Genomic DNA, 135,729 nt, shown 5'->3' with positions numbered 1-135,729 from the left:
GACATCTACTCATCTTCAAATGTGACCAAGTGTAGACCACCTCCTGGGGAGACCCTTTAGCTGCTTCGTTCTGTTGAAGCTCCGTATCCAAACTTTTTGTAATGACCAAAGGGTTAATTGTTTCTTTTTGTGAGTGTTATCAACCAAACAATCGGCACCAATAATGCAATTTTTAACCTATTGACCAACAAGATGGACATCCAAAGTAATGTGACCACTAACTACTTGAGTCATACAATAAAAAGCACTTTAATACAAGATACTGTGTCATTTTTGTGGGTGGTCCAGTGGCGAGAATTTGGGAATGATCATGTCAGTTGTGGGATAGTGCAAGGAAGTCCTACTGCTGGGACACTCAGCAATATACTTTTATTCATGTAGAAACCCTGCAGCGTGTGTTCAATTTCTTTATAGCACACCCAGAGGTGAAATGAGGTATTGCACAGTTCACATTAAAATCAATGGGCTGTTCATGTACATGTCCTCCAAACAGAAACTCTTTGTAGCCGCTCTCTACTCTGGCTACTACATGATAACAGAAGAGTCCTGAATGGGGTCACCCTCTATACTACCTGGTGGCGGGCATTCTAAATTTTGGTGGAGAGTTTTACATTGGGTATATCGAAAGAGATTGTAAGAGATGGTATGTGTATTTGACAATTTTGAGTTGAGGTATGAATTGGCAGGGTCATGGTAGTTTAGGGGTTGTGGGGTCAATTTAGAGGGTCGCTGTACTGTATGAGGTCAGTTTAGAGCGTCGCTGTACTGTATGGGGTCAGTTTAGAGCGTCGCTGTACTGTATGGGGTCAGTTTAGAGGGTCGCTGTACTGTATGGGATCAGTTTAGAGGGTCGCTGTACTGTATGGGATCAGTTTAGAGGGTCGCTGTACTGTATGGGATCAGTTTAGAGGGTCGCTGTACTGTATGGGGTCAGTTTAGAGGGTCGCTGTACTGTATGGGGTCAATTTAGAGGGTCGCTGTACTTTATGGGATCAGTTTAGAGGGTCGCTGTACTGTATGGGATCAGTTTAGAGGGTCGCTGTACTGTATGGGGTCAGTTTAGAGCGTCGCTGTACTGTATGGGGTCAGTTTAGAGGGTCGCTGTACTGTATGGGATCAGTTTAGAGGGTCGCTGTACTGTATGGGGTCAGTTTAGAGCGTCGCTGTACTGTATGGGGTCAGTTTAGAGGGTCGCTGTACTGTATGGGGTCAGTTTAGAGGGTCGCTGTACTGTATGGGATCAGTTTAGAGGGTCGCTGTACTGTATGGGGTCAGTTTAGAGGGTCGCTGTACTGTATGGGGTCAGTTTAGAGGGTCGCTGTACTGTATGGGGTCAGCTTAGAGGGTCGCTGTACTGTATGGGATCAGTTTAGAGGGTCGCTGTACTGTATGGGGTCAGTTTAGAGGGTCGCTGTACTGTATGGGGTCAGTTTAGAGGGTCGCTGTACTGTATGGGGTCAGTTTAGAGGGTCGCTGTACCGATGGGTGATGATTATGTTTCTGAAGTGTCTTTAGGCTAGGACTGACCTAGTGGATTGGATTTCTTACCATGGTCACCTATACCGATCCTTCCACTAAGGTTACATTGGGGTCATGATGACGCTACATATTTACCACGACTCCCAGGTGACCCTATTTTGGTTCCTCTATAATTACATGTATACGGAATAGCTCAGACAACAATCATTATAGCGGCGAGGCAGTAGGTGATATAGCGAGGTTCCGCATGCTACTCCTATAGTTTATATCATTGACCCAGATGAGACTTCCCCTCGGCAGACGCCATAAACTCCCATATTGTGGTGTAATTGTAGAGCCATGAATCACCCGAATATCTAGGTCACACACCTCACATTGTTACTGGTTAGACTGGTTTAGGTGCAATAAATCTAGGAGGATAATACTAGTATGTGAAGCGTGTAGTGCAATAGTACTAAAGTATAGGGTATATGGGTAACACAACAGGGGGCTGAGGGAGGGACCCTCGTCTATTAGACAACATGGAGAAAGGTGTTTGTTCGGGAGGACTAAACCCTACACCCTACATGGACTGCTTCCCCATCCCTTATCTAGAGATGAACAGTTACCACTAGAGGCACTAACTCCATATGCATTGAACCCAATAATAACACCTTATACGGTGAGCTCCCTCTAGTGGTGACATCCAGGTGCCAGAATGTATTTTCAACAGTTTTTCAGGAACAGATTAACCCCTCATATGTATGCCCTGGGTCCCATAGGGATGTGTGGAACCCAGCTCTAATCACGGACCATTAACCCCCCAGGTATGGTGTTCGCCAACTGAATTCACTTTAGATTGCAATGTGATGTAACGACTGCAGGTCCAACCAGGGGTGAACCTAGCCTTTTTGCCGCCTGAGGCGGATGACAGAAAGCTGCCCCCCACCAATCCCAACACCCCCACACACACACACATACACACACACAGCAAAAAGGCTAGGTTCACCCCTGACTACACAGCATGTAGTCCAAAAAAATTTCAATTTTTGGACCCCATGCTGTGTAGTGATTAACCCCCTCCCCCCCACCGGTGTCCGCTTACCTGCAGCTCCCTGTTCTTGGTCCGGTCCTCTGTCTGGTCTTCAGAGCACCCCCCTTCCCCAAGCATAGGACGCAGGCACACGTTGGGTGCGGGCCTGATTATGTGGCCACGTCACCCAGCGTGTGGGGAGGAGGGGGCGGAGCGGAGGGGGCGGCGTTAGCAGGCAGGGAGAGGACCTGCTCTCTGCTAAGCGTGAGGGGCGGCCGCTGGAGCAGCACTGCTAATAGGTAAGTTAAAGCAGCACTGCGTCCACAGGGCCTCCCCAATCCACCACTCGCTTCCCGTGCCGGGCTGCCGAGACAGTGACGCTAAGCCAGTCCAGGACAGCTTGTCCTGGACTAGCTTAGGTCAGTAAAAATGCCAACACCCCCACCCCCACCCCTGGGGCCCCGGCATAGCGCTGCCTGAAGCAGTTGCTTCAGGTTGCCTCATGAGAGGTGCGGCGCTGTGTCCAACCCCCCCCACAAACCCCCCCACAAACTACAACTTGCCCCACAAAAAAAAGCCCATTACTTGGTTCTGTACACGGAAATATAAAAAAGTTTCAGGTGTCAGAAGATGGCGATGGATTGAAATTTTTTATACGTGTTGCTTAAAAGCGATGACACAAAACACAGGACGCTCGAAGAAATTTGGCGTATACGGTATATTTAACCTGCAATGAGAGTAAGAAGGAATTATTTATGTTATCAATTGAAAACTAAGGCCCCGTTCCAACGATGTAACGCGGCGCTCATTCTGACATGTAAACACGTGTCAGAGTTAGCGCTGCAAAACAGAATCCCTAAAATCGTTTGTGTCTCCTGCACACACCCTAATGACTTCTATTGGAGAGTTTTCTAGGCATGCTCTGTGACCGGTGCAGAGGACTCTGGTATCACCTCTTGTGATTGGTGGATTCTATATCTTATCTACCTGCACATGACCGCTGTGGCCATCAGGGTGCTGGAAAGTGAGGGGATGCTGCAAAGAATTCTCCAACAGAAAACAGGAAATATTAGCATAGTATACGGCTTAGTGGTCAAAGTCAGAACTGCAGGATTTTTAGGACTGTCTCGAGACAGATATAGCAGAAACTTCAGAGTGAAAGTCAGTATAGCAATTGCAGGGAAACAGGCTGATGAGAGGAGAAGGAAACATTTTTCCCAAAACCTGCTGCTGCGGTGCTGACACTTGCTGGGTCCCTGCTGCTCTCCACCTCCTCTACACACATAGGAATGGCCGACTGATGCCCGGCCTGTTATACTGATCACCATAAGCCAATGACTGGCAGAAGTAGAAGCTGAAAGTGTCTTGTGTCTGTCTCATACAGAAGGAAGTGGGAAGAAGAAGGAACCAAGACATGGCCAGAGCTGTCCCTGGAAAACCCCTCATTGGCATTGGATGAGCGGAGACGTTGTGCGCCACCTTGAGTCTGACATTAGTATAGCGCCAAGTACCTTGTCCCTATTAGACTATGATCTGTGTCTGTAATAATGTAATGGTGGTGTACCAGTTGTATATACTATATACCATCACACCCAGTCCTGCCACATAATGTGTATACCCTGTACTCAGCGCTCACCATTAAACTCCAGGCCTTGAGACTTCCTGTAAAAGAAATGACAAAGTGTCACCTACAGTATTGTATACATAGACAGCCGTCACTCACAGTCCTGTATACATAGACAGCCGTCACTCACAGTCCTGTATACATAGACAGCCGTCACTCACAGTCCTGTATACATAGACAGCCATCACTCACAGTCCTGTATACATAGACAGCCGTCACTCACAGTCCTGTATACATAGACAGCCGTCACTCACAGTCCTGTATACATAGACAGCCGTCACTCACAGTCCTGTTTACATAGACAGCCGTCACTCACAGTCCTGTATACATAGACAGCCGTCACTCACAGTCCTGTATACATAGACAGCCGTCACTCACAGTCCTGTATACATAGACAGCCGTCACTCACAGTCCTGTATACATAGACAGCCGTCACTCACAGTCCTGTATATACTTACAAATACTGGTTCAGTAATACGCGGGGGTGGAAGCACTTGTATATCAGGTATATGATGATGGGCAGGAGCAGCAGCGCCAGAACTGTCAGGACAAGACACAAGAATTAGCTGGTATCCAGTATGTTCCTTCTTGTCGTGATAGAAGACGCAGAGCTCATGTACCTAATAGGATCCCCCATAGAAGGGAGAATCCCCCGCCAGAATTACGGAACTCGATGGCGTCATCTGATGAATTCATTGCGGCACCTGCAGAAAGCATACACGACATATAATATTGTATAATAACCTGCATTGTATAATATAATGTATAATAACCTTCCGGCCTCATTGCCCTATATCCTACGTGGCACCATTTAGGGAGAACATATATACTGGACCGCACTATACTCTTCATGTTTAATAATCAATCCCATATATATTCAGAACTACAACCCCCACTGTACACTAATAATACAATGTATACCCCGGACTACAACCCCAACACTAATCTAAGGCTTATACACTGGCACATGTACCTAGGACGGTGCACAGGTGAAAAACCTGCAGGGCAACGATTTCTAGGAGTCGCTGCATTGCTGCTAGGGGGCGCTATATTCTTATGAAGAGTATGTGTGATAATGTCATGGGTAATAACATTGTGATGTCAGCATTCTAACAATGGAGTCATGGATACAAGCGAGTTATCATGGCAACCAGTAACTCAAACATATAACCAAGGCCTGTTCAGATCTCGCAGATCAATATGGCTGCTGCTATGACAATGGCCAAGGACGAAATCACTAATAATCAGACCGAAACGTAAGCATAGCTATGTCTCAGGCTGATATGTACTCGAATACAGGTGTAGTCTGATTAGATGAAGGAGCTTGCCACAAGAGGGCGCCAAAGTGATTCCCCCACTGCAGGATAAAAAGGCTTTCAGAGGCTACTTTTGGGTAGTGTACCTCTTGGTGAGAGTTCATTGACTATTAGACATGCCTCTATGACGTACGCAAAGACATATTGCCCAGTTGAAAGACTTTTGAGAGGCTTTGGATGGAGAGTCAATATGGTCACTTTGACAAACTGCAGCCACATGTGTGGCCTCTCATGAGAGCTGGCGTTTTTCAGAATAATGCTCACCCACACACAGTTAGGGGGTATTCACACGGAGTAAAGTGGCGCTGATTCTGGCACGATAACTTGCGTAAGAATCAGCACTGATTAAAATACTCCCATTGACTTCAATGGGTTCCGCGCAGATAATGGAACGCATTGAAGTCAATGGGTGTCTTTTAATCAGTGCTATTAAAAAATATATATAAATATCACAAAATAAAAATTCGATGAAAACAAAATGGTGTCATGGCTCGTCTTAGTCCTGTTTATCGGGACACTGGTCCCCTTTGGTAATACAAGGACTGATCCTTACGCTCCCATCTTCCTCGATGTGCAGGTTCCACTGTGGTCTTGGAGACTTGAAGCTCATCTTAAACACTTTCATCTTCCCCTCAGGTGACAGTTCGCGATACACCAAGAACTGGTTTGGAAAATACCTTTCGACAGCCGGAAACAACCCATCAGCCCCCTCAGAGTTTGGTGTTGCAGACACTAAGGATAAGTTCACACGGAGCAAAGTGCAGCGCAATCTGTCACGTATACACGTGCCGGCAGATGACGCGCTCAAAATGCTCCCATTCATTTCAATGGGAGTTAGGAGCGTATACACTGCGTTATTTTGCACCCGTGATTTTGCAGCCGTATACACTCCTAACTCCCATTGAAATGAATGGGAGCATTTTGAGCTTATATTCGGGTCGGCTTATACTCGAGTATATATGGTACTTCAAATCCCCCCCATTCTGAATTTTTTTCCAGCTTCCCAGTACATTGTACAGAATAATTAATGGCGGCATTATGAAGAAAAATTTGTCCCGGAAACATTAAGACCTCATATGGCTCTGAGAGCGGAGAAATAAAGAAGTTATGGAGTTTGGAGGGAGGGGAGTCCAAAATCCAAAAATACCGTCGGCAGGAAGGGGTTTAAAGCATACAAATCACCTTACACATTAGTATATACTATATACAGTCATCCACATCACAGGCAGGACACGTCTGAGAACACCTTGTTGTGTAAGCCGTGATTCTGGTGTATTATGCAATTTCCTTCTGTAACGTGTTGTGTCCCAGAGTATTACATGGGATGAGTGCGACTTATCTGCCGCCATGTCTAGTGAGGGGCTTAATAACAAGTGACCTGTGACCGACAGATAAGAGCCCTGACGGCGGGAAGGAGAGTAATACAAGGATGTTTTTGTTTACAAACCTGCCGTCACATATTTGGCACCGGCCTATCAGCCATCACCAGATAATACTTCACTTTCACTGATACGGGCGTTTATTGCTATTCAGCTTCTCCATGAATATAATATATGAAAGGGATTCTATCATTTACTAAAGTGATTTTGAGGTAAGCATATGCCTGAATAGTCTTTAAATGGTTATTCAGGTGCTGCCTCCAGTTTTTAGTAGAAGCGGGTAACTAATATGATGCCCACAGAGCACCCTGGACGTTCCCCCGGGCCAGCGAGCACCCACCATGTCATACCTCCGAACTGCCCCTCCGTTGCTTGTAATCCAAAAGACCCCCTCCTCCACACGTCCAGTGCCGCCTATATCGTCTGTAGTCCCTACATTCTGAAATCCCATGCCTGCGCAGTAACGCTCCGTTCTGAGCGGCACTGCCCATGCCCAAGCACTAGAGATGAGCGAGTAGTATTCGATCAAATACCTCGCCGCCATAGGAATGTGTGTAAGCAGCCGAACACCAAGGGGTTAAATACATTGAATATTCGATGCGCTTCACCCCATGGTGTTCGGCCGCTTACACGCATTCCTATGGCGGCGAGGTGTTCGATCGAATACTACTTGCTCATCTCTACCGAGCGCCATTTTGTTGTAGACCGTGCAGTTCTCTACAGCGTAGCAGGAAAAAAGCAATATGGCCAATTGACTATATACTTTCAACTTTGTGCCTCCTATAAAAAAACGGAATAAAAAATGATCAAACCATCAAACCTTCCCCAAAAAACGCCATCTTGCCCCCATTAAACGATGCCTTGCTCAGCTCCATATATGTAAATATAAAAAAGTTACAGGTGTCCAATTCCACAGTCCTCTGTGGACTTTCTGCTTCAATTATACCTATAGAAAAACCGCTGGCATTTCTGTAGGTATAATTAACATCTGCAATGGTCTGCACGTGTATTGCCTCATTGTGTGGATGAGATTAGCTAGAATCCCTCACACTTTTCAGAAACTGTAAAAAAAAACCTGCGATTCGGCCTGAAGACATTCCCTCCTCCGGACTAGGCCAATCATTGGGCCAAATTCGGAGCAGAGTGAGCGGCTGGATGTTGGTGCCGTGCACCGGCTTTCAGTCGCGGCGACCCGGCTTTTGGATCGGAACCTGAGGCGGCCTCCGATCCAAAAAACTTCACGTAAACTTACCCTTACATGGTGTTGTAGTCAACGCCTGTTTTCATATCACCTGCAGCGGCGGGAGGTGCACCGCATTTATGAAGAGGCGCTTACTTTTTCCGAACTTGGATGCTCCCTTTGTCTAGCATAAATGATAATAGATCTAGTGCCGAGGCCAGGCCCCCATACATCAAAGGGGCACGGTGAAGGAAAACAAAAAGACTGAGTTTAGCCTGGGAACTCTGTTGTGGATTGTTCCATGTGCACAAGACCATATAGTGAGGATCCTCTGCAGCAGGTAACAGTGATGTGAATCCCTCAGAGGATCAGTCTGGGGTCTGTTTACCTTCTAGTAATAAGTTGAGCAGTATCGCACCTCATGGACCTCGTTCCATATTGGCCTAGTAGTGTGTGGTTCATCGTACTCCTGTAGAGAAATTATGGGGAAATCTCCTGACTCAGAGAAGCCAGTCTTGTCATCCCGCTTTGCGTGACCCACCTGCAGCGCGGGCTGGGCCCCCCATTCCGTCCCCTTTCCAACCCCCCCCCGACCCCCTTTCCACCACCCCCCGCAATCCCAGCCCCCTTTCCACCACCACCCTGACCCCGGCCACCTTTCTACCCCCGCGACTCCGGCCCCCTTTCCACCCCCCCCATACCCTGGCTCACTTTACCCCCCAACCCCCGCGACCAAGGACCCCCCAGTGTCCCAGTCACTCCTTCCTTTTCCCACCCTCGGGGCCCTGGCGGACTTATCTCTCCATGCCGGGCAGCGGGCTCAACCAATGGCTGCCTGCTGTGTACTCCGCATATGCGACGCCATGTTCTTCCTGTCGCTCGGCGGCCGGCTTGAGCCTCTATAGCTCCGCCCCCTCTCTAGCGCACATTGTCCATCGCCCCGCTCTGCACGTGATGCAAACCTATCGGAGGCCAGCCGAAAGAGTCGGGCTGACGTCATCTCAGGTCCTGCAGAGGAGCCGGAGCAGACTTTCGCCGGTAACGTTCGGGATTTTGGAGGCAGGAGCGGTATACGAAGTAGCCTATCTTTCCTTCCCAGTGGCCATCTAGGTATGTGTGAAACCTCACGCCAATCTGTTCAGCCATTTGGGCGTCATTGAGGAATAAACATCCAAACAAACAAACCCACAAACATCCAAACAAACGTTCACATTTATAATATTAGTAGGATGTGAAAGTTTGGATGTTTGTTCCTCAATCACACAAAAACGGCTGAACAGATTTGAATGAAATTTGGCACATATATAGATTGTAACCTCGATTAAAACTTAGGCTACTTTTTATCCCGGTAAATAACACGGCTTCATGACTGTTATGAATTTATGTTCACATACTATATTACACTGCTCCTGCAGCAGCTTATCTCAGGTCCCAGGGCTGTTATCTCTCTGTGTAAACACACACTAACCCTAAGTGGATTGTCTACAGACATTTGCATATTATCTGATCTGCTCAAGGCAGTGCAGACAAACTGACATCAAGGGAAAACACCTTTAATCCAAATTGGCAGTTTGTCAATTTTAAACATGTCTGGAAAAAGAAAATCTAATTTGGCGTGAACAACGAGAGCTATGAAGGAAGACAGAAGTCACAGACTTCTCAAGTGGAGCTGAGGGGGATCATCGACTCCAACAACACTCTCATTATGTGACGTCCAAGCGAGCTGCTGAGATACCGGAACAATTACAGGCACAGTGCGAAGAACAATTTCAATGCCAGGCCAACTTGAGAGCTGCCGAAACGCCGTAACAAGCGGATCATTAACGCCAACAACACGCTCATTATATGGCTTCCCAGCGAGCTGCTGAGATGCCGGAACAATCCCAGGCACAGCGCGAGGACCGTGTTCAGAGACCGGCCAGCTTGACAGCTGTCAAAACACCGGAGCAGCTGGATCATCAACGCCAACAATGCGCTCATTATATGGTGTCCCAGAGAGCTGCTGAGTTGCTGGAAAAATCACAGGCACAAAGGGGCAACACGGCTCAGTGGTTAGCACTGCAGCCTTGCATCGCTGGGTCCTGGTGTTCAAATCCTGCCAAGGGCAAAAAAAACATCTGCAAGGAGTTTGTATGCTCTCCCCATGTTTGCTTGGATTTCCATCCCATATTCCAAAAAGACATACTGATAGGGGGAAAAAAAAAAAAAAAAATCATAGTCATGGGCTGAGGAACAAGGTCAGCAGCAAAAATGCCAGAGCCGGCAAACCATCGACGGCAGCAATTTGCTGAATATAGGCGGATCATCCAATCCAACAACCTGCAGATGAAGGCGCGGGCAGAGACTAGTATATATATGTGTATATATATATATGTATATATATAAAGCTTCGCACATGAATGCACTGAACACAGTGACACAATATGTAGCAGTGATTTTATACCGTCACGTGTATCTCGCCACGTAGCTCGTGCTTTGCGCAGACAGACTGTTTCAGCCCCTCGGTTTATCTTCTTATAAGTCGTTCTGGTTAGTGGACGAGCTGTGAAGCTGTAATAAAAATAGAAGTTATCTGCCTGACGTAAAAAAATTCTCATTTGTACAATTGTTCTGTTATGTTTGGCGAGATAGAGCCGGGCCTGGTCTTCTGTCTTCCATTACACAAAGTTTCTCTAGAATTGTATCAGCTTTCCCTGGATAGGACAGGCTTCCTGCGAAAGGTGGTGCAGGCCGCAGTGAAGGGGTTAAAAGCAGACGTAGTGGCGGGAGAATTGTATCGGAGACGTAGGAGGAACTGTGTCTGTTGTGCCAGATAAGGGGACAGCGGGCACCAGTTTGGCCGTTCTCTCTCCACCCTGTCTTGTGGTCTCATTCACATTATGTAACGTTCCCCTGTACAGACCGCCATAAAGAGCAACACTGTTGTCCATGGCAACCAGTCAGATCATGGCAGAAACAATGGCATTTTGGGGTCTTCCGCTGCATATGGATCTTGTGACAGCACTGGAGAGATGTTTTGTACAGCGCTCCAAATTACTGCATGGTCATGAAAGACTTGATTCAAGTCAATTCTAAAAATTTGTTCATTCCAATGATAATGCACAATGTCTGCCCCAAAATGACCCAGACTTTTACCACTTTGCAGTTTGCCAAGGCAAACACCCAGTGAACCTAGCCTCTCTGCTGCCTGAGGCGGAAGATGAAAAGACACGGACCATACAGGCCCAAAGCCTATGCTAGCAGTAACAGGCTATTACTACTAGCACAGGCTTTGGGCCTGTATGGTACTGCTAGTGCAGGCTTTGGGCCTATATGGTAATATCCCAGACTACGTGACGTCTGGGACATTACCATACAGGCCCGAAGCCTGCTAGGATTAACATCGGATCCCGGAGAGGTGAGTAACACTGTTTATTATGTTCCCTCACCTCCCCTGGGGCTCCGATTATTATACTTGGGGTCTGAAAAGACCCCCAAGTATAATAACAGCGGTAGTGGGATCGCGGCCTGAGCCTTCCGCAGCCTATAGTAGAAGGGGAAGCGGGAGCGGCAGTGAGCAGGCCCGGGGAGGTAGGTGAATGGGCCACTACCTGTTGGGGATACTCCATCAGGTAGCGACCTATTATAAAAAAAAACAAAAAAAGATCTGTAACTTACCGACCTCGCCGCTGCTCCCACCGCCGCCGCTTCCTCTTCACCTGGCGATAAGATATCTGCGACACCGAGGTCTAAACCAGCGCAGGAGAGGCCACTCGGGTTGAAACTCATCCTAGACTTAATTTTAGCCAACAGTACGTACATGGGGGGGGGGGGGGGGGGTTAATCTTTCAGAACAGGTGCCAAGCAGAAAAGGGAGGTATGGTACAAAGAGCGAGCTGTATCCATTGCACCAATGGCACTGTGTAACTCTTCTGTGCTATTCCAATGTGCAGGTAGGACAGGAACGTTCATTTTCAAGAAGTGGTCATCAAGTCATTCAGGTTTCTTAATATTTGTTCTCTTAGGGCTCGTTGACACGGGCACAGAGGGGATTCCGCGCCATAATCCGCACCCTCACAATGACGGTCTATGGAGACCGCCAGGCTACTTTTTTCTGTGTGTGCCCTGTTGCCGCTCACGGAAAAAAAGAAGCGAGCTGCCCTTTCTTCAGGCGGATTCCGTGGCTCGCTGAGCCACGGCGTCCGCCTCACGGTAGCAACCTCCGGAATCGGCCCATTCATTTGAGCCAACTCCGGAGGGAGAAGCCGCAACTGTCGGAAGCCGTGACAGTCATGGCAGACGGATTTTGGCCCTAGAGTGACGCAGCTCCCCGTGTCACTCTCGGTGCCAAAATCCACCATTATGCTCCCCTGTGTGAACTTAGCCTTAAGGTCACACCACAGTATTTCATTTGGGCCGAGGCCTGGACTGTGACTAGGACGTTACAACACCGCAATTCTCTTTCCGCCATTCTGATTTGATGGTGTGCTTGGGATCACTGACCTGTTGCAGGACTCCAGGCTTTCGTTGTTGGACTTCACATTTGAGTTCAATTGATCTCAATAACTGCAAGGTGTCAAGGTCCTATGGCTGCAAACCAAGTCCTATTCATAGCCCCTCCACCACCGTGCTTGATATTGATAGTTGGAGTGAGGGGTTGGTGCTGATAAGCTGGCTTTGGTTTTCACCAAACATGGCCAAACATCTCAAATTGGGTCTCGTCTGTCCAAAGGACATTGTTCCAGAAGTCTTTTTGGTTTGTTTAGATGAAACCTTGCAAACATAAAGGGGTTGTCTGCCCGCAAATTGAATATTCCTACTGATGAACTATCCACAGGGCACCCACACAGATCATCTTGTACTTACTTGCCTGGGGGCCAGTAGGGAGCATTATTAGTTGTCTGGGATCACTGGGGAGCATTGGATGTCTGAAGACCCCTTGGGAGTATATACTGTGTGTTGGGTTACTGGAGGGCATGATACTGTGCGGAGCCACTAAGAGAGCTTGGGGATGGTAAATGGTGGATTTTTGCATGTGCCGGGTGGAAGGATGGTGTAGCTTTCAGGGCGCATTCACATGGTTCAGTTGCAATGCAATTACAATGGCATCAAAACTGCAACGTACAAAAGCCTGAAGTTTTGATGTGTTTTTTGGTGAGGTTTTCTAAATTTTCAAGTGAAACAAGTTTACTGTATATCCCAGCTGTAATTTCAGAAATTGTGCTAAAAACACATCAATGCTGTATTTTTTTTTTGTCTGTTGGTAAAATTACTTGGTCGTGGTGTCCCGACAAAATTTTTTTCCAGGGGTGCCCCAAGTCTGAAAAGGTTGTGAATCACTGGAGTACACCGTGAGGAGAAGGGACAGTTCTCTATAGAGAAGCAAGGGAAAATAATGAAATCCAAGATTTCACAGAAAGGAGACACAAAGTGTTAACAAAGGATATTACAAAATATCTCGTCCCAATATGAGGAGAGTGCTATAAACAATACATTATAGTCTGGGGGGGCCTGGCATCAGGCCGAAGGACTTTCATGGTGAGCCTCCCTTCCCTAACTGTATACTGTACTTATCCTTACTAATGAAAGTTTGTGTGTTTGGATGTTTGTTCCACAATCACACCGAAACGGCAAAACGGATTACACTCAAATTTGACACATACCTAAAATGGCACCAGGAATGGAACATAGGCACCATAGACTGCGGGGTTTGCCGACCGCGAGCCCCAAATTCCCAGTCAGTGAAGGCTGAAGGACCTGAGATGACGTCATCTCATGCCTTTGTGCTGTTCTCCGATTGGATCAAGCAATAGAGGGGGTGGAGCTATAGAGGCTCGAGCCGGCCGCAGAGCGAGAGGAAGAAAATGGCGAGTGCCGAACATGCCGCCATCGGTGGAGCCCAGTGCGCATCGTCGATCGGTGAGTCCGCCGGCCCTCGGGGGTGGGAAGCGGTAGAGGGAACTGGGACAAAGTTCCAGAAATCACTGTCTACCCGTGGCGCACCATGCATGGCCACAGCTGATGTGCAGCACAGTCACCCGACCATGTGCACACCTGTACACTAGGCGCACAGGGGGCCTGGGGTGGGGAGAGGAGGCTGAGGTTGGGGGGGAGGGGGCCCACGGTCACGGGTTGGTGGGGGGAGGGGAAACGGGGTTGCAGGTTGGGGGGGAGGAGAAACGAGGTCAGGGGGGAGGGGGGCCCAGAGGGGAGAGGAGGGGGAAAGGGGACAGGGGTACGGGGGGGGGGGGGGGGGCTGGGGTTCTGTGGGTGCAATGGTGTGGGAGGGGTCCGCTGCGGCCGCAAGGTAAGGGGGGGCCGTGTCCGCACTGCAGGCGGGTCGTGCAGGGGGTGAGGGGGCAGCAGATGAAATTAAGGGTAATGCTATTAGTCTATAAGGTTATTTAGGGAAATAGAGAGAAGGACCATTGCACTGCTCCACAGAAAGAAGGTCTAACACCGTCTTCAGCCACTCACACACTATGTCACACACACCGGGAAGACACAGAGAATAGGGGTAGAATTGGCACAGGGTGGGAAGCTGTACCCTGCCCAGATTGATGCCTCTTTAAGCAATCTCCAATTGGAAACCACAAACATACAGTCTGTCATTGGACTGCAGTGTGTTCCCATATTATTGCCTTGCACACAGTACACATTCAGCCTTATCTCAGGCTGCAGAGAGGCCACTGGAACATCACGCCTTCAGAATAGGTGTCAGATACAGCACAAGAAACACAGAAGACACACGTATACTGAGGACTAGGACCAGCAGCAGATACTTCATATAGACATGCGTCTAGGAGCTAGAGGGAAAATACATGTGCACTGAAGGAGCAAATGCCCAGCTGGATGGGACCGTCCTACACCATGAACATGTCCAGGAAGCCCCGGGCCCTGCACTGCCCCTGCCTGCTACTGGTAATGTGCATAGCCCTGTGCAGGGGGACGGAGACCCAGACTGACCTGACCTCTCTCCTCAACAATGGTAAGTACTTGGGAGCTTCGGCTTCAGTCTCACCACCATCGATCCCATATTGTATATCTTTATTATTATTTGCCATAGTGACCCATCTTATGGTCCGCTTCCACTATCAGACATGTTCTATGTGGCAGTCAATGACCGTAGCTGTGTGTTACAACTCTCCCTCCCAATCTCATACATTGGGCGCCCATTAGACCCCTGTGGTGGATAAATCCAACCTTAGGCACCTAATAAGGACTGATGTGTTCTTACAGGTCACCCAGGCTCTATAATAGTACCTATGTGTAAGTGACACACTATGACCGCTATAGTGGAAGCAGCGCTCAGGGGGCCAATCCGCAGGGGTCCTTGGGACTCTTGGGTGTCGGACCCCACTGATATTTAATTTGTGACTTATCCAAAGGATTTGTCATCAAGTTCAAAGTCCTGGAAACCCCTTTAAGGGCTGAGTGTATTCCAATAAGTATCTATACGCGACATCCACTGCAAAATAGCACTGCGGGAAAAACGCGGCGGTAACGTAATGTAACGTAATGTAGTTCTTCCCACAGCGCAGCGTTCACATGGGGCATGGGATGGCGTATTTTGGTCCTGATTTTGACGCGGGAAGCCACATCAGAATAGGACCAAAATGCGCCTGCCGCGACTGTTACGGCTTCCGACAGTCGCGGCTTCCCGCTCCGGAGTAGGCCCAAATGAATGAGCCTAGTGCGGAGGGTGCTGGCGCGAGGCAGACGCCGGGGCTGAATCAGTTGCGAAATCAGCCTGAAGAAAGGGCAGCTCGCTTCTTTTTATGGGAACAAACTGCTGCGGAAACAAAAGATCGCTAGGGGTCTACATAGACCTCTATTGTGAGGGGGCGGATTTTGAGGAGGATTCAGCGCCAAAATCCGCCCCCTCTTTCCCCGTGTGAACGAGCCCTTAGACAGAAAGTTCATGGAGTTTTCCTCCACGGACTTTGTGTTACAATTATACATATGGGGAAACTGCGCCAGTTTTGGAAATCACGGAGTGTCTGCACCGCGGTTTTTACCGTAATGTGGGCATGGGATTCGCTAGCACTTTGAACTTACTGTGTTTCCGCCATGGGCAAATTGCGGTGTTTCTATCCAGCCTAGAGGAAGCAAAATCCTAATCCCAACAACCTGCACCCGCAGGGGTCAAATTGTTTGCCAATCTACAATTTATAGAAAGCCGTCAGGAATAAGCAATGGGTATATAAAATCCATACAATATGTACGTATATCCTGTGTAGGAACACGGTCCATGGTTCAAATATGAATATTAGTAATGGTGAGCAGGGATAGGGAACCTCCGGCTCTCCAGCTGCTGTGAAACTACAACTCCCAGCATGCTCCATTCACTTCCATGGGAGTTCCAAGAACAGCAGAGCAAGTATGCATGCTGGGAGTTGTAGTTTTGCAAAAGCTGGAGAGATGTACAGTCCCTAGCCCTGGTTTAATGGGTCTGTTCTGTCATATTTACAGGGCGCAAAGAATTGGAAAAAACATTTCCCTGCAAAGTTAACAAAAAGTTTTTTCTTCCGGGTTAAGTAGTAATTGACGTGACTCTCCTGTATCACCGCGTAATTGTCCAGAATGGGTCTATAATGTAACGTAATAATGTATAGCAAGCCATACGGGACCTGTTACTTATTGGTTGTCACCCATGAGACCCAGGAATGAAGAATGGGGAATGGCAATGGATGGGCATTACATGAAGAGAATATGCGGGATGGGAAACATGTTACAAGTATTGTCTGGGATGAGGCAGATCTAGAGATGGAAGTCAGGGCATGGTAAACTATTACGTTTTGGGAATAGCGCCAAGTGTGGGACGGGACATGAACAGAATTGTGAGGGACCTATAACGAAAACCAGTTTAGAAAAACATGTTTAGAAGAAGTTCTGAGATAAACCATCAAAACATAAACCATTCAATAAGAAGAAAACATATTTATTGAGTCCAGGCCGGAGTAGGACGGTGCAAGCATGTCCCGGGGAGACTCTCGTCATAGTCCTGTAGTAAGTTATCACAGAACGTCTTATCTGTCCCAGCAGATGTGCAGTAATAGGAGGGGCGCCGGGACATGTGCGGTGTTTATGTGCTGTGTGCACCCACGAGAACATAATACAAAATAAGACTGTCCTTCAGTATTGTAGCCTATATATACAACCCTGTGTATACAACCCTGTGTATACAACCCTATGTATACAACCCTATAGATACAACCCTATAGATACAACCCTATGTATACAACCCTATGTATTATAGCCTATATATACAAGCCTATATATACAACCCTGTGTATACAACCCGATGTATACAACCCTATATATACAAACCTATATATACAAACCTATATATACAACCCGATGTATACAACCCTATATATACAACCCTATATATACAAGCCTATATATACAAGCCTATATATACAACCCTATATATACAACCCTATATATACAAGCCTATATATACAACCCTATATATACAACCCTATATATACAAACCTATATATACAACCCTATGTATACAGCCCTATGTATACAACCCTATATATACAAACCTATATATACAACCCTATGTATACAGCCCTATGTATACAACCCTATATATACGAACCTATATATACAACCCTATATATACAACCCTATATATACACATTCCGCCATCCTTGCTGCCTCTCTAATACGACTTTCTATGATTGCTATGGCGGTGTTATTTGTTAGATGTATATGCAGGGCGGTATGACACTGTTATGTGTAAGGCAAGATTATTTGGAGATTGTTTGTAGGTCAGTATTATTTATATGGAGATTAACTCTTGCACTGCAGTATTATATGGGGATGGGCAGAAAAAAGGACCCTGGAAAAAATGTAACAGTGGCCCCATTTCATAGGCGGGCCCGTTGCAAGTAGGTGTAGTCAATACAAGTAGGCAGGGGCAGCACAAGTAGCCCCTCCATATAAAGCAGTCCTGTGTAAAGTAATTTTGCACAGGACTGCTTTACATGGAGACAGAGGAAGCAGTTCTATGTAAGTTACTATGTCAGCCTGAAACTGTATCTTACATAGGACTGCTGCCTCTGACTCCATGTAAAGCAGCTATTTCTGTTACACAGGGCTGCCTGCTTTATATTGTAAAGGTAGCAGTCTTATGTAAGTTATAGGTGTGGGGTCAGGGTGACCTTTAAACTGTAGTTGCAGCAGCAGTCCTATGTAAGTTACCATGTCAGACTGAAAGTGTATCTTACACAGGACTGCTGTACAGGACCATAGACTGTAGGTGCAGCAGCCACTATCACACTCATAGTCCACTGATTTAGACCAACTCCGGAGGGGCCCGGGGCCGGGTGTAACATATTCCCTGGTGCTCTGGTGTCCACTGCTGTAGCCTGTTCGGTCACACACCATTCTTTGGTCCAAGCACCCGTCGTGACCGCTGAGGCCAATCAGCAGCCTCAACAATCGCTGGAGAGAGACTGATGTCATATGTGAGTGACATCACCAATCCCTCTCCAGCCACTGCCTAATTGACCTCAGCACTCACGTGGAGGTTCGCCTCCCATGAACCATTCTGGGGTCTCTTTAGACTCCAGAGTACAATGATCAGAGGCCCCGGGGAGGTGACTACACATAATAAACAGTATTACTCACCTCTCCTGGTTCTGGTGCTCGTCTTCCGTTATGTCTTTGAGATGTCATAAAAGACACCACGACCCACATGATGTTCCACCGGCGTCATTTTGCGTCAATCACAGGCCTCAGTGGTCTCTGACGTCAATCATGACGCCTCAAAGGCCATAAGACCTGCACTGGAGCCCAGGAGAGGTGAGTAACACTGTTTATTATGTTTCTCACCTCCCCTGGGCCTCAGCATATTATACTTTGGGGTATGAAGAGATCCCAGAGTATAACGGCAGTTTTGAATAGGACCTGTGTGGTCTGAATGAAACCGATGGGCGAATCTCGTGCAATGGATCTCGCAAGATTTGTCCAACACATACTCCAAGTGCCAGCATACCCAACAACTGTAACAATTGGAAGATGCCAGTGGGCAGTTGCTTGCCGTTGGGCCCCTTTGCATCCTTGGGCCCTGGGAAACCACATATTTTGCCCTTATTATAACCCGCCCTGCCTGTCTGTCTTTTACTAGTCCACAGTCTGCCTGCAGGTCAAACACGACGCACAGTAGCCCAACATGGAGCATTCATTGGAATAAAAGACACGGTCGTGTGCACGGAGCCTCACACAGGACATACTTAGCAGAATTTGTACAACCCCCTCCCTGTTTTTGCAGAATTCTGCGTGCTGTATTTTACTCTTTAAAGGTCTTATCTTATATTATCACCCAAACCTTTCTGTACAATGTGTCTTAACAAAAGCTGATTAGACAAAAAGCACTCTACAGAAGCCTGGGAGGGACATTAGACTTATCTGCCTGTATTTAAAGGCTAACGTTGGACTTGCTATATACAGTTATTGCCAAATTTTTTAAGACTGACTTAAATTTTTTCATATTTTTCAGTGTTTGCTGCTTCACTTTTTGCAGAAACGCCAATGTTTTCCATATAGGAAAATATCTAAGCCTGACAACAGGCAGGGTGGTGGGGTAGGCTTACTTCTGTCACCACAGTGCATTTTTCAAGCCATTCCACCGGTACCCTCTCTCACATTCCCCTCATTTGAAGTCCATGCTATCTACCGTCCACCTGGCTCACCCTACCAATTTCTGGAGCACTTCGCTTCTTGGACTCCCCTCTTTTTATCCAGAAAAATTCCTACCCTGATCATGGGTGACTTTAACATCCCTACTGACACCCCTGTCTCCCCAGCTGCCTCGGTTTCTCTCAATCACTTCTCTTGGTCTTTCACAATGTTCTTCTTTCGCCACACATGTAGATGGCAACACGATTGATCTTGTCTTCCATCGACTCCTCACAGTTTCTAAATTTACTAACTCTTCTCTGCCGCTCTCTGATCATAACCCTCTATCTCTCACCATCAGTGCTCTCTCTTCTTCACAGGATACACCTACCCATCACACATATAGGAATTTGCGTGCTATCGACACCCAGCACCTCTCAGATACTCTACAGTCCTCTCCGTCCACAGTCAATATAATGGATCCCTTAAAAATGCATTGGATGAGGTGGCTCCCCCCTCCACTCATAAAATCCCACATAGGAGGCAGCAGCCCTGGCACACGCCACAGACACGATTTCTTCAGCGCTGCTCTAGGTGTGCCGAACGTCTCTGGAGAAAATTACGTTCACCTGCAGATTTCCTCCACTTCAAATTTATGCTTAAAACATATAGCTCTGTCCTTCACCTTGCCAAACAAGACTATTTCACCACCCTCATCTCTGCTCTCTCCAGCAACCCTAAAAGGCTTTTTGAAACTTTTCACTCCTTACTCACACCCAAGGTGCAGACGCCATTCACAGACCTTAGTGCTGATGACCTTGCCACTTATTTCCATGATAAAATTTATAAGATCCGTCAGGAAATAACTGCCCAAGCCCCAGGTGGCATTGATCCCATCACTTACCATAGTAATGATCCCCTCACCAGCCGCACTTCAGACTGTCCATTCTCATCTTTTGAACCTGTTACAAACGAGGAAGTCTCTCAGCTACTTTCTTCATCTCGCCCTACAACCTGCAGTAGTGACCCCTTCCCCTCACACCTTCTCCAATCTCTGTCACCTGTCTCTAATATCATGTCCTCGCTCTATCTGAAACTAAATCTCTCTACTGAACTTCTGCTGTTTCCACCATCTAATAGATCTGTCCCTGATATATCCGTTGCAGTCTCAGGCCTTACTATAACTCCTAGGCAGCATGCCCGCTGCCTCGGGGTCATGTCTGACACAGACCTTTCCTTCACCCCTCATATTCAATCACTCACACGCTCATGTCTCCTCCACCTCAAAAACATTTCCAGAATACTCCCTCTACAATCTATTCTGAATGCAGCGGCCAGGCTCATCTATCAGGCTAGACGCTACAGCGATGCCTCGGGTCTGTGCCGGTCACTTACATTGGCTGCCTATTCATTATAGAATAAAATATAAAGTTATCCCCCCATCCACAAGGCTCTCCATAATGCCGCACCTCCCTACATTTCCTCCCTCATCTCTGTCTACCGCCCAACCTGTGCTCTCCGCTCACTCAATGACCTAACACTTACATCCTCTATTGTCAGAACCTCCCACGCTCGTCTACAAGACTTCTCCTGAGCTGCACCACTTCTCTGGAATGCTCTACCCCGGACAATCAGATTAACTCCCAATTTCTACAGTTTCAAGCGCAAATTAAAGACACATCTTATCAGACAGGCCTATCACAATTCCTATTGTAAACCCTTCCGTACCGTAATTAGAATCCCTAAAATGTAACCCTCCTCTGTCCCCGCTCCCACATTACCCCACATGATATGTCATCTAATGCTAACTTTATAGGTCCAAGCTCCATCCACATGTTACAGGACACGACTGGTGACGGCTCATAAAGTCTTATGTTTATGTAATGACAGTCACCTCTATTACAAAAGTGTCTGACCTCTGCATAAGCAATGCCGCCCCTGCTACCTCTGGTGTCACCCCCTCTACCTCATAGATTGTAAGCTCTTGCGAGCAGGGCCCTCAGTCCCATTGTGTGAAATGACTTTCTTTGTAATGTATCTTTCTGTCTGTATTTGAACCCTACAAATTGTACAGCGCTGCGGAATATGTTGGCGCTATATAAATAAAATGCATTATTATTTATATATTATATAGGTATAATAGGGACAGAAAAACGCTGCGGAAAAAAAACTCTGTTTCCGCCTCAGTCTTTTCCACAATGTTTTCTTGCTGTGGCCCGCTACATGGGACCTTAGCCTCAAGAGCTCCTGAATTTAAAGGGATCCTATCATTCACACACTATTTTTTCTAGGTACCACTTCGGAATAGCCTTAAGAAAACCTATTTGTCTCCTACCTTTCGTCGTCTTCTCTGCGCCGCCATTTGCCTACAATACTGGTTGTTGTCGGTATGCAAATTAGCTCTTTCACAGCACTGGGAGCGTCTCCAATGCTGCAAGAGAACTCTCTCCAGCGCCGCCTCCATCTTCATCAGGAGCGTCCTCTTCAGCCTCTTCTTCCGGCAGTGGCTTGTAACTTCTAGGTCTTGGGCCTTGGGAAGAGCAGACTGCGCATGCACACAGGCCACGAGAAAATAGCCGCTTACAATACTGTGCAAGTGGCCATTTTCTCATGGCCTGTGGGCATGCGCAATCTGCTCTGCCCAAGGCCCAAGACCTAGAAGTTACAAACCACCGCCTGAAGAAGAAGAGGAAGAGGACGCTCCTGATGAAGATGGAGGCGGCGCTGGAGAGAGTTCTCTTGCAGCATTGGAGACGCCCCCAGTGCTGTGAGAGACCTAATTTGCATACCGACAAGAACCAAGATTGTAGGCGAACGGCGGCGCGGAGAAGATGACAAAAGGTAGGAGACGAATAGCCTTTCTTAAGGTTATTCCGACGTGGTACCTAGAAATAATAGTGTGTGAATGATAGGATCCCTTTAACACTTTTATTGACAAACTCATCAAGTTTATGTAAAGACTCAATATTTTCAAGGGTGACCCTTAGGGCTCGTTCACATGGGGCAAGAGGGGGCAGATTCTGATGCCGAATCCACCTCAGAATCCGCCCCCTCACAATGGAGGTCTATGTAGACCGCTAGCTTACTTTTTACCATGAGTGGTATGTTCTGGCTCACGGTAAAAAGAAGCGAGCTGCCCTTTCTTCAGGCAGATTCCGCCGCTGAGTCAGCACCGGCGTCCACCTCATGACCGCGCCCTCCGGACTAGGCCCATTCATTTGGGCCTACTCCGGAGCGGGAAGCCATGACTGTCGGAAGCCACAACAGTTTTGGCAGGTGCATTTTGGTCTAATTCTTATGCGGCTTCCCACATCAGAATCAGGACCAAAATATGCGGTCCTGTGCCTGTGTGAACGAGACCTTATATTTAAGCCTTCTGCGCGTCACCCCGGTATACTGGATATCAGCTTCTGGGCCAAATCCTGACGGGTGACAACACATTCTTACCTTATCAGTACTTGGAATTTATCATAATATTCTGTGTTTTTGTGTGTCCAGCTGGGGACTGACAACAGATACTCAATGGGTTGAGATCTGGGAACTTTCCTGGCCATGAACCCAAAATTTCAGTGCTTTGTTCACCAAGCTATGTAGTGGTGACTTTTGCCTTGTGACGTGCTGGAAAAAGTATTGTCCATCACCAAATGTCTCCTGGATGGTTGGGAGAAGTTGTTCTTGGAGGATGTTTAGATCCCATTCTTTATCCATAATTCTGAGTGCTCCCTGGATGTAAAGACGACCCTTCCCCACACATGAGTGGTCTCAGGAGGCCTTAGTATTGGGAGGACATAGGAGTCATGGTAGTATTCTCCGGACATTCATTCTTCCAGAAGCCGCTTCTGTTCAAGAGAAATATGAAGGACAGACTGACATTGTGCAAGAAGTAAAGGGATTGGACTGTGGAGGACTGGGGGGGAATTATTATCTCTGATGAAGCCTACTTCATACTGTTTGAGACATCAGGAAGAATTATCGGGAAGAAAACGTGAGCTCTACCATAAGTCCTAAGTCATGCCAACAGTAAAGCCCCCTGAGATTTTGGGCCCATGGTCAGGAAACTCCATAGACTCAATCCCGAATCTTTGGTCAATCCTCAAAAAGTGAGTGGACGCACAAATACACAGAAATTGTGATAAACTCCAAACACTGGTTAGATAAGAATGTGTTGTCACCAGTCAGGATTTGGCCCAGACACCTATCTAGTGCTCAAGTCTTGAAAATAAGGGTTAATCCTGAAAAAAGTGAGTCTTCCCATAAATTTCTACTGTAGTGTACCATAGAAACATTGGACTAAAAGATCTAAAACCACCGAAGCAGCAAATTGTGGAAACCAAAATTTGGGTCGATCTCAAAACATTTGTCTACAAGTGTAGCATACAATTGTGCATCTCAGTGCAGGTCTTTGTGCCGTCATGTTGTCCCACAGGACTCACCGTCTACAACTCATAGGAAGCGTCTGTAGTATTTACAACTAGGGTTGAGCCGATCTTGAGTTTTCAGCATCAATTTTAAAATCCGATTTCCGATCATTTTCCAGACGATCCCGATCGTAAAATTTGCTCGATCGCCAATCAGGATCCGATCTTTCCCAATCCCGATCACTCAACCCTAGTCAATGCTTCTCTATGGGAAAAGTCACTTTTAGGGTTGAGCCGATCTTGAGATTTCAAAATCCGATTTCCGATCATTTTCCAGCCGATCGTGATCATGAAATTTACTTGATCGCCGATCAGGATCCGATCTTTTCCGATCCCGATTACTCAACCCTATTTACAACCTATAGACTTCATCAATATTACTGAATCCATGCCCTATATGACCGACTTATACTCTCTTATGTTCACAGTGTACAGCGTCATTGAAAACAAGCTTGTAACTCCTTATTGCTTCACCACCACGTTGTATGATCTTACGTGTTTCTGGGAAAGCAACAGATCAGACGCCACCAGCTATAGGTTCTACTATAAACCGTGAGTATTTCCAGGGGTGTGTGTCTTACTGTTGCCATTGATAATGTTATACAGTATATGTTTTATTACTTTTAGTACTATGACTGCGTTTCATGTTCAGAACGTAGCGTACGTAGACTGACCAACCTGTCCACACCTATGTGGAGATGCACAAGTATTTGGGGTTGTCCACCCTTACCTTACTTGTGACTTTCCAGCAGCTGCACAACTCCAACCCCAATCGTGCCCTCACCAGACATGCTGGGAATTGTAGTAATAGGACATTTAATGCTACGCTCATCCTTGTTCGTGAAAAGTGAAAGCCAACATGGAATATCAGTCCATGGCCATGACCCCACTCCCCCTACTCCAAAGGTCTCTACTAGAGATGAGCGAACACTGTTCGGATCAGCCGTTCCGAACAGCACGCTCCCATAGAAATAAATGGAAGCACCTGGCACACCGGCCGGCCGCCGGCAAAGTATACGTGCCAGGTGCTTCCATTCATTTCTATGGGAGCGTGCTGTTCGGAACGGCTGATCCGAACAGTGTTCACTCATCTCTAGTCTCTACACCAGTGACCACCAGTTTGGGAACCAGTGACCCAGAGGACAACTCTATGATATCTTATCTGTCTCTTTTTTTTCCAGTGGGGTGGAATATTGCCGCTTAAAGACGGTGGCCACTTCCAATGGCACTTGGTGGCACGTGTGTCAGTTTCCAGAAGAATACATTGATTTATTTGCTCTGGATCCGTATCACATCTCAGTAAAAGATACCTCAGAACCCAACAGCTTTGGCCGAAACTGCTCAACAGAAGAAATTGGTAAGAAACCTATAGCCAGTTCCATCATCTCCTCTGTATATAGTGTGGTGATACAGGTATATACAGAAGTCTCATAGTTATACATTTCTATCCAGCCAACTGCAAGTATCATATTATGGGGAAACTGAAATGGTGCCCATGGGATAAACACACTGGGGCAGATTTATCAATAATGTTGAACGTTGCAACTACAAATTTTGGGGCAAATTCATCATACCCTCTATGCCAGAAAACTGGGGTGTAGTGATGATATTGAGGCCCTTTGTTGGATCACACGTGCACCCCAAGCCCTGATCCATGCATAGATCTCCATCATGGTGCAGCCAAACTATGAAGACTACCGTATGATATGCCAGTCTTGCCCCAGTTTGTTATTGATGGTGTAACTCTAGACGCATTTCACTTAATAAATCTCCCTCTCTGACTGGTACTTCATGGGGGGCGATCGGGGTCTGATAATGGTGGTATTCCCGGTCTCTGCGCTCGGCCCAGTGTGCGTGAAATCCTAACCAAACCATTTCTTCTCATCTTCCTTCTCTTTGAAGTTTACATGGAGCCCATTGAAAATATCACAGTAAAGAAGCAGCTGAGGCCGCTGGGACTCTTCATCATCATCAATGACTCTTTTGGCAATAACCTGTTAGATTACCTGACGTTCCAAGTAAGATATATCAGTAAAGAAGGCGGCATTCAGAGAATCAAGACGTTTGAGCAGGTAAGTACAGGACCGTGACCGGTGACATCATCGGTGTGTAATGTAGATGTAAGGTGACATCAGTGTATACTGTAGAGAGGACAGTATAGATATATATATATATATGAGAGTCACTTTATAAGGGTAAGTTCACACGTAGTCTTTTGGTCAGGGTTTTGAGCCTGTATCCGCCTCAAAATCCTGACCAAAAAGACGGCTCCCATTGAAATCAATGGGAGACGCTCAGGTCTTGTTTCCGGGAGCCGAGATGCTCATTCTTCAGGCCGAGTCGCCTCGCGATTTGGCCTGAAGACACTCCCTCCTCCAGACTAGGTCCTTTCATTGGGCCTAATCCGGAACGGAGAGCGCGAGTGGATGCTGGTGCAGTGACTTCCAGTCACAGCTACCCGGTTTTTGGATCGGAACCTGAGGCGGTCTCCAATCCAAAAAACCCCATGTGAACTTACCGTAATTGTCTTCCTGCTTGTACCATCAGGTTCCAGCACAGCAGAGCCAGAAGATGCTTTTCCTCCATGAAATTGTTAGAGGGGCCGAGTACTCGCTCAGCGTGAGAGTCAAACCGGATGGCTCCTATGATGGCTATTGGAGTCAGTGGTCGGAGGACGTGCATGTGCAGATATCAGAGGGTAAGGACACAGGGCGACCTATACAAATCACAGAGGTAGCCCTTGAAGACAGTCAGTAGGGAAATCCAAACTGACCATCAATGTCTCATTTCCATACCCAGTTGTGGATGTTCTTCAAGTGACGCTGTATGTGATTGCCGGCCTGGTCCCTGTTATTGCCCTCATCCTCATAACCACATGTAAGAGAAGGTAAGTGATATTACCAAAGAATATTCGGCTAGATTCACACCCCCACACCTTTATTTCACAGACCCATTGGGGCAGATTTATGAAGATCGGTATTACTAATATTGCTGGCGCCTCATATGACGAGACGCGCCTTCTCATAAATGTGCCGCACCCTCCACTATCTTCAGTTCTTCTATGGGTGCTCCTGTGGAGTCATAGCGGCCGCAGGTTTCCAGCAGATTTCTGGTGTGAATGATAATAAAGCTCAACCCTCGCTACACACGGTTTGTTTTTTTCTGTGGAAAGTGGAGAGGACGGCACCGCAAAGAAAAAAAACTGATTTGTGCAATTTGCAATTTTTGTATATCTTGTATAAATAATAATGCATCTGCCCCTGTGAAAATGTATAATGCTCTGTAGTAGTGTGAATACAGCCTTATTCATAGTGTGACACAACAGTGACAATGACTAAGCCATATCTATTGTACCATGGCAGGTTTCTCAAGAAGGTCTGGCCAAAAATTCCAAGTCCAGAACATCACTTTAAGGAGCTGTACACAACTCATAAAGGAAACTTTAAGGTACTGTCAAAACCTTCTTGTAAAGTGTGATGGATACTGAGAGATAGATAGATAGATAGATAGATAGATAGATAGATAGATAGATAGATGATAGATAGATAGATAGATAGATAGATAGATAGATAGATGATAGATAGATAGATAGATAGATAGATAGATAGATAGATAGATAGGAGATAGATAGATAGATAGATAGATAGATAGGAGATAGATAGATAGATAGATAGATAGATAGATAGATAGATAGATACTGGACTATAGCACTGGACTATAAGACGCACCTAGGTTTTAGAGGAGGAAAATAGGGAAAAAAAAATTTGAAGCAAAAACTGGTAAAATATTTAATATATGGGAGTTGTAGTTTTGCAACAGCTGCAAGGCCACATTGACAGGTGACCCTGCAGCTGTACGGGGATGCATAGAGTGTTTTTTTTTTGCGGGGCCAGATGTACTTTTTAGTTATACCATTTTGGGGGATATCTATTGCTTAGATCACCTTGTATTGAAAAAAAAACAGGAGGTGATTTAGAACTTTTATTTATTTCATATTTTTATTATATATTTTTAAAGCTTTTTTTTTTTTTTTTTTTACTATTTTATTCCCCCCCGGGGGCTTGAACCTGCGGTCACTTGATTGCAAGTCCCATAGACGGCAATACAAGTGTATTGCCGTCTATGGGACATTCTGTATATTAGTATTATGGCGGCTGGTCATAGACCCAGCCGCAATACTAATATAGCAGTGACAGGCCTGGGAGCCTCATTAGGCTCCCGACTGTCACCCGAACAGGTCGGCTCCTGCGATATCGCCGTGCAGGAGCCGGCCTGCAACTTTACAGGTACGGGGCCGGTGGGGACCGGCCCCGGGGGAGAAGGGGCCACCGATACTGACCCGGCATCCGCTGTACTAGAGAGGCGGATGCCGGGGAGGGATAGACGCCGAGGCCTGAGACATCGCTCCTCTGCCCTGCCTGAAGCCAGCGGCGGGGGGACGGAGGAGCGGAATAGCAGCATCACTCCTCCCGCTGCTGGCTTCATGCAGGGCAGAGGAGCGCAGCGATGTCTCAGGCCCCGGCACCTGCATCTATCCCCTGCCGGCTTCCGCCTCTCTATTACAGCGGGTGCCAGGCGCCACATTCAGACTATAAGACGCACCCTTCTTTTCCCCCCAAATTTTTGGGGAAAAAAGTGCGTCTTATAGTCTGAAAAATACGGTAGATAGGAGATAGATAGATAGATAAATAGAGAGATAGATATGAGATAGATAGATAGATAGATAGATAGAAGATAGATAGATAGATAGATAGATAGATAGATAGATGATAGATAGATAGATAGATAGATAGATAGATAGATAGATAGATAGGAGATAGATAGATAGATAGATAGATAGATAGATAGGAGATAGATAGATAGATAGATAGATAGATAGATAGATAGATAGGAGATAGATAGATAGATAGATAGATAGATAGATAGATAGATAGGAGATAGATAGATAGATAGATAGATAGGAGATAGATAGATAGATAGATAGATAGATAGATAGGAGATAGATAGATAGGAGATAGATAGATAGATAGATAGATAGATAGATAGATAGATAGGAGATAGATAGATAGATAGGAGATAGATAGATAGATAGATAGATAGATAGATATGAGATAGATAGATAGATAGATAGATAGATAGATAGATAGGAGATAGATAGACAGATAGATAGATAGGAGATAGATAGATAGATAGATAGGAGATAGATAGATAGATAGATAGATAGGAGATAGATAGATAGATAGATAGATAGATAGATAGATAGATATGAGATAGATAGATAGATAGATAGATAGATAGATATGAGATAGATAGATAGATAGATAGATAGATAGATAGATAGATAGGAGATAGATAGATAGATAGATAGATAGATAGATAGATAGGAGATAGATAGGAGATAGGAGATAGATAGATAGATAGATAGATAGATAGATAGATAGATAGATAGATAGGAGATAGATAGATAGATAGATAGATAGGAGATAGATAGATAGATAGATAGATAGGAGATAGATAGATAGGAGATAGATAGATAGATAGATAGATAGATAGATAGGAGATAGATAGATAGATAGGAGATAGATAGATAGATAGATAGATAGATAGATATGAGATAGATAGATAGATAGATAGATAGATAGATAGATAGGAGATAGATAGACAGATAGATAGATAGGAGATAGATAGATAGATAGATAGGAGATAGATAGATAGATAGATAGATAGGAGATAGATAGATAGATAGATAGATAGATAGATAGATATGAGATAGATAGATAGATAGATAGATAGATAGATAGATAGATATGAGATAGATAGATAGATAGATAGATAGATAGATAGGAGATAGATAGATAGATAGATAGATAGATAGATAGATAGGAGATAGATAGGAGATAGATAGATAGATAGATAGATAGATAGATAGATAGATAGGAGATAGATAGATAGATAGATAGATAGATAGATAGATAGAAATGCTAAGAAGGAATTTTGGACCCTTCTTCCCTGAGTCTGGTCATTATGTCTGGGATTCCTTGTGTGCGCTCTCTTCAGGACATCTTTCAGCATCTCGATAGAGTTGAGGTCAGGACTTGGCCTTTCCAGATAACAAATCATCTTCTTGTATTCCCATTCTTCTGTTTGCGTACCTGTATGCTTCTTATGTTATCTGTCTTGTCTCTTTAGCTTGAGGTCATGGCCGCCCTTCCATTCTCACACCTTAGAATTCATTCCGTCAATGATCATAAACCATCTAAGTGGTGAGGTAGCAATGGCGCTCCTTTCACCACGATTCACAGTCGGGATGAGGTTATTTGTGACTTTATTTCATAGGCAAAGCCCCTCTAACGCATCAGGAACCTCAGTATCTGTGACATTAGCTTTCTTACTTGCATCCATTGTTTCCTTCAATGCAGCACTAAGTTTGCTATCCCTAACAGTCAAACTCTGGCTAGGTCATGAAGGCCCCATCTTTGTGGCACAGAACCAATCAGAACACTGCCTCCTTGTCCAGTCCTGAGCTGAGGACCTCGCATTGAGAATTATCCCTTGCCTGTGATTACATTAGTATTCTGGGCTCTGAGCTTAGTCTCAGCACCTTGCCCTGTTTTCTGACTTTGGCTTGCTCTCCTTGATTATCCTTCTTTGCTGTATCTGTGACCTCTTGGATTTGAGAGTGGACTCTGACGTGCCTCTGTTTTCATTTTGGCAATTCCCATACGTTCCTAGTTTTGGCCTAGTCTAGTCTTTTGCTCATTCTGCTTGCTATAGGGTTTCTGGTTTGGTTACTAGTCTGCAAGTGCGTCTGTTTTCTGACACCTTATTCTTATTACCCTATTCAGGTAATTTCAAGGGGTTCACTTACTTTTTCTTGCAATAAAATTCTCATTTTCAATTTTGCTTTACATTGTCTTTACAGCTCTGGTTAGATCAGACAGACTCTTACCTGATGTGGATCTCTAGAAATATCTTTCATGAAGGCCCCATCTCTACACTGGAAGTCCTATCAGAACTTCCAAATGCGATGCCCCCACCTCCACCTCCACCGTCAGCACAACTTCCACCCAAGGACAGTTACGTAACACTAGATGAGAACTTTTTGCCCCACTTCCCATCATGGATGGTATCTCAGAGACAAATAGATGCCCAGATGGAGCTACTGAGTCCAACAGAAGCTCCTAGTCAGGAGAAGACCTCCAGGAGTGAGGCAAGACCAGAGGAACGTGAGAGGGAGATGACAACTGTGGCGGTCCCACTGGTGGAGGACACAAAGGCAAAGCCTGGCTATCTAACCATCCAGAGAGAGGACTCGCTCAACTCGGAGGAAGAGAAGCCGAGTCCAGGATCCAGCTTTGAGTACACAGTGTTAGATACTTGTGATGGACTCTTATTCCCAAGGACTCGTTCCATTCCTCCACGTGAACCTCTAAAGTATGCTTACCTTCTCATGTCCGAATTGGGGGAGGAAAGTCCTCCACCATCTCCGAACATTTACCAGAACAGTATCTGTCCCCAGTTACCTGCCCACATCTACTCTCAGTGCTGACGGATGTTCTACTAGGACAAGGTGGGAAGATTGTATAGCGGACATGGTCTGTGGAGCTACTATCTACATTGTACATACCATTGCACTGTTCTGTAAAATGGAGCAACGGACAGGAGTGTCAGGAATCATCACGCCGTGTTTGTACATCTTCGCCATCCTTCACAGATTGTGCGCCCTTCACTGTTACAGTCTCATGTCAGGATTTCGGCCGCCATCTTACTTCATGGTACTAGTTGTCAGACGCACAGTCTTGTCGACAACTAAGCTCCACCTATGAGGGGTAAGATTCAGAGAAGTATGCATTATGGGAGATACCAAAAGGTGTATGTGGGGGTCCATATTTGTTTGCAGTGCCTCTACCATTACATTTTTGCAAATGTTAATAGGACTAACATTGGGGTCATGTTTCCTCACCGTGCAGGTGCCTTCTCACAGCCGTCTCTTTATTTGTTTCCAAATTTTGGAGAAGATCCCCTCACATGAAGGGTACACTGGGTACTCGATCTGACCAAAAACCATTGATTCTGACGGGTGACGATAGCCTGTTTGACCCATCACTGCTGATATTGTGTGGAGCGAGTTCACATCTGCACCATTCTGTCCATTAGGATTAGGATTTTACTCTGAATATATATTTCTATTACCCGCCATTATCTGTAGTACATAAAATACCGTATTACCACTGCCAATATATACATCGACACACACAGAGTATATATATATATATATATATATATATATATATATATATATTCTAGTGTGTGTAGGTCGTGAGGTGATCCTATACTGTTGTGTTGTTGCCCGCACCTCTGTATATAGCGCCATCCAGTGTGCATCCCCTTGTACAGCCATGTTTATACCGCCCCACACTGGATGCAGCCTTTGTATTTTTATAAATCGCTGTGATTACCTTTTTGTATTTTTTACAACTTTTTGTAATAAATTTCTATATTTTTTTTTTACCATGTAGAAGTCAGTTGTGTCATTGTACTACATACATGATAACGTCACATCATTCGGGTAGCCTGTATGTTAGTTCCTCCCAGGAACCTATCTATAAAACATAGTGTAGAACACTGTCAGGGCTCCTAGGAACCTATCTATAAAACATAGTGTATGGCACTGTCAGGGCTCCTAGGAACCTATCTATAATACATAGTGTATGGCACTGTCAGGGCTCCTAGGAACCTATCTATAAAACATAGTGTAGAACACTGTCAGGGCTCCTAGGAAGCCATCTATACAATTTCTAAGTCTCTACGGCAAACACAGCCAAGGTTATGTCAAAGTGAAAAGTGACATTATTATATATTTTATATATACATATATACATGTTCCTCTAATATTATATCTAACATCATACATGATCTTTTCTACAAGTCTCATCGGTAGTCTATGCACTTATCTCCTTATTAGCGTCTGTGGGATGTCTCCAGCTCCCTGTATGGATTCCTAGTGAGGCCTGGTGTTTGGTTCTATTATATGGGCACTGTACTTGGGTCTATTATATGGGCACTGTATTTGGGTCTATTATCTGGGCACTGTATTTGGGTCTATTATATGGGCACTGTATTTGGGTCTATTATCTGGGCACTGTATTTGGGTCTATTATATGGGCACTGTGTTTGGGTCTATTATATGGGAACTGTACTTGGGTCTATTTTATGGGCACTGTATTTGGGTCTATTATATGGGCGCTGAGTTTGGTTCTATTATATGGGCACTGTGTTTGGTTCTATTATATGGGCACTGTGTTTGGTTCTATTATAGGGGTGAACATGGTCCGCAAGGATAGATGCATACTTGTGTTGATCCATCGTGCCTTCCACAATGATGAGTGCACCCAGATGGCTGATGACACGTGCCTTCTGCCATTGGTTATTTAACGTTGACGTCAAAAGTAGGCGGTGGTCACATTAATATGACTGGACTGTGTATATAAGAGCTATAATAAATGTGACCACACAACAGACCAGCAGAGCGGCGCTACAAGACACAATACATTTTATTAGAACCGATTTTGTGCAACATTTACAAAAATGTAAAACAATACAAAGCACGTGAATACAAAAGTCAACACAACCTCAGCAGCCGTGTTCAAGGGCATGTGTCATACTGCTACACCTGTCACAGAATGGCGCAGGATACACCGTATACCATCATATACAGTGCGGCCTCAAAGGTTAATTCTGTGCCCAGTGAAGGAAGATGAAGCACATATATCCAGGTATATACAGCACAGCGGGCCCTCAGTGTGACCGATCAGTATAAAGTATTTCATGCTTCAAAAAGACAACACTCCTGGGAAATACAAGGAACATGGCTGACACCTGACAACCATATTCACACACTCTCGCAATAGGCACAGTGAGGGAGCTGGAGAGAGCTGGAGGGAGCACCAGTAGTCAGAAGGTGGGGAGGGGGCTACCCAGAAACCATAACAAGACCCAGAATGGGCCCCGCACACAACCAGAGCTCCACGAATAATACCGCATCTTTATTAAAGTCCATAATCCACTTCATCCCTTCACACAGCCATAGAGGTGAATGAAAAAAATCTTCACCACTTGGTGGGGGGGGGGGGGGTGAGTTATACAGATAGTGCTGAACTTAATGGGAACTGTAAATGTTTATAAGCAGAGAGCGCTCCCTAGTGGCAGGCAAACACATTACCTGGTCACGGAAACCATATTCAGCTTCTGATTCTCTTCAAAAGGCTCCAGGATATAAAATCTGACTGCTGCAACCGCATGCAAAGGCCTATGTACATAGAAATAAGAGGAACCTGCACGAGCAACATATGTTGTAAACTGCAGGGTGTGCTACATTATTTTTTTATTATTATAAATATTTTCCCTGCCCCCAACCTTCCTGGATGACGTGTGTATTGTATATTCTATATACACTGCAAGATGCCTTCTACTGTACTGACAGTCATCCAGGCTGAGAACATGCAGTATGAGCTGCCCAGGGAAAGGTAAGTGAGAACACGTGTCTACCATTAAGTGATATAATACTGCCCTGTATGTACAAGAAGATAGCTATTACTACTGCCCCCTATATACACAAACATAATAACTATAATACTGCCCCTATGTACAAGAATATAACTACTATAATACTACCTCCTATGTACAAGAATATAACTACTATAATACTACTCCTATGTACAAGAATATAACTACTATAATACTGCTCCTATGTACAAGAATATAACTACTATAATACTGCCCCTATGTACAAAAATATAACTACTATAATACTACCTCCTAGGTACAAGAATATAACTACTATAATACTACTCTTATGTACAAGAATATAACTACTATAATACTACCTCCTATGTACAAGAATATCACTACTATAATACTACTCCTATGTACAAGAATATAACTATTATAATACTACTCCTATGTACAAGAATATAACTACTATAATACTACCTCCTATGTACAAGAATATAACTACTATAATACTACCTCCTATGTACAAGAATATCACTACTATAATACTACCTCCTATGTACAAGAACAGTAGTTATATTCTTGTACATAGGGGCCAGTATTATAGTAGTTATATTATTGTGCATTGGAGCAGTATTATAGTAGTTATATTCTTGTACATAGGAGTAGTATTATAGTAGTTATATTCTTGTACATAGGAGCAGTATTATAGTAGTTATATTCTTGTACATAGGAGTAGTATTATAGTAGTTATATTCTTGTACATAGGAGCAGTATTATAGTAGTTATATTCTTGTACATAGTAGTAGTATTATAGTAGTTATATTCTTGTACATAGGAGCAGTATTATAGTAGTTATATTCTTGAACATAGGAGCAGTATTATAGTAGTTATATTCTTGTACATAGGAGGTAGTATTATAGCACTTATATTTTTGTTCATAAGGTACAGTATTACAGTTTATTAGTTTGATTTATTTGCCATAGTACATATTATTATACTAGCTATACTATTGTATATAAGATGCAGTATTGTAGCAGTTATAATACTGCCTCCTATGTACAAGACTATAATTACTATAATACTGCCTCCTCTGTGTGAGTATATAGCTATTATAATACTGCTCCTATGTATAAAAATATAACTATTATAATACTAGCTCCTATGTACAAGAATATAACTAGTATAATACTGCTCCCATGTACAAGACTATAACTACTATAATACTGCTCCTATGTACAAGAATATAGCTACTATAATACTATTCCTATGTACAAGAATATAACTTCTATAATACTGCCCCCTATGTGCAAGAATATAACAACTATAATACTACTCTTATGTGTAAGAATATAACTATTATAATACTACTCCTATGTACAAGAATATAACTACTATAATACTACTCCTATGTACAAGAATATAACTAATATAATACTGCCCCCTATGTGCAAGAATATAACAACTATAATACTACTGTTATGTGTAAAAATATAACTATTATAATACTGCTCGTATGTACAAGAATATCACTACTATAATACTACCTCCTATGTACAAGAATTTAACTACTATAATACTGCCCCCTATGTACAAGAATATAACTACTATAATACTACTCCTATGTACAAGAATATAACTACTATAATACTGCCCTCTATGTACAAGAATATAACTACTATAATACTACCTCCTATGTACAAGAATTTAACTACTATAATACTACCTCCTATGTACAAGAATTTAACTACTATAATACTGCTCCTATGTACAAGAATATAACTACTATAATACTACTCCTATGTACAAGAATATAACTACTATAATACTGCTCCTATGTACAAGAATATAACTACTATAATACTGCTCCTATGTACATGAATATAACTACTATAATACTACTCCTATGTACAGAAATATAACTACTATAATACTGCTCCTATGTACAAGAATATAACTACTATAATACTACCTCCTATGTACAGAAATATAACTACTATAATACTGCTCCTATGTACAAGAATATAACTACTATAATACTGCTCCTATGTACATGAATATAACTACTATAATACTACTCCTATGTACAGAAATATAACTACTATAATACTACTCCTATGTACAGGAATATAACTACTATAATACTACCTGCTATGTATAGGAATATAGTTGATATAATATCGCCCCTTATATATATGAATATAATAACTATAATACTGCCCCCTATGGCAAATGAATAAAAGTATAATAATACTGCTCCTGTGTACAAGAACATCTGCTACGCTTATAGAAAAGTATAGAACTACTACAGTGCTACCCCTGGAGTTGACCATTATTTCATCATATGTGCTTTTGCTGATATAGAAGTATTACTTGGTGTATAGATGCGGTATATACTGTATATACATAGGTGCTAATTCCTGTGGCACTGGATTTAGAGAACTACAAAGCATTGGCTGTAATATATTACCGGATAGAGGTGAGCGGACGTGGGCCATGTGGAGAGGGGCGCTCGGTGCTCAGACTATGGCTCACCCTTCAGCTTCCTCCAGCTCTTGATAACAGTGGTGTTGCGGGGGGGTTGTCTCCAGGTCTACTCTTTGTAGGCTGGGGACTCATACTTGGCTGGAGATACAGTTTGAGGGGATCAAAACATCAGGGGTTACAGGAACAAGACACGGAGGAGGGTCAGGCGACATCGGTGGATGAACTTCCAAGATCCTATTAGGATGAGACTGAGGGATGATGTCACAGTCACTTGTACTCTAGAAAGATATGAAAGGAATCTCGCTGTCATGGCGGATTTTACCATTTAGTAGCATTAGCTGACAGACCACTCAGAAGCACACAATAAGGGCAGCCATTTTGTTGGTTAGCGTGAAAGGGGACACTATGTGTGATATCACAGAGGTATCTATTATGTGTCTGGGCCATTGTACGTAAGTGTTAAAAGGGTTCTTCACTTCCTAATATTGGATATATATGTGGGGTCTGACACCACCTCTGGAGATCAGCTGCTCTGGGACGAATTTTGGTAATGTTTGCTTGTGAGATAACCCAGCATCAGTATTAGAAAATGGACAATCCCTTTAAAGGGATTCTACCATTAAAATCGATTTTTTTTTGACAGTCACACGTAGGAATAGCCTTAAGAAAGAATATTCTTCTCCTACCTTTAGATGTCTTCTCTGCGCCCGCGTTCCATAGAAATCCCGGTTTTCCTCGGTGAGCAAATGAGTTCTCTCGCAGCACTGGGGGCGGGCCACAGTGCTCAAACAGCATGGGGGCGTCCCCAATGCTGCCAGAGAATTCTCCAGCTCTGCCTCCATCTTCTTCAGGATTGGCCATGTCACGCGTCTTCTTCCGTGTAAGCGGCCATTTTTCTTGTGGCCGCGGGCATGCGCAGTCGGCTCTGCCCGAAGTCTAGCAGTTTGACCCCCAGCGCCGGAAGAAGATGCATGAACAGGCCAATCCTGAAGAAGATGGAGGCAGCGCAGGAGAGTTCTCTCGCAGCTTTGGGAACACCCCCAGTGCTGCGAGAGAACGCATTTGCATACCGTCAAAAACTGAGATTTCTACGGAACAGTGGCGCGAAGAAGTCATCTAAAGGTAGGAGAAGAATAGCCTTTCTTAAGGCTATTCCTATGTATGACCAACAAAAAATTTAATTTTAATAGTAGAATCCCTTTAAGCCCTGTGTATTTTGTTGATGTCACTGTATCTCCTCTAGGATGCTTCCTGTAGATGATGTCATCACTAACCAATCACTTCTGCCCCTTCCCGCAGTGTGACATGTTGTGTACGGGGCATTACCATATGGTGAGCACCAGGTGGCGCTTGTTATCTAAATGGGTAAATGTCATTTCAGGTCACAAAATGGCTTCCTTCACAGCAAGCAGCCCCCTCCTCAGTGTCCTGTGTTATCAATAGACAGGCGCCCTCCTTACCTTCACCACACCTAACTTTTCACATGCCACAGGTAGAGGGTTTTCGGCCTCAAAGACGCCCTCCTGGTCCTTCTGTATCATGTCGCCCTCTTCTGGTGAGGAGCTCCCAAAGTTATTCAGTACACAGGTTACCTGAGATGAGAAGAGCAGGGAGAGGTTAGAACATGGACATCTCTCTCTACTTTACACTTGTCATCTTTTACAATGTGTCCCAAAAATGTTCCTAAACATGACACTAATCTTGGGGATTCGCCCCTTTAGTCCTCGTGTCCTAGACACCACACTATTGTCTTTTCAGGTTAAAATTCTTTCTGCCACCACTAGGGGGATATTCATTACACATAGACTTATTATCAAGGCCAATGCATGCTGTATGCAGCCAGCTCCCCCTAGTGGCAGGTGTAGACAACTAGAATCTTGTCATTTAACTTCACACTTGTGTTAAGGGAGACAAGAAAGAACCGTGGACCTATTTAGGTGAAATACAATTACTTTGTGTACTCTTCATGACAGGCTAGATTATTTGTGGCAGCTGAGTAGATGTAATTCTATATTAATGCCCCAGACATCAGATATCACATAATCCCCAGATGGATTAGAGCTAGACGTAACTATTCACAGTCAGTCCACATTCTGGAAGGGAACGGTGTTATACGTGACCCTTTATGAACCAGAGGAAATATTAACCGGGACTATCTGAGGTCAGGAATATATAAGACTAGACCTAGATGTCTACCTGTGCCGCACCATGGCACATGGCTTATACTATCATATTACACAGGAATGCTATACATGAAGGTGCTCATTGTAGTGGTAAGATTCACACCAATAAGAAAGGTGCAGAACATGAAATCTAAGGTGTGTTGTGCAATTAGTAGTTGTACAAGTAGTCAAACAAACAACTCATAGACTTCTATGGGAGAGTGTTCAGAGCATGCTCTATGACTTCTAGGGAAAGTAACTGGAGCATGCTGTCTGACTTCTAGGGGAAAGTGTTATGAGCATTCTCTATGACTTCTAGGGGACAGTAGTAGGAGCATGCTCTCTGCCTTCTAAAGGAGAGTGTTGTGAGAATGCTCTCTGACTTCTATGGGAGAGTGTTATGAGCATGCTCTCTGACTTCTGTGGGAGAGTGCTAGTAGCATGCTCTCTGACGTCTATGGGAAAGTGTTGTGAGCATGCTCTCTGACTTGTATGGGAAAGGGTTATGAGCGTGCTCTCTGACTTCTACGGGAGAGTAATAGGAGCATGCTCTTACCTCTACGGCAGAGTGTTATGAGCATGCTCTGACTTCCATAGCAGAATATTGTGAGCATGCTCTGTAACCTGTGTAGAGATCACTGTACAAGGAGCGATAGGAGGAGCTGGATTGTGTCTATCACCTAATGTTACCAGTGTTATCCTATGTTATCTACCCACAGCTGTGTAATAGTGGTATTACCTTCTGTTATAACTCCACCCCTTTATGATAATAAGGTGACAGCTGCCCCTGCCCCCATTGTACACAGCACATGCTGAAAAGTGACAAGATCTCTCTTCCCGGGCATTACTAGCCAATCCCAGATTCTTACCAGGAAAACAGCGATGGCTGCTCCGGTTATGGTGCCGGCAAGAACGTCCCTCCAGTGGTTACGATATTCAGCCACACGCAGCAAACACAGGAGCCATGAAGGGGACAGCATGGCCAGGCACAGGGACGGCTTCACCAGTCTGGAACCCTTCACTTTCAGTACAAGGGTGACGTACATCTGTGGGCATCAAAAAGTGATCAATAAGTGTCCTGGTTACCAGTCTGCCCTGTATATCCTACTTAGGCAGCACTGTGCAAAAGTTTTAGACCAGCGTGAAAAAAGTGCCATAGAAGGATTAATAGTTTATTTTTGTCCATTATGAAGAAAAGAGAAATCAAATCCCATCAATATTTGGTGTCACCTTTACCCTTTGGAGGAGGAGTCTCGGCCCCCGCAGAGTCCTGAACTCAACATCCTTCAGTCTGTCTGGGATTACGTGAAAAGACAGATGGATTGGAGCAAACCTACAGCTACAGAAGATCTGTGCTTAGTTCTCCAAGATGGTGGGAACAAACTCCCTGCCGAGCTCTACCAAACACCGTCTCCTAATTCACACCTGCCTAAAACTTTTGAACCTTACTGTATATGGGAGGTTAATCGCCATTATCCTGATCACTTCTTCCACTTGTCTTGTGCTGCAGACTTATCAGTGCCGGGTTCATCATATTCATGCCCTAATACATTTCCACTTGGTACTGTGATGAGCAAGGACTCGCTGGTATACCTGGTTATATCTCTGGATCCGGGCACTGTATACCACTATTGGCGGTCACCACCACGTAAAGGCGGTATTACATGGCTAAGGGATAAGTCTTGTAGAATTAATATAACCGGATCTGTTGACCCTACATCTGCCCTGACATACCAAAAGTGTTGAGCGATCGGGAAAGATCGGATCCCGATCGGTGATCGATCGTGATCGGCTGGAAAATGATCGGAAATCGGATTTTGAAATCTCAAGATTGGCTCAACCCCACTGTATATATAATATACAATTAGGGTTGAGCGATCGGGATCGGGAAAGATGGGATTCCGAATGGGCGGTCGAGCAAATTTCACGATCGTGATTGGCTGGAAAATGATCGTAAATCGGATTTTAAATTCGATCCTGAAATCGCAAGATTGGCTCAACCCTACTTACCAACCATCTGCCTTCTTTTTCCTTAATGGGAGATGTTAAGAGATTAGTGTAAGGGAAAACACTGAGCAAAAATTTTAATTTTGTAAGAATAAAATTGAAAAAATTACATGAAAGTGACTACAAACAAGACATGATGAAATAAGCGCGATGACCGGGACTGACCGTAGTGTAGACTGCAGCATACGCCCCGAGAGCTGCTGGTTTGGAGGGAAAAGCTTTACGAGCCTCGTTGATGAGATCGGGGTCTCCATTGCAGGCATAGGGTGAAGATATATACTGCATGTGAGACTTACATCCGAGGGCGGTGTAATTGGGCCGACAGACAGACAGGAAGTGAGGGGCCTGGTTACCGGTGACTGTCTGGACAGCGCCAGCAAAGATCACGGTGCAGAACAGACCAAATGAGAAAAGTCCTAAGACGAAAACAAAGAAGACGATCAGTCTTGTATCGTATGGAAGCGCCCCCATGGTGACCTCAGGACACAGTGACCCCACAGCAATGGTGTTTCCATAGGAGATTCTGCTATTACAACAGTGAAGGAGTCTACTTTCGAAGACATTACTTGTCCGAGAAGATCACGCTATATGGAAGCAGTTGTCGAGAAAGTCTCACCTTATTTCAGGAGACCCTTATCCAGAAGAGTAGGCCCATATGTACCTTCAGCCCCCTACATAAAATGATTTAGTGACCCAGCCTCCAACAATCCCTAAAAATATACCATATAAATGTGGGTGTCTTCTACTGGACCATTATTGTGTCAGAACTTGGGCCCACCTGAGGATCTTCTGGTTCTCTGGTGGGCCAGTCCAACACCGCTAGCCATCGGAGCTTGGAGTTACAATTCTCTGACAGGTCATTGAACTGGAAATCTTACCTAAGATCCTGACAATACGTCGCAGAAGAGGATTGAAGAAGCAACAATCTCCGCAAGAGATGATCTTCTCCCTACTACTCCAGCGTGGATTGATCAGGACCGTGGACACTTCTCCCAAAAGGATCTGTAATCGGAAAACACCTCTTAAGACTGAGTCAAAATGGCCGTCTTTGTGTCTGAGTACACATGTATGGGCTTGTTGGACATCACATAGTTCAGTATTTTCCAGATTGACTTCAGATTTACTTCTCAGGAGCTTTGGAAACCAATGGAGCAGAGTTCTGAAGACCAAACTGGGTATGTAGTACCTTCACCATTGCCCTGATATGTATGTCTATGTACTGTGTCTCCAACTCTCATATTGTATAATAAGAAGCATGATTTTCTATTCAGGACCGCTGGGTAAGAATCTCATCCGTCCATAGGACATTCTCCCAGAAGCTTTGTGGCTTGTCATCATGTAGTTTGGTTCTTATTACTTTGGTCAGATTCCAGTTATTTCTGTGACCATTGTGGGGTTTTTCTTTCATTAAACGAGGGCGACCAACAATTTTGTCCACGTGTGTATGTACAGATAGAATATAAACATCTATGGAGGTTTCGGCTAAATTGTTTTTAAATTATCACAATGACCCAACATAGTAACGATAGAAGAACAATATCTTACACAATGGAAAATTCTAATCCTTTGATGTTGAGGAGGAAAGTGCAAGAAAGTATGAAATGATCTTTTGGCTGCCTGGGGCATCCGAGCGCAGACACAATAACCGTGTCCGTGCGCAGCCATTCTGAGCCCCTGCTGTCACCCTGTCTTACACTGTCATGTTAGATTACCATTATGTGACAGATTATCTGCTGGAGTAGAAGGTCTACAATCTACAGAGTCAATGTATGCACCAAAAGAAGATCTACCTACCGTGAGGACTGGCAGCACGGTGATCAGCGGGTACAGGAGACGTGGAGGGGCTCGGCTGGCACTTTCAGGACCCGGATAAGGTTTGGACAATGTACTGTCATAGCAGAAGAATCCCTGAGAGTGGACAGGGAAGGTGTCCGTGTACTCAAAGTGGTAGGACAGGATGACTGTGCCGGCCATAAGGACAAGCTGGAAATAGAACATCTTGTCAGACAAGAAGGGAACAAGGGCAAAAGACAAGGAGGGAGTCAAAGGAAGAAGGATGGATGTGAGGGTAATGCTAAAGTGCAAGAAAGACTGAAGAAGACAATGAAGAAAGACAAGCGAGAACAATGAAGAGAAGAAGCAATATATGGAAGACAGAAAGAGAAGGGACGGTAGGAAAGAGGAAATGTGTCTACTGGTGGTGGTGGGGCGACGAAGACAATGGATGGAGTTATGAATTAAAGGGTTACAACCAAATACAAATGAAATAAGGTAGATGACCGATCTAAAAAGGATAACTTTATAGGGAAATCTGAAGTCAGACCAGAGGTAAAGAGCTGTAGGAGGGAGCACAAGGAGAAAGACCAAGTGGTAAGAAGGGTTAGAGAGAGATATAGAAGAAAGAGAAGTGAGGAGGACAGAGAAAGCAAGAGACGTAAGGGAACTGCAAGAGGAGATCGAAGAGCTACTGAAGGACCCTGAAGCGCTCAACACTCCCGTCACATAATTTTATGTCTACCACTCCCATCATCATGTCACATCCCGCAAAGGCTCCACCAGCCCATCGCATCATATCACGGATGCTTCACTTTCAGTACATCATGTCTCACCATCTACAATTACATGCTATCTTGTTATATAGCCTCCACCATATCTGATCACACATCTCCACCATATCTGATCACACGTATTCACCATGTCTGGTCAGACATCTTCATCACATCTGATCACACATCTCCATCATATCTGGTCAGACATCTTAATTTCATTTGGTCACACATCTCCACCATATCTGGTCAGACATCTTCCTCTCATTTGGTCACACATCTCCACCATATCTGGTCAGACATCTTCCTCTCATTTGGTCACACATCTCCACCATATCTGGTCAGACATCTTCCTCTCATTTGGTCACACATCTCCACCATATCTGGTCAGACATCTTCCTCTCATTTGGTCACACATCTCCACCATATCTGGTCAGACATCTTCATCTCATCTGATCTCACATCTCCACCATATCTGATCACACATCTCCACCATATCTGATCACACATCTCCACCATATCTGGTCAGACATCTTCATCACATCTGATCACACATCTCCACCATATCTGATCACACATCTCCACCATATCTGGTCAGACATCTTCATCTCATTTGGTCACACATTTCCACCATATCCGGTCACCCATCTCCATCTTATCTGGTCACACATATCATGTAAGTTCTTAAGGGTTTCCCAAGCGGGAATTGTTTAAGAGACATGTTTACGGCAGCATCTATATGGGGCATATGGCTAGCACCATATAGAGTGGCATATAAATCGCACTATATATGGGAGGTCATGAGGTTTGCAGGGGGACATAGATACAGCCATGAGTCTTTGTGGATGAATAGCTATTTTGTCTTCATGTTGACAAGAATAGAACATGTTTTAACTTTGGGCCCCGCCATCCCAGTACACCATGACATCTGAACAGGTTTGACTGGTGTTCATATTGGCAACGTATGTGTTATGTACTCTCATTATATTATGAACCATAATTTCTAGTATAACCAAATCATATCACAGGTTCCCCACTACAACTATATTATATGGGTCTAACTTCAGATGCATCGTGTCACAATTCCTCCACCGCAAACACACACACATATATATATATATATATATATATATATATATATATATATATATGCACTGGCAATACAGTACCCAGCATATTACCTCTACAAATAAGAAGCATGGTATGAAGGAGACACTGCTCTTAATCTCAGGCTCATGTGCCACCATGTGTGGAGCTCCAGAACAACCTGCAGAAAAATAGAAGTAATAAGATGTGAAAGATCCAGGTCACTGTAATATGAAGTCACATGGTAATGATTGGCCCAGGAGCCGGGTTACTGTAATAAGATGTTACAGGGTAATAAGAGGATCAGGAGCCGGGTTACTGTAATAAGATGTTACAGGGTAATAAGAGGATCAGGAGCCGGGTTACTGTAATAAGATGTTACAGGGTGATAAGAGGATCAGGAGCCGGGTTACTGTAATAAGATGTTACAGGGTAATAAGAGGATCAGGAGCCGGGATACTGTAATAAGATGTTACACTGGGGTAATAAGAGGATCAGGAGCCGGGTTACTGTAATAAGATGTTATAGGAGTAATAAGAGGATCAGGAGCCGGGTTACTGTAATAAGATGTTACAGGGTAATAAGAGGATCAGGAGCTGGGTTACTGTAATAAGATGTTACAGGGGTAATAAGAGGATCAGGAGCCGGGTTACTGTAATAAGATGTTACAGGGGTAATAAGAGGATCAGGAGCCGGGTTACTGTAATAAGATGTTACAGGGTAATAAGAGGATCAGGAGCCGGGTTACTGTAATAAGATGTTACAGGGTAATAAGAGGATCAGGAGCCGGGTTACTGTAATAAGATGTTACTGGGTAATAAGTGGATCAGGAGCCAGGTTACTGTAATAACATGTTACAGGGTAATAAGAGGATCAGGAGCGGGGTTACTGTAATAAGATGTTACAGGGTAATAAGAGGATCAGGAGCTGGGTTACTGTAATAAGATGTTACAGGGGTAATAAGAGGATCAGGAGCTGGGTTACTGTAATAAGATGTTACAGGGGTAATAAGAGGATCAGGAGCTGGGTTACTGTAATAAGATGTTACAGGGTAATAAGAGGATCAGGAGCCGGGTTACTGTAATAAGATGTTACTGGGGTAATAAGAGGATCAGGAGCCGGGTTACTGTAATAAGATGTTACTGGGGTAATAAGAGGATCAGGAGCCGGTTACTGTAATAAGATGTTACAGGGTAATAAGAGGATCAGGAGCCGGGTTACTGTAATAAGATGTTACAGGGTAATAAGAGGATCAGGAGCCGGGTTACTGTAATAAGATGTTACAGGGTAATAAGAGTTTCAGGAGTCGGTTACTGAAATAAGATGTTACAGGGGTAATAAGAGGATCAGGAGCTGGGTTACGGTAACAAGACATTACAGGAGCCGGGTTATTGTGGGAAGATGTAGTACCCTGTAGATCAGGGCAGTAAGAGGCCCAGGCAGCATGAACCATTTTGGGGAAATAATATGGGAACTGAGATATGATGGGTAATGATATGATGTGAATTGGTTTGGAATTTATGAGATGTTCTGACATTATATGATGACAATCCCTGGTAATATATGTACCCCCTCCAGTCCCCGTCTTTGCACAGACCTGCTGGCATCGTGCAGATATTCCCCCTCCCTATCACGCTCCGGGATATCAGCTCAGAGGGAGGAGAGACAGCTGGCTCCCTTATCACAGTCTTCAAGAAGAAGGGTTCGGAGACAGCGGTGGAAAACACAAGGAGAGAAATGACGATATTGGGAAGAATAATAGGGCAGCAGAACGTAATAGATGAATAGGGGAAGAAAACAATATGGAAATGGAAAAAACATCAAAAATACAAAAAAAAACACTAGAGGCAAAAATACCCAGAAATAAGGAAAAAAGGGGGGGATAATGATCTAAGACAGAAGATCGGGGGAAAGAAGGGAGAGTAGGATTAGGACGGACAATGAAGGGATGAGGAAAAGAATAGTGTGATGGAGGGAAGAGGAGGAGAGTAACAGCTGCTGGGGGCTTATTAGTAGGCTGACGGCATATGCTGTGTGATCATAACACCCACCTCTCCATACCTGAGCCCTAACACAGCAGTATCACCCCCTACTGGATGTCTCAGGAAATGCATGTTTGATAGTGGAATCATCAGAACACGTCATAGTGTACACTGTTTGGTTATATACAACAGCTTTAGATTGTAGGATGCTATTATAGATGGTAAGGCTCCCCCCACCCCAAACACACATACACACAGGGATATCATCACATAGAGTATCTTTATTCTTAGTAAAACATACAGACATATGGCATGCTACCAATATCTGATGGCTGGGGGTCCCACATCTGCAACATTCCCCACTCAGGAAAGTGAAGGTTGTAGAGTTAACATCCTGGAGGTCCCCAGTTTTGTCTTACTTACTTCAGTTACTTATATAGCACCAACATATTCTGCAGCGCTTTACAGACATTGCTAATCTACATTCCCTATCAGTGCGCCTTTGAAGTGCGGGAGGAAATTGGAGTACCCAGAGGAAACCCGCGCAAACACGGGGAGAACCTACAAACTCCTTGCAGATGTTGTCCTTGGTGGGATATGAACCCAGGACTCCAGTGCTACAAGGCTGCAGTGCTAACCACTGAGCCACCAAATTGCCCCTCACCATTTTAATCCATAATTCTCAATTGTCCCTGAGCTACGTCTCCATTTCATTCACTAAGAAGCAGGACCATGAAGGACCATAAACAACCCCTGAACAGTACTAATGTGAAGACATTTGGGTGAGATAGAAAACTTACTTTTAGCTGCAGGGTGCCAGTGTCTATGTCTCTGCTTCCTTCCCATTCACCTGCTCCTTCTTCCCCACTCTATAAAGTTGTACGGGCAGCTGTAATCTGGTCTACTTGTGAGCTGACAGTCCATCTACTTAAACCCTCTTCCTCCTCAGCCAGGTGCCTGTTATTTGGTTGTACATAGTGAGGCTTCTTTATCCTGCTTGCCTTCTGATTTTGGCTTTGATGTTACATCTCAGAACTTTTACTGGAGATCCACTGGTCTCCTGATTTTAGCTCTTACGTTACCTCCCAGATCTTGGTTTGGACGTTCACTCTCCTGATTTATCCTCCTGGTTCTGTTCTGCCTTGTTAGGTATCATGGGTAAAGGTTTGACTTCAGTGGAGCGTTTATTTCTTGTTCCAGTTTCTATGGTGATAATTTGGACCCCAAATTCCAGACAAATCCATCTGGCGCTGGTGAAGGCATTTGGCTGTCTGGGATCTATCTATTATCGCTAGTTCTACTGCTCACTGTTTTCAGCCAGTTCCTGTAACTTCTGATATTTGCGCCATAGACTCTATTATAACTCCAAATATGTATTTTAATATTTTTTTCCGATTTTTGCTTCATAATAAATGTTTATTTCAAAATTAAGATTTTTTAACTTTTGATATTTTATTTTTTACTTGAACATATTGGAATATCTGAGGTGCGTCGTAACCCTCTTACAGCAACATACCCGCTATTACTGGACAGCCCCTTACTTAAGTCCCTCCACTGGGGTTCTGTCACTTTTTGCAGGTACTGGGCTGCAGTGTGCAGCCCAGTTTTTGGGATCTGTCGGGCATGATGTTTGAATGGATCTTTACCACGGTGTTTTTGTCTCCAGCAGGGTGGTCCACGGTTATCTGGTAATCCCCTGTATTGTGGTTTATGCCAAGTATTAAGATACTGGAGAATGCAGAGTCAATGTTCTTCCTCTTTGCAGCAAAGCGCTTGTAAAAACTGTAATACAAACTTACAACGTGGAAAATGGCTGTCACTCCAATTATCCAACCTGCTGAAGAGGCCGGAATATCCTGTCAGGGTTTATCATTTGTGAGAAGGTGACAGGCACAGTGCCGGAGTCCCGCTATATCAGCCCTAGATTTCTGACTGATGTGTGGTCCCGTGCGGGTCTTGAATAGGCTTCAGCCAGATGTGAGTCCTTGGGCCAGTATAGGCTGCAGAGCCTGCACTTCAGGGCAGATCCTGGGAGCGAGAGGAAGCGGCTGGGTCTGTCCTGACACTGTGAGTCTGGTGAGACTGTATTGCGCTATCGTTTACTCGTGTGGTTATTAGTAAGCAACACGTACACTTAGTATTTTATTGTTTAGTTAGTGTCCACCACTACCTTCCCCACATATGGTACTTTGGATGCAGGTAACCCAATTTAAACAGTCTTAAAGAAACATACACCCATTTTTTTTCCCCTTGCCTTTGTCCTGAGTGAAGGCTGCAGGAGAGATTAAAAAGGAGACTGCCAACATGGAGGACTTCGTGAAACAGTTTGGACAGGTCATCTTGCAGCAGCAGCAAATGTCACAGCAGGAACAATCCCAGATGGAAGCTGAGAGGTGTCAGCACTAAGCGCAGGCACACCAGTATTAGGTGAACTTGCTGCTTATGCAGAAGCTGATGCTGCTCCTGACAGTACTTGCCATAGACGAATACGGAGGGGGGGGGTGGACTGTTCCTCACCTCTCAGCGTCATGGCTGGGCGGTAAGGAACACCGCTCTCACAGTACAGGCAATAGACGCTACTATGAGGAGGAGATTCCTGACAGACTGTGAGAAACGCCCTTCTGACACTGAAGAGCTACAGTACCGGAGCCGATAGCTCTTCACCGGGGACACAGAACGGGAAAGCGGATAGTGAACTGAATTCAGCGCACTGTCTGCTTTCTAGCAGTGTATTACACCGCATTTGCCCCAGGACGTGAAAGGTCCTCTTTAAGGGGTCCTTTGGCTAACACTTTTAGAGCTAGTTCACACGGGGGCAAGGAGGCGGATTTTGACAGCAGATTTCGCCTCAAAATCCGCCTCCATACAATGGTGGTCTATGGAGACCACTAGCGGCTGCCCTTTCTTCAGGCGGATTCCGCGGCTCAGCAACCTCCGGAGTCCGACCATTCATTAGAGCCCACTCTGGAGGGGGAAGTCGCGACAGTCATGGCAGGCGGCTCCCCGCGTCACTCTCGATGCCAAAATCCGCCCCCCCCCCCCGTGTGAACGAGCCCTTAGGGTGCCCCTAGCACCCTTACAAGGCCGTTTTCTGCAGTACTTTGGGAAGGGGGGGGTACTCTAGCTAGTAATCTAATGGGGGGCTGTGACTAACCATCTTTGGGGGCACTTAGACTTGTGTTCTGGGGGTTACTGTTATTGACCCTCATTTATAGCACTTTAGGTTGGCACTCTTACAGGGTCACTATGGCTAGCACTTTGTCTATACAACTATATAAAGCCATGACCATTGGCGGCCTCTCAGATGGCGGACATTACACTGACACATTAGATTAGAAGCCGTTGCTCCTAGCCAGACTATTTTGCCTTAGCCGGGCTTCCGTAGTCCATAGGTCATGCAGACACCCTAGTAACAGTTACTATGCGAGCCGTGAGCACGTCATTGGCCCAGCTTAGCGCTCCGAGACCAATCACTGAGAACTACCTGGCGGTGACGTCACTGACGAGGAGCGATCACATCGCAGGGAACCCGGAAGTAGCTGTCAGTCGCTCTGCTGCTCTTAGACCGTGAAGTAGAGGAGTGACAGGTACAAGGGGGCGGGGGCTGACGTTATGACGTCACTTATTTACACTCATGACGTTATTTTCTGGGTGTTTCTTTCCTATTCTGGAAGCTTTTCCAGGCTGGCTGGGATTTGTAGTCCTTCTTTTCTGTCCCTGTTGCTGGGGCTGCTCTGTAGATGGAGCTGACATGTACAAGGTGCCACCATTACTCTGTATATACCTTCTATGTGTCAGTCCAGTCTACTTCAAGGGGGGCTCCATCTCTGTGATTGCCACAGAGATTGGGGGGGAGTGACAACTGCCATAGTGTCCCGGTGATGTCCCATACACCGCCATTGTATCACAAAATGAACTGCTTGTCCCAGCCCTCTGCTTGCTGTCAGTGAGTATGGACATTGTATGTGATGGTGTGCAGCAGACACAGCTGCAGGGCTTGTTACACGGGCATACACCGACACATTGTAACGGTCCATCAGCAGTGGTATCATGTCTCTATCCAGTATTGGACATGGCGGGGTGTATATAATTAGTACATCCAGGCAGTGTTGTGGCCATGGGCCTGGTATACGGTATATAGCGCTGCTCCCTCCTTATCTGTTGGCTGATATTCATGAGCTCAGATGACTCAGCATGGACAGGCTGCTCTCCAGATAGGAGGGTGTAGGGCGATATATACTACTACTACTACTACTACTCCCATCATGTCACAGTGATAACGCTTTGTACTGTCTTTTACTGCAGGATGTCGGTGGAAGGGGACCCCGGGAGCCTGGTGAAGGTGGTCTACCTGCTGGTGCTGTCGGCATCGTGGGGCATGCAGTGCTGGGTGACGTTTGTAGCAGGTGACGGCGTATACCATGTATCTCCAGATAGCCAAAGGAATAATTGTTATAGCCACCAATCCCAAAGTGGATAAGGATGAGCCATCAGTATTTAATCTGTGGGTCCAACAGTTAGACCCTGCACAGATCAGCTGTTCTAGCAGCCGAAAGCTGTTGCAGAGGATGGGGAGAGCGGAAGCAAAGCAGTCTGCTCCTATGTAGGCAGCGCCATCCACCACATAGTGGCGGCTCCATGGAACTCCAGCTCTGCTCCTAGTAAATAAAGAGCTGATCTGTGTGGGGTCTGGGTGTCTCCACATATCATATACTGATTGCTTGTCCTGTAGATAGATCATCAGTATGACACATTCATTAGGGGCCTTAACACCCCTTTAATAAGGAGTGAGCTTTGTGTGATATGGTGGCGGTGTCATACCCGTCTGCTCTCTCTGTAGGCTTCGTGATGATCAGGGGGGTCTCCCGGCATACATTCGGATTGGTGCAGAGTAAACTGTTCCCCTTCTATGGCCATATTGTCTTGTGCTCCTCCTTCCTGAACCTGGCCATATACGCAGCGTACCATCCTCGGGAGCTGCTCTCCCCCTCGGAGAGTGTGCAGGTGAGTGCTGTGTATATATGGAGACCTAGGAGTGTGCTCACAGCCATCTCTTCTGTTCTGCCATATATGTTATGAGGTGATATAACGTAACTCACATAAGTTGTCTCATCTAGACAGATCCAGTCCATGTGCCCCAATAAGGTCTAAGCACGTTATACAGAGTGGTGTTTTGTTTTTGTTTTCTTCTCTCTAATAGGCAGAGGAAGCAAACATCAGTAAGTTGTGCACTAGTGAATAGAAATGTGTGGGCACCAACAGGTCCACCCCAGTATCCACCAATCATGGGGTTTCAGGAGCCAATCCTCTTCTCTGATCATTAGGGGTTAAAGATAAAGCACACCCAGAGTAAGCTGTTAAAGAGGATCTGTCATGTCCTGGGGCACAAGCGGTTTTATATACTGATAGAAAGCCGACAGTGTGCGGAATTCAGGGCACTGTTGGCTTTCCCATTATGTACCCCGGGCTGGAGATATCGGTGCCGTTATCGATGTCCGCCCACTGACCAGCTGTTTGCAGTTGAGAGCAGCAGCTTTATCATTAATAGGGTTGTGTAGGACTTCGAAAACATGAACATTGATGTCACTTCTTGAGAAGAAAGCAGCCCCGTTCTTCAAGTCCTGTGCACCCCTTTAACAAGCATTGTCAATCAGAACTGTAGTACCGGGCACGACCACTACAAAATGTATAGCACTGTGCCTGGTAAACAAATAAGATGTCCCAGCACCTGATTGTGGTGAGGCAGACATCAGACCTCCACCGGTTTTTATATTGATGTCCATCAGTATTAACCCCTTAAAGCTCTGCGCTGTCCTATTACATCGCGCTGAGTGTATAGATAATGCTCAGTACTGTAATAGTACAACACTGGCATGCTGTGGGCACAGGATCTGCAGCATTACTTCCGCTTCTCGGTTGCGCTACATAGCTGAGGGCTGGGACCTGCCGCCAGAGTTGAAAGTTGCTCCAATCAATGCAGAGAAACAAAATGCAAAAAATTATCATAGAATGGTGTGTTATTTCACACGGATCCCCAAAACACATAATGAAAAGCTAATAAAAACATCATATATACCCCAAAATGATTAAAATTGCCCCCTAGTGAAAACCCCTTCATCCATCGTGTTCTCTTTCTATCTATCTTGCAGATTGGTCTCTTCTTCATCTCGCTTATTCTGTCTGCCCTCAACGCTCGCTGGTTCTCTCCAGCCACGACCAAAGCCATGTTTAAGATGCAGGACATAGAGCGTGAGCATGGCCTGGGGGGAGAGATTGGGATGAGCTCCAACTTTGAGGGGTATAAGTGGCTGCGGGAGAAGGACCCCAAATACCAGGCCCTGAGGAAAACCTTCATGCGTTATCATGGCATCTCTTCTCTCTGCAACTTGGTGTCATTGCTGTGTAATGGCGCTAACCTTGTATTTACCGCCCTGCTGCTGCAGTCAATATAAGATGTCTGCAGGACGTACCCCGGACCCATGGGACCAGCAAGAAAGCCAAGCAACGTGGCGGATTTTCCACTTTTATATTTCCAAATCAATTGTTGTTAATTGATGTGAATCCTCTGCTTCTCTGTAAATTTGTAATGAATAAAATGTGATATTTTTATGAAACACTGTCATGATGTGTCCCTTAATAATAGTTACTACCCCTTTATTCTCATACTCTACATATCCTATCCTACTAATATTATAAAATTTGTGTGAAAGTTTGTGTGTTTGGATGTTTGTTCCTCAATCACGCAAAAACGGCTGAACAGATTTGCATGAAATTTGCCACATATATAGATAGGAACCCAGATTAAAACATAGGCTACTTTTTATCCTGGTAAAAGACGTCATTACACGACCGCAGTGAAGGAATTTAGGTTCACAAAACACTAAAGGACCTGTGATGACATCATCACAGGTCCTTGAGCCCATTCTAGGATAGGATCATGCTAGGCAGTGGGGGTAGCTACATGCTATTTTGTGGGCGGAGCTATATAGGATGAAGCTGGACAGTGTGAAAGCTGAAGAAAATGGAGTCTCATAGAAGATCAGGAGACTACAGAACATGCAGTCTGTATGTGGGCAAGAGGAGTATCTATTTGGACTCCTCAGACCAAAACACAGATTTCCACTGGTCTAATGTCCTGTCCTTAGCAGTGGTTTTCTAGCAGTTATTTTACCATGAAGGCCGGCTGCTGCACAAACTCACCTCTTAACAGTTGTTGTAGAGATGTGTCTTCTGCTAGAACTCTGTGTGGCATTGACCTGCTCTCTAATCTGAGCTGCTGTTAACCTGCGATTTCTGAGGCTGGTGACTGTGGAGCTGTGTATCCACCTGACTTCTGCACAACACAACTGATGGTCCCAACCCCATTTATAAGGCAAGAAATCCCACTGATTAAACCTGACAGGACACACCTGTGAAGTGAAAACCATTTCCGGTGACTACCTCTAGAAGCTCATCAAGAGAATGCCAAGAGTGTGCAAAGCAGGAATCAAAGCAAAAGGTGGCTACTTTGAAGAACCGAGAATATAAGACAGATTTTCAGTTGTTTCACACTTTTTTGTTAAGTATATAATTCCACATGTGATAATTCATAGTTTTAATACCCAGTGTGAATCTACAATTGTCATAGTCATGAAAATACACAAAACTGTTTGAATGAGAAGGTGTGTCCAAACTTTTCGCCTGTACTGTACATCCATATATTCTGTATAAGACTATAACTACTATACTACACCCCCTAAGTACAAGAATATAACTACTATAATACTGACCCCTATGTACAAGAATATAACTACTATAATACTGCTCCTATGTACAAGAATATAACTACTATAATACTACCTCCTATGTACAAGAATATAACTACTATAATACTTCTCCTATGTACAAGTATATAACTACTATAATACTGCCCCTATGTACAAGAATATAAATACTATAATACTACCTCCTATGTACAAGAATATAACTACTATAATACTACATCCTATGTACAAGAATATAACTACTATAATACTACATCCTATGTACAAGAATATAACTACTATAATACTGCTCCTATGTACAAGAATATAACTACTATAATACTGCTCCTATGTACAAGAATATAACTACTATAATACTGCTCCTATGTACAAGAATATAACTACTATAATACTGCTCCTATGTACAAGAATATAACTACTATAATACTGCTCCTATGTACAAGAATATAACTACTATAATACTGCTCCTATGTACAAGAATATAACTACTATAATACTACCTCCTATGTACAAGAATATAACTACTATAATACTACCTCCTATGTACAAGAATATAACTACTATAATACTGCTCCTATGTACAAGAATATAACTACTATAATACTACCTCCTATGTACAAGAATATAACTACTATAATACTGCTCCTATGTACAAGAATATAACTACTATAATACTGCCTCCTATGTACAAGAATATAACTACTATAATACTGCTCCTATGTACAAGAATATAACTACTATAATACTACTCCTATGTACAAGAATATTACTACTATAATACTGCTCCTATGTACAAGAATATAACTACTATAATACTGCTCCTATGTACAAGAATATAACTACTATAATACTGCTCCTATATACAAGAATATAACAACTATAATACTAGTCCTATGTACAAGAATATATCTACTATAATACTGCTCCTATGTACAAGAATATAACTACTATAATACTACTCCAATGTACAAGAATATAACTACTATAATACTGCTCCTATGTACAAGAATATAACTACTATAATACTGCTCCTATGTACAAGAATATACCTACTATAATACTGCTCCTATGTACAAGAATATACCTACTATAATACTACTCCTATGTACAAGAATATAACTACTATAATACTGCTCCTATGTACAGTACAAGAATATAACTACTATAATACTGCTCCTATGTACAGTACAAGAATATAACTACTATAATACTGCTCCTATGTACAGTACAAGAATATAACTACTATAATACTGCTCCTATGTACAACAATAGATTAGTATTAACTTTGACAAAGCCACTAGGTGGCACCACTATGTTAGTTTTATTGGATATACTGTGTGTCTGCAAGGTTATTGTAAGAAGGACTTTTCCTCCATAGTGTCATGAGGCATGCTGCCATACTGTTGGTGGAGGGTCCACACTTATCTTTAGAATTGTCTCATGGGTGCGAACTGAAAGTGTCTTATAAGAATAGAATATAGAGGCACATGTGGTGGATTTCTTGCGTACGGGACCCCTGTAATTCTTGCATAGGCTGTACATATGTTACAGGACACATAACGCCAGGTCTCCAGTGCTGTGGAGCACTGTTCCCAATAGCGTGCGCGCGTGGCCAGAATTAATGCCCAGAATTAATGCCCGTGCACTCAACTCAGATCTGCGTCCGCTCCTTGCTTTGCCGCTGCATTCTGGCTAGTCGCTGTGTAGACGCAATGTGATGACGTCACATCGCGTCTACAACTGTGTGCGACAGAGAGAGGCGCGGAGAGAGCGGCGGGGGAGTGAGGAGAAGTTAAGTTTAATGTGTACACTGAGGTGGAACGTGAAACTGGGGGCAGATGAAGGAGGGGACGGCATGACACTGGGGCAGAGATGGGGAGACATGAATCTGGGGGCAGAGATGGAGGGACATCAATCTGGGGGCAGAGATGGAGGGACATGAATCTGGGGGCAGAGATGGGGGACATGAATCTGGGTGCAGAGATGGGGGACATGAATCTGGGGGCAGAGATGAGGGGACATGAATCTGGGGGCAGAGATGGAGGGACATGAATCTGGGTGCAGAGATGGGGAACATGAATCTGGGGGCAGAGATGGGGGACATGAATCTGGGTGCAGAGATGGGGGACATGAATCTGGGGGCAGAGATGGAGGGACATGAAACTGGGGGCAGAGATGAGGGGACATGAATCTGGGGGCAGAGATGGAGGGACATGAATCTGGGGGCAGAGATGAGGGGACATGAATCTGGGGGCAGAGATGGAGGGACATGAATCTGGGGGCAGAGATGGAGGCACATGAATCTGGGGGCAGAGATGGAGGGACATGAATCTGGGGACAGAGATGGAGGGGACATGAATCTGGGGACAGAGATGGAGGGGACATGAATCTGGGGACAGAGATGGAGGGGACATGAATCTGGGGCAGAGATGGAGAGGACATGAATCTGGGGGCAGAGATGTGGAGACATGAATCTGGGGGCAGAGATGGGGGACATGAATCTGGAGGCAGAGATGGAGAGGACATGAATCTGGGGGGCAGAGATGGGGGGACATGAATCGGGGGCAGAGATGGGGGACATGAATCTGGGGGCAGAGATGGAGGGGACAGAAAACTGGGGGCAGAGATAGAGGGGGGACCTGAAACTGGGGGCAGATTAAGGGTATATATGAAACTGGGGAGAGATAGAGGGGGGACATATAATTTACGGGTGACTGTAGGAGGATTATACTGTGTGGGAGCACGTGAAAAATGAATGCAAATGGGCGGAGTCAACATAAAAGTAGGCGGAGCTAAATTTGCCACGGCACACGCAGCGCACCGCAAATTTTGACCCTCTTTCGACTTTTCAAAAGTTGGGAGGTATGCACTCAGGAGGACAAGCAGCAACCAACGCAGTGGCGTAACTAGGAATGGCAGGGCCCCGTGGCGAACTTTTGACACGGGGCCCCCCCTGACACCGAAGATCTCGACCGAGTTCCTCCTACGCATTCCTGCGTGCTCTATTATGACCAATAGTGGCCCCTGCACACAGTATTATGTCCCATAGTGGCCCCTGCACACAGTATTATGTCCCTTAGAGGCCCCTTCACACAGTATTATGCCCAATAGTGGCCCCTGCACACAGTATTATACCCCATAGTGGCCCCTGCGCACAGTATTATGCCCCATAGTGGCCCCTGCACACAGTATTATGCCCCATAGTGGCCCCTGCACACAGTATTATGCCCCATAGTGGCCCCTGCACACAGTATTATGTCCCTTAGAGGCCCCTGCACACAGTATTATGTCCCATAGTGGCCCCTGCACACAGTATTATGTCCCATAGTGGCCCTTGCACACAGTATTATGTCCATTAGTGGCCACTGCACACAGTATTATGTCCCATAGTGACCCCTGCACACAGTATTATGTCCCATAGTGGTCCCTGCACACAGTATTATGTCCATTAGTTGCCACTGCACACAGTATTATGTTCCATAGTGACCCCTGCACACAGTATTATGTCCCATAGTGTCCCCTGCACACAGTATTATGTCCATTAGTGGCCACTGCACACAGTATTATGTCCCATAGTGATACCTGAACACAGTATTATGCCCCATAGTGACACCTACACACAGTATTATGTCCCATAGTGACCCCTGCACACAGTATTATGTCCCATAGTGACCCCTGCACACAGTATTATGTCCCATAGTGACACCTACACACAGTATGATGTCCCTTAGTGACACCTGCACACAGTATTATGTCCCTTAGAGGCCCCTGCACACAGTATTATACCCAATAGTGGCCACTGCACACAGTATTATGTCCCTTAGTGGCCCCTACAGGACTAAATACTGTCACGTCACCGCTATACCAGGACAATTGTGGATAAAAAAAAATCTGGTCATGTGCATTACAATTTAGTAACTCCATGTGCCTCATATTAATAGCAGTTAACCCCATCATGTCCCTCATATTAACCCCTGTGTGCCTCACCATAAGATTACTGATATGTGAGAGACATGGAGGTAATAATAAAGTATCTTCATTACTATTACCCCCATATGTCTCACATATCAGTAACTCTTATGGTGAGGCACACAGGGGTTAATGTGAGGGACATGATAGGGTTAACTGCTATTAATATGAGTCACATGGAGTTACTAAAACAAAAGTAATCACCCCAAATGCCTGATATTAATAAGTAACCCCAGTATGTACCTGTTACCTGTGTATCTTTGGTTTCATTTTCCTGGAGCAGCTTCTTCCTCTTCTTCTTATCAGCTTTGTCCTCCCCATCTCAAGACCACTCGACCCAAAAATACTTGTACAGATAGATTGCTGAAACCCCCTCTGTGGCCTCCTGCGCTCTTCAGGCCTTCCAATTGTGCTGCTAAATTATTCCCTTGTCCTCCTCTAACCATTACTGACAGACACTACAAGGCTATGTAATCTCCAGATACTTCCCCAAACATAATCTCAATCCCACTACCAGTATTGTCCATACATCTGCCGTAGTCTATCCTAATCTCATGATATCTAATCTACAACATGTTCCCTCCATATATCTCTATCCTAATCTCTGATACCTCCCCACATGTAATCTCTACTCCACAACCCCAATCTCTGATACCTCCCCACACATAATCTCTAATCTAGTCCCATTTGAGGCATTTTCACATGAAAGCTATAAATGCCTGATAGATAAATCTCACCATAGTTGCCAATACTCCCGGGAAATGGGTGTGAATAGGAATGGTCAATCATGGACATGGTTTGGGTAAAATAACCCCCAAAGTGATCAGTTTGTGCGTCTTCCTGGATATACAAGAGGCGTTACCAGTTGGCTTGTAGGTGGAGCACTGGAGGGGAGGGGCTAAAGTTTCCTGAAATTCCAGAAGTGGCCGAGAATGCCTACAATTCTATTCATTTCCATGTTAGTTCCGCATATAGATGTGAGGTCCATACATACATGAGGTCCATACATATAGATGTGAGGTCCATACGTACTTGAGGTCCATACATATAGATGTGAGGTCCGGACATACGTGAGGTCCATACATATAGAAGTGAGGTCCATGCATACGTGAGGTCCATACATATAGATGTGAGGTCCATACGTACTTGAGGTCCATACATATAGATGTGAGGTCCGTACATACGTGAGGTCCATACATACAGATGTGAGGTCCATACATATAGATGTGAGGTCCATACATACATGAGGTCCATACATACGTGAGGTCCATACATACGTGAGGTCCATACATATAGATGTGAGGTCCATGCATACGTGAGGTCCATACATATAGATGTGAGGTCCGTACATACGTGAGGTCCATACATATAGATGTGTGGTCCATGCATACGTGAGGTCCATACAATATAGATGTGAGATCCATGCATACGTGAGGTCCATACATATAGATATGAGGTCCATGCATACGTGAGGTCCATACATATAGATGTGAGGTCCATGCATACGTGAGGTCCATACATATAGATGTGAGGTCCGTACATACGTGAGGTCCATACATATAGATGTGAGGTCCATGCATACGTGAGGTCCATACAATATAGATGTGAGATCCATGCATACGTGAGGTCCATACATATAGATATGAGGTCCATACATACGTGAGGTCCATACATATAGATGTGAGGTCCATACGTACTTGAGGTCCATACATATAGATGTGAGGTCCGGACATACGTGAGGTCCATACATATAGAAGTGAGGTCCATGCATACGTGAGGTCCATACATATAGATGTGAGGTCCATACGTACTTGAGGTCCATACATATAGATGTGAGGTCCGTACATACGTGAGGTCCATACATACAGATGTGAGGTCCATACATATAGATGTGAGGTCCATACATACATGAGGTCCATACATACGTGAGGTCCATACATACGTGAGGTCCATACATATAGATGTGAGGTCCATGCATACGTGAGGTCCATACATATAGATGTGAGGTCCGTACATACGTGAGGTCCATACATATAGATGTGTGGTCCATGCATACGTGAGGTCCATACAATATAGATGTGAGATCCATGCATACGTGAGGTCCATACATATAGATGTGAGGTCCGTACATACGTGAGGTCCATACATATAGATGTGAGGTCCGTACATACGTGAGGTCCATACATATAGATGTGTGGTCCATGCATACGTGAGGTCCATACATATAGATATGAGGTCCATACATATGTGAGGTCCATACATATAGATGTGAGGTCCATACATATGTGACGTCCATACATACATGAGGTCCATACATACGTGAGGTCCATACAATATAGATGTGAGGTCCATGCATACGTGAGGTCCATACATATAGATGTGAGGTCCATACATATGTGAGGTCCATACATATAGATGTGAGGTCCATACATATGTGAGGTCCATACATACGTGAGGTCCATACATACGTGAGGTTAATACATACGTGAGGTCCATACATACGTGAGGTCCATACATATAGATGTGAGGTCCGTACATATGTGAGGTCCATGTAAAGTACTCTCTTACCTACATAAAACATGTTGTGATATTTATGCATCTACATTGCTCAAAAACTAAGGGACCCCTCCAATAACATCTCCTAGATCTGAATGAATGACATCTTCTCATTGAATACTTTGTTCTTTACAAAGTTGAATGTGATGACAACAAAATTCATCAATGGAAATCACATTTATTAACCAATGGAGGCCTGGATTTGGAGTCCTTCCCCCCCAAATTAAAGGGGTATTCCCATCTACATAATTATTTTTTAAGAGGACCTTTCACCATATCTGGGCACATGCAGTGTTATATACTGCCAGAAAGCTGACAGTGCGCTGAATTCAGCGCACTGTCGGCTTTCCCGATCCGTGCCCGGTGTAAAGCGCTATCGGTCCCGGTACCGTAGCACTTTACAGTCAGAAGGGCGTTTCTGACCATTAGCCAGAGACGCCCTTCTGCCTCGTGGCGCCAATCGCGCTGTGCTCTAAGACTGGGGAGGAACGCCCCCTCCCGCTCCTGATAATGCTCGTCTACGGACAAGCTGTGTGAGCAGAGGGAGGGGGCGTTCCTCCCCGCTCCACAGCACAGCGCGATTGGCGCCGCGAGACAGAAGGACGTCTCTGGCTAATGGTCAGAAACGCCCTTCTGACCATAGAAGAGCTACGGTACCGGGCCGTAAGATCTTCACACCGGGCACAGATCGGGAAAGCCGACAGTGTGCTGAACTCAGTGGTGAAAGGTCCTCTTTAAATTTGTAGATAATTAAAAGTTAAACATTTTTGTAAATATAAGTAATTAAATATTTTGCAGAGTTTTAAAGATTTTCTCTAAATATCTTGTGGTGACAGTCTGTTGTCTTGATGGGTTGCCAGTGGATATGACCATGAATACAGGAACTTTCCAAGGTTAGAAAATCAGCCATGGTTTCCTCATTGTGGCCGGGATATCTTCTGATACACGTAGTGTCCCTGCCTGATAACACAGCTACAATAAGGATGTCATAGCTGGCTCCTGACAAGTCCCAGATCATAGAAAGTTTCTGCATTGGTGGTCATATCCATTGGCTACCGATCAAGACAACAGACTGTCACTACTAAGAAAGTTAGAGGAAATCTTTAAAACTTTGCAGAATTTTTAATAACTTTTATTTGCAAAAACGTTTAACTTTTAATTATCTACAAATATAGATCTGATTATGTACATGGGAATACCCCTTTAAAGTGGAAAACCCCACTACAGGCTGATCCAACTTTGATGTAATGTCGGTAAAACCTGTCAGTATGAGGCTGAGTAGTGTGTGTGGCCTCCACGTGCCTGTATGACCTCCCTACAACACCCGGGCATGCTCCTGATGAGGTCGCGGATCGTCTCCTGAGGGATCTCCTCCCAGACCTGGACTAAAGCATCTGCCAACTCCTGGACAGTCTGTGGTGCAATGTGACGTTGGTGGATGGAGCAAGACATGATGTCCCAGATGTGCTCAATCGTATTCAGGTCTGGGGAACGGCCGGGCCAGTCCATAGCTTCAATGCCTTCATCTTGCAGGAACTGCTGACACACTCCAGCCACATGAGGTCCGGCATTGTCCTGCATTAGGAGGTACCCAGGGCCACCACACCAGCATATGGTCTCACAAGGGATCTGAGGATCTCATCTCGGTACCTAATGGCAGTCAGGATACCTCTGGCGAGCACATGGAGGGCTGTGTGGCCACCCCACACCTTACTGACCCACTGCCAAACCGGTCATGCTGAAGGATGTTGCAGACAGCAGATCGCTCTCCACGGCATCTCCAGACTCTGTCACATGTGCTCAGTGTGAACCTGCTTTCATCTGTGAAGAGCACAGGGCCCCAGTGGTGAAGTTGTCAATCCTGGTGTTCTGTGGCAGATGCCAAGCATCCTGCATGGGGTTGGGCTGTGAGCACAACCCCCATCTGTGGACATTGGGCCCTCATACCATCCTCATGGAGTCAATTTCTAACCATTTGTGCAGACACATGGACATTTGTGGCCTGCTGGAGGTCATTTTGCAGGGCTCTGGCAGTGCTCCTCCTGTTCCTCTTTGCACAAAGGCGGAGGTAGCGGTCCTGGGTTGTTGCCCTCCTACGGCCCCCTCCACATCTTCTGGTGTACTGGCCTGTCTCCTGGTAGCACCTCCAGCCTCTGGACACTACCCTGACAGACACAGCAAACCTTCTTGCCACAGCTCGCATTGATGTGCCATCCTGGATGAGCTGCACTACCTGAGCCACTTGTGTGGGTTGTAGAGTCCGTCTCATGCTACCACGAGTGTGAAAGCACAACCAACATTCAAAGGTGACCAAAACATCAGCCAGAAAGCATTGGTACTGAGATGTGGTCTGTGGTCCCATCTGCAGAACCCTCCTTTATTGAGTGTGTCTCCATAATTGCCAATAATTTCCATCTGTTGTCTATTCCATTTGCACAACAGCAGGTGAAAGTGATGGTCAGTCAGCGTTGCTTGGAGTTACATTGTGTTCCCTTTATCTTTTTGAGCAGTGTACCGTATATACACTCATTGACAAAAAACCTCCCGCACCAAGAAGGAGTTGTTGACCTGAAGCTTTCTCAGTGTGATGTAATGATAATCTAAGGAAGTGATGACCATATTACAGCCAAAGGAGAAGGTTTTTGGAGAAACTCTACAATTGGACGGAGGTTCTAGGACCCTTTTGAGCAACGAGATGAGATACAGATGGACATGGAGGTATACAAGTTCTTATTGGTATCCTGTGGCACATTTACCCACATAAGAGCTGAGCCTGTAGATCCTGCCTACTTGTAAGTTCCCAAAACTTACATCCTAGCTGGTGCCATGAATGCACGATTAGCGTTATATATGGTGAGGGGGCAGGCCAAGTGTTGTAATCTGGTGGAGACATTCCTGGGAAACGCGTCTGTGTGGGGGCGAGCATTATCCTGCTGAATAATACCAGTTGTCCGCCCTGCCATGAGAGACAACACATGAGGCCGCAGGATGTCCTGTATAGATCACTGAGCTGTCAGTGTCCTCGTATCACTACTAGGGGTGACTGACTGTCCTATGTGATGGCTCCTCAGATTATCATATCAGCAGGGGGCTGTGTATTGAGATTTGAAGGTCCAAAAAGCGCTGCGGAAAATACTGCAGCGGAAACGTCATAGAAGGTCAGCAGAGGACTTTCTGGCCCTATTATACCCATACAGGAAATCCTGGAGTTTCCGTAGGTATTATTGACATGCTGCAGTTTACAGAAATGCGTGGGTTTTTGAAATTTCTGAATTTTCTATGCAGATATTTTTCTGCAATGTGTAGATGGAAATTGCGTTTTTGCCACGTCAAAATCAGGGTGTTTTCGTAATCCCAGACCTAAAGGGGTTGTCCAAGATAAAATTTATTTTTTTATTTTAGGATCAGGAAAGGGAAGAAAAAAAAAACTATACTCGCCTTACCCCGATGCTCCGGTGTCTCACAGCGTGGTTCTATCCTGCAGCTCCTGTATTTTCTTCTGGCAGATGTCCCCGCCGCAGTGGCCTAAGAAGAGGGACACAGGACGTCACAGCCAGTGAGGACTTCTAGCTAAAGAAGACACCGGAGCAGTAGGCCCGGACCGTGCTGGGGGGACACTGGAGCAAAGGGAACAGGTAAGTATGGGTTTGTTTGTTTTTTACCTGCCTTGACCTAATATAATAGTATTTTCTTTTCAAATCCTTGACAACCTCTTTAACCCCTTCCCAACATCCGCCATACTAGTCAGGCAGATGCCGGGTGTTTAAAGATGGCGGCCACCAAAGCTGCCGGGTGTCTGCTATTTTATACAGCAGACACCCAGTGCTAATACCTATGTTCAGTGCTCACACCAATCGCGTGCATTAAACCCCCGACGCCTCGGTCAAAGCTGACTGAGGCACCATTTTACCAATTGTGCATGGGTGCAGCCATTTTTCCGTGGTTCACCGGGACCTGGAGGTAGCTCCGGGGGCCGACATCCAGTTGTCATGACAGCCAGGACCCTTGTGAAGGCTCCCAGGCTTGTCATGCAATGGGCTACTCTATGTAACCTACAATACAACAGTTCTATGCAATGCCTTGCAATGCAATAGCATTATAATGCATTGCATTAGTGATCATCCCCTGGGGTAATAAAAAAAACCCCAAAACTATAGAAAAGAATAAAAAATAATAAAAGTTCAAATTGCCCCCTTTTCCTAGAACACATATGAAAGTACTTAACCCCTTCTCCACATCTGCCATACTAGTACGGCGGATGCGGGGTGTTTAACTATGGCGACCGCCAGGGTGCTGCCATAGCTGCCTGTTGTTTCACCATGCGCTAATGCCCAGGGTCAGTTCCCGCACCCATCATGGGGATTAACCCTTCTGGTGCCTCAATCAAAGCTGACCGAGATACCATTTTCCCAGCGGCGTGTGGGCATCACCAGTTTGCCGGTGATTCCTGGCCCCTGGAACATTGTCACATTGGTCAAATTGCCATGACAGCCTTGTAAAGGCTTCCCAGCCTGTCCGCAGTGATTTTCTTTTGCAAGCTACTCTAGGTAGTCTGAAAAAGAATTGACGATTTTTTGCAATGCATTAGCATAGTAATACATTGCATTAGTGATCAGACCCCCTGGGGTTCAAGATCCCTATTGGGTCTAATAAATGCAAAAAAAATTTAAAAAGTAAAAAAAAAAAATTAAAAAGTATTAAAAATTAAAATCACCCCCCTTTCCCTAGGACACATAAAAAGTACTTAAATACTGTGAAACACATACATGTTAGGTGTCCCTGTATCCGAAAAGGCCTTCACTACAAATGTATACAAATATTTTTCCCGTACAATAAACGCCATAGTAGAAAAAACAAAACAAAAGTGTCATTGACTTCAATGGGTGCCGGCATACGCGCGTATCACATTGAAAGCAATAGGTAAAACAGCCTCCCATTGATTTCAATGGGTAGCGCGCGTAAGCCGGCACCCATTGAAGTCAATGGGATCTGTTTTACGCCGCTCACTCTGAACGAGTTTACGTGTCAGAATGAGCGGAGCGTAAACTCCGTGTGAAAGCTGCCAAAAACGAAAATAAAAAAATGCCTGCAGCGGGAAGGGGTTAAATCCCTACTACTACACCATGTACAGATCTGGGATACCAGAGGTGTCATTGGAGTAACATAATTGCCATAGTGTTATTGGATGGACATGGTGGCGATACAGAATTAGGAGGATTGTAGGATATTGAGGACAGAGGACTCCGGAGCAGTAGGAGGCTGGTCAGGGACAGGAAGGACCAGCCCTGCAGGGAAAGTGAGGGCTGGGGGAGGAGGTGAGAGCCTGGGCTGGCGGAGAAGGAGGGAGACTGCAGGGGAAGGAGACACACCTCAGTTTGGAGAGATAGAGCTACCTGCAAACAGACAGATCCGGGAGGGAGGGAAGCAGACAGGAGACAGCAGGAGTCAACTCAGGGGAGAAAGAGACAGTGGAAGACAGACAGAAGCAAAAGAGACAGTGCAAAAGGCAGAGCCCATAGAGCTGGACAGTGACAGGGACCCACTGCAAGTGCAGGGAAAGTGTGACTAGATAAGAAGCTGTGCCTGTGCCTGCAGGACCCTGCCAGATACGGTAAGTACACTGAGCATATTGTATAGTTTGGGGCATGTCGCACACATTGTCAGCAGCAGCTGCTGTGACACCGTCCTGGGACACGTCTCCTTACATGTGGGTGTGTATGTGCTTAGTAGCCTGCAACAACCATGTGTCCGTCTACTCCATATATCTGATATATTGTTGCATTTCATACTATATCATGTCATACATATATCATTATTACATATACAATGTATACGTCCCTTGGGATTGTGCGGACGGTGATGCAGATGCATTAGGAGCATCCCTGAGATTGCTCTCCATATTACATGGGGGGCAGGGAAGGCCCATGGCGAACTGACAGATGGGACGGGGTGTTGTCAGCCAGCAGTATATAGGATATACCTGCCAGCTTGTGACACATGCTACGCCTTCCACAATATATAATAATAGAGATTTTATATTAGATTTGGGTTGGGCATATTTAATTGGGACATTGCTCATATATATATATCGGGCACTTGTCACAATAGGGAGTGTCGATAAAATGGAGGGACACCCTGAAATTGCTTAGGGTGGGGGGTATCTGCTTGGCCTCCCCCATCGCTGCACCAGTCTCTCCTATATAAGACAGTTGTTAGGGTGAGGGGTGCAGATACCATAGAAGACTCTGGAGAATTGGTGGCCCAGTTCTGGTTACTGCACCAGTCTCTCCTATACTAGACGGGGGTGGTTAGGAGAGGCCTGCACTTCATATATGGACACACCGACGGCCCATACATTTCTGACAGATGGAGGAGATTTATTGCAGTGGTTTCTATTCACCCAGATGCGTGCATTACAAGTAAAGCAGAGTTCCCAGCACCTGTTTTATTTGCTTGGGGTGTGGGCAGTGTAACACCCAGGTCGGTGCTCAGCTCTGGCTGCTCAGACTGATTTTCTATCTCACTTACTCAGGAGGAGAAATCCCAATAGGTCATTCATTACCTAGAGATTAATGGCCCCAATGCATTGGAGAACAAAAGCAGCTTGGATATGGATGTCCTCTCCTGTCTTTAGACAATCCCGTTATCAAGTCTGGTTCCTCTGGGATCGTGTTCATTAATATCGACCAGATGTCCCATCCTCCTTCTTGCTGGGGTCCGGTCTTGGTTGGTTCCTTGCCCTTTGGTGCAGGATTCCCCTCTCCATAGACTCAGCAAAGAGTATCAGGCATTGGGTAGAAACTGGAAGACAAACAAGCCCAAGGTTCTCCAGTCCTTGGTAGACCTGACCCAGATGAGGGCCAGGACTGGAGAACCTGTTGCTTGGCTGTCTCACATCCTCTGCTCAATGTATAGACTTGTCCATATGGTCTATATCACATGTGTAGGGTAGAATCCAAGAGGTGTTATGTTCAATCCAAGGGTCAACATAATATATCAAGATATATGGAGAGGTTTTCACTGAGAACAAGGCTGACTTGGTTCTCTTGGGATGGTCTTATGTTTGGAAAACTTGTCCCGAAGAGTCTACCTCCCATTACTTCAGGGGTGCTATGACCTTGTGGCCATACACGTTAGACCACCATATAGCGGCACGTTGAGCATGCTTGTGCTCTTGATACGATAGTGACACCACCGATATCAGAATAAAGTGGTATCTAACACTCCTATTGAGAACACGTGCTTGCAGAGCCGAGTGTGCACGTGTAGGCAGTGACGAGGAATAGCTGTCTGCCAAACGAGCTGTCCAAAGTGGATTGCTAGCTTACACTGGATGAGATTCAAGGATCACATGTGGAAATATAAGAAAAAAGACCTTCAGATGGAATATCTTGACCATCAGTGTCTGACCTTGTTCTATTACACACAGTCCTCGATAAAGATCAGACCGTCGTACTCTTGGGAATGGTTACCACGTAAGAGTTGTAGACCACACAGTGATTTCAGGGGAACGATCTCCTGGTTTGGAGTGTTCCAGATATTTGCCACATTTGACGTAAGACATATGTGACTCTTGCATAAGCGTGAAATGTTCCTGTGTTCCCCGGGGTATGGCGGTATAAGCAGTGACTTATTGCCTGTGATTTTGGCATGTTCTACATTACTGATCCTTCTTTCCCTCATACATCTTCCATTACGGGAGAGTTGGGACACTCTATAAACCGTTTCCATCCACCATGTATTCAGGTTGTGCTATGAACCCACCTGTATTTACCACAATCTCCTCCATCTTCCCCTTATAACCTTCTGTAGCACATAGTGGTTTCCCCCTTTCCTTATCTAAATCTAGCCGGAGATCCCTACCCCTGTTGTTGTTACCGGTCAGCCATATTGATAACCCTATCATTTCTGGTAGTTTTCCTTCACGGCCCAGGACCCTCGCTGGATTATATGATGGACCATACCAATTGACATGATGTGTTATAATTCCGTCATTGGCTCCGGATTATGGGATTTGCTATGGCTGGTATATTACCGTATGTCCAGTCGTGTAGCAGATTACGGTAATGAGGATGATTCAGGCTGATTCATTGACTATCTTAGAGACTGATGTCTTTCTTCTATCCTCTGCTGAACCCTCAGACATAGACCGGACTCGCTGTTCCTTGGAGGGTTTTATTACCTTTCACTTGATTTAATGTGATGGACAGAGAATCGATGCTGTGGGTACAGGACCGAGCGTAGACCTCATAGTCCGGACTGTGAAAACCTTGCAGTGATATCTGTCACAGACACGTATTTAAAGCCCTCAGTCTGCAATTGTGTCTGTAGTGTAGCTGTATAGATTGCTAAGGAGAGCGCCCCCCAGTGGTGCACACTGTCGTCATTTTATCATTGGGAACACATATCTGGTGAAGGACTGTGGGTACCTCCTAATGCTCTAGGCCCATGGACAATTGCCAGGACATAGACACTTACTATCTTCTGCCCTGTATTAGTATTGGTATGGTCTGTATATGGGTATACAGGTATATACACATTCCTCAGACGCTCCATTTACTGTGAAAATTACTTTATCCATTCATTATTTGTGTTAGACTATAACTGCTTTATATAATGCTCTGAGGGCCACAGTTATAGGGATCACTACTACAGGGGTCTTGTATTTGTACCCCCCCCATACTGCACCCTCTAATCCTGCAACTGATGTGGAGCCTGTTACCCCTTCAAGGAGAAGAATATGATGGGGAGTGAAGCTGAGCTCTGTGATATATAGGGGTATATGATAGAGGAGAGAAGCTGCGCTGTGTGATATATAGGGTATATGATAGAAGGAGAGAAGCTGAGCTCTGTGATATATAGGGGTATATGATAGAGGAGAGAAGCTGCGCTGTGTGATATATAGGGGTATATGATAGAGGAGAGAAGCTGCGCTGTGTGATATATAGGGTTATATGATAGAGGAGAGAAGCTGAGCTCTGTGATATTTAGGGTTATATGATAGAGGAGAGAAGCTGAGCTGTGTGATATATAGGGTTATATGATAGAGGAGAGAAGCTGAGCTCTGTGATATATAGGGTTATATGATAGAGGAGAGAAGCTGAGCTCTGTGATATATAGGGTTATATGATAGAGGAGAGAAGCTGAGCTCTGTGATATATAGGATTATATGAGAGGAGAGAAGCTGAGCTGTGTGATATATAGGGTTATATGATAGAGGAGAGAAGCTGAGCTCTGTGATATATAGGGTTATATGATAGAGGAGAGAAGCTGAGCTCTGTGATATATAGGGTTATATGATAGAGGAGAGAAGCTGAGCTCTGTGATATATAGGTTATAGGATAGAGGAGAGAAGCTGAGCTCTGTGATATATAGGGTTATATGATAGAGGAGAGAAGCTGAGCTCTGTGATTATATAGGGTTATATGATAGAGGAGAGAAGCTGAGCTCTGTGATATATAGGGTTATATGATAGAGGAGAGAAGCTGAGCTCTGTGATATATAGGGTTATATGATAGAGGAGAGAAGCTGAGCTCTGTGATATATAGGGTTATATGATAGAGGAGAGAAGCTGAGCTCTGTGATATATAGGGTTATATGATAGAGGAGAGAAGCTGAGCTCTGTGATTATATAGGGTTATATGATAGAGGAGAGAAGCTGAGCTCTGATATATAGGGTTATATGATAGAGGAGAGAAGCTGAGCTCTGTGTTATATAGGGTTATAGGCTAGAAGGAGAAGCTGAGCTCTGTGATATATAGGGTTATAGGATAGAGGAGAGAAGCTGAGCTCTATGATATATAGGGTTATACGATAGAGGAGAGAAGCTGAGCTCTATGATATATAGGGTTATACGATAGAGGAGAGAAGCTGGGCTGTGTGATATATAGGGTTATAGGATAGAGGAGAGAAGCTGAGCTCTGTGATATATAGGGTTATATGATAGAGGAGAGAAGCTGAGCTCTGTGATATATAGGGTTATAGGATAGAGGAGAGAAGTTGAGCTCTGTGATATATAGGGTTATATGATAGAGGAGAGAAGCTGAGCTGTGTGATATATAGGGCTATATGATAGAGGAGAGAAGCTGAGCTCTGATATATAGGGTTATATGATAGAGGAGAGAAGCTGAGCTCTGTGATATATAGGGTTATAGGATAGAGGAGAGAAGTTGAGCTGTGTGATATATAGGGTTCTAGGATAGAGGAGAGAAGCTGAGCTCTGTGATATATAGGGTTATATGATAGAGGAGAGAAGCTGAGCTCTGTGATATATAGGATATATGATAGAGGAGAGAAGCTGAGCTCTATGATATATAGGGTTATATGATAGAGGAGAGAAGCTGAGCTCTGTGATATATAGGGTTATGTGATAGAGGAGAGAAGCTGAGCTCTGTGATATATAGGGTTATATGATAGGAGAGAAGCTGAGCTCTGTGATATATAGAGTTATAGGATAGAGGAGAGAAGTTGAGCTGTGTGATATATAGGGTTATAGGATAGAGGAGAGAAGCTAAGCTCTGTGATATATAGGGTTATATGATAGAGGAGAGAAGCTGAGCTCTGTGATATATAGGGTTATATGATAGAGGAGAGGAGCTGAGCTCTGTGATATATAGGATATATGATAGAGGAGATAGGCTGAGCTCTGTGATATATAGGGTTATATGATAGAGGAGAGAAGCTGAGCTCTGTGATATATAGGGTTATAGGATAGAGGAGAGAAGTTGAGCTGTGTTATATATAGGGTTCTAGGATAGAGGAGAGAAGCTGAGCTCTGTGATATATAGGGGTATATGATAGAGAGAAGCTGAGCTCTGTGATATATAGGGTTATATGATAGAGGAGAGAAGCTGAGCTCTGTGATATATAGGATATATGATAGAGGAGAGAAGCTGAGCTCTATGATATATAGGGTTATATGATAGAGGAGAGAAGCTGAGCTCTGTGATATATAGGGTTATGTGATAGAGGAGAGAAGCTGAGCTCTGTGATATATAGGGTTATATGATAAGAGAGAAGCTGAGCTCTGTGATATATAGGGTTATGTGATAGAGGAGAGAAGCTGAGCTCTGTGATATATAGGGTTATGTGATAGAGGAGAGAAGCTGAGCTCTGTGATATATAGGGTTATGTGATAGAGGAGAGAAGCTGAGCTCTGTGATATATAGGGTTATATGATAGAGGAGAGAAGCTGAGCTCTGTGATTATATAGGGTTATATGATAGAGGAGAGAAGCTGAGCTCTGATATATAGGGTTATATGATAGAGGAGAGAAGCTGAGCTCTGTGTTATATAGGGTTATAGGCTAGAAGGAGAAGCTGAGCTCTGTGATATATAGGGTTATAGGATAGAGGAGAGAAGCTGAGCTCTATGATATATAGGGTTATACGATAGAGGAGAGAAGCTGAGCTCTATGATATATAGGGTTATACGATAGAGGAGAGAAGCTGGGCTGTGTGATATATAGGGTTATAGGATAGAGGAGAGAAGCTGAGCTCTGTGATATATAGGGTTATAGGATAGAGGAGAGAAGTTGAGCTCTGTGATATATAGGGTTATATGATAGAGGAGAGAAGCTGAGCTGTGTGATATATAGGGCTATATGATAGAGGAGAGAAGCTGAGCTCTGATATATAGGGTTATATGATAGAGGAGAGAAGCTGAGCTCTGTGATATATAGGGTTATAGGATAGAGGAGAGAAGTTGAGCTGTGTGATATATAGGGTTCTAGGATAGAGGAGAGAAGCTGAGCTCTGTGATATATAGGGGTATATGATAGAGAGAAGCTGAGCTCTGTGATATATAGGGTTATATGATAGAGGAGAGAAGCTGAGCTCTGTGATATATAGGATATATGATAGAGGAGAGAAGCTGAGCTCTATGATATATAGGGTTATATGATAGAGGAGAGAAGCTGAGCTCTGTGATATATAGGGTTATGTGATAGAGGAGAGAAGCTGAGCTCTGTGATATATAGGGTTATATGATAGGAGAGAAGCTGAGCTCTGTGATATATAGAGTTATAGGATAGAGGAGAGAAGTTGAGCTGTGTGATATATAGGGTTATAGGATAGAGGAGAGAAGCTGAGCTCTGTGATATATAGGGTTATATGATAGAGGAGAGAAGCTGAGCTCTGTGATATATAGGGTTATAGGATAGAGGAGAGAAGTTGAGCTGTGTTATATATAGGGTTCTAGGATAGAGGAGAGAAGCTGAGCTCTGTGATATATAGGGGTATATGATAGAGAGAAGCTGAGCTCTGTGATATATAGGGTTATATGATAGAGGAGAGAAGCTGAGCTCTGTGATATATAGGATATATGATAGAGGAGAGAAGCTGAGCTCTATGATATATAGGGTTATATGATAGAGGAGAGAAGCTGAGCTCTGTGATATATAGGGTTATGTGATAGAGGAGAGAAGCTGAGCTCTGTGATATATAGGGTTATATGATAAGAGAGAAGCTGAGCTCTGTGATATATAGGGTTATATGATAGGAGAGAAGCTGAGCTCTGTGATATATAGGGTTATGTGATAGAGGAGAGAAGCTGAGCTCTGTGATATATAGGGTTATGTGATAGAGGAGAGAAGCTGAGCTCTGTGATATATAGGGTTATATGATAGGGGAGAGAAGCTGAGCTGTGTGATATATAGGGTTATGTGATAGAGGAGAGAAGCTGAGCTCTGTGATATATAGGGTTATGTGATAGAGGAGAGAAGCTGAGTGATATATAGGGTTATATATAAACCTATAGATCACAATTCTCACCTCTATTTTATAACCCTATATACCACTGAGCTCAGCTTCTTTACATCTATCCTAGACTCCTTTGCATCTACTTGATACGCTCGGATGTTCACCTGATGGCAGACTCAGGTTATGGGCCATATCCTGCAGCAACAATCACTTGGCAGGTCCATTTTAAGAGTATAAATAAGTAGATGTGTCACGCGTGTACCCTGCTGATCCACATCTGGCTGCATTTCTCTTGGAATGGTTGTAAAGCTACAGTCGGCGACATATTGGTCATGTGTCTGACCTGTGTAATTCTCATATTTATCATTGTGATGCTCTAGGGATCCATCCGGTGCTGTTTATGGCGGCCTGTATTCTGCGTATTACCCACGCTGCCATAAAACTGCTTAGGCCGAACATGATCCCCCTTCCTATATTTTCCTCATATGGCTTTTGTACGATTCTGAATGCTATCATGGCGTTGCAGTATTTGTAGGGCTCACATATAGCAGATAACCTGCACACAAGGTGAGGGCTCAGCGGTAACTTTATCTGAGCGCTCGCAGTAGGAGTAATTTTTGCATTGATAGTCATTTCGGTGGATCTCAATAATTAATACGGTATTTGTGCGAGATGGCTGTCCGCCCAAATACTCGCTGCCGCTCACTGAACCATATACATGGAGGAAGCTCAACCTTGGCAAATGAAAGAGTCATCCAAGGGGTAGTAGGGGGTCAGACATGTTATATATGGTAGTTGCAGATCCCATTAGAGTACAGAATGTGGACCCGACCCCCTTGTGTCATTATCCATCCAAGTGTGAGAGGTCTGAAGGTGCCCGCACATCCCGACAGGCTAGTGACAAGGCTTACCGTCCATGCTGAAGTGACCGTGTACGTGTGACTTGTTTCCAAAAATCTAAAGTCCCACTTAAAGTGGAGAGTCAATGCACTTATGTACCTGACCAATGCTTGTGGGGACCAGAAGCCATGGGGAACCCACTGACTCATACCCCCTAAGTTAAAGGGGGTGTCTGAGATCAGAAAAAGCCAAGGCTGTGTCTGTTATTGCAGCTTTACTTCATCCATACTGCAGTACCAGACTCCACCATGGACAGGAGGGGCGCTGTTTATACCAATCATTTCTAGAAGACCAAATAAACCTTCCTTACTCAGCCAATGCTATAATACACTAATCCCTATCTCACGACAGATGGCATCTGCCAACGACACCCGCCAGCCCCAGAAAGATGCCGCCGACCAGAATTTTGACTACATGTTCAAGCTCCTGATCATTGGGAACAGCAGCGTGGGCAAGACCTCCTTCCTCTTCCGCTACGCCGATGACTCCTTCACCTCCGCCTTTGTCAGCACCGTGGGGATAGACTTTAAGGTGAAGACCGTGTACAGGAATGAGAAGAGGGTAAAGCTGCAAATATGGGTAAGAAATCCTAAATCATTTGTTGGTGAAGCGGCCCCAGTCTTCAGTCATTATCCTATGTGTATATCTCAATAAGGGGTACCCCCATGAAGGGCGTTATATGCAGTGGTATCTTACACTACAGGGCGTGTATACTTTTGAAACTAGTTTTTATTAAAGGGATTCTACCATTAAAATCAAATTTTTTTGTCCCTAACACGTAGGAATAGCCAAAAGAAAGTCTATTCTTCTCCTACCTTTAGCTGTCTACTCCGCGCTGCCATTCCGTAGAAATCCCGGTTTTCGTCGGTATGCAAATGAGTTATCTCGCAGCACTGGGGACGGTCCTCAGCGCTCAAACAACACTGGGGGCGTCCCCCAATGCTGCGATAGAAATCTCCAGCCGCCTCCATCTTCTTCAGGAACGTCCTCTTCACGCGTCTTCTTCTGGGGGTGGCTTCAAACGTCTAGGCCTCGGGCAGCCGACTGCACATGCCCACAGACCACAAGAAAATGGCCGCTTACAATACTGTGTAAGCGGCCATTTTCTTGTGGCCGGCAGGCATGTGCAGTCGGCTTTGCCCTAGGTACGAGGCCTAGAAGTTTGAAGCCAACTCCCGGAAGATGACCAGTTCTTTAAGAAGATGGAGGCGGCACTGGAGAGTTCTCTCGTAGCATTGGGGACGCCCCCAGTGCTGCGAGAGAACTCATTTGCATACCGGCGAAAATCGGGATTTCTACGGAACGGCGGCATGGAGAAGACATCTAAAGCTAGGAGACAAATAGTCTTTCTTATGGCTATTCCTACTTGTTAGGGACAAAAAATTCCATTTCCATGGTAGAATCCCTTTAATGAATAAAAAATAAAGCCATTTTGTCCTAGATAAAAATGTCCTACCGTTTTGTGTCTGGAGCTCCTAGACAGACCTGTGTGTCTCCATGGTTACAGACTACAATCAGCCCTCATGTAGTCAGATCCAACAGTCCTACTCCCTTTCATACTGTATGTCCCCTACTTACTACCTGACAACCCTCCACATGTACATTGAGTTGAGGCGAGGACATTGTCATGATGTGACCATGTGGACATAGAGCTGGACATCCGACTGGACAACATGTTCTCGGACACACCCTATAACTGGAGGGTTATCTATAGGGTATGAAAATGGGAACCCCTCCCATAAATGTAGAAACGGTGCCAGGGTGCTGTGTATGAGGATTGGGAGAGCTAGCCCTCAGCTAAACAACCTACCTACCAACTTACCTGCTGACGTGGAACTAGAGGGCATGCAGGTTGGGCAGATAGGAGACATGATGAACCCCTAGCCTCCATGTTCTGCTGCAGAATGCTGCAGCGCCCTCTGGAGGAAGAAGCAGATGGTTTAGATGGTTACAGTCTGTATTATACTCCAGAGCTGCATTCATAATTCTGCTGGTTATTGTTGTGATCAGAAATATTCCTAACAATTTAGCCAAATTCCTATAATGTAGGGGTGCCCCTGCCATGAGACGACAGCGTCAGACGTAGGTCATTGTGACTTTCACATTTTATGTTGTGTGTGCAGGACACCGCAGGACAGGAGAGATACCGCACTATCACCACGGCATATTACAGAGGAGCCATGGGATTCCTGCTCATGTATGACATCACCAACATGGGCTCGTTCAATGCCGTGCAGGACTGGTGAGCATATAACTATACTACGGGGATTATGTACTGAATGAAGGGGGTTCTCCTGTATTGAGAGTCATTTGAAGAGTAGGTCTGTAAGTGAATGCCTGGGGATGCTCAGGAGAGGTGAGTATAACTATTGGTTTCTTTTACTTACCTCCCCTGGTCCCACACAAGTTCAGCTACTATGTATTGCATTATTCCAATAGGTAGCGGCCAATGTTATACTCACCGACCTCCCACTCCTAGCCTCCATGTTTTGCTGCAGAATGCTGCACCGCCCTCTGGAGGAAGAAGCAGATGGTTACAGTCTGTATTATACTCCAGAGCTGCATTCATAATTCTGCTGGTTATTGTTGTGATCAGAAATATTCCTAACAATTTAGCCACATTCCTATAATGTAGGGGTGCCCCTGCCATGAGACGACAGCGTCAGACAGCTTTCCCTGGCATAAACAGAGGGGCGGCATTTTTCTTTTAATCGGCCGCTTCCTATTGGATTATTCCAACAGATAGCTGCTGATATTTTACTCACCGATCCCCACTCTTGTCCAGTCCCGGCATCTGCTTCTTCCTCCAGAGGGCGCTGCAGCATTCTGCAGCAGAACATGGAGGCTAAGAGTGGGGGGTCGGTGAGTATAACATTGGCCGCTATCTATTGGAATAATGCAATAGGTAGTAGCTGAACTTGTGTGGGACCAGGGGAGGTAAATAAAAGAAACAAATAGTTATACTCACCTCTCCTGAGCATCCTCGGTCATCCACTTCAGGCCTCTGGCTGACATCACATGCCCTGGGGGGGCCCATCATGCAACAAAGATTGCCAGTGTGGGTCAGCTATTTTTTTTGGGATGTCTTTCTATAGTTCACCTCGGGCAGCAGAGAGGTTAGGTTCACCCTTGGTTTAAGCGGTTATCTATTTTCTATTATTGATGGCCTATTCTTAGGACTCCTGGGACCGCTGCAGATCAGCTGTACGAAGACAGCGTGTCTCCTGGTAGTGTTCACATGCTGGAAGCCGTGCCGTTCCCGTACAAAGTATAGTGGCAGGTTTAGGTACATAAGCACTGACCCACTGACGTATACAGGGCAGTGCTAGAATTTGTGCGGGAGCAGTGGAGCTCCTGGCAAGTATATAATACTGGGAACCGTGCAGATACAATATTGATAGATATAGTGAGGAATAGGCCATTAATGGAAAGTTGATAACCCCTTTAAAGTTAGATTTGCCTCCATCAGATGATTACGTTTTTACATTAGACACATTTTTTTCAGAATTTTTGATGATTCGTTTTTAAATTTTTTATGTCACTGTTAGGGTGAATTCACACTAAGTAAACGCTAGCTTATTCTGAACGTAAAACACGTTCAGAATAAGCGGCGTCTAAAGCAGCTCCATTCATTTCTATGGGAGCGGGGATACGAGCGCTCCCCATAGAAATGAATGGGCTGCTTCTTTCACTCCGTGCAGTCCCATTGAAGTGAATGGGGAGTGCCGGCGTATACGGCAAGCTCTGCTCATGCCGGAGCGTACACGCCGGCACTCCCCATTCACTTCAATGGGACTGCACGGAGTGAAAGAAGCAGCCCATTCATTTCTATGGGGAGCGCTCGTATGCCGGCTCCCATAGAAATGAATGGAGCTGCTTTAGACGCCGCTTATTCTGAACGTGTTTTACGTTCAGAATAAGCTAGCGTTTACTCAGTGTGAATGCACCTTTAAAGGGATCCTATCATTAAAATGCTATTTTTTCTCCCTAACATGTAGGAGTAGCCTTTAGAAAGTCTATTCTTCTCCTACCTTTAGATGTCTTCTCTGCGCCGCTGTTCGGTAGAAATCCCGGTTTTCTTTGGTATGCAAATGAGTTCTCTTGCAGCACTGAGGCGGGCCCCAGCGCTCAAACAGCACTGGGGGCGTCCCCAGTGCTGCGAGAGAACTCTCCATCTTCTTCTGGAACGGCCTCTTCACGCGTCTTCTTCTGGCACTGGCTTCAAACTTCTACGCATGCACAGTCGGCTCTGCTGTCAGGCCTCGGGCAGAGCTGACTGCACATACCTGTGGCCATTTTCTTGTGGCCGCTTACCCCAGCTTACGGTGTAAGCAGCCATAAAAAAATGGCCGCGGGCATGTGCAGTTGGCTCTGCGCATGCCTAGTAGATTGAACCCCAGGACGGAAGAAAACGCAGGGAGAGGGCGTTCCAAAGGAAGATGGAGGCGTCACTGGAAAGTTCTCTTGCAGCATTGGGCCCGCCCCCAGTGCTGCGAGAGAACTCATTTGCATACCTAAGAATACCTGGATTTCTATGAATGGCGGCGCGGAGAAGACATCTAAAGGTAGGAGAAGAATAGGCTACGTGTTAGTCAGAAAAAAAAGGGTATCCAATAATAGGATCCCTTTAATGGTAAAACTGGGTTTCCCTTTTTTTGGTACAAGTCAGCAACTAAAAGGGGCAGAATGCTCATGTGTATCTGAGGAGATCATGTTAGAAATTGGGGTGAGCTTAACAAAAGAGGGAACCTATCAGAGAAACACTATTCAATAGGTCACAAGGAGTCAGAATTTACTTAAAGGAAGTAGAAAAAAATGGTTTTCTTTAAAAAAAACAGCATTCTAGTAAAATGGACGGGGTGAAGCTGCAATACCACCCACAACCTGCAGACAAGTTTTTCTAACCCTGGAGAATACTTTTAGTAATAATAATATAGTAGTTATTGAGAAAAAAAAAAAAAACCTACAAATTTTTTTTTCATTTTTGTTCTTCCCTTACAGGGCAACCCAAATCAAAACTTACTCATGGGACAATGCCCAGGTCCTACTGGTTGGAAACAAGTGTGACCTGGAAGATGATCGCGTCATCCCTGCAGAAGATGGACGGAAACTGGCCGAAGAATTAGGTAAAATGGATTCAGGCTTAAAGAGGTCCTGTACTGTGTTGAAAAAAGACATATGTCCATTAAAGGGATCCTATCATTGGATTCCCTTTTTTTCTAACACGCAGGAATAGTCTTAAGAAAGGGTATTCGTCTCCTACCTTTAGATGTCTTCTCCGTCCTGCCGTTCAGTATAAATGTAAATTAGTTCTCTCACAGCAATGGGGGCAGGCCCCAGCGATCAAACAGCACTGGGGGCGTCCCCAATGCTGCCAGAGAACTCTCCAGCAACACCTCTATCTTTGCCTGGAACGGCCTCTCCCTGCATCTTCTTCTGTCCTGGGTTTCAATCTTCTAGACATGCCCGTCGGGTCTCGGGCAGAGCCGACTGCACATACCCGCGGCCACAAGAAAATGGCCACTTGCACAGTAAGCTGTATAAGCAGCCATTTTCTTGTGGCCGTGGGCATGCGCAGTCGGCTCTGCCCGAGACCAGATGGCCTCATATGTCACATGCGGATTATTTTTACCCAGATGCATTTGCCATGTAGATGCCCAAACACTCAAGTCTGTCCAAGTCTGCTTGTAACCTACGTACATCCTATATAGACTGTACTATATAGCTTGTGTCGCCTGCAAGAATAGAACGGGGCATTCTGGATTTCCTGAGTTTTATACCATTGTCGGACAAGTCTTGCCTTGGCTTTTTCTCCCTCTCTCCATAGCATTGACATATATACTGGATTGAGTTGCATATTTATGGTAGGAATAGGTAATCCGCTCCATTGGTATGGCCACCTTTATGCCATGCTCCTGCGTAGGGAGATGACTGTACATGGATGATATTTCAAGTTTTTGTGTAAATATAGAGTATATGAAGTTGGTTCTACACATAAACAATAGAGATGAGCGAGTACTATTCGAAATGGATGTTTCGAACAGCACGCACCCATAGGAATGAATGGAAGCGGCTGGCACGCAGACTTTGCCGGCGGCTGGCCGATTAACCCCCTGTGTGTTGGCTGTGTCCATTCATTCCTATGGGTGCGTGCTAATTGAAACTCTCGTTTCGAAAAGTACTCACTCATCTCTAATAAACAACAATTTTGAGAAGACCAGCCAACCATCTAATGTGTATGAAGGACTTCCTGATGGCAGATGTTGGAGAAGATTAAGTTTGGTTTCAACCTCCCGATCCTTTTGTTCTTGGCGATATGCGCCCCCATCAGAGGGGTTTTTGCAGCAGCTCAGGGGCATCCAGAGACATGGCTGTCCAAATAGAGATGAGTGAACACTGTTCGGATCAGCCGATCTGAACAGCACGCTCCCATAGAAATGAATGGAAGCACCTGGCACACAGACTTTGCCGGCGACTGGCCGCTTAACCCCCCGCGTGCCGGCTGCTTCCATTCATTTCTATGGGAGCGTGCTGTGAGTGTGCTGTTTGGAACGGCTGTTCTGAACAGTGTTCGCTCATCTCTATGTCCAAACTTTCTAGCGTATATGTTTAGCCATATAGTCGGAGTTCATAGAATCTAATTGCCTAGACCATGGCCAAAATTTTGAGAAAATGATTCGTCTCTACGTCTTGGTCCATAACGGTGGATCATCTCTAACTCGCCCTTCTTCTTCTCCCCTCAGGATTTGAGTTTTTTGAAGCTAGTGCGAAAGAGAACATCAACGTGAAACAAGTGTTTGAGCGTCTAGTAGACGTCATCTGTGAGAAGATGAACGAAAGCCTGGAGAATGGACCGGTGCCATCAAGTGGAACCGCTCAACTTAGTGACGCTTCCCCCAAGGAGCAGAGTAACTGCTCTTGTTAGTCTGGTGTCGAGAGTAATCACACAAAATGCCCAACTAGGTCAGAGATGTCTCTTGTCATATGCAAAGCTCAGCAAGTTGCAACTTTAGGACAGTAACCCCCGGGCTGTATGAGGCCCACAGGGATAGGGGTGACTGGTCCCATTACACTTGTAGCTGAGCATGACTACTCCGGTGAGAGACATGTCTCGACAGACGTTGTTACATAGATATCCCCAAGCTAAGCCATTGTTACAGAAATAGATAAGGCATCCCATAGACATTGGGAGGAAAGAGAGGGCCACGCTCATCCAACCCACAAACGGTGGGCGAAGGTCTATGTGGCCAACATACGCCACCCTATGATATCATAGCATCTCCAAAGGCTACACAATTGGGTGCGTCCAAGGGCCCACATCTGTGTTTCCTTGCCATGAAGTGCCAAAGATTAATCCAATGTGCCCATAGATATATAATTCCAAATATTGAGGGATCCGAAAAGCATTGCTCTGCATGGTTTTCTAATGCTCTGCATGAACCCTCTGGAGGGGAACACAGAAATTTTATGGACAGGACTTTCCACGATGGACTGAGGGTGTGATCACACTGTGCTCAGATACAGATTGTTATGTATATATTTGGGTATCACAAATGAAGGTGTTAACGCTCCAGATGTTCCCTCTCTTCTGGTGACTACAATTATATGACATGTTTACATTTGTAATAAAAGGAAATCTCCTTTTATTGTATCTACCACATGTGACTGTGTAGAGAAACGTGTCCTGAGGTCTGTGTATTAGGAGAGGTCTGAGTGTCCTGATGTCTGTGTATTAGGATGAGGAGAGGTCTGTGTGTCCTGATGTCTGTGTATTAGGATGAGGAGAGGTCTGTGTGTCCTGATGTCTGTGTATTAGGAGAGGTCTGTGTGTCCTGATGTCTGTGTATTAGGAGAGGTCTGTGTGTCCTGATGTCTGTGTATTAGGAGAGGTCTGTGTGTCCTGAGGTCTGTGTATTAGGAGAGGTCTGTGTGTCCTGAGGTCTGTGTATTAGGAGAGGTCTGTGTATTAGGAGGAGGAGAGGTCTGTGTGTCCTGATGTCTGTGTATTAGGAGGAGGAGAGGTCTGTGTGTCCTGATGTCTGTGTATTAGGATGAGGAGAGGTCTGTGTGTCCTGATGTCTGTGTATTAGGAGATGTCTGTGTGTCCTGAGGTCTGTGTATTAGGAGAGGTCTGTGTGTCCTGAGGTCTGTGTATTAGGAGGAGGAGAGGTCTGTGTGTCCTGATGTCTGTGTATTAGGAGGAGGAGAGGTCTGTGTGTCCTGATGTCTGTGTATTAGGATGAGGAGAGGTCTGTGTGTCCTGATGTCTGTGTATTAGGAGGAGGAGAGGTCTGTGTGTCCTGATGTCTGTGTATTAGGGGGAGGAGAGGTCTGTGTGTCCTGATGTCTGTGTATTAGGAGGAGGAGAGGTCTGTGTGTCCTGATGTCTGTGTATTAGGGGGAGGAGAGATCTGTGTGTCCTGATGTCTGTGTATTAGGAGAGGTCTGTGTGTCCTGATGTCTGTGTATTAGGATGAGGAGAGATCTGTGTGTCCTGATGTCTGTGTATTAGGAGAGGTCTGTGTGTCCTGATGTCTGTGTATTAGGATGAGGAGAGGTCTGTGTGTCCTGATGTCTGTGTATTAGGAGGAGGAGAGGTCTGTGTGTCCTGATGTCTGTGTATTAGGGGGAGGAGAGATCTGTGTGTCCTGAGATCTGTGTATTAGGAGAGGTCTGTGTGTCCTGATGTCTGTGTATTAGGAGAGGTCTGTGTGTCCTGATGTCTGTGTATTAGGATGAGGAGAGGTCTGTGTGTCCTGATGGCTGTGTATTAGGAGGAGGAGAGGTCTATGTGTCTTGATGGCTGTGTATTAGGATGAGGAGAGGTCTGTGTGTCCTGATGTCTATGTATTAGGATGAGGAGAGGTCTGTGTGTCCTGATGTCTGTGTATTAGGAGAGGTCTGTGTGTCCTGATGTCTGTGTATTAGGAGATGTCTGTGTGTCCTGAGGTCTGTGTATTAGGAGAGGTCTGTGTGTCCTGAGGTCTGTGTATTAGGAGGAGGAGAGGTCTGTGTGTCCTGATGTCTGTGTATTAGGAGGAGGAGAGGTCTGTGTGTCTTGAGGTCTGTGTATTAGGATGAGGAGAGGTCTGTGTGTCCTGATGTCTGTGTATTAGGATGAGGAGAGGTCTGTGTGTCCTGATGTCTGTGTATTAGGATGAGGAGAGGTCTGAGTGTCCTGATGGCTGTGTATTAGGATGAGGAGAGGTCTGTGTGTCCTGATGTCTGTGTATTAGGAGGAGGAGAGGTCTGTGTGTCCTGTTGTCTGTGTATTAGGAGGAGGAGAGGTCTGTGTGTCCTGTTGTCTGTGTATTAGGAGGAGGAGAGGTCTGTGTGTCCTGATGTCTGTGTATTAGGAGAAGTCTGTGTGTCCTGATGTCTGTGTATTAGGAGAGGTCTGTGTGTCCTGATGTCTGTGTATTAGGAGGAGGAGAGGTCTGTGTGTCCTGTTGTCTGTGTATTAGGATGAGGAGAGGTCTGTGTGTCCTGATGTCTGTGTATTAGGAGAGGTCTGTGTGTCCTGATGTCTGTGTATTAGGAGAGGTCTGTGTGTCCTGATGTCTGTGTATTAGGAGGAGGAGAGATCTGTGTGTCCTGATGTCTGTGTATTAGGAGGAAGAGAGATCTGTGTGTCCTGATGTCTGTGTATTAGGAGGAGGAGAGGTCTATGTGTCTTGATGGCTGTGTATTAGGATGAGGAGAGGTCTGTGTGTCCTGATGTCTGTGTATTAGGAGGAGGAGAGATCTGTGTGTCCTGATGCTGTGTATTAGGATGAGGAGAGGTCTGAGTGTCCTGATGGCTGTGTATTAGGATGAGGAGAGGTCTGTGTGTCCTGATGGCTGTGTATTAGGATGAGGAGAGGTCTGTGTGTCCTGATGTCTGTGTATTAGGATGAGGAGAGATCTGTGTGTCCTGATGCTGTGTATTAGGAGGAGGAGAGGTCTGTGTGTCCTGAGGTCTGTGCATTAGGAGAGGTCTGTGTGTCCTGATGTCTGTGTATTAGGATGAGGAGAGATCTGTGTGTCCTGAGGTCTATGTGTCCTGAGGTCTGTGTATTAGGAGAGGTCTGTGTGTCCTGATGTCTGTGTATTAGGAGGAGGAGAGGTCTGTGTGTCCTGATGTCTGTGTATTAGGAGGAGGAGAGGTCTGTGTGTCCTGATGTCTGTGTATTAGGATGAGGAGAGGTCTGTGTGTCCTGATGTCTGTGTATTAGGAGGAGGAGAGGTCTGTGTGTCCTGATGTCTGTGTATTAGGAGGAGGAGAGGTCTGTGTGTCCTGATGTCTGTGTATTAGGAGGAGGAGAGGTCTGTGTGTCCTGATGTCTGTGTATTAGGATGAGGAGAGGTCTGTGTGTCCTGATGTCTGTGTATTAGGAGGAGGAGAGGTCTGTGTGTCCTGATGTCTGTGTATTAGGGGGAGGAGAGATCTGTGTGTCCTGATGTCTGTGTATTAGGATGAGGAGAGGTCTGTGTGTCCTGATGTCTGTGTATTAGGAGAGGTCTGTGTGTCCTGATGTCTGTGTATTAGGATGAGGAGAGGTCTGTGTGTCCTGATGGCTGTGTATTAGGAGGAGGAGAGGTCTATGTGTCTTGATGGCTGTGTATTAGGATGAGGAGAGGTCTGTGTGTCCTGATGTCTATGTATTAGGATGAGGAGAGGTCTGTGTGTCCTGATGTCTGTGTATTAGGAGAGGTCTGTGTGTCCTGATGTCTGTGTATTAGGAGATGTCTGTGTGTCCTGAGGTCTGTGTATTAGGAGAGGTCTGTGTGTCCTGAGGTCTGTGTATTAGGAGGAGGAGAGGTCTGTGTGTCCTGATGTCTGTGTATTAGGAGGAGGAGAGGTCTGTGTGTCCTGATGTCTGTGTATTAGGATGAGGAGAGGTCTGAGTGTCCTGATGGCTGTGTATTAGGATGAGGAGAGGTCTGTGTGTCCTGATGTCTGTGTATTAGGATGAGGAGAGGTCTGTGTGTCCTGATGTCTGTGTATTAGGAGGAGGAGAGGTCTGTGTGTCCTGATGTCTGTGTATTAGGAGGAGGAGAGGTCTGTGTGTCCTGTTGTCTGTGTATTAGGAGGAGGAGAGGTCTGTGTGTCCTGTTGTCTGTGTATTAGGAGGAGGAGAGGTCTGTGTGTCCTGATGTCTGTGTATTAGGAGAAGTCTGTGTGTCCTGATGTCTGTGTATTAGGGGGAGGAGAGATCTGTGTGTCCTGATGTCTGTGTATTAGGAGAGGTCTGTGTGTCCTGATGTCTGTGTATTAGGATGAGAAGAGGTCTGTGTGTCCTGATGTCTGTGTATTAGGATGAGGAGAGGTCTGTGTGTCCTGATGTCTGTGTATTAGGAGAGGTCTGTGTGTCCTGATGTCTGTGTATTAGGAGATGTCTGTGTGTCCTGATGTCTGTGTATTAGGAGAGGTCTGTGTGTCCTGATGTCTGTGTATTAGGAGGAGGAGAGGTCTGTGTGTCCTGATGTCTGTGTATTAGGAGAGGTCTGTGTGTCCTGATGTCTGTGTATTAGGAGGAGGAGAGGTCTGTGTGTCCTGATGTCTGTGTATTAGGAGAGGTCTGTGTGTCCTGATGTCTGTGTATTAGGAGGAAGAGAGATCTGTGTGTCCTGATGTCTGTGTATTAGGAGGAGGAGAGGTCTGTGTGTCCTGATGTCTGTGTATTAGGAGGAGGAGAGGTCTGTGTGTCCTGATGTCTGTGTATTAGGAGAGGTCTGTGTGTCCTGATGTCTGTGTATTAGGAGGAGGAGAGATCTGTGTGTCCTGATGTCTGTGTATTAGGAGGAAGAGAGATCTGTGTGTCCTGATGTCTGTGTATTAGGAGGAGGAGAGGTCTATGTGTCTTGATGGCTGTGTATTAGGATGAGGAGAGGTCTGTGTGTCCTGATGTCTGTGTATTAGGAGGAGGAGAGATCTGTGTGTCCTGATGCTGTGTATTAGGAGGAGGAGAGGTCTGTGTGTCCGGATGTCTGTGTATTAGGATGAGGAGAGGTCTGTGTGTCCTGATGTCTGTGTATTAGGATGAGGAGAGATCTGTGTGTCCTGATGCTGTGTATTAGGAGGAGGAGAGGTCTGTGTGTCCTGAGGTCTGTGCATTAGGAGAGGTCTGTGTGTCCTGATGTCTGTGTATTAGGATGAGGAGAGATCTGTGTGTCCTGAGGTCTATGTGTCCTGAGGTCTGTGTATTAGGAGAGGTCTGTGTGTCCTGATGTCTGTGTATTAGGAAGAGGTCTGTGTGTCCTGATGTCTGTATTAGGAGAGGTCTGTGTGTCCTGATGTCTGTGTATTAGGAGAGGTCTGTGTGTCCTGATGTCTGTGTATTAGGAGAGGTCTATGTGTCCTGAGGTCTGTGTATTAGGAGAGGTCTGCGTGTCCTGATGTCTGTGTATTAGGAGAGGTCTGTGTGTCCTGATGTCTGTGTATTAGGATGAGGAGAGATCTGTGTGTCCTGATGTCTGTGTATTAGGAGAGGTCTGTGTGTCCTGATGTCTGTGTATTAGGAGAGGTCTGTGTGTCCTGATGTCTGTGTATTAGGATGAGGAGAGCTCTGTGTGTCCTGAGGTCTGTGTATTAGGAGAGGTCTGTGTGTCCTGATGTCTGTGTATTAGGATGAGGAGAGATCTGTGTGTCCTGATGTCTGTGTATTAGGAGAGGTCTATGTGTCCTGAGGTCTGTGTATTAGGAGAGGTCTGCGTGTCCTGAGGTCTGTGTATTAGGAGAGGTCTGCGTGTCCTGAGGTCTGTGTATTAGGAGAGGTCTGTGTGTCCTGATGTCTGTGTATTAGGATGAGGAGAGATCTGTGTGTCCTGATGTCTGTGTATTAGGAGAGGTCTGTGTGTCCTGATGTCTGTGTATTAGGATGAGGAGAGCTCTGTGTGTCCTGAGGTCTGTGTATTAGGAGAGGTCTGTGTGTCCTGATGTCTGTGTATTAGGATGAGGAGAGATCTGTGTGTCCTGATGTCTGTGTATTAGGAGAGGTCTGCGTGTCCTGATGTCTGTGTATTAGGAGAGGTCTGTGTGTCCTGATGTCTGTGTATTAGGAGGAGGAGAGGTCTGTGTGTCCTGATGTCTGTGTATTAGGATGAGGAGAGATCTGTGTGTCCTGAGGTCTGTGTATTAGGAGAGGTCTGCGTGTCCTGATATCTGTGTATTAGGAGAGGTCTGTGTGTCCTGATGTCTGTGTATTAGGCTGCCTTCACACAGAGTAACGCCGGGCTTGTAAAAATCCTCATTCACAGCCGTACACACGAGCGCTGCGGAAGGCTCCCGAACACTTCCCATTCACTTCAATGGGAGCGCTCGTAAAGTCCTGATGTTTGTGTATTAGGAGAGGTCTGCGCGTCCTGATGTCTGTGTATTACACTGTAATACTGTTGGAGCAGGTTATACACTAGGCCTCAGTGACAATCCATAGTGACATAATGTCATACAGCAGTGACCGTAACCTGCAGCCATGTGACATCACCTATTACAGATGCACCGAGGCCTAGTGTCTGCTCAGGGCAGGAGAAGAAATAAGTATATAGAAATGTTTTTACCTTCCTGTGCCAGTTTGGTATATACGTGTGACTCTCGGACAACCCCTATGAGTCCGGTGCGAGTGTTCAGCTATAGTCGCATGATTCCTGTGGCTTCTTTAAGGTGCTGTTTACAGAGCAGTCTCATTAAACATTACATTAAATATTTACCTTCCAGAGAACACACCTAGGATTTTCCTTAAGAAAATACAAGTGAATGAAGTGTTATTTTCCCTTCTGCCTTCCACGTCAGTGGGTGCAGGCGTTGTACATTACAGCGGACACACACCGATGGAGCCGATCCCACTACGTGGTCCGCAGTGTTCCTGGGCACCGGCCGTCTGCACTGCAGATAACCCACCAGAGTGTGACTGAGCTATTAATCTAAGGGCTGGCAATAGGAAGACATGGCGGTGCAGCCTGTGCAGGGATTATGCTGCACACAAGCTTTTGTATAGGGCTCGACAGCAAAAATCGAAACCACTGCCCCCTTCCCCCACGGCTGATAAAATATGGCCACATTACGACCGTCTGAATACGGCCTTTGCTCATATATATTTTATTTTGCTTACATATATAGCGCTGTCCCAAGTGATCACTAGAAAGCGTAATATCACCCACGACCTCTTGCAAGAATTCCTGGAAAGGTTTACATGACAGGATTATTTATAGGATCGGTTGCCCCAGGACAAATAGTTGTAAGTGTGGTCTCCTCGCCACAGGTTCCTGTCCTGTAAACTGTGACATAACTTTCTCGCAACGTCCCTTTCAGGAGGTGAGAGGTGACAGCCGCCTCACGCTACAGGTTTTTCAAGAGTTCCGGGTGGCGTACGCAGGAATGGCGCCCCCCTTTATAAGTGCGTGTGTAGCTTTATACCAGACACCTCAGGAGTCTCTACATACAGAGCCATCCCAGTGATACTTATCTGCAGGCCGGTATGTGGACGGACCGGTAAGGCCAGAAATGTATGTTGTGTAAAGATTATAAAGGAAATGGTGGAATGTTATGAGAGGAGATATCGCACATCAGTCAGGAATGTAATGTTTGCTTTGCCAGGGCTGTGTGTGGTGTGAACATATAATATATAGTCAGGTACTAAAGGCTGTAGCTTATATCATATTGTATTGATACGTCTGATTGGTTGGGGGTCTTACGGCCGGGACCTCCACCAAAAACTTACCATGTAAGCTTCCAATAAACACAGACCTTTCATTCTAGGTACTGAAGAAAAATGGATTCTCCCCTGTTTAATAGTGAGCCTGTGTGTGTATTGTGAAGTTATATGCTCCCCTATGGAGCACTGACCTCCTCTGATGCACTTGTATGACCATATTCCCTATTATGATGTAATAGATGGGGGGTCTTCCCTTTAGGACCCCCCCCCCCCCTCTACTTGCCTGCTTCTAAGAGCGGCTGTCTCTCCGGAGTCCCTGGCACGTTCTTAAAGCTCCACCGACACATTATTTCAGGCAATATTCCTCTGACCTAAAGGGAATGTGTCACCAAAATATGACCTAGTTTATAATCACATTTTTGGTTTTCTATATTAAAAAAATTATATCCTGCATTTTTCACTCTGGCCACTATGCCTAATAATATACTGACAATTGCCAATTTTATAGGGGCTGTTTTTGCAGCAGTCACTTCATTTACATTATGGATCACACCACTGAGACATCATTGCATCCATTACTGAGAATAGATGATGTCACAGTTTATCTACTCCCCTTTCCTGCACAGAGAATGTCTAGAAAGCCTTCCCATACGCTGTCTACCAATAAGTATTTGGACACCCAGTAAAGTTCTGCGGAGGTGGAGTTATGGTCTGGGGGTGTTTCTCCTGGTATGGACCTAGTGCATGGTAAACGCAACGCCTCTTGCACTATGTTAGATAACAGTGTGCTTCCTACATTATGGCGGGTCTATGGGTCGGACCAATGTTACTTTCAGGATGACAACGCAAGCTGTCATGTAGTGAAGTCTACCATGGTGTGGTACAGTGACAATCAGGTTAATCGACAGGACTGCCCAGAGCCCAGACTTCAACCCTATCGAGCGCTTCTGGGATGAGTTGGATCGCCAAAGTAAGGGGTGCAGCAGCCGACCAAAATCGGTGAAAGAACCTACCTGTCTTCTCCAAGTCGAATGGAATAAAATACCACTAGCCGTCATACAAGGACTTGTGGAAAGCCCCGGAGGCTGTAATTGCCGCTCAGACCACGGGTGTCCAAATACTTATTGGTAGCCGGTATAGACCTCAATGAGTCGGCCCCAGTCTATTGCTGCCTATGGCCATGACTGCTGTAAACATGTGTGGCGTATATCATAAATAAGAACCACAGTAAAACTACCGGTAATCTAAAAAAAAAAAAAGGCGCACCTGCGAAAACTATGGCCAAAAAGGGAGCAATTGATAAATAACCCCCATTGAGTCAGGCGTGCTCCAGGATAGAAACGGGTCTTAACTGAACCGCAGCTGGAATTTATACCTGCACAAAGGGGACTGCAATGGAAACCACATCCACGACGAATTACAGTAAGTGATATATGAGAATATGAAATCTGTCCACGCATGTAACAATGGAGACTAGGGGTGAGCGATCGGGATCGGAAAAGATCGGATTCTGATCGGCAATCGAGTAAATTTCATGATCGCTATAGGAATTCCGATCCCGATCTTTTCCTGCGGGATCGAGGTCAGAGGTTATCTCAAGATCGGCTCAACCCCATTCATTAATAGGATTGAGCGATCGGGATCAGGAAAGATCGGATCCTGATCGGCGATCGAGCAAATTTCACAATCGGGATCGGATTTTAAAACTGATCCTGAAATCTCAAGATCGGCTCAACCCTAATGGAGACTTAACACAGAACATTCTCATTGGAGAAAAGTTCATCAATGATGTCATCTATACGGGGAGAGCGCTTGGGTGACTGCCAGGTGAATCTCTGCTAGTCCTAATGGGCTTTCTCATTGATCGAGCGCATAACTAGAATTCATGGAGGCTAATAGCAGGGTCAGGGGTATTCCTATCTCAGCCAGACACATCAGGAGTCACAGCTCTTCTACTCTGTTTCAGTGACTTACATTTACCACAATGAAGCTATAGAAACAGCGTCTAATAGTCATGTTCTGCCACATTCAGTTATTTCCATATCAGCCATGAAAAGGGTTTTCCAGACTTTATAGATTGGCGGGGGTCCGACACTTGTTTGAAGAGGCTGCAACGTTCAGGTGAGCTCTGCAGCTTCTTCAGTACTTACCGATCTCTATGCTGTACATTTGTACAGAGGCTGTGCTTGGTATCGAAACCCAGCTCAGTCATTGGAATGGGACTGAGCTGCGATCAGGCAACGTGGCCAATGTATGTGACGTCACAGTGCCTGCAAAGTGGAAGCCAAGCGAAGGGAGCAGACATAGCTTTCTGCTTCAGCCCCATATTCTGTACAGGACAGGCACTGGAAGCGGCTCCATACAGATGATAGGTCCATAGCCTATCATGAGGAGTCGTCATTCACTACATCAGACATTCTGGGTCATGTAAAACTATTAGGCCCCGTTCCCACGGAGTAACGCGGCGCTCATTCTGACACGTAAAAATGTGTCAGAGCAAGGCGCTTCAAAACAGAATCCCATTGACTTCAATGGATTCCGTTTAATGCGCGTACCACATTAAAATCAATGGATTTAAAAAGCCTCCCATTGATTTCAATGTGTAGAGCGCGTAAGATGGAACCCATTGAAGTCAATGGGATCTGTTTTGAAGCACCGCGCTCTGACACGTGTTTACGTGTCAGAATAAGTGCCGTGGGAATGGGGCCTTATGCCTGCTCTGCCGGAGAATCTCACCTGAGAATCATTCCTAAATTTAGCTCTATCCTATGAGATTGACTCATCCATGGGAACAAATTCTCACCCGTTTCACTAAGTGTGGGTGTGGGAGATGTACTGGGTGATACCTGGGGTGAGGACATCTTAGATATATTATTTGTAGAGCTAATTGTATATACCATTATGCTTACAAGTTATACTAAATACTGGCAAAAGAGCTCAAGAAGATCCTTCTCCTGGATTATTAGTCTCTATGACATCCATAGTTGTTCCTGTCAGTGGTAAATGTAGATTATGATGTTAGTCTGTTTTCCCTTAGTCCCAACAGCAGCACAATACTGGGGTATTTCTGCCCATGTGCTGGTGGAACAGAATGGCATTTTTAATGAACAAACAAATGGTTAAATATTAACCCCTCCCCCTCCTCAATATAAGAAAGGAAGTACCAACCAATACATGTACCAATACATAACACATAGGGAGGGAGCTTTGTGCTGCTGCTGAGACTAAGACTAGATTCACACCATAACTACGCTTCCTTTTCATCCTACAGCAGCACAATACTGGGGATCTAGCAAGAAGAACCCCAAGGGAGAGCACACTTGAAGACTAGAACTTTAAACGGAACAGCCAATTGAAATGGCCTCCGTACTTTGTTATTAGAACTATAATAACTTACAAAGGTAAAGAGAGAGCTTCAATAAGCTGCAGAACTGATTTGTCACAAAGGAGAGTAGTTCCTTTATGCCCAGGAGGCGAAAATCTGAGATGTAGCAGCACTGTGTCAACTCTGCTATACCTGAGATCGGACCACAATGGAGACTGCTGTAGACCGATCTTAGACTCCGCCTCCTCACAGACGAGCTTCCGGCAGAACCAGTGTTGATTGGCTGAATGCTGTACAGTGGAGCAAAAAAGTATTTAGTCAGTCACCAATAGTGCAAGTTCCACCACTTAAAAAGATGAGAGGCGTCTGTAATTTACATCATAGGTAGACCTCAACTATGAGAGACAAAATGACAAATCCAGAAAATCACATTGTCTGATTTTGTAAGAATTTATTTGCAAATTATGGTGGAAAATAAGTATTTGGTCACCTACAAACAATCAAGATTTCTGGCTCTCACAGACCTGTAACTTCTTCTTTAAGAGTCTTCTCTTTCCTCCACTCATTACCTGTAGTAATGGCACCTGTTTAAACTTGTTATCAGTATAAAAAGACACCTGTGCACACCCTCAAACAGTCAGACTCCAAACTCCACTATGGTGAAGACCAAAGAGCTGTCAAAGGACACCAGAAACAAAATTGTAGCCCTGCACCAGGCTGGGAAGACTGAATCTGCAATAGGCAACCAGCTTGGATTGAAGAAATCAACTGTGGGAACAATAATTAGAAAATGGAAGACATACAAGACCACTGATAATCTCCCTCGATTTGGGGCTCCACGCAAAATCTCACCCCGTGGGGTCAAAATGATCACAAGAACGGTGAGCAAAAATCCCAGAACCACGCGGGGGGACCTAGTGAATGAACTGCAGAGAGCTGGGACCAATGTAACAAAGCCTACCATCAGTAACACACTACGCCGCCAGGGACGCAGATCCTGCAGTGCCAGACGTGTCCCACTGCTTAAGCCAGTACATGTCCGGGCCCGTCTGAAGTTTGCTAGAGAGCATTTGGATGATCCAGAAGAGTATTGGGAGAATGTCCTATGGTCTGATGAAACCAAACTGGAACTGTTTGGTAGAAACACAACTTTTCGTGTTTGGAGGAAAAAGAATACTGAGTTGCATCCATCAAACACCATACCTACTGTAAAGCATGGGGGTGGAAACATCATGCTTTGGGGCTGTTTCTCTGCAAAGGGGCCAGGACGACTGATCCGGGTACATGAAAGAATGAATGGGGCCATGTATCGTGAGATTTTGAGTGCAAACCTCCTTCCATCAGCAAGGGCATTGAAGATGAAACGTGGCTGGGTCTTTCAACATGACAATGATCCAAAGCACACCGCCAGCGCAACGAAGGAGTGGCTTTGTAAGAAGCATTTCAAGGTCCTGGAGTGGCCTAGCCAGTCTCCAGATCTCAACCCTATAGAAAACCTTTGGAAGGAGTTGAAAGTCCGTGTTGCCAAGTGACAGCCCCAAAACATCACTGCTCTAGAGGAGATCTGCATGGAGGAATGGGCCAACATACCAACAACAGTGTGTGCCAACCTTGTGAAGACTTACAGAAAACGTTTGACCTCTGTCATTGCCAACAAAGGATATATAACAAAGTATTGAGATGAAATTTTGTTACTGACCAAATACTTATTTTCCACCATAATTTGCAAATAAATTCTTACAAAATCAGACAATGTGATTTTCTGGATTTGTTTTCTCATTTTGTCTCTCATAGTTGAGGTCTACCTATGATGTAAATTACAGACGCCTCTCATCTTTTTAAGTGGTGGAACTTGCACTATTGGTGACTGACTAAATACTTTTTGCCCCACTGTACATTGTATGGCATTCGGCCAATCAACGCTGGTCAATGCATTCCTATGGGAAAAAATCGGCTCCCGCATTATTAGTGGTGTAATACAGGGACTTTGGTGTGTTAGATGCCCCCAGACATGCGTCCCCTGCTGTCCCAGTTGCATTCCAGAAGTGTTGTCATCATTTGCTGAAGTGTCATAGTGGACTTGGTGACTCTCCTAAGTTGAATTGTGGTTTCCCCTGAAACGAACGTTTTTTCCCCACAGACTATAATGGGATTCGATATTCATTCGAATAGTCGAATATTGAGGGGATATTCGAAACGAATATCGAACATTTCACTGTTCGCTCATCTCTAAACATAACCTGTCAATATTCACTCCAACCTGGTTACAGTAATAGTATAATAACCTAAGGCTCAGCTCATATCGCAGTCATGGCTTCCATTCCTAAGGCTACGTTCACATCTGCACCGTTACAGACTCCGCTGCAGTGTTTCCCAAAAATCAACAGAGGAAAGGAGAGCGACATTTTGGCAGATAGGCCACTTGTGCCTATCCTAAGGTCTGGTGAATGCCAGAAATAAGAAATAGAGCTTTCTTTAAGGGTCAAAGTTATAGGGGCGCTCAGGGCTTAGTGCCAGATGTTACCCAACAACCCCTCTGCCATAGAGAAACACCAGTATTTTACATTGGGACCATAGGCTTCAGTTTATGCTTCTGCTCCCCAAATATCCGTTCACAATGATAGAAGATGCAGTTTGGGTAGACGGGCTAGAATGCCCCTTTATGCAGATTCCCTTCTGTAATCATCCACAAGGCACAATTCACACATGGGCACCCTGATGCTTGCTATCGACCTGTTTAGCACTCTTGTATATTACATATTTATTTAGTAATACATTGGTGTGTCCCCTGATCTTGCAGAGAGTGACTCTCCTACAGCCGGTGTGTGAAGTGTAGGGTATGTGAGAGCGGAGGCCGTCACACGCCCATTATACATGACACAGCTTTCCTGTGACTGTTCCAGGAAGTGCGAGGATCCCTTTTGTTCAGCTTCTCTGAGGCGCAGGAAGGTAAATAGGCTGCCGATGTGTTACTGTGTGTTCTCTACATACGTGTAAACCCGCTTCACTAACACAATACTAACACGTTCGCTGCCAGTTCTGCCTGACAAATGTGGAGAAATGTTCCTTAGGTCATATGAACCTGTGAGGTCCAGTGACCGACTCATCTCTAGCCAGAGACGAAACTTGAGGAGGTGCAGAAGGTGCAGTCACACCTCAGGTTCCGGTCCAAAAGCCAGGTAGACGCAACTGAATGTTGGTGCACTGCACCGGCATCCAGTCGTGCACTCCATTCTGGATTAGGCCCAATGAATGGGCCTAGTCTGGAGGAGGGAGTGTCTTCTGGCCGAATCGCGAGGCGAAACAGCCTGAAGAATGAGCACCTCGCTTCTTTTTCTGGAACAAACCGGCTCCTGAAAAAAGACCTGAGCGGCTCCTATTGATTTCAATGGGAGCCGTCTTTTTGTTCAGGATTTTGAGGTGGATACGACCTCAAAATCCGGCCCAAAAATCCCAGTGTGAACTTACCCGAAGGCGGAAAAATTCCACCTGGCAATCTGTGAAATTCCATGGCAGATACTGCGGCGGAACTTGGTCAAGCAGAAAAATGAGGGTATGATCACATGTAAGAATTTACCACGGATTTCGCTCCGAATCTGCCCCTCATTGTTTTCAATGGGAGGTAGAGATCGCAGCAGGACACTGAAAAAAATCTGTGTCCTGCTGGATCTTATGGTGGATTCCGTGGCTGATTCGGCCGTGGATTCTGTGTCTTGAGACTCCCTGTCTCAGATGAATGGGCCTAAGCAGCAGCAGAAAAGTGTGACGGGATGTCGGTGCACTGCATCGGCATTGCATTACAGCTAGAACGTGGCCGATTATGGTGGTGGAAAATTAAGAGGAATTTCTCTTCATAAGATTATCTACCTAATATGAGGAGAGCAGTGCTATAAATGATGAATTGTAGGGGGACCTCGTACCAATTTTACATTGGGACCCACAAGCTTCATGTCACTAGGGCTGGAATTTGGAGAAAAATCTGAAGTGGAAGACCGCCTCAAATATCTCTGCAAATTACACAGTGTGAAATTAACCTAAGTATTCTACTAGAGAGTTAATAAGGTGAAGTCTCTCATTTAGGACCTTACCCAATCTTCTGCCATTGAAAGCAATACTTAAAGGGATCCTATCATTTAAACTCAATTTTTTCTGGCTATGACGTAGGAATACTCTTAAGAAAGGCTATTCTTCTCCTACCTTTAGATGTCTTCTCTGCGCCGCCGTTCCGTAGAAATCCCGGTTTTCGCTGGTATGCAAATGAGTTCTCTTGCAGCACTGGGGGCGTCCACAATGCTGCCAGAGAACTCTGCAGTGCCGCCTCCATCTTCTTCAGAAACGGGTCTTCTTCGCGTCTTCTTTCAGGGGTTGGCTTCAAATTTCTAGGCCAAAGCCGACTGTGCATGCCCACAGGCCACAAGAAAATGGCCGTTTGCACAGTATTGTAAGCGGCCATATTCTTGCGGCCGGCAGGCATGCGCAGTTGGCTTTGCCCCTGGCCTGTGTCCTAGAAGAAGATGGAGGCGGCGCTGGAGAGTTCTCTCGCTGCATTGGGAACACCCCCAGTGCTATTTGAATGCTGAGGACCGCCCCCAATGCTGCGAGAGAACTCATTTGCATACCGATGAAAACTGGATTATATTCCGAACAGCGACCCGGAGAAGACATCTAAAGGTAGGAGAAGAATAGTCTTTCTGAAGGCTATTCCTACGTGGAAGGCAGAAAAAACTGAGTTTAAATGATAGGATCCCTTTAAAGAAGACCTTTCATGTCCTTGGGCACATGCGGTTTTATATACCGCTAGAAAGCTGACAGTGCGCTGAATTTGGCTTTCCCATTGTGTGCTCCTGCTGAAGAGCTATCGGTGCCATTACTGTAGCCTTTCACTGTCAGAAGGGCGTTTCTGACAGTCTGTGATGCACGCCCTTCCTGACAGTAGAGTCCATAGCGCTGTACTGTCAGAGGGGGCGCTCCTTACCGCCCAGACTAGTACTAGGAGGGCGTTGCTCACCGCTCAGCACCATCACTAGGTGGTAAGGTTTTCTGGGATTTAATATTGATGACCTATCCTTAGGTAGGAAATCTATCTGATGCTGTACAATCTGCTGTGTGAACTTACCATTAGGATATCCCTGCTAATAACTATTTTTCATGGACTAATGCATGCCGAAACACTTGTCACTGTTTAGCAGAGTCGGCCTGCCTAAGGAGACATAGTACACCGGCTGATCCTTGTCTATGACCTTTTACCTAGCCAAACCAGTATCCTGCTATGCAATAACACCGAAACATCAGTCTGCGGATGGGTTTCTCTTCTGGTTTGGCTTTATTCCCAGACAGTGGCCCACATTTCCTAATAGTTAGACAGTGTAAACTTAGGCAGTCTGAAAAGACACCAGATTTATCACAGTCACTGATGCTGGACGATAAATCTGGATTATCTCTACACTGACTAGTCTAAGGTTAGACCTAGAGATGAGTGAGTATATTCGGATCCAGGGCCGGGCGAGCCAGGCAATCGCCTGGGGCCCCGCGACGCGGCCCAGGCCTAACAAAACGGTCCCGGTCGGCGGGAGGTATGTCCCGATTTCAGCTCATCGGCGTCCGTAGGACACCGATGAGCTGAATACATAGGCGTTTAAAGCAGGAGCTGTCACAGCTCAGCTCCTGCTTTAATGCTGAGCTCCGGCATTTGTAGCCGCGATGTGATGATGTCACATCGCGCCTACAACTACAGTATGTGAGTGAGTGAGACTGCGGAGAGAGCGACGCACATTTTGTCCCTCTTACTAATCTTCAAAAGTTGGGAGGTATGGGTTAGAAGCGCGAGGCCCTTAAAGGGGTATTCCCATGTCCCTTACTCACCAGTCTTCACTGCTGTAAACTCTTCTTTCTTCCTGGTTTTCTTGCGTCAATTGGTGGGCGGGGTTTCATATGCAAAGCCAGCAGCGAGACGACGTCGCCTCTATGCCGTTGGCCTTGCGTGCGCGCTCCCAATGCAGCTAATAATACACAAATAAGGTCAGTTTTATAAGTTGGTCAAACACAGCTAACTAGTTTAAAAAAACGCCTTAAAATGCATTTTTAGAGATAATTTTTTCAAAAAATCCTGGGGGAGGGACAGGATGGGACCCCCAGACCCCCCCGGTAAGTAGGGCCCCGCCAAAGTCAATTGGCCAGGGCCCCGCAAAGCCTGGATCCGCCACTGGATCGAATACAACTCGCTCATCTCTAATCTTTACACAATCTGTAGCTTTAATTTAGTTATATAATGTAGTGGATTTAGTATAGCGACAACCCACCTATATTTCTAAGACTATTGGCACCCTCTAGTGTTCAAAGGCTGGAAATACAAGCAGCTGCACGACCTCATATACGTAGTGATTATACACAAATATGTATCCACATATATACATGAGGGGTATTTGTTAGACTGGACTATACCTGATTGCTTCCTACCATTTCCCTTTGGCATCAGTAATGAAAAAATTGTCCAAATTGTCTCAGTTCTGGGCATTGTTCCTGTCATAGGAAGCGGCAATCAGGCGTCCATCGCTGTTGATGTTCATTTCATAGGCGGCTATTGTGTTCCGTACAATATAGGATGAGATTGGAGAGAGACTCATTAGGGGAAATGAAAAAGAGAGAATGGCTCAGTGTGCGGAGATAAAACATTCAGCGACATATTATACTCTATGGCTGAAGGTCTATGGGCTGAGCCTGAGGCATGGCGGCTTCTGAATGATTTTCTATTGTGTTTAATTGCCGTTCCCGTATAAATCGGTGTCCTCCAGAGACACAATACAGGAACTATTAACAATGCATATACAATATTTAGTAAAAGGTAATAATAAAACGTAACAAAGTGAACGCAGAAGTGAGATTATTAAATGAACCGTAGAAAGGATCCAGATACGAGAACATTGTGCCGTATGTCGGTATTGTGGACTACTCACGTGGACACTGTCCACTACATTGTAGGCTGACAATAGGTTAAAAACTCCCAGATTTTTCTACCGGCGGCTTACCCATAGATATAATTGTATCAGTGGAGGAAAACTCCGTGAACTCTCTGTTCAAAGCTCTGTTCATGCCGCGGTTGTTCCCGTAGCGCTTTAGCGCGGCATTTCAAGCCCGTGGGGCCTTAGCCTTAAAGTACCTGCAAAGTGGATGTATTCTGGCTAATCCCATCCACACATTGCAGAAAAATATCCGTAGCGGACATGATGCAATTTCAAAAACGTTTCATTTTTGTAAATCGCAGCACGTCATTTATACCTACGGAAACACTGGCATTTTCCATATAGACATAATCGAAGCGGAAAGTCTGTAGAGGGAAACAGTGCGGATTTTCTGTATTTCCATCATGATTTTTCCTGCAACACTTTTTGGTGGCGACCTGCTACATGGGGCCTTAGTCTCAATGAGTTTTATAGAACCACAATATCCTTAGGAGAGTCCATCAATATTAGATCTGTAGGGTAAGGGTAAGTGCAGACGACGTTTACGTGGATATAATTGACATGCTGTGATTTTCAAATCTGCAATGGTTTTGGAAATCGCAGCATGTTCGTGCTGCGATTTTTTTCCGCAAAGTGGGCATGAGATTCGCCTCAGGTTCTGGTCCAAAAGACGAGTAGCCGTGACTGAATGCCAGTGCACTGCCAGTCGCGTACTCTGCTCCGGATTAGGTCCAATGAATAGGCCTAGTCCGGAGGAGGGAGTGTCTTCAGGCCGAAACACGAGGCAAAGCGCCTGAAGAATGAGCAGCTCGCTTTATTGATTCCAATGGGAGCCGTCTTTTAGGTCAGGATTTTGAGGTGAATACGGCCTCAAAACCCTGACCAAAATCCTCCGTGTGAACTTACCCTTAGATTTCTGGCCATGCCGTCAAGCTGCTGTTTGAAGGGACTGCAGCTCTCTTTATACAGCACTTCAAGTAAATGGGACATTGCTTCATTATCCTGCACCACCTCTACTAAGTAGTCAGCATATAAGAAGACAGGCCTACGTAAACAAAGAAGAGACTGCGGCACTCAGCCAAGTGTAAGATGTATGAATGTCAGCTCACACACCAGGAAATGCAGGGAGAAAGTCAGTATTTCCAACATGGCTGCCACAGGGAAGGTTTTATAAACTATTTAGCTATAATATTTCACAACAAGCCGTATAAACTTATTTATCATCTACAGAGTCTGCTCCATAACCCTACCGAGGCTCCTCAGTTACACCATGAAGGTAATTTATCAGTGCTAGTAGAGGTGATTCCCGCACCTCAGTACCAGGTAGGTTGTGTGTCCCAGTCCATGTCCTACTTCATATACAGTTGTTTTATATATTGCACCCTTGTAAAAGCAAAACTCAGACTCAAGACTCAGCTAAACGTCCGATACAGATGGAAATCAGTATGGCAGGGGGCAAATTTAAGAGCGATGTATTATCCGTTAATTTTTCTATACCCTCATGACTGATCTCTGCTTGCTGTTGTTGCAAGTGTTGCAAATCTGTCCTGGCCAGGGGCGTAACTACCGGGGTAGCAGGGGTAGCGGCTGCCATGGGGCCCGGGACATTAGGGGTCTGGTGACAGCCGCTACCACTGCAATTTTTTTTTTAATAGGCCGTTACTGGCTGGAGTTACTCCAGCCAGTAACGGGCCCTATTTACTTACCAGTCCTGGCAGTAAGTGACACCGCGGGCCCCACAAGCACTATTATACTCGGGGGGTCTGAAGTATAATGATCGGAGGCCGGGTAGAGGTAAGGGAACATAAAAACCATTGATACTTACCTCTCCACGCTGTGCAGGCTTCGGGCCTACTTGTCAGGTCATGACAAGTCTCATGTCTCTACATGTCTCAGACGTCACATGACCGGGGCCTGTGTCGTTATGTGTCGCGACGCAGACCCCCTGGTCACATGACGTCATTGAGTGAGGAGTGCGGGGATAGGTAAGTAACAGTGTTTTTTATGTTTGTATCCCTCCTGAGTCTCCAATTATTATACTCTGGGGTCTGAAAAGACCCCAGAGTATAATAATTGTTAATGGGTGTCCACAATGGGGCATAATACTGTGTGATGGGACCACTGAGGGACATAATACTGTGTGCAGAGGCCACTATGGGACATAATACTGTGTGCAGGGGCCACTATGGGGGATAATACTGTGTGATGGGACCACTGAGGGACATAATACTGTGTGCAGGGGCCACTATGGGACATAATACTGTGTGCAGGGGCCACTATGGGGGATAATACTGTGTGATGGGACCACTGAGGGACATAATACTGTGTGCAGGGGCCACTATGGGACATAATACTGTGTGCAGGGGCCACTATGGGGGATAATACTGTGTGCAGGGGACACTATGGGGGATAATACTGTGTGCAGGGGCCACTATGGGACATAATACTGTGTGCAGGGGCCACTATGGGGGATAATACTGTGTGCAGGGGACACTATGGGGACATAATACTGTGTGCAGGGGTCACTATGGGGCATAATACTGTGTGCAGGGGCCACTATGGGGGATAATACTGTGTGATGGGACCACTATGGGACATATTACTGTGTGCAGGGGCCACTATGGGACATAATACTGTGTGATGGGACCACTATGGGACATATTACTGTGTGCAGGGGCCACTATGGGGCATAATACTGTGTGCAGGGGCCACTATGGGACATAATACTGTGTGATGGGACCACTATGGGACATATTACTGTGTGCAGGGGCCACTATGGGACATAATACTGTGTGCAGGGGCCACTATGGGGCATAATACTGTGTGCAGGGGCCACTATGGGACATAATACTGTGTGCTGGGGCCACTATGGGACATAATACTGTGTGCAGGGGCCAATATGGGGCATAATACTGTGTGCAGGGGCCACTATGGGGCATAATACTGTGTGCAGGGGACACTATGGGGACATAATACTGTGTGCAGGGGCCACTATGGGGGATAATACTTGGTGAAGGGGCCACAATGGGGAATAATACTGTGTGATGGGACCACTGAGGGACATAATACTGTGTGCAGGGGTCACTATGGGACATAATACGGTGTGCAAGGGCCACTATGGGGCATAATACTGTGTGCAGGGGTCACTATGGGACATAATACTGTGTGCAGGGGCCACTATGGGGCATAATACTGTGTGCAGGGGCCACTATGGGACATAATACTGTGTGCAGGGACCACTATAGGGGATAATACTGTGTGCAGGAGTCACTATGGGACATAATACTGTGTGCAGGGGCCATTATGGGGACATAATACTGTGTGCAGGGGCCATTATGGTTATATTACAGTTATATTAGATTTAGAGAGTTTGCCACCACTAACAATTATCCCCTATTCCCAGGATAGGAACAGCGCTGCCCTTGCCACCTTCCCCATAGAAGTGGGTGTGACCGTTAAAGGGGCACAGGGAACATGCATGAGGTAGGCTGGGTTCACATCTGTGTTGGAGTCTTTGTAAGAGGCTTAGCTCCAGATTCTGCCTAAAATTGGCTGAGAAAAAGTTCCTGCAAGGACTGAAATTGGTCGGACACTTAACAAAAAACTGTCGGACCCCATTATAGTCTAAGGTAACTGCTTCTTAAGTGGGCAGGCTCTCCATCTTTCGGGTCCCCGTGTGAACCTTATGGAAGTGACGTGTACTATTCATGGTGTTATGCATCTGGAGATACTGCAGATGTGTCCCAGTCTCAGTTCTGTAAGACATTATTAATCTTAAGAATAGAGGAACATCCGGAACTGATATAAGCAAGTTTGGGACGCTAAACCCCGGCTGCATGAGGAGATGCCAGCGGTTTAGTGGCTCCAAGCCTAGTGACAGGTCCCCTTTAAATCCTCAGACATACACATGCAAACGCAGAATGTAAATCAATAATACATTAATACCATAATTACATTCATTTCCTCACCTCCCATCCTGTTATAGCAGCTGCTGCCATCCCTAGAGCCACGCTGTTCTTTTTCACTCCTTCAAGAATTGCAGGAAAACAACCCTGCATAGGAAAAGATAGATGTCATTATTATAACAGGCCAATATGAGGAGGGGTCTGCTGTACACTGGAGACATTACTCAAGTTTACAACGACTGTGCACGGTATCTGTGAGTGCTTTAGGCACAGACAACATCATCAAGTAGTGCACTGTGACACAAGTAGGCGCTATCGCTTCCTATTACGGCACCATAGGCACTGTGTGTGCCATTGTATATAGTCCATACAAGGAAGGCTATTGTGGCGTTATTCTACATTAGAGGCAATGCTTCTAGGAAAGAATATGTCTGGAACATGCGGCATTCCGCTCTGGATTAGGCCCAAATAAATGGGCCTAGTCGTGAGAGAGGTGTTGCGGGGCAAATGCCGGGGCTGAATCACCCGCGGAATCCGCTTCCGTCTGAAGAAAAGGCAGGTCGCTTCTTTTTTCCATGAGCGTGAACAAACCGCTCGTGGAAAAAGGAAATGACCGGCTTCCACTGATTTCAATGGGAGGAGGTTTTTTGAGCCGGATTCTGACGCAGATTCCGTGTCAAAATCTGGCCCAAAAATCCCATGTGAACCTGGCCTATCCCTGGGAGGCCGGGACTCCTAATATCATAGATAAGTATACTGCTAGGAGTCCCTCTCCCGCCATACTGTTCAGGCTGCTAGGTCTGACCAACACACGGACCGAATTTCATGGGTAGAACTCAGTCGTGTGAATACAGGGTAAGGGTAAGGTACTGTATGACCATACATTTGTAACAGGGGTACAATAATGATATGACAGCAGATACATAATACTAATGACCTCACCTTTAACATAATAGAATCCCAGCTTTCAGCCACTAGTTTGCCCTCGCTCTCATAATACGTCTTCTTTAATGGACTGCAGACCTTTATCTTTTACAATGCTTTCAGCCTTACAAGCAACAACAACAACAACAAAAAATACATTTTTAACCCCTTATTGACACAGAGATTTTCTCTTTATTCTTTTTTTTAGCTTGTTTTTCTGTGGAACTTGTGTTTTTTTACTATTTAGTTCTCCATATATTGTATTGCACAACAATAAAAATATTTATTGTGGTGAAACGGGGAAAAAACACCATTATATTTCAGTTTTGTTTTTTATGGTGTTCAATGTGTGGTAAAATCACATCTTACATTTATTTTGTTAGGGCTAGTTCACACGGGGTTCTGTGCAGTGTACCGGCATTCCGTTGCGGCTTCCCGCTCCGGATTAGGCCCAAATGAATGGGCCTAGTGGGGAGGGAGGTGTCGCGAGGCGGACGCCGTGGATGAATCAGCCGCGGAATCCGGCTGAAGATAGGGCAGGTCGCTTCTTTTTTCTGCCAGCGGGAACAAACCACTCACAGAAAAAGGAAATGACCGGTTCCCATTGATTTGACCATTCCCAATGACCATTTTCCCCCTTGTGAACTAGCCCCTAGTCACTACAATTACAGCAATAAGAAATTGATGGACTTTTTTTATGCATTACCATATTCTGACAGCCATTAACGTTTTTAGGATAGTCATCTATGAAGCTGTAGGGGGGCTCTTTTATTGTGTGGTGAGCTGTAGTTTTTACTGGTACCATTATGGGGTACTAGCCTCTGCCCGCGACTTCGTCTGCGTGTTGTTGGCATCGATGATCCGCTTATATTCAGCAAATTACTGCCATTGATGGTTTGCCTGCTCCAGCATTTCAGCAGCTCTTAAGCTGTCCTGCTAATGACCTTGTTCCTCACACCGTGCCTGTGATTGTTCCGACATCTCAGAAGCTCGTTGGAACGCCACATAATGAGCGTGATGTTGGTGTTGATGATCCGCCTTCTCTGGCGTTTCGACAGCTGTCCAGCTGGCCTGCTACTGAACTCATTCCTCGCATTGTGCCCGTGATTGTTGCAGCATCTCAGTTGGAAGCCATATAATGAGCGTGTTGTTGGCGTTGATGATCCGCATGCTCCAGCGTTTTGGCAGCTCTCAAGCTGGCCTGCCGCTGAACTTGTTTCTTGCACTGTGCCTGTGATTGTTTCGGCATCTCAGCAGCTTGCTGGAACATCATATAATAAGCGTGTTTTTGACGTAGATGATCCGCCTGCTCCGGCGTTTCGGCAGCTGTCAAGCTGGCCTGTCGCTGAACTCATTCCTCGAGCTGTGCCCGTGATTGTTCCGGTATCTCAGCAGCTCATTGGGACACCATATAATGAGTGTGTTCTTGGCATCAATGATCCCCCTGAGCTCTGATTGAGTAGAACTCTGTGACTTCTGGCTACCTTTATAACTTTCGTTGTTTGCGACAAATTAGATTTTCTTTTTCCTGGTATGTTGAAAATTGGCAAACTGCCAATTTGGATTAAAGGTGTTTGCCCATGTCAATGTGTCAGCACTGCCTGGAGCAGATGAGATAATATGCAAATGCATGAACACAAACCACTGAGGGTTAGCGGAGTGTTTACACAGAAAGATAACAGCCCTGGCTTTCTCAGAAACTGAGATAAGAGCAGTGTAATATAGTATGTGAACAAAAATTCCTAACAGTCGTGAAGCCATGTCATTTACCGGGATAAAAAGTGGCCTATATTTTAATCGAGGTTACAATCTATCTCTGTGCAGAATTTCATCCAAATCCGTTCAGCCGTTTTTGCGTGATTGAGGAACAAACATCCTAATATTTATAATAATAATCATAATAATAATAATATTATAAAAAAATAAAAATATTATATATTAATAATAATAATATTTTATTATTATTATTGTTATTATTATTATATTATTAATAATAATTAATTATTATTTTATATTATTATTATTATAGTAAAGTTATAGTTATTATAGTTATGGGGTATATACAACATTTTCGTCACTTTTTATTACATTTGTTTGTGTATGGGAGGGGGGAAGACTAAGACTAAGGCCCCGCGTTGCGGAAAATCTGCTTTTTTTGTAGCAGATTTTGCATTGCATAGAAAGAGCAAAGATAGAAATGTCAGGTTATACTGAATGTTTTCCCACAATACCATATAACAATCTGCTCATCTCCTGCTCTATAACACATGTTCATGGTTACAGCAGCCTGCCCACATCCATTATACTAACCACATACAATTCCTCTCTCTATAAATCTACAGCCCCATGATGCCGGGTATATCCTATGGGGCAGGTAACAATATCTATACTAAGGTACTATCGTCCTCGACGCAGACAATGAACAATTGTTAGTACTCGCCACATCAGCGAAAACCAGAAGCAGAGCAGCTGCTGCCACCTCACATTACAGTGCCAGCGATATCAGCAAAAACTGCACAGGAACAATAAGACTCATTTAGAAAGTGATAGAAAACAGAAGGAAATGAGTCTGGTAAATATATAGACACAAAGAAAAACACAGTCATACATATAAATACTGCTATTATGCAGAAGGAAATCTGCTGGCTTCCAGTATTGTTGGGATGAATAATGTCCTGTTGATGGAGGACAATCCAGCCATTGACTTCTTTTTTTTTGTGGAGAGAGCCTTACCATGTTATGCGACTTGTCATTGGTCCAGTTACCTTTTCAAGAGCTACATCTTAGGCCCCGTTCACGCTGGGCAAAAGGGGGCGGATTTTGGCGCGGAATCCACGTCAGAATCCGCCCCCTCACAATGGCGGTCTATGTAGACCGCAAGCTTACTTTTTTCTGTGAGCGGCAACATGAAAAAAAGCCAGCTGCCCTTTCTTCAGGCAGATTCAATGAGATGCGGTATCCGCCTCGCGGCAGCACCCTCCGGACTAGGCCCATTCATTTGGGCCTACTCTGGAGCAGGAAGCCGCGACTATCGGAAGCCACGGGAGTTGTCAGCTAACACCCTGCTCCATAACCCCCGGTGAGAGCACAGCTCCGATTGGGTTTTTTAACCCCTTGGGTGCCATAATGAAAAATGACTGCAGCATCCAAGGGGTTCCACCATGCTACGTGTCCCCTTCGGCACCCTTGCAGCGAGATCAGGGGGTGCCGATATGCATCTTCTACAGTCCGAGGTCTGACCAGTGACCTCGGGCTGCTAGTAGCCCCCAGTACCTGGTTGATCATGCCCAGAAGTGATGCATAGGTTGACTTCCTCTATAGGCTGCAGTACATGTGTATGTGCTGGACCAGTGATTAGTGCATCGCTGGTTCATGTCCCCTATTGGACATCACTAAAACCACTGCAAGGCACAGTGCTCTACACCACTATACAGGCTCTCTGAAGCCAAGAAATAAATGTTTTTTAACGCGATTCACCATGAATTAATTCGGATCACATCATATCAGAAAAATCTGGCGTACCTGCCAAATCGTATTTTGGAAAAAATTCTCCCATCTCTAGTGCCATCCATACTATGGCCCCTTCCAGGAAAGTGATGAGGGTGGCCCAAAAACAGAAAAAGATGCACATTTTTGCACAAAAATTCACTTTGGACAAAAAACATACGATTTCTTTCATGCTCTATACGCTAGAAAACTGGAGTATATAATAAATCTCCCCCTGTATGTGTCGGTAACAATGTCTCATAATAAGGCAAGCTTCCCAAGTCCCATAAAGATAAGGGTCGGTTGAACACGCTGACTTCGGCCCTTATCTTATAGGGTGTTCCAACTCTCTTTTCAGAAACTATGTCGGGAAGGATCAAGCATGTTGAATGATGTACATGCCCAATCTTTTGGCTGCCAGTTTCTTATTCTCCTCTTCCGATTGTAAGTACACGCATGCTTAGCCAAAATGAGCAAATATGTGCAATGGAGAATAGGGATGACTAGTAGGTTTGGCGTGTTTGGTGTGTTACTAGCTTTAGGGCTCATGCACGTGGCAGAGACCTGTATAAAGCTTGTACAGCTTCTGTGCACTGTTCCCCCGGACTCTACAGAGATATACTGTCCCCTAGTAGCAATATTTCCTTATATCTACCAAATTGTGGCATCTGATGGCACCTGCTGCAATTTTATTTTTTTGCTGAATTTGTACAGAATCTAATAAAAAAAAATACTTTCTATGTCTCCAAATGAAATCCATCCCAACCAGAGTATCAGCAGTAATATCAACAATTCCAGTGACAACTCACAATTATCAGTAGGAAGCCCATCTCCTGGGGGGGCCCATAGCAACCCAAAAATCCCAGAATGATCAGAATGATTCCTGCGGCAATGAAGAACAAGCTCACATGCAGAAAGTAAGAGAAATGGCTGCCTAGAGTCTTCACAAAGGAGTCACTGCTGTACTTGTACAGTGTATTATAGTCCTACACCCCAAATGTCATTGTATTATAGTCCTACACCCCAAGTGTCATTGTATAATAGTCCTACACCCCAAGTGTCATTGTATTATAGTCTTACACCCCGTGTCATTGTATTATAGTCCTACACCCCAAGTGTCATTGTATTATAGTCCTACACCCCAAATGTCATTGTATTATAGTCCTACACCCCAAGTGTCATTGTATTATAGTCCTACTGTCAGTGTATCATTGTCCTGTACCCCAAGTGTCAGTGTAACATAGTCCTACACCCCAAGGATCATTGTATTATAGTCCTACACCCCAAGGGTCATTGTATTATAGTCCTACACCCCAAGTGTCATTGTATTATAGTCCTACTGTCAGTGTATCATTGTCCTGTACCCCAAGTGCCAGTTTATCATAGTCCTACACCCCAAATGTCAGTGTATTATAGTCCTACTGTCAGTGTATCATTGTCTTGTACCCCAAGTGCAAGTGTATCATAGTCCTACACCCCAAATATCAGTGTATTATAGTCCAATGGTCAGTGTATCATTGTCCTGTACCCCAAGTGCCAGTGTATCATAGTCCTACACCCCAAGTGTCATTGTATTATAGTCCTACATTCAGTGTATCATGCCCCTGCACCCCAAGTATCAGTGTACCGTAGTAATGCAGCCTGTCATTTTCTTCTACTGCAAATGTTAGTGTGTCACTATTCTGCACCCCAAGTATTAGTTTGTCATTGTCCTTTATCCCCAATGTCAGTGTGCCATTATTCTGTCCCCAGGTGACAGCGTATTGTTGTCCTGTATCATCTATTCTGATCTGTAGCGTCTGATGGGGGAGTCCAGCATGGCAATTCTTTTTGCAGATTTTCAGAACAGATATTCAATGCAGAGGGTTAATTCTGGAGCACTAAATCTGCAGGTAACACAATCTGCCGGGGAAATCTGCATGTCAAATCTGCATGAAATTCCTTCTTGTGTGCACGTAGTCTTAAAGGGGCTGTGCCAAGTTTGGAAGTTATTTCCTATCTAAGTTATCCGGGTAAGGCCTCCAGTGATCCAGAGTAAGAGGGTTCAGATCTCCTGTCCTAATGCAGCAGCAGGACAAGCATGTATTCTGTACCTGAACCCTTGTCATTGGGTTCTTTGGTGGTCCCAGCAGTTGGACCTCCACCGATCATAGCGTTATCCCTCTATCAATAGGTACAATCCCATTAAGGGTCAGAGTCCTTTGGTTTGTGTTATTAGACCCCAAACGCTCTCTTCCACAACTTGACTTTGCATATACAACAATATATACTTACAAATATGACAGCGCTTATGAAGACCATGACATATTTCAGGAAAGCGTAGATATTATGCAGTCTGGCACCACCGATGTGATTGTCCTCCATTTCACCAATCGCAGCACCTATGATAAGGACAGTGATCAGTCTATAAACCATGGCAATAGGCAATACTAAAAGGCTCTGATGGTCAGGTTAGATCTAGACAAGTCATTTTCACCACTTTCATAATTCTACAGAGGCCAAATGTCACCAAATGCATCCGTGTGCTTCTATCTTACAATTGTAGACTACCACTAGGGTCACACTAGCACCAGGCTCTTTGTCGTTCGGGTCTGTTGGGAGACTGACGTTATATGGAGACGCACAGGAGTGTGACGTTATATGAAGGACAGGAGTGTGACGTTATATTGAGAAGGACAGGAGTGTGACGTTATATGGAGAAGGACAGCAGTGTGACGTTATATGGAGAGGGACAACAGTGTTACGGTATATGGAGAAGGACATGAGTGTGACGTTATATGGAGACGGAAAGGAGTGTGACGGTATATAGAGGCAGACAGGGATATATGTGGTTGGTACACACTGTTATGGGGAATTTAGGTCGGGCACCTTATTCTAGTGAGTATATATGGCCGACACACACTATTATGCGGTATATTTTAGCGAGTATATATGTATGCCATGTACTGTTATGGAGTATATTCTATGGAGTATACAAGGCTGTCATGCCCTGTTATGGAGGTATCGTATATGTGGCTGGTGCATACTGTTATGGGGGTACATGTGGGTGGCGCACACTATTATTGAGGATTGTGTGACTGACATAAACTATTGTGAGGGTATATGTGGCTGGTACACAATAATATGGGGGTATATGCAGCTTGTACACACTATTATTGGGTATAGGCGGTTGGCACAGACTATTATGGGAGCATAGGAGGCTGGCACATACTATTATGGGGGTATAGGCGGCTGGCACACAATATTATAGGGGTATAGGCAGCTGGCACAGACTATTATGGGGGTATAGGCGGCTGGCACAGACTATTATGGGGGTATAGGCAGCTGGCACAGACTATTATGGGGATATAGGCAGCTGGCACAGACTATTATGGGGATATAGGCAGCTGGCACAGACTATTATGGGGGTATAGGAGGCTGGCACACAATATTATGGGGGTATAGGTGGCTGGCACACAGTATTATGGGGATATAGGCGGCTGGCACACAGTATTATGGGGGTATAGGTTGCTGGCACACACTATTATGGGGGTATAGGCGGCTGGCACACAGTATTATGGGGGTATAGGTGGCTGGCACACACTATTATGGGGGTATAGGAGGCTGGCACACAGTATTATGGGGGTATAGGAGGTTGGAACACACTATTATGGGGGTATAAAAGGCTGGCACACAATGTTATGGGGGTATAGGAGGCTGGCACACACTATTATGGGGGTATAGGAGGCTGGTACACAGTATTATGGGGGTATAGGTGGCTGGCACACAGTATTATGGGGGTATAGGAGGCTGGCACACACTATTATGGCGGTATAGGCGGCTGGCACACAGTATTATGGGGGTATAGGTGGCTGGCACACACTATTATGGGGGTATAGGAGGTTGGCACACACTATTATGGGGGTATAAAAGGCTGGCACACAATGTTATGGGGGTATAGGAGGCTGGCACACACTATTATGGGGGTATATGCGGCTGGCACACAGTATTATGGGATATAGGTGGCTGGCACACAGTATTATGGGGGTATAGGAGGCTGGCACACAGTATTATGGGGGTATAGGCGGCTGGCACACAGTATTATGGGGGTATAGGAGGCTGGCACACAGTATTATGGGGGTATAGGAGGCTGGCACACCCTATTATGGGGGTATAGGTGGCTGGCACACACTATTATGGGGGTATAGGCGGCTGGCACACACTATTATGGGGGTATAGGCGGCTGGCATACAGTATTATGGGGGTATAGGAGGCTGGCACACCCTATTATGGGGGTATAGGCGGCTGGCACACACTAATGTTAGAGTCAAATCCTCCATCTTTGTATTTTGTCAGTCATCTTGTAACCTTTCACACATAAACTGTGTAAGTAAGTCGCAGCTGGCTATTTGTATATCTTATCTTCATGGTATATGGAGGTCACTGAGACTCATTTAGCACCAACATGACATCTTATCTCTGTTTACATGATATATGCATATAGACATAGTGTGAGCTGCTAGTTCACACATAAGTGTTTTTGAAGCTTTCTTTGTTTAAGGACAAAGTACAAAGTCCATTAAGCTGTAATGATATGCAAAATACATAAGGCCTCAGCCAATAGTCATGTGCCAGGTTTATCTTATAACGAATCATTTTATGCCAACTATGTTAGAATAGTCCAACCTGCTCTTGTCTGTATTGTATTTAAACCACCTTTGTGCACCATTAAATTAGAACTCACTTGATACACCATCAGTTGTGTGTGTGTGGCTTCTCCAGACCTGATAATGGGCGTAATTACTTCAGGCCTGATATTTAATTTGGAACTCAGCAACATACTCTATCATGGGGACCCCTTAATGTCCCTAACAGAACCTGGCGCCCAACGTGGGGCATCGATAATCGTTTAATGTGCAGCCGATAGTGTACTGATCCACTCACCAACCGATTTGGAGACGGGCCCGGAGGACCTCAGATGAATAAAACGGCGCTGTAACGGTAAGTCCTTTTCTTGCCAAATAACTAATCTGAGTTCCTACGTGTCCCGGATCCTGTGTGTCGGTGAGTGAAGATTAGTGCTGCATATGTTATAACAATCGATGCCATATTATATAGTGTGCAAGAACCTGAATAGTATGTTGTCTGTAGTGGGGTGGGAAATGTTATACCTCATTCTTTGTCTACTGTCCATGCTGTCATTTGGTTGTTACATCTGTTATAGAGTGTAAAAAGCGGTGCAGAAGAGAGAGTTATTCTTCATCCTTAATCCCTAGAGTTGCGAGAGTGGAAGTACTGAGTGATTGAAAAGTCCTTGTTTTGGACACTAAGGACTGAGTAGAATCTGAGTAAGTACATGCAATGATTCAGGGGTGTTCGATAGAGGGACACAGACAAAGTGGAGTCTGTGGAAACCAAATGAGGGTTTTGCCCTGAGCACTACGCCAGAACATGCACATTAGAGATTAGTTCAATGAAAACAGAGTGACTGTTTGGGAGGTCCCACTAGGTGAGTCAAAAGTGACCCTCTATTGTCTTAATTGCCCTAGAGGAGTGGGATGCTCACGGCTGACTGGCCATCAGCTATTATGGGGGAGGGACCCTCTGAGGTAGGGTATACCCCCATATGAACTAATAGGAATGGGAGAGAGAGAAGAAGATGCCGCTCAAGAAAAAAAAAAAAAAAAAAAAAAAAAAAAAAAAGAGCAGGAGTTACCAATGGAGAATAGGCAGGACAGATACAGGGATAGAGGGTAACCAGGAAGTGTTTCAATTGTGGAAACCAGGGACACTTGGCTAGAGATTGCTGGTGTCCTAAGCGAAGGACAAAGGCTTTGAGTGTAAGGAAATGTATAGTGAGCATCCATTGACAGTCCAGCTAAAGGGTTAATGTGCTTGGCACTTAGCATTGTGTTGTTAGTTTGTTGGTTAGTGGAAAGTGGAAACATGATATGTTTTGTGGTGAGGATACTGCAGGTTAAGTGTAGGTATGTGTATACACATATGTGTGTATATAGGCTTGGGGGTGGACATTAAGGAATTTCTAGAATGTCTATAGTGTCCTTTTATTCAGGAAAGGTTTCCCATTTTGAGAATGCTCCTCTCATGGTAATGTTTTTAAAATTGGATAAATGGCATAAATATGAGATCAACATTATTATGTTTATTTTATAGTAATATGCAAATTGGTAAGAAGATGAAGGCAACTATTTACATGTTTTGGTTTGTTTTCTCCTCAATATTTAGCTGTGCGGGAATTATAACTAACTCTGTGCCTATTTGTAGGAATAAGCCGTCCCGAGACGATAAGTGATATCACGGTACAAAATATATGAAAATTTTTATTTTAGTTCAGACAAGTTCTTTTTGATTTAATTGACATTTGTTTTGTTCTGTCTGGAGCTCCAGTGTGAAGTTGCATGTTTGTATGGAAGGTTCAGAAAAGTGAATGGGCCCATATATGTGTGTCAGTTATATGTACATGTTACATGTGTCTGCTATGTGTACATGTTCTGTTTGTCCATGTCTGTATTGTTACATTTTCAGTCTCCACAGCAAGCAGATATTGAATGCTGATAACCACAGAGGGTGGTGACAAGTAGATATGAGAGGGAGGCATAAAAGTTCTTTCCATTGTTGAATACATATATGTGTGTTCTGGTGTAAATGAGATGTACTTGATATACCATGTACATGTATTATGTACTCAGTGTTTATTGGTGCGTATGTGTAGCAAATATATCACATGGGCTTTACACTTGTAACATAAATATTTGTTATGGGTTTATACTATAAATCCATGAATGTTAACAATCGGGATTTATTGTGTGAAAAAGTTATTCAGATGTTCCTTCTGATATGGGATTAGGCCCCATAGGGGTAGGCAATACATGTGAACTATCTTGCCACAAGGGGCACAGAACGCCCCTAACATGTACACGCAGGTAAAGATAAATTGCAGTTCTACAAAATTAAAGTGGTGTTTCTGGGTCATTGTTTGCTACAAGGTGTTAGATAGCTGTGTAAGTAGATCAGAAGTCACTCGCATATCTGCTCTGTAATTTAAGGCTTCCGCCTTCTCTGCTGATATATGTTGAGTATTTACTTACCTTAATGAATTTTTGGAGTGTTTAGAAGTTTTAGAGAACTGAATTTACTTGGGATTGTATAAATAAGTCTGCTGGGATATGTAGTACTACAGCTATGACAAGTGTGGGGAGAGCCAGCGCAGCTGCTTCCATGATAAGACAAAGGGGTAATAAATCTTTCATTGGAAACAAAGATGACAATGGCTGGATATCTCAGGCTGCAGTGTGTCTTATCTATGTCTTCTAAATGTAAGCTTTGCATTCCGTGCTGCACTACAAGTCCCTTCTAACCTGTTAACAATAGTTTCAGGGGAGGAGTAAGGAGAGTCAGATAACTTAAAATTAATTTTACTTTTGCTGATTTGGTTATGTAAATGATGAATCTATTGTTAACTCTGATGAGAATTCTTTTATTTTAGATGATTCTCGATTTGGGAATGATGGTGGATTCTGCACCAGATATGTCATGGTCACTGAATATGAGGTAAACCAAGGGTAAAACCAAGCACAAAGTAGAACCATTATGGAACTGTATGGGTCTCAGCTCATGAAGCTGAACTAGAAGCCATCACTGAGACAGGGTACAATGTCTGAGGGTAGGTGTTTGATATAGTGGGACTATGGTCCAATCTGGAGAGCGAGAGCTTTCTGTAGGGTTAATGTTAAGCCTAAAAGGATTTCCAGGCTGTTCAGATAGTGATGGACCCTGCTGCTGCCCCCACACAGGTGGGTATAGTCAAAAGTCAGGACACACACTAAGGCTGATACGAAGGAAAGTAGAGGTAACTTGTGGGCAGACACTGCCACTAACCCAGTTGCAGAGGCCTAGGGGATATGCCTTACTGATAATTGGTCATTATACTCGACCCAAACCCCCCTTTTAGCTCTCTTTTCAGGTTTTACAACACTGAGGCACCAAAAATGGTCCAGGACTACAGTAAAAGAGGATGTACAAGTCCTGATCTCCGGTGGTAAGAGAATATATTTACTGAGTGCATTGTCCCCACTGATGGCATAAAGCAGTGTTTAGAAGTAGCCATGTGTGACCTGGTGAGCAGAGGATGGGTGGCTGCAGGATTTAACATCACTACAGACACTGCATGGCATGTGTTAAATGCAAAGTAGGCCAAAAAGTGAAAAGTTTCTCAGAGCCAGGCCCAGAGCCCTTGTACCTGTTCCAGAGATTGCAGGTTAACTATATGCAGTTACTAAAGGTGAGACGGTATAAGTACGTGCTTGTGTGTATAGTTATCTATCTTCAGAAAAGTCTGAGGCATATCTGGTGAAGAAAGCCATCACAAACGGGGCTGCAGATAGACGGCTACTGAAGAAATAGTGTGTCACTTGTATTGGTATTTTCTGTAAGGTACCCTCCTGACAGAAGAATTGGCTTTAGCCCATGTCAAACTTTCTTTGGGGGTTGTATTCTTGGCAACTCCTACAGATGTGGTATGGTGTACTGACTGACTATGTGATGTCTTGGCAAAAACATCTGACTAATGTATGGCTTTGAGTTTTCTCTCCTTCTCAGATTTTAAGTTAGTGGGCGGGACCTATTAATTTGAACCAAGAGATTGATGGTGATAAAGAGACACGTGAGAAAAACCTTGGAGCCAAGATTTGATGGTCCATTCCAAATGCTGATGATAACCAGTACTTCTGTGAAATTTGAAGGAGAGCCTAATTGTATCCATGCTTCATATTGCAAGAAAGTCTCTACACACAAAGCGATGAAGATTCTCCTGATAATGCTGTTACAGATGGTCCTGACGATAAGCCTGCATAGAACATTTAACAATGAAGTGGGACAATAAGTTTCTTAAACATCATATGATTTTGATCGAAGATCTGAATGTGTCAGATTGTAGGATATGTCCTCATAACCCCATATTAGCCTAAGTCATGTCATATATAGCTGTTTCTTTGACGCAACAGGAAATGTTTGAAGTATATAGTTAAGAAGATACCACCTCATATTTTAGGAACAATACATAGTATAAACAAGTAAATATCAGCAAGTTGTAGTAAAAATCTTATGTTCATTTTGTTTGTTTAATACAAAACATATACAAAAGGATGAGCAGACCAAGATATAAAAGGCCAGAACTATGATTGAGATTAGGTTAGAATACAGGAACATATGAGGGGAATCTGGTAAAGTCCAGCAGTAGACATTAGGTCACTGAAGTACCTAAATATGAATTCCTGTATTCAGCCATCTCAAAATGGGGGAATGTTAGAGTCAAATCCTCCATCTTTGTATTTTGTCAGTCATCTTGTAACCTTTCACACATAAACTGTGTAAGTAAGTCGCAGCTGGCTATTTGTATATCTTATCTTCATGGTATATGGAGGTCACTGAGACTCATTTAGCACCAACATGACATCTTATCTCTGTTTACATGATATATGCATATAGACATAGTGTGAGCTGCTAGTTCACACATAAGTGTTTTTGAAGCTTTCTTTGTTTAAGGACAAAGTACAAAGTCCATTAAGCTGTAATGATATGCAAAATACATAAGGTCTCAGCCAATAGTCATGTGCCAGGTTTATCTTATAACGAATCATTTTATGCCAACTATGTTAGAATAGTCCAACCTGCTCTTGTCTGTATTGTATTTAAACCACCTTTGTGCACCATTAAATTAGAACTCACTTGATACACCATCAGTTGTGTGTGTGTGGCTTCTCCAGACCTGATAATGGGCGTAATTACTTCAGGCCTGATATTTAATTTGGAACTCAGCAACATACTCTATCATGGGGACCCCTTAATGTCCCTAACACTATTATGGGGGTATAGGCGGCTGGCACATAGTATTATAGGGGTATAGGCGGCTGACACACAGTATTATGGGGGTATAGGTGGCTGGCACACACTATTATGGGGGTATAGGCGGCTGGCACACACTATTATGGGGGTATAGGCGGCTGGCACACAGTATTATGGGGGTATAGGCGGCTGACACACAGTATTATGGGGGTATAGGTGGCTGGCACACACTATTATGGGGGTATAGGCGGCTGGCACACAATGTTATGGGGGTATAGGCAGCTGGCACACAGTATTATGGGGGTATAGGCGGCTGGCACACAGTATTATGAGGGTATAGGAGGCCAGCACAGACTATTATGGCGTATATATTTGTGATACTATTATGGGATATATATGGGTGGCACATACAATTATGGAGGTATATGAATCTAGCACAAACTATTATGGGGCATAGGTGGCTGCCACACAGTATTACATGGGTGGCACATACTATTATAGGGTATATATATAAATATATGGGTAGTGCATACTAATAGGGTATATATGGAAGGCACATACTATTATATGGTATGTATGGGTGGCTTATACTATTATAGGGTATATATGTACGGCACATACTATTATAGTGTATATATGGGAAGCACATACTAATATTGGGTATATATGTACGTGGCACCCATTTATGAGATGATTTATGGCTGCCATATGACACCTGCCTATGGTATATATACTGTGTGCTAAAGCAATAGGTTCAGCTCACACACTAGGGCACACTAAACCGGTGCTCTCATGTGTATTTGCTAGCACTGTATGTGATAGATGGCGCTGCACTTCCTCTGATCGCTCAGAGAGACTCAACAGCGATAGACGACACAATCCTGTCAGGGCGAAAAAAGGCGGGAAATTTAGAAAGAGCAAAACGCACGCGCAGCTCACGTCTAGAGTCGCCGGGTGTACAGCACATGCGCAGAAACAGCAGGAGCTGCCGACCTGAGGTAATACGCATGCGCCGGTAATGTTCCGTCAGCTGAATGCAGGGAGGGGGCCGTGTATGTGGATATTATTGTACGTATAGGCAGCTATGTTGTGGTGAGGGGTCTGAGTACAATGATGGACAATTACATTCCACACAATCCCATAACGGTGTCCATTTGTGCATACATAACAGCATATGATGGGCGGCCATGGTGACCCCTGTAGTTACCTCAGCTGCTGTGACATCCTATACTAGGGAGATATCTGATTTAAAGGGGAACTCCACTATACAAATCCTTAAATTGGTATTTAACCCCTTAATGCTGAGTGACAAATCTGTACATAATGGTGATCATTTGGCGGCCGGGTGCCGAGGACACGCTAAGAAGAAAACGACATGACCGATTAACCCCTTAGATGCCATATTCAATAACATCCACTTCCCTGTAGGCCCATTGGTGCCACATGCCTCGATCGCAGGTGACCATGACAGCGGGGTGCCTAAATAACCATTTACACGCGTACAAATCCTCCATATTAGCAAGTCGGCCGGTGCCGGTCACTTACAAACCCCATAGGGGTTATACGGATGTCCTATCCATAGAATATGTCATCTGTATGTGATCTGTTAGGGTTCGGCACCCAGAACCTGCACAGATCAGCTGTTCTATGGGTGCTGGTTGGCACGTGGAGCATCACTCCTATTATGTAATGTCGCCATGCCGTCGTCCGCTTTATAGCGGTGGTTTCGGATGAACTGCGGCTCCGCTCCTATTCGTTCCCAACCACCACCAATTTCCTGCACCCGGAGCTGCTAGAACAGATAGACTGTGCAGGGGCCAAGTATCGGACCCTGACCTATTACATACAAACAGCATGAAAATTCGATTTGGGGCTGGAAACCCCTTTTAAGGCCGAGGCCATGTGTGGTGTAGTCACAGGCGGTTAGCCGCTGATTTTGTGTGACCTTAGTCTAAGGGAGGATTCCGTTAACTAGGATAGAGGATCCACTTTATGGGTGGAGGTCTGACAACCAGGACCCCCACCGGTCATGAGAATTGGGGCCTCGTGTACCCTGTATAAAGTCTATGGCAATGCCCATAGCAGTAAGTGGAGGAGCAGATCGCTTGTGTAGCTCAATGCTCCATTCATACAGGGCACAGAGGGTCAGCGGAGTTCCCAGTGTTACTGGACCCTCACCCGTCTGATATAGTTCACTTAGCCTAAGGATCGGTCATTAATATTATAGTCCTGGAAAATCCGGGTGCGTTCACATGGGGTAACGTGCCGCATGATGTGGCACGTATACAGCGTGTGAGACTGTGCGCGCCGTATACACTCCCATTGATTTCAATGGGAGCCTGGATCGTATACGTCGCGTTATTTTTCAGCCATGATTTTGCAGCCGAATCAATGGGAGCATATACGGCGCACAAAGTCTCACACGCCGTATATGTGCCACATCACGTGGCACGTTACTCCATGTGAACGCACCCTAAGGCCCCATGGCACAACCCACAGCAAAAAAGCACGGCGGGAATACATTACGTTTCTTCCCACAGCACTTTAAACAGAAAGTTTTCAGAGTTTTCCTCCGCGGACTATCTGTTACCATTATATCTATGGAGAAACCGCCGGCGTTTCTGTAGATATAATAAACATGCTGTGATTTCCAAAACCGTGCCGGCTTTGAAAACCGTGGCGTGTCCACACGGCGGTTTTTACCGCACATTGGGCTTTGGATTCGCTTGAATCCCATCCACTTTTCACTTGCTGTCACGGGCAAATTGCATTGTTTCCGGCCCGTGATCCAAACCCCATTACAGTGTATATAGTGGGTTGTGTATATTATGCTGTTTCCCTTGGGGGATAGAATTTGTATAGGGGAAGTAATACTAGTGAAGGGGAAGTGAGTGCGGTGATTTGGCCGCCCCTGCCGCCTTAGTCATCTCTATAGATCTATAGGACCATAGATCAGACTGCTGCCGCCACTGCACCGTGAGTCTATAGACTGTCTTTATTGTGTCGGGGTCTTCACTTTGGTTTAGAGTTGTCCCGTCTAACATTAATTGGTTCATATATAAATGTCCTTATCCTTTTCAAAAAGGAAAGTCTGTTGCAGCTGAGGTGCGTATTATGATGTTCTGCAGCAGCTGTGGTGTGCACTACGATGTTCTGCAGCAGCTGGGGTGCATATAATGATGTTCTGCAGCAGCTGAGCTTTGTATAATGATGTTCTGCAGCAGCTGAGTTGCATATTACAATTTTCTGCAGCGGTTGAGGTGCATATTATGATGTTCTGCAGCAGCTGAGGTGCATATTATGATGTTCTGCAGCAGCTGAGTTGTATATTACGATGTTCTGCAGCAGTTGAGGTGCGTATTACGATGTTCTGCAGCAGTTGAGGTGCATATTATGATGTTCTGCAGTAGCTGAGTTGTATATTACGATGTTCTGCAGTAGTTGAGGTGCTTATTATGATGTTCTGCAGTAGCTGAGTTGTATATTACGATGTTCTGCAGTAGCTGAGGTGCGTATTACAATGTTCTGCAGTAGCTGAGGTGCGTATTCCGATGTTCTGCAGCAGTTGAGGTGCTTATTATCATGTTCTGCAGCAGCTGTGGTGTGCACTACGATGTTCTGCAGTAGCTGAGGTGCATATTATGATGTTCTGCAGCAGCTGAGTTGTATATTACGATGTTCTGCAGTAGATGAGGTGCTTATTATGAGGTTCTGCAGTAGCTGAGTTGTATATTACGATGTTCTGCAGTAGCTGAGGTGCGTATTACAATGTTCTGCAGTAGCTGAGGTGCGTATTCCGATGTTCTGCAGCAGTTGAGGTGCTTATTATCATGTTCTGCAGCAGCTGTGGTGTGCACTACGATGTTCTGCAGTAGCTGAGGTGCATATTATGATGTTCTGCAGCAGCTGAGGTGCATAGTATGATGTTCTGCAGCAGCTGTGGTGTATACTACGGTGTTCTGCAGCAGCTGAAGTGTGTACTACGATGTTCTGCAGCAGCTGAGGTGCATATTATGATGTTCTGCAACAGCTGAGTTGTGTAGTATGATGTTTTGAAGTATATGAGGTGTGTAGCATGATGTTCTGCAGCAGCTGAGGTTTCTAGAGCAGATTTTTATAGTTTCATGTTCTGCTTTTCAAGTTGCATTAACCAATTCCTTTCTTCTCCTTAGATTCCTCCAGCCATAAGATGACTTTTCTAGTCTTGATGTCCCTTGTCCTGCCCAGTCTCTGCTCTGCAGCCATCTCTTGCTATGGAGACCAAGGACAACCTGTAGACTGGTGAGTTTCTCTACAATAGATATTGGTATATTTTAACATCCACATCTATCGGATAGACATAACATGCCATAAATGTCCTAAGATCGGGATACTCCTCGAAGATGTAGGAGATGCCTCCTTGTTCCCACACTGCCATTAATATAATTGATTACTTTTTTTCCTATCACCAGGTTCATTGTGTACAAGTTGCCTCGTCTAGATCACACCCCTGAGGGGGGCATGAAGTATATGTACCAGGATAGTAAAAGTGAGGGATGGGTGCATGGGGCATCACTAATGAACAGCACAGAAAGTGCTGTGGGCCAAACACTCAGCCAACTCTACAAGTCTTGTCAGTCAAAGGTAAGACCATATAACAGTCTGTAATATGGATGCTAGTGGCGGTGACTGGAGACTGTTAGCTGAACGATAGTTATATTATATATGATTATGGATGGGGGAACACTGCAAGATTCATTTCAAGAATATTCACATGGTAACATCTACCTGTTTAATTTCTTCTGGGAAAAACAGAAGGGTCAGTGACGTAACTACCAGGGAAGCAGCGGTAGCGGCTGACACAGGGCCCGGGACATTAGGGGGCTCGGTGACAGCCGCTACCGCTGCATTTTTTTTTCTTCTTAATAGGCCATTACCGGCTGCAGTTACTCCGGATGGTAACGGGCCCTATTTACTTACCGATCCTGGCAGGGGTCGGGATCGATAAGTGACGCCGAGGGCCCCCAAGCACTATTATACTCGGGGGATCTTTTCAGACCCCCAAGTATAATGATCGGAGGCCCAGGAGAGGTAAGAGAACATAAAAAAACTGTGCTACTTACCTCTCCAGGTTCCAGACAGGCTTTGGGCCTACTTCTGTGACGTTCCCGACGTCACATGACCGGGGCCTGCGTCTCGGGTCATGTGACAACCCGGACATCATTGAAGATGGCCGACACCACCGAGGACTGTAGCGGAGCCGGGGATAGGTAAGTAATAGTGTTTTTTATGTTGGTATCCCCCCTGAAGCTCCGATTATTATACTCTGGGGTCTGAAAAGACCCCAGAGTATAATAATTGTTTATAGCTGTCCAGTGAGGCATAATACTGTGTATAGGGGCCACTATGAGGCATAATACTGTGTGCAGGGGCCACTATGGGGGATAATACTGTGTATAGGGGCCACTATTGGGCATAATACTGTGTGTAGGGGCCACTATGGGGCATAATACTGTGTGCAGGGGCCACTATGGGGCATAATACTGTGTGCAGGGGCCACTATGGGGAATAATACTGTGTGTAGGGGCCACTATGGGGAATAATACTGTGTGCAGGGGCCACTATGGGGCATAATACTGTGTGCAGGGGCCACTATGGGGGATAATACTGTGTGCAGGGGCCACTATGGGGAATAATACTGTGTGTAGGGGCCACTATGGGGAATAATACTGTGTGCAGGGGTCACTATGGGGAATAATACTGTGTGCAGGGGCCACTATGGGGCATAATACTGTGTGCAGGGGCCACTATGGGACATAATACTGTGTGCAGGGGCCACTATGGGGCATAATAGAGCGTGCAGGGGCCACTATGGGGCATAATAGTGTGTGCAGGAATGTGGGGTGGGGTTGGGAGATCCATCGATCGAGGTCCTCGGGGTCCCGCCATTCCTAGTGACGCCACTGAAAAGGGTTATTATTATACACTCATGTGACCACCTGGGCATCGCCCACAACCACGCTGAGGCATCCACACCTCCCCTGAGCCTCCACCTATGATACCCTAGATCTGAGTAGACCCTACGATTGTTGGGCAGTATGTTTGCGGGAAACGTCTACTTTAGACTTCTGGTTTCACATTTACTGATACTTCTCATCTATTTGGTCGGCTTTTGTGTCTACAATGCAGATTTTATGAAGAAGTGATAACCATAGCGATGTTGTATGTGAAAGTCAACTATCATAAGAAAATCCTTGCGACATACACTGGATTTGTGAAACCATGTTGTAATAAGTCACTTTTGTGCTGAGATATTCTTCGTTGAAGATGCAGGCCCAAGCCTGAGGCTGCACTACTGAAAAATTCTGATGAGGGCAGTGTTCTTGATTTCCTTTGGGGTCTCTGTGACAATGCTGCACCCGAATGTAATCCCAAGTAGATGTTATCATCGGGATCTGAGTAGTGCAGGCTTTGGGCCTATAACTTCCAGTGATTATATCTCAGCCTGCTTTTCACATTTGTTGAGGCCTATACTGAAACAGCAGTAGGGTGACCTTCAGTATCTCACAGCTAACTTCTCATCCCCTTTTATTTAGTGTACCTACTTGTCCCTGTTCATTTTTGTCTTCCAGAATGCGGCTTATGTGCTGTACAATGACCAAATTCCTGAAGGCATGGCCAATGCCATTCGTGGCCACACCAAAGGTACCAATATGTGACTCCACTTCTATACAGTTGTGCATATAACCACAGGATGACCCTCTTGTTTACTGAAACAGTAGGAGTCACTTAGGGCAGGGCCTTTGTGCAGTTGTCACATGGGCCCAAATTAATCCATCAATACTGCTGACTTATCCAAAGGATTGGTCATCAGTATGTGATCTGTAAGGGTCCAATACCTGGAGCCTGCACAGATCAGCTGTTAGAAGCTTCTAGTTGGTAGGCAGTGTGTGTAGTGCTGCTCCTGTTGAAATAATGCATAGCGGGAGTTCTGGGAAATTGCACCGTCACTCCTATTACTTAAATTGGAGCTGCGCCGCTTGTCCACTAGCTTATACTGGCACCCAGTGGCTTCTGCAACATCTAATCTGTTTCCCTTCCTAAGTACTGCCCTTTGTCTAGTACACATACCTCCCAACTTTTGAAGAACAGAAAGAGGGACAAAATGTGCAGCGCGCATAGTGTGCCGCAGCAAATTTAGCCCCGCCCACTTTTATGTTGACTCCTCCTATTCTCATTAATTTTTTATGTGCCCCACACAGTATAATCCTCCTACAGTCACCCGAACATTATAATGTTCCCTTCCCCACAGTATTAAGTCCCTCTCCTAATGCCCCAGTTTAAACTGTGGGAAACTAGAAGGGACATGAAACTGGGGCAGCTGGAGGGGGACATTAACAGTGGTGGTAGTTGGAGGGGGGGGCAATAAATTAATGGCAGCTGGAGCGGGACATGAAACTGGGGGCAACTAGAGGCAGAAAGGTCCCCCTCCTGCTACTCCCACAGTTTAATGCCCCCCTCCAGGTGTCCCCAGTTTATTGCCCCCTTAATGTCCCCCCAGTTTAAGTGCCCCCCTCCATCTCTGCCCCAGTTTCATCTCCCCCCTTCCATCTCTCCCTCAGTTTCATATCCCTCTCCATCTGCCCCCAGTTTCATGTCCTCCCCTCCATCTCTGTCCCCAGTATAATTTTGCCCTTATCTGTTGTAAGAGTGGGCGGTGAACGGGGGAAAGATTGTTAATAAGTAAAACACTTTGGGGACAGAGCGGGACATGTGGTAAACTACACGGGACCGCGGGACTGGAGCTTAAAATCGGGACTGTCCCGCTAACTGCGGGACGGTTGGGAGCTATGAGTACATCATAGATGTGGTCCTCTACATGTAGACCATTTTTGCTTCAGATTCTGGTGCATTTAGCTTAGTAAATATCCCCCATTGACTAATAATAATAAACTTTATTTATATAGCGCCAATATATTCCACAGAACTTTACAAATCAGAAAACAATGAACAGACGATATGAGACATTACAATGTGACAAAGAAATAAACATATCGCACAATAGTAGAGAGGGCCCTGCTCACAAGAGCTTACAATCTATGAGGAGATAGGGGGACACAAGAGGTCACAGGGGACTTGTTTGCTACAATGGTGCAGCCATCTGTTATAACTGAAGCTGTATGAGCCATCATCAGCTGGTGTCTGTGAATAAATAGATCCTAAACACATTGTGAAGTGTAACTTTGAGATGGAGGGGTCAGGGTCTGAGGAACAGAGGAGGAAAGATAAAAAGTGTTATTATTATACATCTCCGCACACTAGACTGTCATCAGATCACTTGATAAGCCTGAGTATACAGATGTGATTTTAGGAAAGTTTTGAAGCTCTTGTAGTTGGACATTAGTCAGATTGTCCGGGGTAAAGCGTTCCAGAGCTCCGGTGCAGCTCGAGAAGAGTCTTGGAGACGGGAATGGGATGTTCGGATAAGAGAGGATACAAGTCTAATGTCATTGGCAGAACGGAGAGGACGATTAGGGCGGTAGACAGTGATGAGAGAGGAGATATAGGGGGGTGCAGCGCTATGGATGGATTAGTGGGTCAGAGGGATACATTTATATTCTATTCTGTGATGGATAGGCAACCACAAGGTAGATGCGTCTGTGTACCGGTTTGATAGAAAGATGAGTCTGGGGGGCACATTCAGGACAGATTGTACAGGGGAGAGTTTAGTAAGAGGAAGCCCAATAAGAAGAGACTTGGAATAGTGAAGACAAAAGAGAATTAGAACAACAATGAGGGGTTTGTGATGTTTCCAGGGAGGGCGGATTCTAGAGATGTTTTTAGGTATGGGTGACAAGAGCGTCCCAGTGTCTGAATATGTTGGGTGATGGTGAGATCTGAATCAATTACAACTCAAAGACAGCGGGCATGCTGCTTTGGTGTAATAATAAGGCCACAGACAGAAATGGAGACATCAGGATTAGGTTGGGTAGTAGATGGAGGGAACATGAGAAGTTCAAGTTTTGAAAGATTCAATTTGGTCTAAGGACTAACTATCACTAATACAATATTCTTGTACACTTCCCCTTTAAGATCCTATGTGTATGTGTAGGCACTATTCATTAAACTCTTACATAATAGCATAAGCGGGCCCCTGACCTACTGACCCCTACCAAACATAATGGAGAAGAAGCTTTGCAACCATGACTTGCTTTACCAAATCACAATATTCTGGCCCATGGCCCGGACAGTTTGGGTAGATTCCCTCTTCTAAGGGTCTATTAAAAAAAAAAATAATAATAATCCCATAGTAAAATATTAGATTTTGTAATATCTCATGAATTTCTCACTAATTCTCTGCTGGGGCCCGCACCGCTCTCTGTACGCTTTATGATCTTAGCATGGCCATGTTTTGACCTTGAGAGAAATTCACCGCAGTCATGTGACGTCTTCATTTGCTCCTGTGTGTGGTTATCAAGTCTCTAAATATGGCGTACCCATCATCCTCTGCTTTCAGGTGTTGTTCTCCTGGACCAGACACAAGGCTTCTGGCTGATACACAGCACTCCTCACTTCCCGCCATCCAGTTCGCAACAGTATGACTGGCCCTCGAATGCGTTTCACAATGGCCAGTCCTTCATCTGTGTCACTTACCCATACGGACAGTTCAAAGAGATCGGTAAGGAGTGGGCAAAGCTGTAGACATATTGATTGATCGGGGGCAAGAAGGACGGACTGTCATATCTTTTTGACGTGTGTCGTAGGCACCCAGCTCATGTACAACACCATCACCCCTTATGATTCCTCAATTCCTGACACCTTCAGTGATGACCTACCTGATCTGGTGGCCGCAGCAAAGAAGAAGCAGGTAACCCAACCACCGTGGAACCGGCAAGTCACCCTCACCTCAATTGGCGGGAAGCAATTCACAAGTTTTGCCAAGCATGCACTATTTGGAGATGGTAAGATATATTTGCATTGTGATAGTGTTCAGGATTAGAAAAACATGGCCGCTTTCCTATCACCATGCCAAGGGTTGTGCCTGGTATTGCAGCTGAGGTCCATTGTGCACTACCACACACGACCTGTGGATAGGCGTTGAGCTGTTTTTGGAAAAAAGCAACCATGATTTTTGAGTCCTGATCAAACCCTGTAAGAGGCCCAAGAGCTGTAATCATAGAGCTGTGACTGTATATGTTCACACCATCCATTATCTCCACAGATCTGTATTCAGGATGGGTATCAGAGGTCTTGAAGTCAGACCTGTTTGTTCAGTTCTGGTTGAATTCCCAGGGCATCCTTCATTCCAACTGCTCGCAGCAATATCACACATATAACGTTCACTCAATCTCCTTTGGCTCTGGTCTCAACTACTCGTCTAATATCGACCACTCCAAGTGGTGCGTGACCTCGTCGGACAACCCGGGCTGGGCCTGTATTGGTGATATAAACCGGGACCATGAGGAGATGCAGCGAGGAGGGGGCACATTGTGCAGCTCAGACCCCATCGTGTGGAAATCCTTTAAGGCCTTGGTATCTAAATATAGCGATTGCGGCCATTGAGGAGAGACTGGAGAACAATGTGCGGACTGGTGTGACTGACTGTACATTACTGTATTTGTGATGATGACATCACGACATTGAAACTTGTGATGTCATCATTGTCTTAGGACGAGTCAGCAAGCAGCTGGAAGTCTGTTCTGTCTCCTGAGTGTAGCATCTTCTCATGACATCATGTGATATTAGTGATAAGCGGTGACACCAGATGACATCACTGGTCATTTTACCCTCATCATGTCACAGTTGTGTCTCAGTAATCTACTAAGACATAGTAGAAGTAGTGGCACCTCCTCATGTCATCTGTTGGGCGGTGAGACGGCTTCTATGATGTCACCATGTGAGGGACAACATCTTGTGCTGTCACCAGGAAGTGCTAAGCAGTGGCGTAACTAGGAATGGCGGGGCCCTGTGGCAAACTTTTGACAGACCCCAGAGTATAATAATGGGAGACTGAGAGGGGATACCAACATAAAAATACTGTTACTTACCTATCCCAGGCTCCCCTGCACTCCTCGGTGGTGTCGGCCATCTTCAATGACGTCCGGGACGTCACATGACCCGGGACACAGGCCCCGGTCATGTGATGTCAGGGATGTCATACAAGTAGGCCCGAAGCCTGTCTGGAACCCAGGGAGGTAAGTAACACAGTTTTTATGTTCTTTTACCTCCACCAGGCCACCGATCATTATACTCAGGGGTCTGAAAAGCCCCCCATGTATAATAATAGTGTTTCTGGGGCCTGCGGTGTCACTTAGCGATCCTGATCCCTGCCAGGATCAGTAAGTAAATAGGGCCCGTTACCAGATGGAGTAAGTCTAGCTGGTAACGGCCTATTAAGAAAAAAGAAACGCAGCGGTAGCGGCTATCGCCGACCCCCTAATGTCCCGGCCCCTGTGGCAGCTGCTACCACTGCTACCCCGATAGTTACGCCCCTGGTGCTAAGATATATCAGCTGAGACATAGAGGTTATTCCAGCACTCTGTGTGAGCATTGCATGATTTTACAAAGTCTCCTCACACTGGTACCTCCCTGTGATGTCATCTGATGGTCTCTGGGATCATTTTGTGATGTCACCATGTAAGAGACAGAACCTTGTGATGTCACCACCAATTTCTAGGTTATAATTACTGTGACGTCACAATGTCATCTCAGATTGGTGCCACCCTGTAATATCTCTGGTGATGTCATTATGTAACCGATTTTTCTTTATTTGTCTCTGTATCTACTTCTAGGACTTGTGGGTCAAATTTTTGTAAAAATACTGAAAATTCTGAATTGCGCTGTGCCCTGTAGATTAAATGAAATGTTACGGCATACAGTAAAGGTGATTTACACTGATTTCTGGGATTTAATCAATAAAATACTGAATTTCGTCACTTTTTTTTTCCTCTTCTGACAGTTTGTGCAACTAACTACATGACATTTCTTACTGTAGCAGCCAATGTCAGTCAAAAGTGGCCCAGGACGGAAACAGCGTAAGAAGGTAGGACAGGCGTCAAGAGTATCAGCAGGGGTCTGATATACTATAGCACTTCAGATATAGATGTAATACCCATACGTACCACAAGGGGGCAACATCTTATCGCTGTGTAGCCGCGTTATGTGGTGATTCATTCCAGCCATTACTAAAGGAGAGCAGGAAACCGTTCTAGAAACACCTCAGATTACGTCTCAGTTTCGTCTATGGCTATAGCTCAGTCCAACGTGCAAATCCATTAAGTGCCATGTTTGCACTTTCACAATATCCGCAGACTGGGTGGACAAAGGATTTAAAGTGACACCGTAATAGAAGGACTATGTCGGACTGTATAGCGACATTTAGGGTCACGTGACTTTGTATTAATTAAAGCATTTTTTGATTTGATTATATCAATTAAAGGGATTGTCTAAGTCCTATGGGTAATGGATACTGATGACCTCTCTTCAGGTACCAGATTGGCGGGGTCTGACGTCTGGACCAGACTAATCGGATTATACATCGGCCGGAAGCCGTATACAATAGCTGTATACTAATGAAGGATAGTGTGCATATTAATAAATCTTTAATTATACCATTAGAAAAAGCGGCGCCACATGGCCCGACAACTAAGCACAGTACCATCAAACATAAAGCAGGTGGTGCACAGTTAGTAAGTGTTTCGCTGGGTTCACACCTGCGTTCATGTCTCCGTACTATGGTTTCCGTCTTCTGCATGGCAGAAGACGGAAATCATAGACCGGGTGCGGCGGTGAGCGTTTTAGGCTCTCCGCCGCGAAACCGGATTTTTTTATCCGGACACAGAGTAGTGCATGTCCGACTCTGTGTCCGGATTATAAAACCCGGTTTCGCGGCGGAGAGCGCAAAACGCTCACTGCCGCGCACGGCCGGACAGCTTTCTCACCCATTCAAATGAATGGGTGAGAAAGTCTCCTGCAGGCTTCCGTCTCCTGCATCTGTTTTATGCAGGAAACGGAAACCTGCAATAAGGACCGAACAACGCAGATGTGAACGAGCCCTTACAAATGATGGGCGTCCATGGGATAATAAGGTGGAAATAGGATTCCTGAAGAGGAGTCTAATACTGATCTTTACTCTGCTGAAGTGGGACTCTCTGATTCTGACAGGACAGGAAAAGGTCACCTACAAGCTAGAGGTTGGGGACAAGGCCGAGGTGACAGCCGCACCTCTTTATATTCAGGTTGTTTATTTATACCCAATATATTCCCTCATAATCCCTCTCAAGTAGTCATCTTGTCTTCTAGGCCTCTGACTGCACATGAGCTATCTATACTTAAAGGGAACCTGTCAGGTCAATTTGGGACACTAAACCACCCACTGGTCCTTATAGACCGAGGACATACACCCCGGTTTCACTGCACAAGTGCTGGAGGTACGGGGCGCGGGTACTGAAGTTTAGGTGTACTCCTCGGGCTTCATTGAAGACCTGCGGCAGCGCAAGGAGTACAACAGTAGGTAATGTATAAGGGATAGTTCACACGGGGCACAATGGTCAGGATTTTGACGCGGAGTCCATGTCAAAATCCTGCCACCTCCCGTTGAAATCAATGGGAGCCGGTCATTTCCTTTTTCCATGAGCGGTTTGTTCCCGCTCAAGTAAAAAAGAAGCGAGCTGTCCTTTCTTCAGGCGGATTCCGCGGCTGATTCAGCGACAGCACCCTCCGGACTAAGCCCATTCATTTGGGCCTATTCCAGAGCGGTAAGCCGTGACGGAATGTGTTCACGCAGAACCCTCTGTGTTTGGTAGTTACACAGTATATGGCACATTTACAGTCGTTCCCATATGTCTTTCACATGCTGTTTACTAACTGAGCACCACTTGCTCTTTAGTTGATTGTTTTGTGCTTAGTTATGAGCAATATGGCGCCGCTTTTTATACGTTATGTTTTGTATTGGGGTAATAAAAGTTAAGTTTTATTAATATACACCCTGTCGCCGCTGTTTGCATTGCCTGCGGGTAGGACACTCCATCACACTTAACCATATCTGTGTTTGCATTTGTCCATTGAGCTGCTATTACAATGTACAGAGCTGAAGCCGTATACAGTGTATGGAGGGAACCGCAGCTCTTCTCCCATTTATTTCACCAAGGCTACTATACCTTGTATACGATCCCTGTCAGCCAAATCAGCTGATCGCTGTGAAGTCCGGTGTAGGACCCCAACTATCTTGATACTGATGACTTGTCCCGTGGATAGGTTATCAGTATTCATTGCCCCTTTAATAATAACATTCTGGCTGCCTGTAGTTACCACTAGGGGACGCTCACTGCATACTTTATATACCTTTTATTAACTTAAAGGGAGTCCTAAATGTCTCCTAACCAATAATAGTGATATGTAGGAGCCTTTAAAGAGGACATTTCAAGTCCTAGTGCAGATGCAGTTTTATATACCACTAGAAAGCCGACAGTGTGCTGAATTTAGAGCACCGTCGGTTTTCCCGTTATGTGCCCCGGGGCTGGAGATATCGGTGCCGTTACCGATCTCTTCCCACTGTCAGAAGGGCGTTCCTAACTGTCTAGTTGGGCTGTAACTAACTCGTCCATAGTCCTGTACTGTCAGAGGTGGCGCTCCTTAATGCCCAGTGATAATGCTAAGGAGAGAGGACCACCCTCCTTACTGTACTCATCCATAGACTGGGAGACGTTCCTCACAATTTCAGTGGGTGATGAGGAACACCCCCACTGACAGTACAGGGCATTGGACTAGTAATGTTAGAGGGGGGCGTACCTCACAGCACAGCTAGACAGTCAGGAACGCCCTTCTGACAGTGGGCAGAGATCAGTAACGGCACTGATATCTCTTGTACCGGGGCACATAATGGGAAAACGGACAGTGCTCTGAATTCAGCACACTGTCGGCTTTCTAGCGGTATATAAAACCGCATGTGCAGGATAGCATGAAAGATCCTCTTTAAGAAAAGCAGACATATACCATTATGACCTTCTTCTATGTTCCAAAAATGTTAGTAACTTTTGAGCAGTTTGTATCAGTTGTATTAATCCTGGCATCTTCAGTTTGTTCATTGCCTGATGAGAAATGCTTGGTTTGCCCGAAATGACCCTAACATGGGAGAATCCCTGCTAAGTGGAAGGCGAGTGGCTGCCAGCTCATTACTACTCACCGCCATTGTTCTCAGTTATCCTGTTAGCAGCTGATTAGTCTGTAGCCTCAGATCACCTGTCACATGACGGACACTTTCACCCATATATTTATCAGGCAAATTACCCACCTGGCATGTACAACCTCCCCCCAGCCCTCATTGTGATAACCTTATCTTATACACAACCTCCTACAATTCACTGAATGTTCTGTTTTATGACTGATTCATGCCAATGACAATAACCTTATCTACCATTGTTTAGAGAAACTTCACTGATATAAAGAGCTTCCTGCTCCATGCTCACAGTAGTAGTGATGTTATACATCGCAGCAGTATTATAGTACCGTATATACTCGAGTATAAGCCGAATTTTTCAGCCCAGTTTTTGTGCTGAAAAAGCCCCCCTCGGCTTATACTCGAGTCAGCAAAAAAAAAAAAAAATATTTTTTTTTTTTTTTTTTTTTTTTTTTAGGTGGGAGGGGGCTCTATGACCAACCACAATATCAATGTATAGAATCTCCCATAAAATAGTGCAAAAAAAAAAGGAAGATTTAAAAAAAATTAAAGTTCTGAAACACTCCTAGAATACATACAAAAGTAGAAAAATGACTGTGACACACATACGCATTAGGTATCCCTGTGTCTGAAAGTACCCGGTCTACTGAATATAGGGCATCTGCAGTGCTCCTGTTCCGTCGGGAAGGGGTTAATAGGAGCACTTCAGAATACCCTATATGCAGCCAGGCTGAATTCCAAGTGGGGGGGGGAAAGTCCTCAAGCTTAGGGAAGGGGCAGACAGACAACCAAAACACCCCCTCCCCTTCTCCAGGGTCTACTGCACCCAAAAACTCCGGCCATTTTAATTTTTGAAAATTTTCCAGCAGCTGCTGCTTTTCCCCCCTAGGCTTATACTCGAGTCAATACGTTTTCCCAGTTTTTTGTGGTAAAATTAGGGGGGTCGGCTTATATTCGGGTCGGCTTATACTCGAGTATATATGGTAGTTATATTCTTGTACATAGGAGTAGTATTATAGTAGTTATATTCTTGTACATAGGGGGCAGTATTATAGTAGTTATATTCTTGTACATAGGAGCAGTATTATAGTAGTTATATTCTTGTACATAGGAGGTAGTATTATAGTAGTTATATTCTTGTACATAGGAGTAGTATTATAGTAGTTATATTCTTGTACATAGGAGCAGTATTATAGTAGTTATATTCTTGTACATAGGGGGCAGTATTATAGTAGTTATATTCTTGTACATAGGAGGTAGTATTATAGTAGTTATATTCTTATACATAGGGGGCAGTATTAAAGTAGTTATATTCCTGTACATAGGAGTAGTATTATAGTAGTTATATTCTTGTACATAGGGGCAGTATTATAGTAGTTATATACTTGTACATAGGAGGTAGTATTATAGTAGTTATATTCTTGTACATAGGGACAGTATTATAGTAGTTATATTCATGTACATAGGAGGCAGTATTATAGTAGTTATATTCTTGTACATAGGAGTATTATTATAGTAGTTATATTCTTGTACATAGGAGGTAGTATTATTTTTTTATTTATTTATTTTTTTTAAATGTAGATTGTGAGCCCCACATGGAGCTCACAATGTACATTTTTTCCCTATCAGTATGTCTTTGGAATATGGGATGGAAATCCATGCAAACATGGGGAGAACATACAAACTCCTTGCAGATGGTTTTCTGCCCTTGGTGGGATTTGAACACCAGGACTCCAGCGCTGCAAGGCTGCAGTGCTAACCACTGAGCCACCGTGTGGCCCCTTTAGGAGGTAGTATTATAGTAGTTATATTCTTGTATATAGGAGCAGTATTATAGTAGTTATATTCTTGTACATAGGAGAAGTATTATAGTAGTTATATTCTTGTACATATGAGTAGTATTATAGTAGTTATATTCTTGTACATAGGAGCAGTATTATAGTAGTTATATTCTTGTACATAGGAGGTAGTATTATAGTAGTTATATTCTTGTACATAGGAGTAGTATTATAGTAGTTATATTCTTGTACATAGGAGTAGTATTATAGTAGTTATATTCTTGTACATAGTAGTATTATAGTAGTTATATTCTTGTACATAGGAGCAGTATTATAGTAGTTATATTCTTGTACATAGGGGCAGTATTATAGTAGTTATATACTTGTACATAGGAGGTAGTATTATAGTAGTTATATTCTTGTACATAGGAGTGGTATTATAGTAGTTATATTCTTATACATAGGAGCAGTATTATAGTAGTTATATTCTTGTACATAGGAGCAGTATTATAGTAGTTATATTCTTGTACATATGAGTAGTATTATAGTAGTTATATTCTTGTACATAGGAGCAGTATTATAGTAGTTATATTCTTGTACATAGGAGGTAGTATTATAGTAGTTATATTCTTGTACATAGGAGTAGTATTATAGTAGTTATATTCTTGTACATAGGAGTAGTATTATAGTAGTTATATTCTTGTACATAGTAGTATTATAGTAGTTATATTCTTGTACATAGGAGCAGTATTATAGTAGTTATATTCTTGTACATAGGGGCAGTATTATAGTAGTTATATACTTGTACATAGGAGGTAGTATTATAGTAGTTATATTCTTGTACATAGGAGTGGTATTATAGTAGTTATATTCTTATACATAGGAGCAGTATTATAGTAGTTATATTCTTGTACATAGGAGCAGTATTATAGTAGTTATATTCTTGTACATAGGAGGTAGTATAGTAGTTATATTCTTGTACATAGGAGTAGTATTATAGTAGTTATATTCTTGTACATAGGAGTAGTAT

The 135,729-nt window shown here is 44.9% G+C and overlaps 5 protein-coding genes across 9 annotated transcripts; 4 read left to right on the top strand and 1 right to left on the bottom strand.

Annotated features, from left to right (window-relative positions):
- Positions 1-14,641: 14,641 nt before the first annotated feature.
- On the top strand, positions 14,642-32,535 carry EPOR (erythropoietin receptor). Of its 2 annotated transcripts, XR_012716080.1 has the most exons (9): positions 14,642-14,957; positions 24,450-24,573; positions 25,203-25,378; positions 25,924-26,093; positions 26,569-26,719; positions 26,821-26,908; positions 27,384-27,468; positions 30,944-31,850; positions 31,992-32,535. XR_012716080.1 is itself a non-coding variant. In XM_075272541.1 (8 exons), exons 1-8 carry the CDS (start codon positions 14,810-14,812, stop codon positions 31,568-31,570), a joined length of 1,569 nt encoding a protein of 522 aa, XP_075128642.1. In that variant the 5' UTR covers positions 14,642-14,809; the 3' UTR covers positions 31,571-32,535. The 2 variants fall into 2 exon arrangements, 1 of the variants encoding a protein (XP_075128642.1); XM_075272541.1 differs by having other exon boundaries at positions 30,944-32,535.
- A 4,320-nt stretch (positions 32,536-36,855) lies between these two features.
- On the bottom strand, positions 36,856-46,654 carry PLPPR2 (phospholipid phosphatase related 2). 2 transcript variants are annotated; one of them, XM_075272562.1, is made up of 8 exons: positions 46,419-46,654; positions 44,917-45,002; positions 42,984-43,172; positions 42,068-42,191; positions 41,355-41,605; positions 40,052-40,228; positions 38,481-38,612; positions 36,856-37,298 (listed from the first exon to the last, which is right to left on the bottom strand). In XM_075272562.1, exons 1-8 carry the CDS (start codon positions 46,426-46,428, stop codon positions 37,149-37,151), a joined length of 1,119 nt encoding a protein of 372 aa, XP_075128663.1. In that variant the 5' UTR covers positions 46,429-46,654; the 3' UTR covers positions 36,856-37,148. The 2 variants fall into 2 exon arrangements, with proteins under 2 accessions (XP_075128663.1, XP_075128664.1); XM_075272563.1 differs by lacking the exons at positions 44,917-45,002; positions 46,419-46,654 and having other exon boundaries at positions 42,984-43,251.
- Positions 46,655-50,314: 3,660 nt separating this feature from the next.
- Positions 50,315-53,417, top strand: TMEM205 (transmembrane protein 205). The gene is made up of 4 exons (XM_075276057.1): positions 50,315-50,390; positions 51,109-51,209; positions 51,644-51,807; positions 52,953-53,417. Exons 2-4 carry the CDS (start codon positions 51,110-51,112, stop codon positions 53,253-53,255), a joined length of 567 nt encoding a protein of 188 aa, XP_075132158.1. The 5' UTR covers positions 50,315-50,390; position 51,109; the 3' UTR covers positions 53,256-53,417.
- Positions 53,418-66,348: 12,931 nt separating this feature from the next.
- RAB3D (RAB3D, member RAS oncogene family) lies at positions 66,349-81,623 on the top strand. Its single transcript, XM_075272540.1, has 5 exons — positions 66,349-66,702; positions 75,041-75,268; positions 76,813-76,931; positions 79,691-79,815; positions 81,433-81,623. The coding sequence occupies exons 2-5, from the start codon at positions 75,041-75,043 to the stop codon at positions 81,612-81,614; spliced, it is 654 nt and encodes a 217-aa protein (XP_075128641.1). The 5' UTR covers positions 66,349-66,702; the 3' UTR covers positions 81,615-81,623.
- A 13,942-nt stretch (positions 81,624-95,565) lies between these two features.
- Positions 95,566-129,679, top strand: DNASE2 (deoxyribonuclease 2, lysosomal). Of its 3 annotated transcripts, XM_075272564.1 has the most exons (9): positions 95,566-95,596; positions 100,837-100,929; positions 108,280-108,365; positions 121,937-122,045; positions 122,216-122,387; positions 124,376-124,448; positions 127,261-127,422; positions 127,508-127,705; positions 127,966-129,679. In XM_075272564.1, exons 3-9 carry the CDS (start codon positions 108,311-108,313, stop codon positions 128,304-128,306), a joined length of 1,110 nt encoding a protein of 369 aa, XP_075128665.1. In that variant the 5' UTR covers positions 95,566-95,596; positions 100,837-100,929; positions 108,280-108,310; the 3' UTR covers positions 128,307-129,679. The 3 variants fall into 3 exon arrangements, with proteins under 3 accessions (XP_075128665.1, XP_075128666.1, XP_075128667.1); XM_075272565.1 differs by lacking the exon at positions 108,280-108,365; XM_075272566.1 differs by lacking the exons at positions 95,566-95,596; positions 100,837-100,929; positions 108,280-108,365 and adding an exon at positions 120,660-120,740.
- The last annotated feature ends 6,050 nt before the right edge of the window (positions 129,680-135,729 follow it).

This window comes from Leptodactylus fuscus, chromosome 5 (assembly GCF_031893055.1).
Source record: "Leptodactylus fuscus isolate aLepFus1 chromosome 5, aLepFus1.hap2, whole genome shotgun sequence".
Lineage (NCBI taxonomy): Eukaryota > Metazoa > Chordata > Amphibia > Anura > Leptodactylidae > Leptodactylus > Leptodactylus fuscus.
The sequence above is the reverse complement of the archived record's forward strand: the minus strand, read 5'-3'. Positions and strand labels throughout refer to the sequence as shown.

Bases quoted from the DNA above. Each gene is read 5' to 3' on its own strand.
- EPOR (XM_075272541.1), top strand. From the start codon at position 14,810: ATGCCCAGCTGGATGGGACCGTCCTACACCATGAACATGTCCAGGAAG. The intron at 26,094-26,568 runs GTAAGTACAGGA...TTGTACCATCAG, and splicing joins GAATCAAGACGTTTGAGCAG to GTTCCAGCACAGCAGAGCCA. The intron at 27,469-30,943 runs GTACTGTCAAAA...TTGTCTTTACAG, and splicing joins CTCATAAAGGAAACTTTAAG to CTCTGGTTAGATCAGACAGA.
- PLPPR2 (XM_075272562.1), bottom strand. The intron at 43,173-44,916 runs GTAATATGCTGG...TTCTATTTCCAG, and splicing joins CATGCTTCTTATTTGTAGAG to CTTGTCCTTATGGCCGGCAC. The intron at 42,192-42,983 runs GTAGGTAGATCT...TTCCGATTACAG, and splicing joins CCGTGCTGCCAGTCCTCACG to ATCCTTTTGGGAGAAGTGTC.
- TMEM205 (XM_075276057.1), top strand. From the start codon at position 51,110: ATGTCGGTGGAAGGGGACCCCGGGAGCCTGGTGAAGGTGGTCTACCTG. The intron at 51,210-51,643 runs GTGACGGCGTAT...CTCTCTCTGTAG, and splicing joins CTGGGTGACGTTTGTAGCAG to GCTTCGTGATGATCAGGGGG. The intron at 51,808-52,952 runs GTGAGTGCTGTG...TCTATCTTGCAG, and splicing joins CCCCCTCGGAGAGTGTGCAG to ATTGGTCTCTTCTTCATCTC.
- RAB3D (XM_075272540.1), top strand. From the start codon at position 75,041: ATGGCATCTGCCAACGACACCCGCCAGCCCCAGAAAGATGCCGCCGAC. The intron at 76,932-79,690 runs GTGAGCATATAA...CTTCCCTTACAG, and splicing joins TTCAATGCCGTGCAGGACTG to GGCAACCCAAATCAAAACTT. The intron at 79,816-81,432 runs GTAAAATGGATT...TTCTCCCCTCAG, and splicing joins GAAACTGGCCGAAGAATTAG to GATTTGAGTTTTTTGAAGCT.
- DNASE2 (XM_075272564.1), top strand. From the start codon at position 108,311: ATGATGTACATGCCCAATCTTTTGGCTGCCAGTTTCTTATTCTCCTCT. The intron at 122,046-122,215 runs GTGAGTTTCTCT...TCCTATCACCAG, and splicing joins CAAGGACAACCTGTAGACTG to GTTCATTGTGTACAAGTTGC. The intron at 124,449-127,260 runs GTACCAATATGT...CTCTGCTTTCAG, and splicing joins CATTCGTGGCCACACCAAAG to GTGTTGTTCTCCTGGACCAG.